Consider the following 144,179-nt stretch of genomic DNA (forward strand, 5'->3'; position numbering starts at 1 on the left):
CATAACTCTCAAATTTTCCTCCCCGTGCAACAGATCACAGAGAACAAAGCTGCCCCCCATGCAACCCACGACTGGTTGTTCCTCGATACCAAGACAGTTCTTAATTAACAGAACACCGCCCGCTGATGTCCCCACTGCATGACTAGCACGCACGTTATAACGCGACCTGAACTGCGCAACCAGAGCATCTGTCGCGCTGTCGCTCTCTATCTTTGTTTCTTGTACTGCAAGAATGTCAAGGTGTTTCTCATACAACAGACGCGTTAGCTGGCATTGTTTACGCCTAGCTGCTAGTTCGCGCACGTTTAACGTACCGCATTTTAAATTTAACGGAAGACAAGCCATGCTGAGAATCCTGAGCACGAACAAGATACAGGTGGCTTACCAGGCGTGCGCCTTACCCCATAAGAAGGGGCGATTCATCCGCGCGCCTTGCGCTGCGTACGGGAGACGCGGACGAAGACCGAGACTCAGGCACGTACTTCCCCTTGGTCCCGGTGGCCCTCGAGGCATTGAAAGCTGACCTCGGTGTAAGGTTGTGAAGGAGGTGGCAACACCGTCTTGGCACGCTTAGCGAGGCCGAAGGTGTCCTCTTGTGATGCCCTGTCATCCTGGACTGGCTCCGCTTCTGCGTTCATTGCAGACACCTGGTCGCTCATCGGCGGCGTTTCAGTCACGTTGGTCACAGCACCTTGCTCGTTCGGCGCCTCGCTCGATGTTTTCATGTTTCCGTCACAGACGTACGCTTCCTTGTTCACCAGACGCGCTGTTCTTACAACGTTTATCAGGGGCCGTCATTTCAGCTTCCTCGATGTCCATGATGGCCTCTTTATCGTCACAGTCCTCTGAGGCCACCCCTGTCACATCGGCGTACGTACGTGTGCAGTCCTCTCGGACATGACCAAAGGCGCGGCACTTAGTGCAGCGAGGCGTCTGGCAGTCGAGGCGGATATGACCGTGTCTGCGACACCGGAGACTAACAGGTGCCCTACCGGGCACAACCGCAAGGACCGAGCCCCTGTAGAACTTGAAAAGATGCGGTAGCTCCTCCGCCGTGACCTCCTCTTTAAGCACAATTCTAGCGACACGTGTTATCGACTCCGCTGATTCAAATCCTGGAACATTCCATTCCTCATCCCGAATTTCCATCACTTCTCCAAACTCGCTCAGAGCCTTCCGAAGGGTCTCACTGAGTGTGTGAAATGGCACCCAGTGAATCTTGGCCTCGATCTCTTTTTGAAGGGGTCAATAATGGCACAGTCGCCGCATTTCCCACTCAGGCCTGCGGCCGCATGTACAGCGTCCTTCGCCCCCCGGGTACGGAAACTCACGAGCCAGAGGTGGCTTATCTGGTAAGCACCAATGCCGCTGATATCCTTATGGACGCCGGCATCTTCTAATGGTTCACGAAAGTCCTCTATTTGATGCGAAGGCTTCGAGGTATCACCGTGCAAGAAAACACACAAACGCATACCATCGTGGTGGTGGTAGAGTTTTTTTTTATTAAAATAATAGTAGAAAGGAAGGAAGATTTTTCCTAGCCCCGGCATCTGCCATCGACACTGAAGCACCTGAGCTGGGGCAGCGGAAATAAAGGAGAGCAGGCAGAATGGAGAAATGAAATGAAAGGGGTGAGGGGAGAGGAAGAGAGGATAGGGGGAGAAGTAATACTATCGTCAGACGGCAGCGTCGGTAGCAGAAAGCGATAACCAGGAGGTGATCCAGAAACCGATTCATCCCGGCCAACAAAGGCCGTTGCGACACCTCGCTCGGAGCGAGCCATTTCTGCGTCCGTTTAGCTGGCCAGCCAGAAGCAGAGGCATGGTATGGCCGATAGCGAGAAACGGCTTTTCGAGGCGTTTATGTACTGTGTGCGGCCCCTCCCGGACGCCAAACTGCATTTCCCTCGCTCATGGCAACAGGCGCCGAGCGTGCAATTACGTGCCATGGGCTTTTCTGAGCCGTTCTGGCGATCGTAACGCACTGCGGCATGCATCGAAAAAGCAGCGGGAGCAAGCCTGTGCTGTTGACGCATGGACCGGCAGGGAATGCGCGTCTATATCGATGAGCGCTGATTGTACGTTTCTGCGCAGTGTTACGCGCACACTGGGCCTCCCAGCTATCTCGGCGCATTGCCGAGTTTAATCTGCACTGTACACGCCGCCGCAGACGTCACAATGACAGCCGGAAAGCCAACATGCTGTTTGTGTGGGGGTGGCCACTCAGCAACCTATTCTGAGTGTCCAGCACGGGCTGAAGAAGTTCAAGTGGTGGAGTTAATTGACAAGTGCAGGTGCACACGACGAGAGGCATTGCTGCTTTCAAGGATAAGGCATCTGGAGGAGGAGAGGGACTTTAATGAAACAGGAGAGGTCTGCCTGGTTATCGGCCTGGCATGCTACTCCAGAAAGGCATCTGGCTATTCCAGTATGGCAGCGCGGCATGCAACTGTTGTGGATTCCAGCTTGTCGCAAGCGATAGCTGCGGCGGTGGAGAAAGCAATGGCGAGTGCCAATAGATCGTACAGTGGCGAACCTATCTGCTTGCATTATGCAAGTCATGGCATCGCAGATGTCCAGTTTGGTGCAAGCATCTACAGCTCCTCTTTGTGGCACAATCTCCATCTTTGGAACGTTGCTCCGCCCCAAATCTCTGAGCCCGTGGCTACTCAGTCAAAGCCTTTGTCTATTCCTCCAACCGGATATACAAATCATATTGAACAGAAGAATCACCTGTAGTGTAAATAACCTCTGTAATCTGTAGAGAAAAAAACCTCATCTGCCTAGATTCAGGTCAGCCCGTGCACATTTTGTCCAAGGGCAGTCTCGCTCAGTGTTAGACCTCACATTTTCCTCCCCCGAAATTACTATTTCCTCTTGGACGCCAGTTGACTGTGCCTTTAACAGTGATCACCTTCCGATCACTTTCCAGGTTGCGTGCCAGTTGTCTACTCCAAACAGCCGCCAGCGCACCTTCATAAATTACGCAAGCTTTAAAAATATCCTCAATCCATATCTTCAAGAATTTGTCTAATTCAAATGGTGAAGACAATGCCATCCGCATTCGTTCAATTTTGGACGGAGCTCGAAAAAGATCTGAGCTTTTGGTCCAAGCAAATAAGGAAACATCGCCATGTTTTTGGTGGAGACCATGCCATCCGCATTCGTTCAATTTTGAACGGAGCTCGAAAAAGATCTGAGCTTTTGGTCCAAGCAAATAAGGAAACATCGCCATGTTTTTGGTGGAGACAATGCCATCCGCATTCGTTCAATTTTGCACGGAACTCGGAAAAGATCTGAGTTTTTGGTCCAAGCAAATAAGGAAACATCGCCATGTTTTTGGCGGAACGCTGAGTGCACTCGAGATTATAGGCGCCGAAAGGCTGCATAAAATAAACTCCTACACAATCATTGCCCCAAAAACTGGATTGCTTATAAGTTCATTGCGGTGACGTTTAAGCGCACCGTATCTCGTGCAAATGAGTTATACGATACTCAGCATTCCGAATTTCGAGATCTGGTAATAGGCGCCCTTTACTTAACTACGTAAAGTCCAGGAAACTCATTCCGATCGCCATGAATGCAGTCTCCCTAGTTCTGACTTCAGGGCTAGCTAAGTATTTAGAAGAGACAGACAGGGGCCTTGAGCATCGGTTTTCGGCTCTTCTTCCTTCTCCTCCGTCATATGTCAGCACACTGCGCCATTTTGAAGAGGTCACAATGACTGAGCTCTCGCAAACTGTGTCCCTCCTTCCACCAGCAGCCCCTGGCCCTGATGGTGTCACTTCTTCAGTGATTAAAACTTTGTTAGAGGAATCTCCCGACAAGTTACTGGCGCTTATAAATTACTCTCTTAAAGGGCCATGGATTCCAAATGAGTGGCGTCTAGCGAAGGTTATCCCTGTATTTAAAAAGCGAGGAGACGGTTACGTGTTAGACAATAGGCCGATTTCTCTAACTTCGAATCTTGTAAAGTTAATTGAAAGGGTGTTGCATGGCCGAATAATATTAATCATTTCAGAGAATGGATTGCTGAATCCTTGCCAAATAGGCTTCAGGCCAGGATTCTCTATATGGTACGTGTGCTCACAAACCTGGAGAGCCGCATACAATTAGCTCGTCGCCGAAAGCAATACGCTGCGCTTGTTATTCTTCATGTGTCGAAGGATTATGACAGCGTTCAGCATTGGATGCTCTTGCAAAGATAACAGGCTGTAGGACTTCCGAGCTACTTTGTGGCATGGGTTTCTGAATTTCTAACTGACAGAGAATTTTACTGCTTCAAGAACGGTGTTTCCTCTCGTAGATTTCGACAAGCGAGAGGGATGCCCCAGGGTGCGGTCCTATCCCCTGTTCTTTTTAACATTTTACTCAGCAGTATTCCCTGCAGTCATAAGGTGACAACCTATGTGTATGCAGATGACATCGCCTTCTTTGCTCCCGAGAATGACATATACTCTCTGTACCAGTCCCTACAGTGTTGCCTTAATGTCCTGGAATAATGGTTAGGCAACATTAATCTGTCCCTTAATGTAAATAAATGTGCTTTATTAGTATTCCCGCTCTCTAATCCAGTTAATATCTCTATTACTTATCGATAACTTGTAACTATCAAATACCTCGGAGTAATTTATGATCCTTCACTTTCCTGGCGGGCCCACAGAGAGCATATCAATGCGAAAGGAATCCGAGCGGTTGGCATGCTGCGTATAGACTGAGCAACATTCGTTCCGGCATGAGAAGCCACTCGCTTCTGATGATTTATAGAATGTATGTCCGTCCAGAATTCCAGAATAGTTCGTCCAGAATAGTTCGGCTATGTCTTGTTGTCTGGAGCGCCTGTGTATAAACTTCGCCCAAGTCTTCTCTTGGAGCGCGAGACGTTGCGTCTCTGTCTCGGCCTTCCAAAATTTGTGGCTACTTCCGGTTTGCACCTGGAGGCGCGGATTACATCACTGCCTTCAAGATTTCGGCTCTTAACAGTGTGTGCTTCGTCGCTTTATGCCTCAAATTTGATCTTTCTTTGTCAGCCGAAGACATTTTTCAACAAAAGCTGGTCTCTGTTCCACACCGCACAAATTTGTTTTGTGCAATCTCTACTTGACCCCTTAAATATCCACATTTCGGACATCCTTCCGGTGTGCGCCAATTCTGAATCTATTCAGATAGTCTTTGATGACGTCTTTCCAAACCATGCAAAATTAATGCCTTTCCAGTCGCTCAACCGCTCATTACAAGATTACTTGATGTGTCTTCCCTGTCATGACTTCATTGCGACAGACGTACGCCTCTCAGTGTGAAGAAAAGGCCGGTGTGGGTATTTTCTCTCTCGATTGGTCATTTTCACTCCGCCTACCCGACTTCACCCCTATTTATTTGGCCGAACTTCCAGCAGTAGTCCTGACTTTGCGCAAGTTTAACAAATCTTTGTCCTCTGTAATAATAATGACTGATTCATTATCCCAGTGTTCCTCTCTCACAGCATCTACGGAATCACAGGTGCTCCACTTCCTCAAATGCTTGGTTCCTCCCCACGTGCAGTGCATGAGTCATTACGGTTGGTTTGGGTGCCCGGGCACAAACGAATTCATTTCAGTGAGGTTGCTGATACCCTGGCGAAGGCATCTCTTCAGGGCCCCGTCATATCTCTCCTTCCGCCCTGCGCATATATTACAGCGGCCAGGATTCGCAGGAATCTGCTAATGAAAGAGTCTGCAGCATCAGTGTGCACTTACCTCCTCTCCCGAATTCCAGCAACTTCTCTACGCGTGGTGCAGTAAGGGACAGCGATCGCGCATGCTTGAGGTCTCTTTCACGCGTCTACGCTGTCGCGTGCCTCAGTTAAACTTCTCTCAACATAGCTCTGGTCTGGCGGTCTCCCCACTGTGGCCGCGCTACGCCGAACCGGAGACGATAGATCACTTCTTGTTGACATGCTGCCGCTTCCCCTCTTTATGGAGGTGCCTTCTAGAGCACCCGTTACGACAGCTAGGTCTAAGTCTATCTGCTGGAGTTGTTCTGCCTCTTGGTGCTTGGGGGCACCATTGGGGGCAGCAAGAGGAATGCACTCTCCGCCATTCAAACTTTCCTTTCGGACACGAAACTGCTCCCATCCTATAATTTTTCTGAATTTCATCTTCTGGCTACTCGTGTACAAAATTCATCTCAAAATTCTCCAAAGCTTCCTAAACACTGCACGGTTAGCCCCGTTCTGTTTTTCAGTCACCAATCTCACAATGTTTGATTGTTTTTAAATTTCAGCAACATATCTGCATTATTTTTAATTTTAGTATATTAAAGTTTTAATTTTACAGTTTTGAGCACCTGTCAATCGCCGCCTGTCTAGGCCAATTCCCAGCAGTGGGTATGCGCCATTATCCTCTTGCAGGCAACAGCAAAAACTTCGCGGCTTCGGCCGGCTCGCGGATTGCGCATAGCTGTTCAGCGGGGACCTCGCTTCGCAGCAGGGTCTCCCAGTCACCTCTACTCGTGATATTTTCCCTGACGCCCGGGGAGACACAAGCAAGACGTCACAAGGTCACCTGAACACGGCGCGAAAATTCATAACTCTCGTTGTATCTGTAGCCAAGCTGGCGTTCGGGCGCAGACATGACGTAGTGGATCGCAGCACCGAAATGCAAGTAAGTGAAGAGAATATGGATAACGAGGAAAGCTTGCACGCTCCGGAGGGAGATGAATGGAAGATGAAACTTAGACGCAAATACGTTTCTGAGCAAGAAGCCGAGACAAAAGAAAGTTAGCGAAGAGCGAGCAGCTGCACTGCTGGTTAAGAAAACACTAAGAGAAGCTCGCACCTCGGTCCAAAAGGCTCAACCTACACCGAAGGGATGGGCCAAAGTAGTAATCCGTCCTCAGGGCGGCATCGATAAAATCACTCAGGGATTTGGGCTCGCCGAGCTCAAAGATGTTATAGCAGCAGCCGCTGGTCTAACAGACGAAGAAATGGCGCGGGGACCAAATAACAGTCAATTCCAAGAATCATACCATTATGGTAACCACCGAAAGTGAACAGAGAGCGAGAAAATATCAGACCATAAAGATTCTCAAGTATACGGTAGGAGAGGCTAAGGCGCCATCGTACCTGGCCACTCCGGAGACCCTCAGCCGAGGCGTAATTCATGGCATCTCCATCGGCATAACGGATTCTGAAATGCTCAGAATACTAAATTGCTCGGGTAACCCGACTATTGCATCAGCCAGGAGGCTTGGAGAAGAATCTGGAACCATTCTTCTGAATTTTGTGGAGAAGATCGGGCCGTGGACTGTAAATTTCAAGTCAACTCCGCTGAAGTGCCGGCTCTTTAAGAAAAAATATCAAGTGTGCACTACCTGCGCACGTTTCGGGCATAGGGCGGATGTGTGCCCGAACCCGGACACACGCAAATGATTAATCCTCTGAGCGATCACAAATGCACTCCTAGGTGCACACTCTGCCTGGGACAACATCAACTGGGGGACAAGAATTGTCCAAAAATCTACAGGATTCCGTACCATGTGCGGCGCAAACAATGGGAGAAGCTACGAGATCAAAATAGCCTACCCAAAGCAGGACATATTTCCCTACGTAATAGGTTTGAAAGCCTGAGAGCAACAAGGGGAGGATCCCAATCACGCTCGAGACGCAGATCACAATCGGCCGCTAGAGGAAACACGGTCGTAAAGATTGCAGTTAGACTGGCGGCCCCATATTAAAAGCATTGTGATTAAAAGTGAGCGTGCCCTTGGCCGGTTGGTTAGGGTCAGCAACAAAAAATTTGGTATGCATCGTGACACTTTGCTCTTTCTTTATAAGGCCTATGTGCGGCCAATACTTGAATTCGGCTCGGTTCTCTTTCCTGGGTGCCCAAAGTACAAGCTTGAACCCCTGTTTGTTATGGAACGCCGCGCTCTGCGCCTTTGCTTAGGTCTGCCTAAATCAGTGGCGAATGCTGTGCTGTACATGGAGGCGCGGATACCTGATCTTAATTCGAGGTTTCAGCTTCTTACTGTGTGGACGTTTTTAAGGTCTTTGGAGCGTGTTCCTGGATTGGCTAACCCCATTTTCACAACGAACCCATATCTATTCTTTCGTACTTCTTGGCCTAGGTACAAGCTTCCTCAGGTTGTGTTCACTAATTCCCTCTGTCAAAAATTTCCGTATCAATAAATTCGGTAGTACCAGTTATCCCCTGCCGCGCTGACCCTGTGATCTCCTTTGATGACACCCTCACAGGGAATGCGAAAGGTCTGCCTCCCAGTGTATTAAAAGGGCTTATTGAGGAGTATCTGGACAATTTTTCTAATCGTATTGCCGTTTTTACAGACGCCTCCCAGCATAATGAAAAGGCAGCCCTTGGCATTTACCCAATGGCTCTTAATTGGAGCTATTTATTTCGGGCCCCTGACTATACCTCTATATATTTTTGTCGCCGAGTTTCTGGCTATTGAGGTGGCCTTAATCAGGATTTCCTGCAATATCTCTCAGGTTATTATACTTTCAGACAGCCTTTCCGTCTTGACAGCACTCGAAAAATCGAGGGATACCCCTACAAGCCGTTCCCTTCGATTTTTTCTTCCACCACATATTACAGAAGTTCGTTTTCACTGGGTCCCTGGGCACTGTGGCATTGTTTCTAATGAGAGGGCTGATTTTTTAGCTAATTCCGGCCTTGGGGGACCTATATTGTCCAACTCGTACCCAATACTATCTCCTTGACGGCAGCACGCTTCCAACGGTTCCAGCGCCTCCACTACTTGAGCCATGGGCCTCTCCTTGCTGTAGCGGATTTTCAACACCTGGCATTTCCTTGGAGTGTGCGGATGTGCAGTTCGAGGAAATGTGAGGTGTCCATGACCTTCTTGCGTTGCAGAATACCGCGACTAAATCTCTTCGAGGAAATGTGAGGTGTCCATGACCTTCTTGCGTTGCAGAATACCGCGACTAAATCTCTATGTCGATCAGGGTTATCGCAGACCAACCTTTGTGAGTCTTGTGGCGAAATAGAGTCAATAGATCACTTTTTCCTCTTTTACCGGCGGCTCGCTTCTCTCCGTAGAACATACTTGGAGATCCCCCTCGCTCGACTGGGGCTCCCTCTATCTATTCCGATATTACTCCTCTTTGGGGCAAGCGCCAATGAATATGCCTTGAAACCTGTGTGCGATTTTATTCACGGGTATATAAATGCATCAGGTCGATTCTTATGCTAAAATGTGAATTCTCGGCTTTTTCCTTTTTTCACAATTTTCTCCAAATTTGCGTCTTCTTCACAAAATTAACCAATTACTCCACTACTTACCCATGCGTGCGTTTCTATCAACAATGTACCCTGGCCAATCTCCCACCGTGGGTACGTGCCATTCATCCAGAGGCTATCATCATCATCATCATCGTCATCATCAAGATTGCTTTCCCGGGGAAGACTAATACAGGCTCCCAAGACAAGCCGAACCCAAGCCTAGCTGCACAAGACCCCTTCGAGGACGAACGTTGGGCAAGGCGCAGCGAGAAGAGACCCGGACGACCCCTGGGGACTGAAGGGCGCAGCACAGACAACCAAGCATGACGGTAAGCTCTCCCAGGTGGCAGGGCAAAGCCTATAGGAAAAACTAGATCAATTGACCAGGGAAAATCATATGCTAACGATGAAACTGGGAAAGATTGAAAAGTAAAATGCAGAGCTAAGGCTGGGGCTTAAGCACTTAGAAGAGCTAAATTTAAGGGGACCCCTCCCGTCGGCAAGTGAGGAAGAGGAGAGCAGAGAGCGAGGCCCTCCTAGTAAGAGGAGGGCTAAAATGATAGGCTCAGCAGACTTGGACAGGCTCGGGGCAGACATTAGGGCCCTGAAGGAATCGGTAGATAAGAATGGAGAAAGGTAAAAAACTTGCAAACCAAAATACTAAATATTGAGGGAAGCCTAGGCTGGCTCATGCGCACGCTTCACGAGGAGGGGGTCATTGGAGCAGCTAGGGGTACACACAATGGCGAGCAGAAATAAAAGCGGGAAAGCTGCCGGCTGCGTCGTCTGGCAATGGAACTGTCGAAGATACCCGGTCAAGAGTGGGGTCTTGCAACAAATCCTTACTTCACATGCAGCTCCCCCATTACTGATTGCCTCAAGGCTACAGATGCTTCCCGAGTTCCAAAGGGGCGAATGCCAGAGTTGCCACTCTGGTCGAGCATAATACTGCTGTCACGCAACATCATATGGACGGGGAGATAGAGGCAGTTCTAACTGAAATCCACTCCGGCAACCAGGAAAGGCAGAACCTTTTTGTACTTAACATCTATAGCTGTCGTAGGCAGAGGGAGGCATCCTCCACCCACTCTTCAAAAAGGCACTTAAAATTGCGGGAAATAGCAAGCTCCTCAAATGCGGGGATTTTAATGCAAAGCATCTGGAATGGGGCTATAACACTCACTGCACCAAAGGAAAGGCTCCTAGAGGCTATCCGAATCAATAGGATGTCTATCTTAACGGACCCGACAGATCCCACTAGATCTGGGAATAGCATCAATAATGACACGTCACCAGATCTTACTCTAGCACATAGATGTGGCAATGTGGAATGGAGGAACACTAGAGAGAACTTTGGGAGTGATCATTATGTGCTGGAGATCACCATTGTCTTCAACCGAAGGGCTCCCAAAATCAGCAGAAAAATCAGACTGGAATAAATTCCGAGAAATTAGACAATCCCTGGAAGTTAAAGCTTGGCCTACTCTCAAGGCATGGCAGAGGGCACTTAATAAAGACCTAAGGGAAGCGACAGATACTTTTCAAGACACCCTAGTGGTGCCCCGACTGGGCAGTCAACTAGCCAATCTCCTGAGGAAGAAAGCGGATCTGGAAAGGGAACTGAAAAGCCAACGATGGAATCGCAGTATTAGGAGAGAAATTGCGAGACACCAAAAGCATAGAAAAGCATGCCACTGATCTGTGCGAAAGGAACTGGATGGAGATGTGTGATGAACTTGGATCTAATATGAGCCTATCCAAAACCTGGGCCATTCTCAGGCATATGATTAATCCAACCAAATCCAAGAGGGAGACCAGGCTAAATCAAACCAAAATCAAGCATAACTTTAAAGGGAGTAATGAGGACCTGCTAGATAAAATTCGCAAAACCTATGTTTGTCAAGACCCAGGCTCTCCACTACAGGAATATGAATTAAGGCAGGGAAAGTAAAAGCATTGATTCTTCATTCGAGGTTGCAGAGGTGTGGGCAGCGTTACAGGACCTGAAAAAGAAATCGGCTCCAGGTCCTGACGGCGTCACCAACACCATTCTGAAGAACGTGGATGATAATTCTCTCTTTTATAACTGAGCTAATGAACAAGATTTGGGACAGGGAGGACTTACCGGAGGAATGGAAAGTCTCTAAATTAGTACTTATCCCTAAGCCAGGCAAGTCTTGATCTAGGCAACATGCGACCCATCTCTCTGGCGTCTTGCTCGGGCAAGCTCATAGAAAAGGTGTTGCAGACAAGAGTCCCGCCCTACATGGAGAGCGAGGGACTCTGGCCTGTTGAAATGGTAGGTTATATACCGCGTCTTAGCGCACAGGACATTATGTTAAGGCTTAAACATAATATACTTGATGATCCCGACGGAACTAAAGGGGGCAGGGCAATCTTGGCCTGGATCTTACAAGCCTTAGATAATGTGAAGCATAAAGCGGTCTTTGAAGGCCTCAGCGAGGCCGGTGTAGGCATCAAGTGCTTTAACTGTGCCAAAAGATTCTTAAGCAATCGAAAGACCACTATAATCTTTGTAGGGCTCTCCTCAAAGCAGATTGGGCTCGGCAATAAGGGGACCTTTCAAGGTCCAGTCCTCTCTCCAATGCTCAATTTTGCCATGGGAGGACTGTGCCACAGGCTAAACAAAATTGAGGGGCTACAGCACAGCATTTATGCCGATGATATAACCATTTGGACAGCAGCGGGGAACGAATGCTGACATCTCATACCGGCTGCAGGCAGCAGCAGAGGTAGCTGAAAACTATGCTCTGGAGAGAGGGCTTTCCTGCTCCCCTCAAAAACCTGAGATCTTCTCGCTTAATACCAAAGACCAGATGAACAAAGAGAGTCGCTTCCCTCACCTGTACGGCCCAGTAGAGGTTGTTGTTGGGGGTAGGTTAGTACCTAGGCTTGACACTATAAGAGTCCTAGGATACTTTCTCCAGACGAATGGACGTAGCACAACCACTATCAAGAAGCTTAGCTCCTATGTCGCTCAAGTCATAGGTGTCTTTAGGTGGATCTCCCTCAGAAACAAAGGCCTGCGAGAGCACTGTATCCTGAGATTAGTACAAGCATTCATAGTGAGTAGGTTTGCATACGCGACTTCATTTCTGAATCTTGTCATCAAGAGGAGAAAATAGACAAGTTAATACAAAATGCACACAAAAGAGCTCTCGGCATCCCACCGAACTCCTCAACGGAGAAACTGCTTAGTATGGGAGTCCACAACACCTGTGCGCAAGTCACCAGGGCTGTAAGAGAAGCGCGAATTTGGAGGCTTAGCGCCTCAATAGCAGGCAGGCAGATCCTCAATGACCTAGGGAAGAGCGAGACGAAACCCCCGTATACTGCAAAGCTAATCCCCTTAGACATATGGAAGCATCTCAAAATTGCCAGTATACCTAAGAACATGCACCCGGAACATGATAAAGAAAGGAGAAGACATAGAGCTCGAACAATAATGAACAATCTCACCCGGGACCTGCCGGGTAACATAGCCTTCTGCGACGCAGCCTGTGGGTCCGATGGCGCCTTCGTCACTGCCGTCGTTGATGGGAATGGGAAGAAAGTGACTGTAGCATCTATTAACACTAGGAATGCGTTAGTGGCAGAGGAGGCTGCTATTGCCCTAGCGTGCATCAGCACCAAAGCCAAGATCATCTTGTCTGACAGTAAGGCAGCTGTTCACAACTTTTGTAAGGGGGCGGTCTATAGTCAAGCCGCCAAATTACTAGGAAGATACCCATTTAAGCAGAGAGGTCCCCCTCATATGGGCATTCCGAGGAATGAGGCTGCTCACAGCTTTGCTCGAGAATTATACATCCGAGCTGCTCTGGAAGTGCTCCTGAGTGGGAATAAAGACCCTCTCATAACGTATAAAGGAATAACCGAAACACCTATACTGAATAAGACAACCTCACTTCCAGATAGGTCACTCACTCCAAAAGAATGCAGGGCCTGGAGGAGGCTTCAGGTCAACAGATTCTTTCTGTACTCTACACTACACGATGAAGACACAGGGGAGCCCGAGCACTGCAGTAGCTGCCACAGAATGACTTCACAAAATCACTTAATTTGGGAGTGTCAGGATTCTCCTGGGGCTAAATCACAAAGCATCCCAGACCTTGCCACCTGGGAAGAGCTGATCCGGAGCCACGACTCGGATCATCAAAGACTCCTCATCTGTCAGGCGGAGACAGCTTGCTACAAGACTTTCTCCACGGTCTCCGGTGCTGAGAGCCGGCCGGTAGGCACTCCCTCCTAATTGCTGCGCCCCGACAGCGAGGCGCCATGATGACGGGAATGAAGTTCATTCATTCACTCAAGCTCGCTGTTGTTCGCACCGCTTGGCCTGGGTGTGCTGGTTTCCATGAGCCCGCTGCGCGAGTGCCAACCTCATCTACTAAGAGGCACTGTTCACTCTGGCAGGTATGAAAGGCGCGCCATTGGCCACGCAATTTTCTTGCTCCTTTGTGCGTGCGTCGTTCGCCCTGAGCGGGGGACTGACCTCTGCTGAGGCTGAAATTGACGAAACCAGCCGTACGCTGAGTTTGTACGTCAGGAGTACAGCTTTCGCTCTAAAAAGTTCTGCCAGCCGTTACACGTATGATCAAGATATAACATTTAGAGTTTAGACTAGCGACTGAGCCCTAATTACGCACAGTTGTCTCAAAATATAGTTGTGGTCGGTGACCAGCGGTGGCCGTGTCGGCCGTTGTTTGCTTGCCCACGCATCAGCGGCCAACTATTGCCAGGCGTTTGCTAGTGTTCGTTTTTTGCTAACCACTAGCCAACACTGCAGCTGGCCAGCCGTTGCCAGAGTCTGGCTCGAGTTTAGTCGGCCGAGCAACACCTACCAACTCAAGACCGGCGACTTACCAACCACTGGCCATTGGTGAATTTCTCTTGGGTTATTGCATTATTCACATTACGAACCTCCTTATTTACATTATCCAGATGACTCATCATACACACCTTCACAGAAAGAATTGGTGGACAATGTCAAGGGTGGCTGGAAATTTGCAGTGCCCATGCTGTGGCTGTCTTTATATTCCAACGTACAAACCAAGTTTCCGTTTGCAAACCTTCTAACAATACGTTAAATCCTTGGTGCGACACCGTGATCATACCACTCATAACCAAGTCAAATTTATCACAAAACGAAGGCAAATTTACTATCGCTGTTACGACACGGTCTCAGTCATTTTTACACTCACGAAAACAACTTCTTAAACAATGCATGACATGATAGAAACAGAAAAATTACTTGCCCTGCATGCGCTTGTATCCCAGGGTCAACATCGGTACCGGATTTTATTCAGTGCACCTGCCATCCACAAAATGGGTTTAAAATATAGCTCAAGAATAACTTAGACTATGCCACTATTACTGCCACATGCAGACAGAAGGGAGCTGCGGAATAGGCAAGATATAAAAAAAAAGGCGTGTCGCAGCAACCACATCTGGCGAAGCGATTGCTGCAGTAGCATACCACCTCCTCCCCCAATACCGTTCCTTTCAACTAGAATGCAGATCGAAGAAGCTGATGCAATGGGCATTTGCTCATCATCATCATCATCAGCCTGACTACACCCACTGCAGGGTGAAGGCCTTTCCTATGAATCTCCAATTAACCCTGTCCTTTTCCACCTACGTCCACCCTATCCCCAAAAACTTCTTACTCAATTTTTCAAACACTTCATGCAAGGAGAGTTTGGAATATCTTAAAGCTTGTGCAATAGACTGGTTTACGACAGTCATTCATTGCGTAGTCGTGTTAATAGTGTTGCATCACGAGTATCATGGCAAACGCTTTTACACTTGACCAACAATAAGCGCAGTGGTTTCTGAAACATTTTATTTCTATAAGTAAAAAAATAACATGTTTGTCATGAATAAACTAGATGTGGTGAACATCACTTGTATTCAATAAAACACAGAAGTAACGCCATCCGCCTCATGTTTTCCCATTCTAGCTATAATCCAAAAATCCGATTGCAGAGAACTGCTTGCTAAAGCAAGCTGTAATTTATGCGATTGAGAGCTCTCTGCTAACTGAGCCATTTAAGTGCCTATCACTGAACTAGAACCATGACATTCTGCATGAGCCTTGACTACATAGCAAGGCTGCAATACAGAAAGCTGGCCTGAAATGTGAGCATACGACAGTGATTCATGTGGAAAGCCACAGAAAGGCAGCGTATCAACATCTAGAATGACAATTGACGTTCACGTTTACTTCGTGATGTATTAAAGATAAATGTTTTGTTCCAACAATGAAGCAAGGCAACAATACAGGCTGGCCTAAAACACTAAGTGCCTAGCAATTTATATGGAAAGCTGCAAAAGGGCAGCATACGTAAATATAACAATACATGGTATTTGCAAAATTAAGGCTTAAAGACTGATGCAATGGTATAGCACTATAAAAATGCAGCTACCCTGGTCTCAATCATATTGTCACTCAAGCTTGGAATTTTGAAGTCATTCTGCCAAGCTGTGCTGCACAATCAATCAGTGATACTTTCTGTATGCTGAAAGTTGCTCTCAGACATTAAGAAAGCCTGCAAACAACTTGCAAGTGCTTGCAGCATCCCACAGAAGGCTTGTTTGAACATTTCCTGACTTGAAAACATGCTTGACTGAAATTGATGCCACACTAGCCACCCAGTCCTCGACTTAAGGGAGCAGTTGTCATTGCAGGGCGCCAATTTTCTTCAGTAGCTGCACAATCTCGTCGGCGCAAACATCTGGATGTCGGATAAAGGGGTAGTGGGAGCCTTGCTTGAAGTTCACCACCTTCAGCCAGCTCCCAGCCGTGCCTGCAGACATAGCAAGGCAGAGGTTCAGCTCAACAGACCACACACTAAAATAACAGCTAACTTCTCCAAACTAACAGTGACATGAGAGTAGATTGGAATGCTGGGGCTATACATGGAGAAGTCTAACATGCAGAAATTAAATGCAGCCTCTTGACATGGATTTCTTTTTTGCTGTCACTTTATTAGACTGATGTCCTCGGTAGAAAACTCTTTACCAGAAATTTCACAAAAACGTAGTGCCATAGCATACCACTCTGAGATAACACAGTTGTGTCTGTTCACTACAAACTGCAAGTACCCAATTGACCCACTCTGCAGCCACAGAGAGGTATACTACAAAGCAGTCACCACGAGCACCACGACTATCATATGTACCAGATCCAGATGCCACATTCAGCCAAATCAGGCCTTGTCTATAAATAAAGGTGCACTAAAGAGCGTTCTGGGAAAATCTGTTTTTGCTTTCATTTTTTTTCTTAGGAGGAGGGGGGCGGGGGAAGGTCTGTGAATAAATAGCTTCAGTAGCAGACAACATAGCCACAAATTAAGCCCATGGAAACAAAAATACGCATGAACTATTTGCTTTCGCGAAACTCAATCTCATCATTCTGCAATGGCCAAAGAAAATAGTGTAAGCCGTGAAGACAGCCAAGTGAGTTTTACAGCTCTTTTTGGACACGACGTAATAGTTTGATTAAACAGCGGCTTATTTGTGGATCAGAGAGCATATCACAAAAATAAGCCCTAAGCAAGCAGGCTATGTTTTCTCCTATCTGCTACTGTTGCTGCTGCTGCAGGGGTGATGTACCCAACCGTCTATTCTGGCTGGACATAGTCTAACCAGCAAACTGCACATTTTAGAAGATCACACCGCATACTACTCCACCAATTGCAGTGGGGCAAGCCACCACGCAGCTGGCCGAAAGGTACTCTGCGCGTGCTTTTCACCATTGCAAGCAATATGGTTGACTCCTCCTACTATCCGCGGTGAGTTAAAAAAAAGAAAAGGTGGGAGCCAGGACATTTAATGAGACTTAATAGGAAAACTGGCCACATAGGATAATAATTCAAAGTTTCTTTCAATGCCCAGAGTGTATAATTTCCTCTTTAGTGACCTTTAAAGGACTATAGACACCAAACTTCTATTTCTGTTTTCTTTTGTCTTTGCGTGTTTTCATCTTTTATGTCACAAAGACCATTCGGCTGTTGAAACCAAAACAATGTGAGAAAATTAAAGTTCTATTACAAATGATTCAACTGGCACAGGCTAATTCCGCATCACGACTAATGTATTCACCTAGCTGGGCACGAAATTTAAAGAAAGTATCTTTGATTCTGATGCCTGATACCCTCAAAAATTGTACTTCTGATACCAATACAAGATACCAAACCAAAATTGGTTTATTTTGGTTTCGTTTATGAGGTTTAATGTCCCAAAGCAACTCAGGCTATGAGGACGGTGCAGTGGAGCACTCCAGAAATTTCAGCCGCCCGGAATTCTTTAATGTGCACTGACCTCGCACAGTATATGGGCCTCTAGCATTTTGCCCCCATCGGAATGCGACCGCCGCGGCTGGGATCGAACCCGCATACTTTGGGTCAGCAGCCGGGTACCATAACCAATGAGCCGGCGCAAACCAAAATTAATTACTGATCTTCGATACACCACCAAAACTGCCAATATCAATAAAGCTGACTTGCAAGGTTAAGAAGTTTCTCCACGTTTTCTGAAATTTTTAGTATTTGATATTGAGCACCGTAGTTAAAATGTTTTAACGCTTTCCTTAACGTGAAAAATTGCGGATTTTAAGCATTTTACAATAAAGAATTATTTCTTCAAGGAGTGCTACATGCACTACGCATCGTAATATATCAAACTGCAGCTTACTGATTATACATCAAACGAAAAAAAATGCCAGGGTTGTGTGTACAAAACATTTTGAAAATGTATTTGTTAAATATGCTGGTAACACAAAAAGAATACAAGTAAAACAAAAATAAGCCACTGCTCTAAGCCAGAAATAGATTTAAAAAAATTAATATATACCAAACATTACATATGTTCTTAGCTACCACTCTTGCGATTTTCAGCTGCATATGGTGCACTTTCCGCGACCTTTCAAGTTAGGCAGTACGACTGCTGTGCCACTAGAGAAAGCAGTCATATGAGGACATTAAGTAGAGGTAGATGTGGGACATGATGCACATTACACTTTTCTGAGTTCTCTTCTTTTTTTTACATAGCAGAGCTTGCAGCTTCTACTTTCCTTTTTTTTTTCTCGGTCGGGGGTGAATGGGTTCTATGGGTAAAAAGAGAGTGTGGCCATCATTGACATCATTACAATCAAAAATCTGTTGGTGCATTTGGTAAAATATCTTGGCAGTATATTGCAAAGACCCTAATGAACCAAATAAAACCATTCTCATCATTTACAAATCAAGCGCACTGCTTAAAATACGATGTGAACAGGAAAATGAAATGCGTGAGTACGCGCTGATGTCATGGGCCTCTGAGATGAGGTCTAGCAATCTGAACTGTATCCAACCATTCCTTGTGGTTGTCTAACTCACCACTACTGCTCAAAAAAAAAAAGGCTGGGGTTCTACCTGACTGAACCTAGTTTACAGGGCGGAAGCTCGAAGCGGAGGCAATGGCAGAGTCTGCTACCAGCTTATGAGCCTCTCATCCTTCTTCGGCTTCTTCTACAATCTCTATTCCTCACACTATTCTTCGCCCGTGCCCTGTCGACGTAGTTGATCATAAGAATAGTCAGATTTAATCAGCCGTCTACGATACACAGCCAAAGCACTGGTTCCAGCACGCGACTCCTCCATGGCTATCTGCAGACGTGAAGCAGCGCTTCACGCTTTTTATTATCTTATCAGATAAACGTAGAGTCATGTGGTTCAGTGGAACTGTGAGGTGACCATTGAATCACGTTGTTCAATGCAGTTGTGAAGGCAAGTGAACACCTCCCGCTACGAGCGCCGCAGCTGCGCCAAGGCGTGGCGAGTCACATGGTATGACGTCACAGCTACACCCCCCCTTCACCGTTTGAAAGTCATTCTTCGGAGTGACATGTCCTTAAGGTTTTGCATGGGAGGCTTAGAGCTTCCACTCTGAAAAAACAACATAAGAACCGACAAAAGTGCTCAGTGTAGCCTTTCACCTTTGAGGAGCGTGCGGCGAAATAAATGCCATGATTGGCGACCGGCGAACTACGTCCGGCCATTTTCATTTTTCACATTACCTCCTGGCATTACAAAATGTAAAAAAAAAACACAAAAAAGAAATGGTGTTATAGCAGAATAGATGGCGTGGTTGTCCAGGAGCACCTAAAGTCCCTTGATAATATAAAGTACCGACACTCTCCTCCACGCGGCGCTTTCCTCCTTGTTTCTCCTCGCGTGCCAGCTCCCAACGGTGCACATGGCATGCTTTTTCATCTAGGCACCCGTAGGCTATCCGCAGCATTGAATGCTGGTGCGTGTTTTGGGGTTGGCTGGGGGCCTCGCTGAGTTAACAAATCTTCATAGACAGTGGTAAACTCATTGGTAATGCTGAAAGTTACTTTGTGGGTAGTTTTGGTTTCTGTTTATGCCATCTGAATAGGACGTTCTTATGCAAAACAAATTTTTTTGTGGATCTGAAGCTTCATAAACTTTCTGTGCCACGAAATAAGATGTTGAAGTGCGTGTATCTAACTTAGTACTGCCGTTGGCAATAGCTATTTGTGTTAGGGTTTGCTCAGTCCGTGCGCGCATATAAAGAGCTTGTATTATGTTTGGCAGGCTTTATGACAAAATAGTCGAGTGCAGAGCAAGATCAAGTGTTCGGTTTCCTAATGTGAACGTGGCTCTAGTGAATTGCATCTGAACCATATGGCAGAGGGCCGTATGGGACAGTGCCAGCAGCACCGGCAACCACTCATCGACCGCAATAATTGGAGCTGGCATGGCAATTTTAATGCGAAATCGTTTTATGGGCCGTTGAGTGGAAAAACATGGGCAGTGCGTACGATGGCGTTGGTTGAGTGCGGTGGTACCATGGCGAGTTCGATGTGATGCATAGGAGAGAAGCATAAGAGTAGTACTGATTAACAGTCAATAGGTAATGAGTGAATGAGCAGTGACTGCTAATTAGTGGCTATTAATTTCATAGGTGTAACTGGTGAATAAAAACGGGCAGAACGCCAAAATTGCTAGTACTTGAGTTGGAGAAATCAAAGTTGCGGCTCTTAATTAGTGAAGAAAACAGCTAGAAATGCTCCGTAATAAAGGACCAAACAGTCATACTTAATTACTGACACCTAATTAGTGAAAGCTAACTAAAGATTACCAAAATGCTCCAATCGTAAACAAACGAACAGTACCTGAACTGGAGGAAGTAAAGGACTAAATAATAACACCTAATTTTTAACTCCTAATTAGTTAAAAGTAATTAGTGAACGAAACAGCTAGAAATACTCTGAATGTAATCAAACAAGTAGTGCCTGAACTGGAGGTGGTAAATGACTAAATAGTGATACCTAATTACCAACATCTAATTAGTGGGGAGTAATTAGTGAATAAAACAGCTAAAATGCCCTGAATATAGTCAAATGAACAGTACCTGAATTGGAGGTAGTAAAGCACTAAATAGTGCCACCTAATTACCGACCCCTAACTAGTGACAATATAGTGAATAAAATTACCAAAAATGCTCCAAATGTAGTCAAATGAACAGTACTTAAGCTTGACAAAATAAATGACCAAATAGTAGTACCTAATTAGTTACTGCTAAATAGTGAATAGTAAGTAGTGACTTAAATAGTCAAAGATATCTGAATGCAATCACATTATTAGTACTTGAACTGCAGGTAGTAAAGGACTAAATAGTGCCACCTATTTACCTACCCCTTATTAGTGAAAAGTAACTATGAATGAGCGGACATGAACTGCAGGCCACAGTGCACTGATGACTGAATTTTTGGAGTGGCCCGGCCCAAATTTGGTTGCGACCACTGAACTTGGTGTGGTCCATTATACCTCGATATCAATTTCGGTCCAATTTCGCCGAAGTCAATTTTCAGGTGACTGGTGCAAATTCTGAGGATAGCCTGGTCCAAATTTCGGTGCGACCTTCAAACTGGGCATGTTTTATTATACGTGCAATAAGGTAGTAATCACTCAGTGGCATCCACCCAAGCGCAGCCATACTGCTACAAAGGAAAGCTATGCAGCTTTCTCAGCTTTCCTATGGCTGCGCTTGGGTGCATGCCACTGAGTAATTACTCCCTTATTACAAATCTATTCCACCTTGGGGGATTCCCCTAAACATTTGACCGACACTGTTCCTACTTCGAGTTATTGATCAATTCGCTCTCGCCCTACCATAAGCTTGCCGTCCGTCCTGGTTAGCTCAATTAGTAGAGCGACTGCCCCGTTGAAGTGGTGGTCCAGGGTTCGAATCCCGGCTTAGGACGAATTTTTCTTTAACTGCTAAGTTTCTGAGAAAGCTGTTTAGCTTTCCTTTGTAGCCGTATGGCTGTGCTTGGGTGGATGCCACTGAGTAATTACTCCCTTATTACAAATCTACTCCACCGTGGGGGATTCCCCTAAACATTTGACCCTACTTCGAGTTATTGATCAATTCGCTCTCGTCCTACCATAAGCTTGCCGCCCCAGTTAGCTCAATTAGTAGAGCGACTGCTCCGGTGAAGTGGTGGTCCGGGGTTCGAATCCCGGCCCAAGACGAATTTTTCTTTAACTGCTAAGTTTCTGAAAGAGCTGTTTAGCTTTCCTTCCTAGCCGTAAGGCTGCGCTTGGGTGGATGCCCACTGTGTAATTACTCCCTTACTACAAATCTACTCCAACTTGGGGGATTCCCCTAAACATTTTATTATACGTGTGTATCAATTCTGGTGCAATTTGGCCAAGGTCAATTTTTGGGTGAACCATGCCAAATTTTGGGGGTGGCCCGAGCCACCAAAGTCCAAGTCACGGTCGGGTTATGACTGACCCAGGTTGTGTCTATCATGTATACGCAAAGTGTCATTACTATGCTTGGCTAAATTTTATAGTGTTCGTATGCAAATGCAGCTATGCAGCTGCTTTACAAGTAAGCAAGACAAGATTTTGCTCGGGGTAGCAGCTTCCGGATTAGTGCTTTCACACCATAAAAAGGGAAGAAATACTTTCACAACCTGAGTGGAAGGCTCCTGGCCACTGCATAGTAGTAGACATCAACTTCCGCGATCACTTAGCAATTCTGTCAACAGAGCCTCTAAGTCAGCCAAAAGCAAACTGCAATCACCACCCACTAATGCATGGCCGTGGCATTCCAAGCAAATACAATAGGAGAAGTGCAACGTGGAATAGCTAGCGCTGATCATCTCTTTACTTCATGTGAGGGATGCAGATATAAGAGAACAAGTTCGAATAACTCTTCTGTAAGGCACTGTTTGGGTCTCAGTAAAAAAAAAAAAAAGGTCTTCTAACATGTTCAGGAAAGGTGTGCTCAAGCTCATGTATTCAGATGCATGCTGTTCACAGTGCAAATCACAATCTACGGTGCTGCTATGCTGCTGGTTGTCAGAACGAAGTCCTTTCTGCGAGTGTTGTGAAGCCACTGCTTCATCCGCAAGCAATCGCACTTTCCTTGCACGATCATAAAAACGGCGAATCCATCCTCATGCCTCTTACTGCAGTTAAATGCACAGCAGCCCGGCATAAGGCACAGAAAACAATGCATGCTACGTCCGCTGCACCCAAGCAAGGCGAAGAATGGTGCAAGCCGAAAAAAAAATCACAAGCAAAAACACAAACAGCGAATGTATCCATGGGCAACGGCAGGGAGACCAATCGACGTGAAGCAAAACCCGGCGTGCAGCCAATGCCTGCCGCCCGGCAGTGCAGAAGTGAGCAGAAAGCGAGGAGGTCACGCGGCAGTGACGAAGTTCTAAAAGTGGTGATACTTTCAAATTATCAAGGAACTCCGGGAGCGCCGTCTTAAATTTTTGGCAGCAGGTTCAAAACGTTAGTTATGACCTACGGAGTGGTAAGGAAGAGTTCGGCCGCATGGATTTCTCCAAATTCTTTAAGCTCCACTGTTGGCGCAGCTATTTTTGCTAAAAGCCATGGTGATGTTGAAACGATCAGTTCCATAAGCAGCCTAGCAAAATTTCTTTTCAAAGCTAATGTTCTTCATGCGAACTGGTTTCTGAGCACTTGACAACATATCAATAAACTTGGAACTATTTCTGATGCTCTTCGTTACTGCAGTATTTACCGGTTGCCTTTGTATTTGCCTTGTGCTAAAAGGTGCCAGAGCTCCATGCACTTGCAAAAGCCGAAAAGTTATTTTCACAGTACGTTTAACAGATGTTTGAAGTTGAACATTTTGTAGCGAGAGCTACATTGGCTATGAACTCGCAGTTTTGCGGTGCTCTCAGTCCCACCGTGGTCACACTGTACCACGAGACGTACCACGTGACCAGCCAAGGCACCACCTCCGCAGCTGTTGTGGCCTAACCAAGGCTAACCAAGCTATGCCTTAGCTTTCGCTACGTACATCCTGGCATAGCCAAGCTGAGCCACTGCCAATTTTTTTTCTCCTGATGGGTTAGAAGGAAAACAACAGAGAATAAAATGACCAAAAGTTTGATTACGCAAAACATGCCTTGCACTTCTATGTTATTTACATGTTTTTTACTTAACGATAGTGACAGCATTTCCTCAAACTGCCGGTCCAAAAGAGCCCCACGATGCGGCTGCGCTTTAAGCAAATCAAATGAAGAAAGCGTCTCTACAGGAGCGCATGAGCACATTGCCATGCTTTTTATCAACGGATAAGACTGAAGCATATATCCATATCGACTCAAGGATCACCAAGGTGTAGTTAGAAACTCAAGTTCCACTAGCACTTCTTGAGAACTAATTGTAGTGTTGGTCCTGTAAGCAAAAGTAGTACGTCGACTCATGCATTTGACATAGCTGGCACTGATGACCCCGTGTGGAAGAATGCATTACCTTTTTCGTGCTGACAAAGTAAACAACAAATGTCCTGAAAACTGCTGAACATGAGGGTGAAAGTCTTCTATTTTTCCACAGCAACTTGAAATAAGAGTGAAGAAGTGTTATTTCTACCATAACGGTGAGCCTGCCTCCTCGTCCCTTCTGTCACAGAGTGTGCAGAAGCGCAACATATACGACGTCTATCAGGCAAACAACGTATGTAGGAAGAAAGATGACAGGCCGGGCCAATGGCATTGGCATCATCTCTTTCTAATTTTTCCCTTCATTCAGTGCACTACTCCCTGAGCAAGCACTGCTGATGCAAAGTCCGACTCACAGCAGCGTTAAAATCTGTGGCCCACTGCTTTTTCTGAGTATCGAGTATTTTGAAATACATGATACACTAAAAATGTATTTTAGATACCAATACTTTTCTTTTTGGCAAGCCATACCTAACACCAGTACACAAAATGTATTGAAAGATAGTATCAAAGATGCATGTATCTTCGATACCCATGCCTGATATACACCGATGTCTTGCACATCATTCCAAAGGAAAAAAGAATGCATTAATGCAGGGTATGTTAATACAGGAGAGCCCTGTACATCATGAAATCTGTACATAAACTGGGCAAAGGCCAACAAATTCTGAGCCAAATTGGTCCCTAAAAACAGGGCCAGGTAACCACTCTAACCCATTTAAAAAGCACGGGTCAAGCCAGTGCCTCCTGTATTCTTTCAGAGGCTAGTTGACAGACAGCAAAAAAAAAAAAAAGACAGGCACTCAAAAATTCTAACTTGTACATTCTGGGTAAAAATAAGCCTGAAAGATTTTTTTTTAATTTAGAGTTGCCTCTGTCTACTCCACAGGCAGTCACGTGCAAAGCTACTATTGTATATGCAGTGTAGTAAAAACAAATAACCAACTCATCAGCTTGCAGCGTTAACTTTCTATTGATCACACAGTGCCCCCTTAGACCGTACAAAATGTCAATGCATGATTAGTTGCAAGAATTGCCAGTAGCCTGAGTGGCACTATTTTGTGCTGCTATATGACAGATTGAACTACAGATGCACCACAGGTCAAGCCAGTGCCTCCTATATTTTTTCAGAGGCCGGCAAAATAAAAAAAACATACCAAGCACCACAGTAAGTCACAGTACAAGGCACCACCACAGTAAGCACCACTGAAACGGTTCTCCATCACTCATCTCCCAATTGCCCATATCATCTGCATGCGAAGCTGCATCTGTACCTGCGTGCAATGCAAGGCATTTTGGACACTGCCAATGCAACAAAGAGGCAGGAATTGGGCTAGGGATGTGCAAGGGATAGTGGCCGGACCTAAAATTTGTTCTCCCACTCACTGCTTACCATAAAGGCCAGAAAGTAATAAATGCACATATGTGCCTCATCTAAGAAAGTCTGCGTTGCAAGCACGCTGCACACTCCAAGAAATCAGTCCCAGCGATGCCGCTGCTTCACTGTGATCCAGTGTACAAAATAAGCGTACAGCACACCTTGTGACGCTTTCATTAGGATTGGAACAAGCGAATGCATCAGAAAATCATTATGTTCAGAGGTCCAACTCTGTGCTTCCTCAACAGTGGTTTCTAGGCGAACTACCGACATGCATCCTGCCTTTCGCTGATGCTGAACATGTAGTAGTTTGCCAGAAGAGGCCTCAAGAAATGCACAGCTAGCTATAACCTTCATCAGTTTTAGCCAGTGCATCTTGTCGTGATGTTTTTGCACTTCAGCAGTTTTGATACACAGATAGCTGAAACTACATGATACACCAATGCTATGAGTGGCTTCAGAAAGGTTGGATTCTCTTTCAGTGTTTCGTCAGCAAATTCCTTTTTCAGCAAAAAACGTAGGTTATAATGTTTGGATATGGTAGCAAGTTTGACATGGATGCTGCGAACGTCTCTTTAGAATAGGCTCTTGTTTATGCTCGCCGTGCTTCGCTCTCACATTACACACTGCACACCAAACACAAGCACCAAAAACAGTTTATCACATATGCACCAAACATATCCCTGGTGAAGTACTGCGAGTAAAGCAGGCACATGCAATAATTGACCCTGCTTACATGGCACCCCCGTGCAGCCAACAAGTGCGGGGGCGCGATGGCATTTTCTGGGTGAACTGCCAGGCACTGAGGGAATATACATAGTAGAAGGCACTGGTCAAGCAAGCAACGGGACATAATCCTAGCAGCTGACCTGGAGTCACAAGCTGGCTGTTCCGGTCATAGTGCCACACGTCCCCGGCAGATGCTCCCAGCACAGTACAGACGCCCATCAGTGCTTCGTAGGTGAGCAGCCTGTCGTTCTCGCTGATTGCCACCAGGGTGGGCAGGCGCCTGCGGGCCACCGCCTCTAGGAGCTTCTCACCTCCCTGCAGAGGTGGACAGGGAGAGAGAAAAAAGGGGACCACACCTCACTCGGCATACCGCAGTGCACCCTGCCCCTTCTGAGTGCAAATCACGAGGACACTGCAATGATAGTGCACAAAGGGGAAGCCAACACTAATGCCATGTCTACTTCACCTTCACCCCAATACATAAGTGACCATGCAGTAAGGGACACTGCGGCTGCCGGGCTTCACACAGGCTCAAATGGGCTGTATTTTAACGTGGGATTTCCAAAGCTTAACACAATAGGGCAATCCAGTAAGCATGTTCCAATTGTCCGGTAAAAAGTTTAATTTAATGCGTTTTATCTACTGCACACCATTCATCGCTGACTCCTACAGTCTGTTTCAACCAATAAATACTTTGGTATACATATCACTGCTAATCTCACCTGGGCCATTCATATTGCCACGAACTAGAAAACGACAAAGTGGGCAGCGGCGCGGCACGGAGCGCTCGCGCTAGGCCCACCGCCATTAAATCATTCCATCGCCATCTGTCATGTAGCCCAGCTTTCACCTCCTTGCCGTCACGTAACAATATTACTTGCATAATTAGCAATGCTAATAACATGTTGAAAGACATCCAAAATTCCAACTCTGACTTTCACCCATTAAGTTATCATAACCTACCATATTGCAACAGTACCAAGCAATCCAGTGGCACCATACCGCGGCCGATCTGTTTTAGATGGAACTTGCCATACCTTGCGCACTCGAGAGGCTAGGGGGGGATTCGTCTTCTTCCTCACTCAAGCTCCCTGCTGTCTTGCACTCCCAGCACGTCTGATTAAACCTGGTTTGAGTGCTTCGCCCGTTTGTCGGTGACATATTTGGTGGAGGTGCTGGGTGACGGTCCATGTACGCTGACCTCGAGGACACTCTAGCCCCCGTATTCTTAATTAAACCTGGTTTGAGTGCTTCGCCCATTTGTCGGCGACATATTTTGTGGAGGTGCTGGGTAACGGTCCATGTACGCTGACCTCGAGGACACTCTTGACGTCAGTTCTCAACGCGTGGCTACAACACTAGTCCACAAGGCAAGCCGCCGCCTGCGAGGCCTACAGCCAGAGTTCGGCCAACTCGCAAGACCAGCAAGGGCCATGACGTCCGCTACGGCTAGCCAGACAAGTCAGCATTCCGGGAATGCCCCGCCGTTCGTCCTTCACACGCCTCGGTCACCCCCATCATTCCACGGTGAGAGGTGTGAGGACGTCGAAGACTGGTTGGCCAGCTTTGACCGAGTGGCGGGTTTCAATGAGTGGGACGGCGAGCGCAAGCTGCGCAACGTGTACTTTGCGCTGCAGGACTCGGCCAAAACGTGGTTTGAGAACCACGAAGCTTCCTTTACCACCTGGGAGGCTTTTCTTCGAGAGCTGCTGGCGACATTTACCAGCAGTAAAAGAAAAGAGAAGGCTGAAATCGTCCCTGCGCTCAAGATCACAGCAGCCGAATGAGAGCGTCGCGATGTTCATAGAGGACATGACGCGACTGTTCAATCGGGCCGACCCTGCTATGCCCGAAGCCCAGAAGGTACGCCACTTAATGCATGGCGCAAAAGAGCAGCTATTTGCCGGACTGGTCCGTGACCCGCCACAAACAGTGTCCGACTTCCCCAAGGAGGCAATGGGTATCGAGCGCTCTCTGCAGGAACGGGGCGCCCAATACGGACGTCAGGCTACTGTAGCAGCCGCTTCCCAGTACACGCCTACGTCGCTGCCTGCCTAGGATCTTCTGGAACTTGTATGAAGCCTTGTGCGCGAGGAACTGGCGAAACGTCGCTTTGAAGCTCCACAGGTCAGCGTCGCTGCCGTAACGAACGTGGTCCGCGAAGAAATCCGACGAGTTGTGCAGCCACCCCCAGCTCCACACCCGGCGCCCTCCGTTACGACGTACAGCGAGGCGCTACGAAGTCCTGGGCCAGCGATGCGAGCCTTCTCCCCCGTCGCTCATGTGCCATACCTGCAGGAGCCAGTCGCAACTGTACCCTCCGTGCCACAGGAGTTCAGGCCACCCGTGAGCAAAGCGCACGTTTGGCGTACGCCAAACAATCGGCCACTCTGTTACCACTGCGGGGAGCCCGGCCACATCCTCCGCCACTGCCCCTACCGCAGAATGGGTTTAAGGGGCTTTTCACCTGACGCACCTCGACCACGCTACGGTGAAAGACCACGGGATATCGAACAGTACTTGGCTGATAACGTGCAATCTTCGACCCCGCAGCGACGCCAGTCCCGATCGCCATCCCCAAGGCGGCTCTCTTCATCCGGCTGCCCGTCATCCTCTGGCCATTTCAGAGGCAAGTCCCCACGTCGAGAAAACTGAAGACGGCGTCCTCCGGGGGTAGAGCTGCCGCTACAGTACCTAGTCAAGAGCCTCCACCCGACGATTCGCCGCGACGCTCCGACCGACGTGAACCCGAACCTCCCGTCTAATCGGAAACGCTGCCTCGAGAGCATTATCGAATCTTTCCGCGACTGTTTTGCCTCGACCTCCAAGGTTGGGCAGACTCCGCTCATAAAGCACCGCATTATAGTTGACCCAAACCAGCGACCGTTATGCCAGCCGCCTTATCGGATCTCTTCGAAGGAACGGGATGCCATTCACCGACAAGTTCAAGAAATGCTCCAAGACGACCTGATACAACCGTCGATGAGCCTGTGGGCATCGCTTGTTGTTCTAGTGATGAAGAAAGATGGAACCCTACAGTTCTGTGTTGATTACAGGCGTCTAAACAAAGTCACCAAAAAAGACGTTTATCCTCTGCCACACATTGATGACTCCCTGGACCGGTTACGCCAAGCCACGTACTTTTCGTCACTAGATTTACGCAGTGGCTATTGGGAAATCGAGGTGGACGAACGTGACTCGGAAAAGACCGCCTTTATTACACCGGATGGTCTGTACGAATTCCGTGTGCTTCCTTACGGCCTATGCTCGGCTCCTGCTACCTTTCAGCGGATGATGGACACCGTGCTTGCCGATCTAAAATGACAGTCCTGCCTAGTATACCTAGATGACGTAGTCATCTTCTCCGCCAAGTTCGAAGAGCACCTGAGCCGCCTGCGCGCTGTGTTCGCAGCAATTCGTTCGGCCGGTCTTTCCCTCAAGCCCGAAAAGTGTCACTTCGCTTTCCAGGAGTTGAAGTTTCTTGGCCAAATTGTGAGCGCTAAGGGAGTCAGCCCTGACCCCGATAAGACAGCCGCCGTCGCTGCTTTTCCCGTGCCAACCGATAAGCGCAGTGTGCGCCGCTTTCTGGGTCTCTGCACCTATTATCGGCGTTTTGTGCCGAACTTCTCCCAGATCGCTGAGCCCCTCACCCGCCTCACGAAAGATGCCGAACCGTTCCTCTGGGGCCAGGAGCAATAACAGGCCTTCGAAGACCTCCACACTCGTCTCCAGAGTACGCCCATCCTTTGCCACTTCCATGAGTCAGCCGACACTGAACTGCACACCGATGCCAGCAACATCGGCCTCGGTGCGGTCCTTGTGCAGTGGCAGGATGGTATAGAACGTGTCATCGCATACGCAAGCTGCACCTTGTCAAGCTCGGAGGCGAACTATTCCACTACTGAAAAAGAATGCCTGGCAATTCTGTGGGCAGTGACCAAATTTCACCCGTATTTATACGGCCGCCCTTTTGAGTCGTCAGTGATCACCATTCGCTTTGTTGGCTGGCAAACCTCAAATATCCCTCGGGACGGCTTGTACGCTGGAGCCTTCGCCTTAAGAGTTCGATGTCACCATCGTTTATAAGTCCGGTAGGAAGCACAGTGATGCCAACTGTTTGTCTCGTGCTCCTATCGAGGATAACCGAGCTGATCCCGATGACGATTCTATTTTTCTCGGCGCCATCTCCATGTCCATCCTCACTCAACACCAAAGGGACAACAGTGAACTACGGCCTCTCATTGAGTATCTTGAAGGAAGCGCTGCGTCACCCCCGCGAATCTTCTCACGTGGACTGTCATCATTCTGTTTGCGCGATGGCGTTCTGTACAAGAAAAACTACAACCCGACGGAAGCTGCCTACCTGCTCGTCGTACCTGCGGCCTTGCGCGACAAAGTCCTGCAGGCGTGCCATGATGACCCATATTCTGGTCACCTGGGTTTTTCCCGCACTTTGGCGCGGATACGCCAAAAGTACTACTTGCTCAGGGTTGCTGCATTTGTCCAGCGTTACGTCAGAACTTGCCGCGAGTGCCAACGTCGCAAGACGCCGACGAAGCCAGCCGGACTACTGCAGCCGATTGATCCGCCACAAGTCCCCTTCCACCAAGTCAGCATGGACTTACTCGGCCGGAGTCCTCGCTGGGTAACCGCTACATTGTGGTCGCCACCGACTACCTCAGCCGGTACTGTGAAACTGAAGCTCTCCCTCGTGGTACCGCTGACGAAATTGCGAACTTTTTCGTTCAAAATATTATGCTTCGTCACGGTGCACCCATCATCGTTGTAACTGACAGGGAAACAGCATTCACCTCGGCCCTTACGCAGGAAGTTATGCGCCTGAGCGGCACAAGTCACCGCAAAACAACAGCTTACCACCCTCAAACGAACGGACTCACCGAACGGCTCAACAAGACGATCGCCGACATGATTTCCATGTATGTTGACGCAGACCACCGCAACTGGGACGCCATACTCCCTTACGTCACATTTGCCTACAACACTGCTCTACAAGAAACGACACGATTCACTCCATTTCGTTTAGTGCATGGTCAAGAAGCCACAACCATGCTGGACGCCATGTTGCTTCCGACTAGTAGTACCTTATCTGTTATGGGTGCTGCCCAATTCGTTCGTCACGCTGAAGCCGCCCGCCAACTCGCCTGGCAGCGCATCCGACACCAGCATGCCCTCGACGCTCGTCGCTATAACCTCCGCCACCGAGCTGTTAGTTACCAGCCCGGCAAACAAGTCTGGGTTTGGAACCCTATCTGCATGTGTGGGCGCTCCGAAAAGCTTCTGCGCCGATATTTTGGCCCCTCCGAGGTACTCCGCCAAGTCAGTGAGGTGAACTATGAAGTTCTCCCCCAGGGAACAGTTCGCTCCTCGAGACAGCCGACCCCCGAAGTCATCCATGTCGCACGGATGAAGCCTTACCACGCCCGCTAGCGCTTCAGGCGTGTCTACACCAGCCGCCAGAACATTCACCGTCCCTTGCCATCCTGCTTCTCATTGTTGCGGCACCGAGTCGTTGCCCCTCAGAGAGGGCGAGTAATGCCACAGTACCAAGCAATCCAGTGGTGCCATACCGCGGCCGAACTGTTTTAGATGGAACTTGCCATGCCTTGCGCACTCGAGAGGCTAGGGGGGATTCGTCTTCTTCCTCGCTCGAGCTCCCTGCTGTCTTGCACTCCCAGCATGTCTGATTAAACCTGGTTTGAGTGCTTCGCCCGTTTGTCGGTGGCAATATCAATGAGAAAGCATTACTACTCCCATTACGAGAAAAGCCGGCGATGTGTGCGTGCATGTGTGTGCGTGCATGTGTATACTCGCAGATGGCACAGAAAATCTTAACAATGGCAAGAAAAATAGGGTGATGTACGTCATCAACCAACCATATGATGCATATAGCAGGCTGAGCACCGCCACTTCAGACAATCCAATACACGTCGCTTGTCTATACATACCCGCCACTGGCCGACCTCAACGTGGTGCCAGTTTTCCCAACATTCATACCAAAATTGAGATGCAGCCGTTTGTTGTACAGCATTCTGGGTGGTGCCATAAGATTTCTCATTACATATAGCTTACATTTCCTAGTCAAGATGGAGGCTAGCTTGCGAAAGGGATTCTAACCAACGACATACGCACCTTCAATTGTATGCTTTCACAGATATCAAAATTGATGCCACCTTTCGTCATACAGCGTTTAGTGTTCCGAGCAGTGTCATACGTGCATGTGTGTTTGTGTGTGTGGGCGTCATAAACAACCAAACGTCTACATCTTCCATCCATGACATGCAAACTCGATCAACCTCATCGCCATGCAGCGAGAAGATCGGAACATTTGCTGCCTGGTGCGCAACGAATAAGTGAACACATAAACTCGTAGAAAAGATATTTAATGCAGGTACAATCATTATGCATAAACAATGCACCCAGGGACAGTAATACTTTTGCATTCCTACATGTAAGCAGTCTTAAGTGTCTCTGCTGAAATTTTTTATTCTGTCCCAAACTGGAAGGTCGACTTCAACGAAATTTATCGTACCATTTGTAGTAGTATGTCAAGAGTGTCATAAAAACAAGAAACAACATTCATAACAGTTCATCAGGAGTCGCTCGCAAAAATCTTAATTTTTCAAACCGAAACTTGAACAAGGGTGGCTGGAAATGCTGGAAACATATAAACAGGCACTCTCGGAACCACTCGGGCACAGATGCGGCGTTTCGGCAACCTGCTGCTGCCCATGGCAACTCCAGTGAATTTGCATGTGTTACAAGTGTGTACTGTGTGTGACGCAAATGCCGATCACGTGAATTTACAGCACTGTGAACGAACACTAGCGAACAGAGGCCACTTTTTGTTTCATGAAGCTTCTTTCACCATTTGGTCATCAACGAAAGGTGGCGCTGCTAGAACGGCTTTGCGAAAAGTTTGTTTTTTGCCTGAATTACCACAGACAATGCGGATTTTCAATTCATTCTGACCAAACCAGGCAAACAACTTTCCAGTATGCCATGTGAAAGAAAACACATTGCCATATGCTACACAACAGTGGCTGTTTGCCATACTGTGGAAACGCATGCAGCATGCGTGTTCATTCCCTCGGAAGCTACACGTTCCAGCATTGTACTCGCAATTGAAATTTCGAAAAACCTTTCAGCAGACCAAATTCAGGACTGCAAATCTATGTCATATATCCAGTAAAATGTGTTACTGTGCAACACGAGTTGTCCAAATTTTCTGGTGCTATTTGTGAGTGGGCAGACGTAGGAGACTGTCGCCGTGGACGATGACGCTGAAACCATGGGAGAGCTTGCAGGCAAAGACATCATTGCTGATGTTGTGGATAACCAGGATACCACTGATGCAAACTGTGACGAGGACTTGAAAGAACCTGTGCCCACATGCTTCTACATACTTTGTGCACTTAGCATGGTTCGTCGCTATTGTGCACCAATAGAAGGCTGCGGTCTCAGCTGTTCGCAGTCCATCGAAAACATAAAAAAAGAGTTCTCTCCAAAAAAATGACGATTAAGAAACAAAAAATTCCCGACTATTTCACTCAGTAACCTGCACGCAGCAAGTGGCTATCATAGAAATACATTTTTTTCCATCTCAGTGTGTTTGTACGTTGTTAAATTGTCTGCTGCTTTTACACCGAACTCAAAGGTGTTTTTTTTCGCAACTTTGATATATGCAGTGTTCAGTTGTACTCCATATATTCATGTATATGCTTCCTGTTTGTAACCACTCTCCCCGAATGCAACAATGAAACTGGCAGCCTCCAAGTAAATAAATACTCATTCGCTACCATCCCTCTAGACAGTCCTTGTATAGGTTCTTGGGAGCCGCAAAACCACACCAAAATAAAGTTCAAGATGGATGTCACTGCTTCCCCAACAAACGCAATGCTGCTTTACCATGTAACGCAAATGCTGTCTGCCCTAACCAGGGAACTAAGAACCGCTGAACAAATTCTTCCACCGGACATGTGCGAATACTAGAGTCGACTCGCAATGATTCAAACTCAGATAATTCATGCTTTCGTTAATTGAAAATTTTGGTTGCCTGGCAATATTTTCAATGCACTTTAAAGCCGCTTAATTTGTACCGAAATTTCTCTTAAATTCAGTCAATTCAAATTTTCTGTCTAGCTCCTATGCTGCCGGTGCGTGAAAGAGCGGCAACCGACGTTGGATACGTCGGATTTCTGGCATCCCTTCAGCTGAAAATTCAGCCCCTCCAAACAGTTAACTCATACATAGTCCGAAAGAAAGGGGGTCATGTCGTTCGGAGACACATACACACACACACACACACACAAACACACACACACTCACTCAGTTACTCACTCACTCATTCATTCATTCATTTTCAGGCCATGCAGGAGTGTTTAAAAAGCATTCCTGTGGTAAAGACAACATGTATACACACGACAAAATGGATGTTCTCTCATCTAAAAACACATAGACACAAATAAAGGGAGACTAACATCAAATTCAAAGTTCTGAATAAAATTAACAAACGAATCAATGGATGTACACTCTGCAGCATTTTCTGGCAATTTGTTCAAATAGAAAATGGCAGCAGGCAACAGGGAGTACTTGTGGATATTTACACGGCTAACTGGTTGACGAACTATTTTACTGTGATTGGTTCTAGGTGAGTGTTTGAAAGGAGGGTGCAAGCACAGTGACTTCGAAATTTTAAAGTGCCTGTGATACAGGAGGTGCAAAAACTTTAATCTAGAGATGATTCTACGATGTGACATTGTTTGTATATTTGCTCGAATGATTAAATTGGTAGCACTAGTTTGTCTAGAGTAACCTGAGTAAACGAACCGTACTGCTAATTTCTGGATGTGCTCCAATTTGTTAATGTTTTTTGATAGGGGCTCCAGACCAGATCTGCATATTCCAAGGCGGGTCTAATAAGTGTTTTATAAGCAAAGAGTTTAATATGAGCATTTTCGTTTCCTGACCTTCGCGACCAGCCCACGACGATTTAGATTGCCAGCCGCGCATCAGCGAGCCAAGCCCAGCTGTAAACCACTCCAGACACTATTCCAAGCATCACTGGCCTTTCGTTTCTTTTTAGAAGATCTGTGCCTCACTGCTCTGGCACATACGTGCGTTCCCTTGATGGCTTGTATCCGCATGGTCCTATGCCTCGAAGATATGTGCTTATCATGAGGTGCTCATTGTGTGGTGAAGCATCCTTACATGAACTTACATGGTTCCTGACATGACTTGTGAAGAGGCTCTACCACTTCTGCGTCGCATCTGTGAAGGAGGCCGTGGAAGGCCTTACTGTTTTGGAGCAGTTATTCTTTCGTAATTGACAGTGGGCATGCGGTACACCATGTTAAAATTACAAAAAAATTGTCACTGCCGCGCAATTTCCTGTTAAAAGCAGACGACCATTGCCTATTTTTTATCTATTAAATTTCCTACAGTGCAAAACTGTTTCTGGAATTTTTTTTTTTTGCAGCCATTTGATGTTTGACATTCAGACATTTCAGGCCATTTTATAAGTCCTTAACTGAAAACCAGCGCATTATAACTAACTCTTTTTCAACCACAATTAAATAAACATATTATTGCCTTTCACCCATATTTCATGTCATGCTACAACATTTACTGTATTTGCATAGAGAAATAGATCCAAAATACTATTTGTATGCATAGAAAGCAATTCACATTTAGTTTTGGATCATATTAAGGAGAATTTCTCATAATTTAAACAAAAACCTCTGGTCTCTTGAAGTTCGAATTAATGAGAGGAACTTTCAGCTGAACTTGGATTTTAGCAGCATGCTGGTGCCAAGCAGTAAAGAAAAACTCAAACACTAGCAACAAATTTTAATAGCAAAAATTAGACAAGAAGAGACTACGAACAAAAAAAGTGAAAGAAAACTGCTAATTACTTGCAATGACGCCCAACTACGCTTTCTTTTTCTTGGCAATACATCCATTCAATCAATAAAAAGTTCAGCAATGCTTGGCTGGAATCATTGAAAGCTGAGATCCAAGACAAAACTCAAGCAAAGCATGCAAAACATTCTTGCTTCCTTGCATAATCAGGATGGCTCTTGGAGCCCTGTGGCAGGGCAAAAATGGCATGGACAATGAGCATACAACAGAGAACATGCCCAACCAAGCATCACAAAAACGCATATGTCACTGCACACACTGGCAATCTCCTGCTGCCAATAACACCAAAATGACTACAATCTCATCGTTCAGTTAATTTTTGTGCATAATTTTACAGCACTACTATTTTTCTGACCTTCCCAGTGAACAGACAACAACCTCCACGGGCACTAACCAAAAGATTTATCGGCCCCTGTTTTCTTTCTTTGGCAAGTGTCATCTATGCTCACAGTGTTGCTGGTAACCATCACTCCTGACTTCCAACTTTTGTAAGCCCAGTCTAGCAACACACAGTGCAAACCCAGTCAAGTGTAGAGGCTGCTAGAGCCAACATCAAACTCCATGACACCATCTTTGTCAATTTGACCACTCAGTACTTCCCCTGACATCACATTCAGATAGTAACAGCTGTGCCACAAGGCAAGGTGCCCAGGTGAAGGCATTTGCTAACTGGCACCTTCTCCACTTCCTCCAACTTCGCCTGGCCTCAACGGCCAATTGACGGCTGTAAACAGAGCAAGACCACTGACTGGCACACTGCTACACACACTACACCGATACTTATCTTTTACCACATTCTACCCTCAGCCTTGACTACAAGCCCACTTAACAGTGCACGGTAGACATAGCCATACAAAGGCCAGCAAAAATCATAACACAAGCCACTGCTGCGGAAGTTTATGCATCACATGAGGGGGCACGCGTGACAACCTCACGGAGCAAGTGCAAGTGTGAGGGGAAATCTTAAGTGGTACATGCCTGTGGACAAAGCCACCACTAGTTGGCACCACTATAGAGCTGGAAATGAACTTGCCCTCAGTTTCTGAAAAATATGCTCAGCCACCTGCATATATTCTGGCCATGCCAGATTCCAATGACCAATGCAGCAATGAACACAGCTGGGTTTAGTGTCAGCAGTTAGACAAGTGCATGCTGTATTGACAACAACAATGCTGCTGATTATGATGATGGCTGTGATGGTGTGATGATGATGATTTTGATGGAGATCTGTGCTGGGTGCCGATGCAGCAAAGAAGCATTTTGTCCCCCCACACACCATTGTAGGTACCCCCTCACCTTGTCAAATCCAGACATCTTGTAGGTGGTGAGTGAGAGGACAACATCCTGTGGCACAGGCCTCAAGGGCACCAGTCCCGAGTAGCAGCCCAAAAGCAGCAATGCCGACACCATAGGGCGCAGGAAGGGCCTGCGGTATGCCGCTAGTAACCATCCAGTCAGCCAGACATGTTTCAGGAAGCTGGAAACCAGAAGCCACACTCAATCTCAACGTGCTGTGATTTGTACGCAAACCCATTCACCCCTACGGACCAACACCATGCTTAGCTTACATCCACAGAGGGTGCTAGCAGACACCAGATATATTGTCTGCGCTGTAGTCTACTATTACGGTGCACGGATTGCCTAACATACGGATTGCTTATCATACCTTCTATCAACAGCTCTCTAGGCTGTCTACTGCAAACTACTGTATCTGTGAGCAAATGTAGCACCTGTAGGGGCATATCAGACTACACGAGAAGTTTGTGTAATCGGGAGAAACACCAAGCTGATTTGCTGTCTAGATGCCGTGAGAGGTAAGCCCGGCATCACAACACCTTGACGTTTTAAAGAGATAAGAGCTTCGAAATGACACTGCATACCTACATGTTCTTCTTAAGAGCACTGGTCGGCAGCTAACCAATGGCCACCTTCATGCCTGGTCTGTGAAATGAGAAAGTATTTATGTACAGAGAGCTTTGTCCACATCTGTTTCTATGGGGTGAACAAGTGCTAGTATAGCGTAGCTGCAGCATGGCCACCCTCCAGCAGCCACCCTAATTTTTCCCGCAGTCAGGACATTACCCAAGATGGCACATTCTCAAGAGGCTCTATCCCTTTGCCCACGTTCAACGCACAGCAGAGCATCTTTTCTGGCCACAGCGAAGGAGCGGACAGTATCAGTAATGCTGCAGGCCACACTGACGGCCCCATCATATGGTTGCTGCTGCAAAGCATTCTTTCTCTCTGCATCTGCACACTTGCCTTAAGGTACTTGAAAACAGACAAGCAAAAACATAGGCAGTTTTGTAGCCTACACATCTGGTGCCAAGAGGCAGACACACCACCTGCACAGTGCTGGCTAAGTGGTTTTTGAAAGCCCTGTCAAAATAAGGTTTTGAGTTCAACAACTACACTACTCAGGAAAAACTCCCCAGAAATAGCTGCCGTGCTGAAACAATTTGCCTGACAATGTTGTCCCTGTGCTTTCAGGTTCTAATGGATGACAGCTCCTTCAATATATTTGTGACCCAGTTGTACAGAGCACCAAAAAGAGATTTCGTGGACACGAAGATGGGTGGCCTCACCTCGGGGTGACATGAGAGTTTGGAGCCAAGAGGACGAGTGAGTTGATCGTTGGAGCAGTTTCTTCCTCCGTGAGCAGCCTCAGGCTGGGGTAGCAAGACGCACTGTGCGCGATTAGCGTGTCGATCCTGCAAAGAATGCCAGAAGAAAATAAAAGAATGAGGATCAACTGGGAAAAGCACAAAACTTAACAAGGAAGACGGTACACATGATACAACTAAATATTTGCGATGAAGGCATCTAAGGTATGTTATGGAAAATAGGCTTCAATGTTAACCCCCAGTGAAATGCAATGAGGATTCAATCCTGCCACCTTGGGATCATCAGCCAAATGCACCGGGTAGAAGAAATGTACATATATGCAGATGCAAAAAACAACATTATGCAAAAAAAGTACAAAAATGCAGCCCAGCTAAACAGAGACCTCATACCAATATTAAAAAGAAATGCAGCATGAGGCAAGAACCAGGTCCCATCTAAAACAGAGGCTTCACCATTGGTGAGAGCAATCAAGCAACGCTTTTCCCAGTGACTTGGCAGCCGGGGCAGCAAACGGGACAGCTGGAAGCTCATACGTCTGCATTCATTAACAGGTGCCTACACGGTTCATCGACAGGCTTCCGACGAAGCGTCGAGGGTGCAGCTGTACTGGCGACATCGCAGTCAACCATCCTGCATTGCTGTAACCACGTGACTGAGCATCACCATCGGTTTTGCTCAAAAGGACGAAGCCACCATTCTCGCGGTCACTTGGCAGCCGGGGCAGCGAACGGGACAGCTGGAAGCTCATACGTCTGCATTCATTCACAGGTGCCTACATGGTTCATTGACAGGCTTCCGACGAAGCGTCGAGGGTGCGGCTGTACTGGCGACATTGCGGTCAACCATCCTGCATTGCTGTAACCACGTGACTGAGTGTCCCCATCGGTTTTGCTCAAAAGGACGAAGCCACCATTCTCGCGGTCACTTGGCAGCCGGGGCAGCGAACGGGACAGCTGGAAGCTCATACGTCTGCATTCATTCACAGGTGCCTACATGGTTCATTGACAAGCTTCCGACGAAGCGTCGAGGGTGTGGCTGTACTGGCGACATTGCGGTCAACCATCCTGCATTGCTGTAACCACGTGACTGAGTGTCACCATCGGTTTTGCTCAAAAGGACGAAGCTACCATTCTCGCGGTCACTTGGCAGCCGGGGCAGCGAACGGGACAGCTGGAAGCTCATACGTCTGCATTCATTCACAGGTGCCTACATGGTTCATTGACAGGCTTCCGACGAAGCGTCGAGGTTGCGGCTGTACTGGCGACATTGCGGTCAACCATCCTGCATTGCCATAACCATGTGACTGAGTGTCACCATCGGTTTTGCTCAAAAGGACGAAGCCACCATTCTCGCGGTCACTTGGCAGCCGGGGCAGCGAACGGGACAGCTGGAAGCTCATACGTCTGCATTCATTCACAGGTGCCTACATGGTTCATTGACAGGCTTCCGACGAAGCGTCGAGGGTGCGGCTGTACTGGCGACATTGCGGTCAACCATCCTGCATTGCTGTAACCACGTGACTGAGTGTCCCCATCGGTTTTGCTCAAAAGGACGAAGCCACCATTCTCGCGGTCACTTGGCAGCCGGGGCAGCGAACGGGACAGCTGGAAGCTCATACGTCTGCATTCATTCACAGGTGCCTACATGGTTCATTGACAAGCTTCCAACGAAGCGTCGAGGGTGCGGCTGTACTGGCGACATTGCGGTCAACCATCCTGCATTGCTGTAACCACGTGACTGAGTGTCACCATCGGTTTTGCTCAAAAGGACGAAGCTACCATTCTCGCGGTCACTTGGCAGCCGGGGCAGCGATCGGGACAGCTGGAAGCTCATACGTCTGCATTCATTCACAGGTGCCTACATGGTTCATTGACAGGCTTCCAACGAAGCGTCGAGGGTGCGGCTGTACTGGCGACATTGCGGTCAACCATCCTGCATTGCTGTAACCACGTGACTGAGTGTCACCATCGGTTTTGCTCAAAAGGACGAAGCTACCATTCTCGCGGTCACTTGGCAGCCGGGGCAGCGAATGGGACAGCTGGAAGCTCATACGTCTGCATTCATTCACAGGTGCCTACATGGTTCATTGACAGGCTTCCGACGAAGCGTCGAGGGTGCGGCTGTACTGGCGACATTGCGGTCAACCATCCTGCATTGCTGTAACCACGTGACTGAGTGTCCCCATCGGTTTTGCTCAAAAGGACGAAGCCACCATTCTCGCGGTCACTTGGCAGCCGGGGCAGCGAACGGGACAGCTGGAAGCTCATACGTCTGCATTCATTCACAGGTGCCTACATGGTTCATTGACAAGCTTCCGACGAAGCGTCGAGGGTGTGGCTGTACTGGCGACATTGCGGTCAACCATCCTGCATTGCTGTAACCACGTGACTGAGTGTCACCATCGGTTTTGCTCAAAAGGACGAAGCTACCATTCTCGCGGTCACTTGGCAGCCGGGGCAGCGAACGGGACAGCTGGAAGCTCATACGTCTGCATTCATTCACAGGTGCCTACATGGTTCATTGACAGGCTTCCGACGAAGCGTCGAGGTTGCGGCTGTACTGGCGACATTGCGGTCAACCATCCTGCATTGCCATAACCATGTGACTGAGTGTCACCATCGGTTTTGCTCAAAAGGACGAAGCCACCATTCTCGCGGTCACTTGGCAGCCGGGGCAGCGAACGGGACAGCTGGAAGCTCATACGTCTGCATTCATTCACAGGTGCCTACATGGTTCATTGACAGGCTTCCGACGAAGCGTCGAGGGTGCGGCTGTACTGGCGACATTGCGGTCAACCATCCTGCATTGCTGTAACCACGTGACTGAGTGTCCCCATCGGTTTTGCTCAAAAGGACGAAGCCACCATTCTCGCGGTCACTTGGCAGCCGGGGCAGCGAACGGGACAGCTGGAAGCTCATACGTCTGCATTCATTCACAGGTGCCTACATGGTTCATTGACAAGCTTCCAACGAAGCGTCGAGGGTGCGGCTGTACTGGCGACATTGCGGTCAACCATCCTGCATTGCTGTAACCACGTGACTGAGTGTCACCATCGGTTTTGCTCAAAAGGACGAAGCTACCATTCTCGCGGTCACTTGGCAGCCGGGGCAGCGAACGGGACAGCTGGAAGCTCATACGTCTGCATTCATTCACAGGTGCCTACATGGTTCATTGACAGGCTTCCGACGAAGCGTCGAGGGTGCGGCTGTACTGGCGACATTGCGGTCAACCATCCTGCATTGCTGTAACCACGTGACTGAGTGTCACCATCGGTTTTGCTCAAAAGGACGAAGCTACCATTCTCGCGGTCACTTGGCAGCCGGGGCAGCGAATGGGACAGCTGGAAGCTCATACGTCTGCATTCATTCACAGGTGCCTACATGGTTCATTGACAGGCTTCCGACGAAGCGTCGAGGGTGCGGCTGTACTGGCGACATTGCGGTCAACCATCCTGCATTGCTGTAACCACGTGACTGAGTGTCACCATCGGTTTTGCTCAAAAGGACGAAGCCACCATTCTCGCGGTCACTTGGCAGCCGGGGCAGCGAACGGGACAGCTGGAAGCTCATACGTCTGCATTCATTCACAGGTGCCTACATGGTTCATTGACAAGCTTCCGACGAAGCGTCGAGGGTGCGGCTGTACTGGCGACATTGCGGTCAACCATCCTGCATTGCCGTAACCACGTGACTGAGTGTCACCATCGGTTTTGCTCAAAAGGACGAAGCTACCATTCTCGCGGTCACTTGGCAGCCGGGGCAGCGAACGGGACAGCTGGAAGCTCATACGTCTGCATTCATTCACAGGTGCCTACATGGTTCATTGACAGGCTTCCGACGAAGCGTCGAGGGTGCGGCTGTACTGGCGACATTGCGGTCAACCATCCTGCATTGCTGTAACCACGTGACTGAGTGTCACCATCGGTTTTGCTCAAAAGGACGAAGCCACCATTCTCGCGGTCACTTGGCAGCCGGGGCAGCGAACGGGACAGCTGGAAGCTCATACGTCTGCATTCATTCACAGGTGCCTACATGGTTCATTGACAGGCTTCCGACGAAGCGTCGAGGTTGCGGCTGTACTGGCGACATTGCGGTCAACCATCCTGCATTGCTGTAACCACGTGACTGAGTGTCACCATCGGTTTTGCTCAAAAGGACGAAGCTACCATTCTCGCGGTCACTTGGCAGCCGGGGCAGCGAATGGGACAGCTGGAAGCTCATACATCTGCATTCATTCACAGGTGCCTACATGGTTCATTGACAAGCTTCCGACGAAGCGTCGACGGTGCGGCTGTACTGGCGACATTGCGGTCAACCATCCTGCATTGCTGTAACCACGTGACTGAGTGTCACCATCGGTTTTGCTCAAAAGGACGAAGCTACCATTCTTGCGGTCACTTGGCAGCCGGGGCAGCGAACGGGACAGCTGGAAGCTCATACGTCTGCATTCATTCACAGGTGCCTACATGGTTCATTGACAAGCTTCCGACGAAGCGTCGAGGGTGCGGCTGTACTGGCGACATTGCGGTCAACCATCCTGCATTGCTGTAACCACGTGACTGAGTGTCACCATCGGTTTTGCTCAAAAGGACGAAGCCACCATTCTCGCGGTCACTTGGCAGCCGGGGCAGCGAACGGGACAGCTGGAAGCTCATACGTCTGCATTCATTCACAGGTGCCTACATGGTTCATTGACAAGCTTCCGACGAAGCGTCGAGGGTGCGGCTGTACTGGCGACATTGCGGTCAACCATCCTGCATTGCTGTAACCACGTGACTGAGTGTCACCATCGGTTTTGCTCAAAAGGACGAAGCTACCATTCTCGCGGTCACTTGGCAGCCGGGGCAGCGAACGGGACAGCTGGAAGCTCATACATCTGCATTCATTCACAGGTGCCTACATGGTTCATTGACAAGCTTCCAACGAAGCGTCGAGGGTGCGGCTGTACTGGCGACATTGCGGTCAACCATCCTGCATTGCTGTAACCACGTGACTGAGTGTCACCATCGGTTTTGCCCAAAAGGACGAAGCCACCATTCTCGCGGTCACTTGGCAGCCGGGGCAGCGAACGGGACAGCTGGAAGCTCATACGTCTGCATTCATTCACAGGTGCCTACATGGTTCATTGACAGGCTTCCGACGAAGCGTCGAGGGTGCGGCTGTACTGGCGACATTGCGGTCAACCATCCTGCATTGCTGTAACCACGTGACTGAGTGTCACCATCGGTTTTGCTCAATAGGACGAAGCCACCATTCTCGCGGTCACTTGGCAGCCGGGGCAGCGAACGGGACAGCTGGAAGCTCATACGTCTGCATTCATTCACAGGTGCCAACATGGTTCATTGACAAGCTTCCGACGAAGCGTCGAGGGTGCGGCTGTACTGGCGACATTGCGGTCAACCATCCTGCATTGCTGTAACCACGTGACTGAGTGTCACCATCGGTTTTTCTCAAAAGGACGAGGCCACCATTCTCGCGGTCACTTGGCAGCCGGGGCAGCGAACGGGACAGCTGGAAGCTCATACGTCTGCATTCATTCACAGGTGCCTACATGGTTCATTGACAGGCTTCCGACGAAGCGTCGAGGGTGCGGCTGTACTGGCGACATTGCGGTCAACCATCCTGCATTGCTGTAACCATGTGACTGAGTGTCACCATCGGTTTTGCTCAAAAGGACGAAGCCACCATTCTCGCGGTCACTTGGCAGCCGGGGCAGCGAACGGGACAGCTGGAAGCTCATACGTCTGCATTCATTCACAGGTGCCTACATGGTTCATTGACAGGCTTCCGACGAAGCGTCGAGGGTGCGGCTGTACTGGCGACATTGCGGTCAACCATCCTGCTTTGCTGTAACCACGTGACTGAGTGTAACCATCGGTTTTGCTCAAAAGGACGAAGCCACCATTCTCGTGGTCACTTGGCAGCCGGGGCAGCGAACGGGACAGCTGGAAGCTCATACGTCTGCATTCATTCACAGGTGCCTACATGGTTCATTGACAGGCTTCCGACGAAGCGTCGAGGGTGCGGCTGTACTGGCGACATTGCGGTCAACCATCCTGCATTGCTGTAACCACGTGACTGAGTGTCACCATCGGTTTTGCTCAAAAGGACGAAGCCACCATTCTCGCGGTCACTTGGCAGCCGGGGCAGCGAACGGGACAGCTGGAAGCTCATACGTCTGCATTCATTCACAGGTGCCTACATGGTTCATTGACAGGCTTCCGACGAAGCGTCGAGGGTGCGGCTGTACTGGCGACATTGCGGTCAACCATTCTGCTTTGCTGTAACCACGTGACTGAGTGTCACCATCGGTTTTGCTCAAAAGGACGAAGCCACCATTCTCGCGGTCACTTGGCAGCCGGGGCAGCGAACGGGACAGCTGGAAGCTCATACGTCTGCATTCATTCACAGGTGCCTACATGGTTCATTGACAGGCTTCCGACGAAGCGTCGAGGGTGCGGCTGTACTGGCGACATTGCGGTCAACCATCCTGCATTGCTGTAACCACGTGACTGAGTGTCACCATCTGTTTTGCTCAAAAGGACGAAGCCACCATTCTCGCGGTCACTTGGCAGCCGGGGCAGCGAACGGGACAGCTGGAAGCTCATACGTCTGCATTCATTCACAGGTGCCTACATGGTTCATTGACAGGCTTCCGACGAAGCGTCGAGGGTGCGGCTGTACTGGCGACATTGCGGTCAACCATCCTGCTTTGCTGTAACCACGTGACTGAGTGTCACCATCGGTTTTGCTCAAAAGGACGAAGCCACCATTCTCGCGGTCACTTGGCAGCCGGGGCAGCGAATGGGACAGCTGGAAGCTCATACGTCTGCATTCATTCACAGGTGCCTACATGGTTCATTGACAGGCTTCCGACGAAGCGTCGAGGGTGCGGCTGTACTGGCGACATTGCGGTCAACCATCCTGCATTGCTGTAACCACGTGACTGAGTGTCACCATCGGTTTTGCTCAAAAGGACGAAGCCACCATTCTCGCGGTCACTTGGCAGCCGGGGCAGCGAACGGGACAGCTGGAAGCTCATACGTCTGCATTCATTCACAGGTTCGAATATTTTAGCAGTTTGTTTATTTTTTTGTTCCTACTGCCCCTGCTGCCACTTGTCGCTTGAAGTTTTGCGTGAAGTTTTGAAGTTTTGTGTGAGCCTGCGGTAAAACCTTTTGCTATGGGAGGACCGGATGTTGCTGACCTGAAGCGCGAATTTCGCAAAGAAATTCGGGAGTTGAAAAACTCATTGGAATTTGTTAGCAAACAATATGAAGACCTCAAGGATGAATGCACCGAGGTTAAGAAGGAAAATGCTGTGCTAAAGGCAAACCAGGAAAAGCTGACCCAGGAACTTGAAAGAACAAAGAAATCGGTGCATGAAAATTCCCAAAAGATCGTGGCTCAGGAGCAGTATTCCTGGATTAAGAACATTGAACTGAAAGAAATTCCACATGCAAAGGAAGAAAACCTTTCCAGTATTCTAGATAAGGTTGGCAACGTGATTGGAGAGCCGATTAGCGATGAGGATATCGACATATGCCACCGTGTTCCAACACGCAATGCTTCAGCCAAGCCGAACATTGTGGTGGTGTTCAACAGTCAAACAAAGCGTGATGCAGTACTCGAAAAAGCACGCAAAAAACGTTTCACGGCGGATAAGCTAAGATTTAAAGATGAAGACCCAGTGTACGTGAATGAACACCTGTGCCCACAACTAAAGAAATTGCTCAGAATGACGATCAAAAGGAAAGACTAAAGGCACTGGCAGTTCACATGGGTGCGTGGTGGGAAGGTGTTCGCACGGCAAACAGAAACGTCTAACGTAGTGCATATCACTTGTGATGCAGATCTAGAAAAGATAGTCTAGTTGATATTTTAGCAGAAACTTGAATTTTCTCTTTTCCGTTGCAATGATTGCACCGAATGCTCTTGAGCAACCAAAAAATGACTATCTTTCCTTTCTGCACTTCAATGCACAGTCCCTCCGGAACAGATACGACAAATTGACGGCATCCCTTCTTGAATTCCGTTTTCCATTTCATGTTATTATGGTAACTGAAACTTGGTACACATCTGCTGATGTATTTTCCTTAGCTGGTTACCAAACGTTTTTCTTAAATAGATCTTGTAGCCGTGGCGGTGGTGTGATGCAGCTTATATCACAACGCTTTTCATGCAGCACTGTGGAAGATTTTTCCCTAATCACAACAGATTATGAAGTTTTGACTGTTCAGAGCCAGAAATCCATGTTTGTTGTTCTTTACCGTCCGCCTGATGGTGAAATCAATGCGCTTTTGGGATTTTTAGGCAAACTGCTAAATTTCGCTTGCACTAATAAGTTGTGTGTCTCTCTAGGGGGTGACTTTAACCTATTGCACCATACATCCATTGGTCGTCAATTAGAACTACTTCTTGATTCATTTGGGTACAAAAATGTCATAACAGAACTAACACGAATAACTTCTATGACGGAAAGTTTGCTTGACCTTTTCATAACAAACAGTACGGATGACTGTGTGCAATCGGGTGCTATTGAGGCACATATCAGCGATCACTTACCAATTTATATGTTTAGCAAGCACACTGAATAATTGAAAACATCGAATCACTGTGAGTCATACGTTGCACAAGAAATAAACCTTAAAACGCTAAATGCTTTTCGATCTCGAATTCAAAACGAAGACTGGAGCCGAATTTTTGAGAATAGCGATCCTGATAGCACTTAAAACATGTTCATGGCAATGCTGATAGATATATACAAGGACTGTTTTAAGTTGAAAAAGGTTACGAAAAATCGTAAGTTACGTAAGCCATGACTCACAAATGAGTGCCTGGGAATGATCGAGAAGAAAAATTTTTTGTTTTCAGAATTTTTGCGAACGAGAAATTCAGCAGATTTCTCTACCTTCAAAAAATACCGGAACTTTATAACAAAATTTTTACGTAATGTTAAAAACAATTATTTTGAGAATATATTGTGTGCAAACAAATCTCACAGCGATGTATTATGGCGTAAACTTAACCAACTTCTTAACCGTGGTATTCACCAAATGGAAGAGTTAGAAATAATAGTAAATAGCAAACGAGTTAAAGGCAAGGAGTTGGCAGACATATTCAATGACTACTTTGTACATCTAGCCAAGAGCGTTTGTTCTAATCCTTCAACACAACATTTGGGTGATCCGAGTGTGAATAGCGCTGTTTTTCTCCCAGCAACTCCAGAAGAGGTTCATTCGGTTTTCATGTCGCTTAGGAATAGCAAGGCACGTGATATAGACGACCTCCAGATTAGGCCGATAAAATTTGTTCTAGATCTCTTGGTCCCAGCACTTACGCATATAATTAATGTTTTGCTCTCTACAGTAACCTTTCCCGAAACTATGCAGCGAGCCAAAGTAACAGTTCTTTTTAAATCGGGGAATAACAATGAGCTCTCGAACTATCGCCCCCTCTTGGTTCTGCCTATCATATCAAAAGGACTATAAAAAATTATTTGCAAACGTGTCACTGCGTTCTGCGAAAAATATTCCATTATATCACCACAGCCGTTCGGATTACGTAAAGGAATGTCAACTGAGTTGGCTCTGCTCACTCAAAAAGAATTAATATTGAATGGTTTCGAGGAGAAGAAATTAACCCTAGGCTTATTTGTAGACTTTTCAAAAGCTTTCGATAGTATTGACCACTCCATATTGTTCACTAAATTGCAGCGCTATGGATTTTGCGGCGTTCCTCTGACACTTTTAAAATCATACTTACAGCATCGGAAACAGAGCGTTGCCATTGGTGAAGACCTTTCATCTCTGCAAGGCTTAACAGCGGGGGTGCCGCAAGGTAGTATTTTAGGGCCGGTTTTGTTTAACTTATATGTAAACGATATAATTAACATCAGTGACAGCGCACATTTCATAGTTTACACAGATGACACAAGTATATTTCTACAGTCAGATAATGTCGTGCAACTTGGGCATTTAGCCAATAATGTGCTCGCTTTGTTGTCCGAGTGGAGTGCGACTAACTCGCTATAAATTACCGCATCAAAAACAAAGGCCGTTTTATTTGCACCATCACAAAAGCCTGTAAACTTTGACATTAACTTATACCTTGGAAATGATAGGCTAGACCTTGTCAAAGAGATAAAAACCTTGGGAGTAATCTTTCATGACCACTTGACCTGGGATGCTCATGTAGACCGGATAAGTACGAGCCTAGACTTCGCTACACTATTCCTCCAAGGATTAAGGTTTTATTGTATAACACCCTATTCTTTCCTCATCTAAATTATTGCAGCCTTGTATGGGGCACAACCTCCCAAAAGAACTTTCACAAACTATTTCTTATGCAAAAAAAGAGCTATCCGTCACATCACAAACGTTTCGTAGACGCCCACACAAGCGAATTATTTCCGCTTCTTGATATTCTTCCTGTCAAGCATATATACGAATTCAACCTTTTGCTAAAATACAAACACAGCTTGAAAAATTTTCTCAACTACTTTCTCACACTGTGCGATCTGACAAAAACATCGCAACTTTCCTACGACATCAGACACAGAAAGAGTTGGACACTGCCATTTTCTAGAACAAACCAAGGGTGCAAGAGAATAGCAAATCGTCTTCCAAAACTGTTAAATAATTTAAAGGATGTAAATCTAGATATAAAGAATATCTCGTCAAGAAAATACTGGAAAAAAGATCTCATTTCTAGAACAGATCCTGCAACTTAGCCTAGCAAAATGTAATTAACTTCCTGTCCTCAATGACAATTTGTTGCGATTGTATCGATAATTTCTGTGTCCTTCGTCTAGTGGTGGTTTTATTTGGTTTCCCTTACAGTAATTTCATTGTACCAAGTCTTATGTAATTTAGTTTTTTTTTTTTTTTCTGCTGTGAGGTTACAGCAAAATAAACAAGATGCATTTTTTATTAAGTGTATTATGATAACATGACATGCCAAGTGCTTGAGTAGCATTGTAGTGTGTAAAATATGCACCAATGTATGTCCAATAGTGTTATTTGTTGTCTTATTGCTTGTAATATGTGAGCTTGATTGTGTCCAATGAGAATGTCTACAACATATGTATAAGTGACCTCTGCTTTTAATCCAGACACCTATAATTGTTTAATGAGAAGCTGTATGTTAGTGCCCTTCAACCTGTCAAATTTAAGGGCAGCAACCTTTGTCAAGCTGCTGATCAGCAGCTTTTTGTTGCTTGCCCTCACATTTTTGTACTCGTGTAAAAAATGTGAAATAGATTGAATTGAATTGAATTGAATTGGCACGACTCGTCCAACTGATGATACTAAAACCACAAAATATTTTCTGTCAACTCTGACCTATTTCAGCTCACCTATTGGCAATGACAAGGGTCCACAAACATATGTTCTTCTTATCGCAAGTTCGTCTTAACCTAAGTGCACCAAAACAAAGATATGTGAGCATGCACACATGGTGTTCAAATATATATTACACGAATAAAGTATATAAAATGGCCTTGCATTAAAAGAACAGCTGCAGTCTTTTTTTCACAGTATCTTTTCCCACTCTCTCCCATAGTGAGTAGCTGTGCATCTCTCTATCTCGCTCCTTCTGCAACATAGCTATCACCAACTCTGCGAGCAGGGGTGCGCCGCACCTTTCTGTTCTCTGCGTCAATTGAAAATCGAGCCCCTAAGTTGCATCTGAGCTGATGCTTGGATGTTCTCAGTCTTTCGATAAAAAGACATGCTGCGACAGCCCAGCATGCTCGACACACACAGCTGTCACAGATGGCTGTCACAGATTTTTTGTATCCCACTGTATGATGGCCTGTCAATTTTTTACATAAATAGATTCTTTTTGCCTCCACCAGAGAGAGAGAAAGATAAGTGTAATGAAAAGAAGGGCAAAGAGGTCGGCCAGAAAGATGGATATCTACTCTGCACTGGGGAAGGGGGAGGTTTAAGTGCCAGTGCTGCACATAAACCCTGTGAGTGCTGTTGTGTGGTGTCGCCAGGGTTTGTGACCACTGCGATAATTTGTTTCTAACTGAAAGACAGCTTTAAGCAGGCATTTTTTTACACTTAACTCCATGCAAAACCAACCAAATGGCCATGCATTGTTCGTGCTACCCAAGAATTCTACATCCAGACTATGATATGACAAAGCCAAATTTGCAGCATCAAATTCTCTGAAATCACTAATTTTGTCACGAAAGGTTTCTAATCTCTAGCACAGTGAGCTCATGTGCTCTGAAACTGGTAGACAGTTACCCAATGATAAGGGATTTAATGAGATCTCACAAACAAATGCCACAACTGACCAACTAAGAACCATGGCTGTCATTTAGTGTATCATAAGTGCAATACCTGGTGCATGCAAACATGTAGAGGGCATCAAACAATGGGTGGAGTCACCGAAAAGTGTCCTAGTATGTGACACAGAGCAACAAAAAATGCTACGCTTGAAAACATTCCAGAGAACAACTGAAAAAGCAGTAAACACAGAATAGAAAGAGCTAGACTAAAAATGACGTGCTTGTCACTGCTGGAACTGTATGTCACAGTAAGAAAAACTTGTCGCAATTTAACAGCAACCACAATACTTCTTGCTTCCCTTCTTCCTACCAAATATAAGATCAACACATCACCAGACTCTGTTTGGTTGCTACATTGACATGGGCGCATGCACCCACATGCGTGAGTGAGGTGTGTTTCAAGTCAATGCAAAGGATCATGGGAAAGTCGTCTGCTACGACTACTTCCGGTTCGAACTTTCTACTCCTGTTGCTTGGTTCATGGCAGTCGCTATGGTAATATTGCTTGTTATATTAATTTACTTGTACTGCAACATCGTTGATTGTACTACATCATCACAAGACCAACGCGGCATCGACTCAGCTTTGCTTCACAGCATGTTCTCGTACAAAATGCAACCAAAATAATGAAAATGGTGTGAGGCTTTCTATGCATATACAGTGCAATACGTTGAGACAGGCTGCATGCACAGTGACGTGTGTTGGTTATTTGCTAACCCACTGGCAGCCTTTCCACGCTGTGAGAGAAATGCACCCATCGTCTACTAAACTGTGCACGTTTAGCACTTCGTAGTTCGGCGAAAAAAGCAGTTCAAACGCATGTGACACAGACTACAGCGCACAAGCAATAGAGCCAGCATACGCCACCTTATTAACCACAACAGAACACTTACCTTTCGGGATTGTCAATTTCTGCACCCAGGACACATGCACATGCAGCACGTGCTGATATGACTACGATGCTGTGCGATGACCGTTGCCGCAGCATAAAAAAATGAGTGAATAAATTATGCACACACGCACTGCAACTGCAATGCAACCGGCAGAATGTAGGAGAAAATTGGAACCAGAAGACGCTGGCAGACGATTTTCCCATGATTCTTTGCATTCATCTCTTAAAAGCACCTCACACTGGCAGACGATTTTCCCATGATTCTTTGCATTCACCTCTTAAAAGCACCTCACCGAATGGCTACATGGAAACAGACTCCTTCACAAAGAGCGCTTCTCTGAAAAAGGGAAAAACGCAAAGGACAGCAGGCCAGAGCAAGATAGTGGCCAATTTTTCATTGCAGTTCTGAGCCACATGAGGTAAACACTTCTAGAAGTGCGCGAATATTCAAAATTCTGAATATGAATTGAATATTTTTGTTATTTGGTTCATATTGGATTTGGGAAATGGATATTCAAGAATTGCTGAACATGACAAAACCATAATATATGGGTGAATTATCCGAAGATCTGGTTTAAAGAGTCAGAAAAATAGTACAAAGACATTCCCTAGCTTTGCTTTAGTCATCGTTGTTTATCACATGGACCGAGCCCATTCAGATGCCCCTAAGGCTTGATCCTCGTGCAATATGGTTGTCCATCCACATTAAAAAATCGCAACGCATAAGCGCACAGTTTCTTGTTTTATCCTTCCATAATATGTTGCATGCTTAATGCCCACACTTGTGGGACTGGTCCTGTTGCCTTCAAAACTCCTGTTGCCCTGCAGAGCTCTGCAATCTCATTTTAGAGAACTATTATATGCGGGAAAGCAAAAGTCGAATTTCACATGCAGCTCCCAATGGGTGGCCGAGTCAGGTACCCCAGCAGGGCAAGTGATCATGTAACAATCCCACCTCTTGCGTACGTGGCGCATTGCGGCCCGTGCACCTCTCACGTGCATGCAAAGAAAGGTGCGACGACAAAAAGGAGGGCCCCTGTTGTCAAGCCAAAACATAGCAAGGGCGAGTAGCTTCAGTTTGTGAACTCTACCGGCAGCTTGAGGTGACGGGGGCTACTGGCTGCGCATTCGACAGCCATCGGAACTCAGCTGCACACTGCTTTTGGATGCTGACCCGCATGTTGCCGGTCATTTCCTTTATTTTTTTCAGAGGCAGTCTTGCCCTTCCAGCTCCAATGTGCGTTCCCATTACTTACATCACGCTACTCTTCCAGCCTGCTGAAACTGCACGCTCATTGGAGGTGTTTGCTATCTGTGCAATGAAGCCTCCTCGCAAGGGTTCACATTTTGACATTTTCATAATTTTGGCAATTGAATTTTTTTTTTTTTTTTTTGCTGGCAGACATCAGGGAGGAAGGGCGGGGGGGGGGGGGGGGTTCTAACTTGACCTTTGAATAATTCGGGCCGTTCTAGAAGTTGACGTTTCTCTACCCACCATGTTATTCTTAGCAGCCAGCCATCTGTCAATAATGTATTTCGTTTTGTCACTCATACTGCACAAACACATTACAAGTTGCGTATTACTGTTATGCTCCGTAATCAAGCAGTACACATCTCTGTGGACGTCATGTATTTTTTTTTTATGGTCCTCAGTCGTTTTATTATTTTGGCTGCAAAGACCATGCAATATTTTGAAAAGAAAGAAAATTACATTTGTCTATCTTTTCCAGAATGATTTTTTTTCTCTTAGTCTACAGATGTTCGTTATTCACTTCAATATTCAAAGGCATTTTTTCTTCATATTTGTATTTTATTAATATAAGACAATTTCAATATTCTCACCACAACCGCCTCGATCATGCGCGCGCCGCGGGGCTCGCTCCGGTTGTCCCATTCAGCGCGCACCCCATTGGAGAGGTGTAATCGGAGAAGTTCCCTCGCGCGCCATGGAGCGGCGCTGTCCTCCCACTCCTGCCGTCGGCGTGGCGGCATGGCACATGCTTGGATAAGCGCATACATCGGAGGGTGCACATGTGCAATCTGCCATCAGCTTCGCTCTAAAATGTGTTGACAGCCAGAGGAAACCGCAAGGAAGTCAAGGTACGTCTCTGTATATCCTCAAATCAGGTTTACACAGTGCACGTTGTTTTTTTGTAGCATAATACGATCAAGACGCAGCTAAGGCTGCGTTGATGCATGACTTGATGTGCCGCATTGCACATGTATTGAAATATCTATTCTGGCGAGTGAGCTGCCGCTGTGCCTAAACGCTGCCCCTACAAGCTCGTCTTCCTTTCTTTTTATCTCTTTTTCCTTGAAAAAAAGCATTACTTTCAACGTGGCCCCTGACTGTATTCTGGGTTTATTTTTTGAGGTACATTTTCTCTAGCCTCGTGCTGGACAAATAAAATTATATACTAGGGGCCCTTCCACGCATGGCTTTTATTTTTTTACATTGTGTAGCTTCAAGCGAACTTGAGTGGTGTTGGGAGTAGGCTTTCCAGCCCTCAAGTGCTGCTGCTGAAGGGGCAATGCTGCTATCACCCATGTGTTATGTATTATCGCGTTGTTCGAGTCACTTCGATTCAGACAAAACTTTATTTTGATAATCAGGGACTCTGACCTCACGGATAATTTCCTGTATTTTCAGGAACATGCCACATTGCTGCGTGCCGTGCAGCAAATCCAGCACAAAAAAAAGCTTGGCTTAAGCTTCCATGAATTCCCAGCTAATGAAACTCTCCGGCACGCATGGCTGAAAGCTATATCAAGGAAAGATTTTACTCCAAATGATAAGTCCGCAAGCAGTGTTGTCTGCTCTTTGCACTTCTTGAGCAATGACTACCGTTCTGAATCCGCAAAGATCCGGCGTCTGAAGCGGACTGCTGTACCCAGTATTTTTCCTGGATACCCGAGCTATATGCAGCAGCAGATAGCAAAAAACGGCAAAAGTTGGAGCGGGAGCAACCACCATGCGCAGTTCCTAAAACAAATGATGCTTTCAGTCCAATGAACTGCATTAGTGAGGAAAATTGGAAAACAACCGAGGGCCATGAAGAAAGCAGCCATCTGCTCTTACCTGCTGTAAGCAGGCAAACACTGAATTGTGTTCTTCATGTTAATCGTCAAGACTTTGAAAATCATCGCCCAGCTACTTCAATACTTGAATGTGCTACTCAAACAAGTGATGATATTGTCCCCCATAAACATTCAGATGTAAGAGAAATAAAGCGGTTGAGGGTGCAGCTTTTCAGGAAAAATAAAGCATTTCAAAAACTTCGCAAAGAAAATGAAAGGTTGAAGAAAAAAACTCAAGAAGAACAAAGGCTATGCAGTGAGTGCCCAAGACTGAATGATTCGGGACGATCAATATCACCAGTGATACGACTTATTAACCACCAAACTAGAGGGGGTTTGGTGTTCCCAAAGGCCGAGTTTGCGGCTGTTCTTGTGAAAGTAAAGAAAAACATCGACATCGTAGTGCCACATATTGGCAGAAACGATGTGTGCAAGATCACAGCAATGATTCTGCCGCATCTGGAGAGCTGCCCTATTTTTATATGCGACGCAAGAGAAAGCCATGCCTCGATCACATCCTCGATAGTGGCAAAGAAATTCATAAAGCCCCTCCTATCAAACATTGCTACTGTTGTTACGGACAGAGTGGCTTATCGCAAAAGATTACTCACCAAGCCGCTCAGTCGAAAGGTTTTGCGCGTTTAAACAGCATGAGCGCGCGCGAGCTGACTTTTTATTCTAAATAAATTCCTGCATACACTGACTTTGTGATGCTGGTAATTTTTACCACGAATACAGCCATGATATTCAGGTATACAGATTAATCAGAGCCACTGGACGTTCCTCTCCACGGCCGTCGACTCAGGTGAGCAGATTCTCTCGTACAGCAGGAACCGTGACGAGCTTGCCTAATGAGCATAAAATTGACAGCTCAGCGTGCAACATCGCCTGCCCATTTTCACCATAGTACAATTGCCATTTTCCTGCTAGGCCGTTTTTTGACCGTACACGCGTTGTGACCGAGCTAATACGTCATGTACAATCGTTCATGAATTTACAGGAAAAAAATTTATTCCTGCGTTGCCTCGTCAGTCGTGGCACTTCTTTTATAAAGAAGTAATGCCTTTCCATGCTTTCATTGGCCTGTTGTGCCCAAACCCGCACATTTGATTGTTTTCCGGGGAGCACTTGTTTCGCATGGCATCATGACTGCCCGCTTCGGGCAACATGCGGCCGTTGCGTCTGGAGCTTAGTAAAAAAAAATACCTAGCCGCAGGAGGCGTTGGTGTTCTTGTGTAAATTTTCTTCATCGTGGTTTTCCACCACTCTACATCACGCCTTACATCCAAGGCGCCACAAATCGCCTCGTGCGAAGCCATAGCAAGGGAGCCGAGGGGTTGGGCACGCGCGCCGCGGTGCAGCGAAAGGAGCGGCCACGCCCCTCTCCGCAATTATGCCCTCTCCGTCCGAATGGAACGGCCGGAGCAACCCCGCCGCGCGCGCCGATCCAGGTGGCCGTGTTCTCACACTCCTAGTAAAACCACAATTACGAGAAAGAAAAAAAAAAATTAGACAAATTTGCAGGCGTTTCCTATCACTGAAAGACAAAAATGAAAGAGCATAGTGTACCACATAACAAGGCGCACCTGCGGACGCCAAGCTGCTTGAAAAAGTCCCTGAGCAGAGCGGTCCTCTCTTCGACTGTGTGCCAGTAGAACTTGTTCTGTAGACTGAAGGCCATGTCTGCGAGAGGGGATGTGACCACATTTAAAGCCATGTATTCAGCACAGTCATTAAACACATGACAAAGCAGACAGCTTGCCATCAAGTAATAGTTCTGGAGCCACCCAGATGACAGTACAGCAAACAAAGCCAGCACAGCACCTATACTATGTATGTCTGCTATCCAATCGTTTGCACTAATTTAGTACTGTCAGTACAGACACCGATTTTGATTGTAAAATCAAGACAAGCATTAAATCCACACAGGAGACTCTACCAAGTAAAAAAAAAAGCTAATAAAATCGAAAGCTGGGTCAGTTGGGTAGTGCTGTCTTTTCGTTCTGTTTTTGTCCTCATCTTCATTGCACTCTTTGAAGAAATACGTGACGTGGCTCTCATCTCTCAACGCCTTCGTCGGTACCTCACAGGCAGAACCATTCTCCGCCCCAGGCCACTCAGACTCTTGGCCCCATGGGCGTACTCTTCACTGACATATATTTATTTATTTATTTACAGATACCTTACAGGCCTCCGGAGAGGCATTGTGTAAGGGGGGTCAAATACAGAATTTTGTGCAAAATAGGTTAGAAATAAAAAAAACATAGTAAACTACAGCAAAACACAAAAAACAGGTGAGTTCAGATAAGATATTGCAATTCACAAAAACTGATAAAAGTAAAAAAACAACTGCGTCATGTAACAAAAATAGGGGAAATGCACAAAAAGTTATACAAAAGCAAAAGAAATTATATCAGGTATACATGAGGAAAGTTGCACTTCAACAGAGCCAAAGAGGCAATAGTCTCAAGCAGCTGAAAACGAAGTTATATGAATCTTGAGTATATAAATGACGTGCTAAGTGTTATCAATGAAGTGCTTAAGTAGATGTTTGCGAAAGGTGTCATGATTACCCTGCAGGGCGATGCAGTCCGGAAGGTCGTTCCAGAGACAGATGGCACGCGGGAGTGATGAGAAGTTAAAAGCATGTGTGTTGCCATAAATGCGGGCATAGGTGTAGTTATTATGTTATCTATGTGATAAGTAGGAGGGACGTTGTAGATGTGCTGGCGGTGAAACAGTGGCATGGATGTATTTGTGAAAGATAGATAAAAGGGCAATGTCGCGACGAATTTGCAACGGATGGAGCGAAATTTCGATCTTTAGTTGGGATACGCTGGACTGATAGCTGTAATTTTGCGAAATGAAATGACAAGCCTTATTCTGGACAGCTTCCAAGTTCTCTATTAAATATTTCTGATGAGGTGACCAGATGGGTGAAGCGTACTCTAGCTGCGGTCTGACAAAAGTAATGTAGGCTTGTTTACGCACGTGAGGGGTAGTGCATTTCAGGTTACGGCGAAGGAAACCTAGCGACCGGGAAGCATTAGCGAAAATGGTGGTTATGTGTTCAGCCCAAGAAAGGTTTGGAGAAAGATGGATGCCTAGATACTTATACTGCGTAATCCGAGCCAATGTATCGTTATTAATGTGGTAGAGAAAATCCGAATAGACTGATTTTCAGCTAAAAGAAATTATCTTACACTTAGAAATGTTTAAAGTCATTAGCCACATTTTACACCAGTCGTTAATGCAATCGAGGTCACTTTGAACTGCAAGGTGGTCATTAATACTTTTTATTGGTCGATAAATAATTCAGCCATCAGCAAATATGCGGATCCAAGATGGGATGTTTACTGACAGGTCATTAAGGTAAATTAAGAAGAGCAATGGACCGAGGACGCTTCCTTGCGGCACGCCCGATGTAACGTCGGAGAGAGGAGAGGAATAATTATTAACAACGGTGAACTGCTGGCAATTAGAAAGAAAATTACGGACCCATGACAGAGTTAAACAATCTAATTTGAGCGCAGAAAGTTTAGATATTAATCGGCAATGTGCTACCCGATCAAATGCTTTGGCAAAGTCCAAAAAGATGCAATCAGTCTGTAAGTTACTGTTCATGTCGAAGTGTAGGTCGGTTGTAAACTTAAATAACTGCGCCTCACAGGAAAAGCCTTTTCTGAAACCATGCTGCTTACTGAAAAAAAAAAATGGTTAGATTCCAGGTGATCGTAGATATGTGATGCGAAAATGTGTTCAAGCATCTTGCAACAGATGCAGGTAAGTGAGATGGGGCAGTAGTTTTTGTGCGAGTGTTTGTTGCCACTTTTAAAAACCGGTACAACCTTTCCTATTTTCCAATCAGTGGGGAGCTCACCTGTAGATATTGACTGCTTAAAGATATGAAGTAAGATGATGCTAGAGAAAAAATGGTATTTTTTAGTATTTTTTAATTAATTTCATCAACACCAGAGGAAGAGGATACTTTAAAGGTTATTTATCAGGCGTACTATGCCATCGAGTGTAATGTCAACTGGTGCCATGTAGAGGCAACCAAAATCTGGTACATACGGGATGTTAGAATTGTCTTCTTCGGAGAAAACAGATGTGAAAAACGAGTTAAATGCTTTAGGGCAGTCAGCCATCTCCACTTTGACCCTATCCTCTACCACATGCACCAAGAATTTCAAATGGCCAGAAGATAGGCCCGCCTTCGACATCTTCGCAAGCAGTGTGGACAGGACACCACAGCTATCTACGAGGATACTGCCTCATATGCCCGCCAACAAACATGCCTGCTCAGCTCAAATGCCTGCACAGCAGAAGATCGCACCAACACTACATAACTGGCCACTTCCTTCTGGACACCACACTCCCCAATGCCACTTAAGTGATCATTATTGCCCTCACCATTAAATTGAATGATGCCCATTCCCAGAGCTCACATATCTTCACCAACTCACAGGCTGCCTGCTGAGCTTACAAAAGCGGTCGTGTCCCATGGCAAGCTCTCCGTGTCCTGGGACATACTCTCGAACAAGATCATGTCATTACCTAGGTCCTCAGCCACGAGCGCCTGGCTGGAAACATCAGGGCTGGATACCCAGCCAGCAATTATACTCACCAAGCGGGGCCTACTCACCCTCAGATCTACCCTCAGCTCTAACCCCTATTCACCCACTATGCCACATGCCTAGAAACCTTGCACCTCAACAGGCACCTATACCCCCACCTTATAAACACCTTACCCCAGAAGACTCATAACTCTTCCGGCGAGTTCAGATCCTCTCATACCCTAATCTCCACCATCTCCACCCAACATTATACATAGAAACATGTCCTTGGTGTGGCGACATTCTTACTTTCACCCTTACCACATGGGAATGTCCAAACAAGCCCAACCACCTTAAGTCGCCTGATGTGGCCTTTGAGCAGTGAGAGGTGAAGCTGGCCAGCGTCTCCCTGGAAGACCAGGAGGCGCTGCTCACCATCACTGAGAAGACGGCACAAGCCACTGGTGCTCTGAACCGAGGGCCCTACCCGTAACAGTAACAGCCACCACTTTTGCATGTGAATGTTTATTCATCATCATTAAAAAAGTAAAAACAAAACCTTCCCCTACATTTCCCTATGTTCCCGCCTTCATCAGCCATTTTGTCATTTTTGATAGCCACATAGTAGCATGGCTAGGTCATCTGCTGCACTAATAGTGGTTTAAATATGGAAGTTACCTGTTGATACAAACAAATGACAGATGATTTAGCTTGGTTAGGCCAAATGTGAATTTGGTGCACTAGCACTTTGGTTTTCACTTCAGTTTCTGTTCAAAGCTCGGTTTTCAAAGCCAGGCTTCAGACAACAATTAGCAAAATTGATCATCTCCATCAAGCACCAAGTGTATTTGGTAGACTGCTCTTTGAAAACATAGCCCAAAGTTATGACTATATATAGTATGCACAAATTGGCCGTTTGTTGCCTCCACTCAACTGAAATTCCTACTCTTGTGCTGTAGTACTTCTCCACAGTAATGCAGCAAGTCTGCACCAATGCTGTCCACTTTGCAATCCCTGGCAAGGCAGTATTTTGAGTAAAAGTATTGGGCGATGGCGCCGCTTACTGGTGTGGGATCACGCAGTCAACAACCAAGTGGCATCACCTTCGTGTATACAGCAAGCCTGAACCAAAAATGACGTTTTTTCTTACCCACTTTTTCTCCTCCAGCCAATACGTGCATGCTCAAAGTGGCATGCCACCAAGAAATCTACACAAAAAAAATAAAAGTTCACCAGGGTAGTTCGGTGCCAGCACGTCCACCCCACGGCTCAGCAGTCGAGGAATCAGGTTTTCGGTGAAGTCGCGGTAGCTCCCCGGTGCACCATGCAGCAACACCGCTAGGGGACGGTCCGTCTGTATTGTAAATGCTGACGTGGTGCACGGTGCAGCTACTCTGGCATCTTTATATCCCCTAGATCTGACGCACACACAATGACACAATCTGTAGCAGTTGAGCGCCACTGCTGCAACAGGGATATTTCCACAAAATGCCTCGGATAACAGTTCACCTCACGCAGCTTCAAAACACAACTTTTGCAAAAGGCTCACTATTTCATGGCTGAGGCCGCACTGTCCAAACGCACACCACGATAACTTGGCTGCAAAGCTTTCTGCTTTAAAGTATGCACTGAAAGCTCCCTACTTTGACTAAGCTCCCTTTGACTAACATTAGTCAGCGATTAAAATAATGCCAACGTGCACAATAGCTGAAGGCAACTTAAGCCTTGATGTTGATCATTGTATGTAGTAAGTCAGAGTATTTTTGTATATTGTCTAACTGAATAAATAAATGAAAAAATAACTTTTAGCTATTGTGTTTCCGGTGAAATTCCAGTGCAAATTGTAGAGTGCCCCAAAAAATGTTTAATGCATCAGTTTTCGTTTTGATGTGTCCCGAAACTAAACGCGCACCGTAGATTGCGCCTCACAGCTAAACCGGTGAATTGTTCGAGCTCAAATTTTGCACAGAAATGGCATTTGATAGGCAGAATTGTTTTCTACCGCATTTCCTTGGTGCACTTGCCTAAATCAACAAGGAAAAGTCAGATATTCGCATAGTCTGCGGCGACAACGAAACAGGCCGCTCTCTCAGCGATTCCACTGGTGCCGCCATCTCGTTGGTCAAACGTGGAGATTAGGCAAAGGTCTTTTGGAGGAGGTTTGAAGACTCTGCAGCAACTGCTTTATCAGTGATCACATTAGTTTGGCAAAAACTATACTAAGTTTGAAGGCTTTCGTGGCACAGTGTTTTCAAACCTCCCGCAAGACACTCCCTCTCCTTTGTTGAGTCTTTACAGCACAGAAACGAGATGGTGCCACCAGTGCTGCTGAGAAAGCAGCCTTTTTTGTTTCGTCGTCGCCGGAGACGATGCGAATATATCCGACTTCTTCTTATTGATTCAGGCAAGTACCCCAAATAAATATAGTATAATTAGCAATTCTACTGACCAAATGCCATTTCTGTGTGAAATTTGAGCGCAAATGATTCACCGGTTTAGCTGTAGGGAGCATTCTGCGGCGCGTGTTTAATTGCGGAACACGCTGTAGATAAGTTTTTTTTTGCATTGTAAAAAAGCGCGTGAAATTTGAAAAAATTCCACATTACCATCCGCTCAGTCACCACAGTAGCAGCGCCCTCAAACGCAGGACTAGTGAATGTAGCCCCAATCGATGGTGCCACGTACTTGATGGGGTGAAATCAATGAAGCGGGCTCTGGCAGCAAAACTGAAAGTAACACCTGCCACCTGGCTGCATTCAGTGCAAAAAATAGCGGGCACTCTGGCTCCTGACAGCAATACGCAGGCCGAGAATTCCCACTGACCTCTGCCGCCAGAACGTGCTTAAGCTTCCCCCATGGAATGCGCTTCCTTGTCGTTCACTAATGTGGCCAGCGAGTAGCACAAGCATCCCTAGATTGCTTCTCTTGTCAGCTTGCCATCGAACCCCTAAATCGTTTCAATGCCTAGAGCCATATGCCACCAGGCCGCTCACTTTGCAGCATTCCTAGCCACTAGTCTGGCATTTCACCTGCCAGGGAGGAGAAAAATCACCAATTTCAAAAGCAAAGCAATATATGCGCACCCGAAGGCAAGGATGCCACTGGCGACGGACACGAAACGCCGTCCACGGACTAGGAACGCATCTTAGTGTTTCGGTCTGCGTATTTAGCTACCAAGGACCAGTGCGCCCGCTGTTTCCCTCATCGAACGCGGCCAGGTCAAAGCTGTTACTTCCAATTTTGCCACCAGAGCCCACTTCATTTTTTTGCAAGGTGGCAGGAATAGGCTGAAATTGGAGAAAATAGAAGAGAAGTTAAGGCAGGAGGAATTAATGGTATATGGGTCAGTGGAGACACATCATAGGGACATGGAACAACCACCCTGTAATCCTGGCTACTCACTGAAAGACTGCAATAGAACAGAGGGCAGCAGAAAGAGGGTTGGAATTGGGGCATTCATTCATAAAAGTATGGGTTGGCAAAGGGTCAGACAGGAATGCAAGGTGCATTTATGGCTAAAAGGAAAAGTGGCAGGCGAGCAAACACTCCTTGGCTTTGTATACCTGCGGACAGGAGCTAATGCCAAAGAGGAAAACAGAAAAAGAATGTATCGCAAGTGACATTTAATGACCTAGAAGGAGAAGCTGAGAAAATTACACTGGGGACATGAATGCACATACTGAAGGTATGGATGAGTACACAGATTCGACAGGTAACATGCTGCTAGATATGTGTGAAAGGCATATGACTTAGCTGTACCTATGTAACAGTAGTGAGAAGTGTGAATTGGGGGGCTCATAACATGGGAAGAAGGAAGTCTGCACTTGAAGATAGATTATGCACTTATGTCACACAGGATGTATAATAGGCTAGGGGAAATTAACATAGATGAACATGGCACCAGAAGTCTAGGTAGTGATCATGAACATATCAAGCCGAGTTTCCGAAGAGAAACCAATGTAGGAACAAGGCAAGATGAACAATCAGATGGGACTTCTACTCACAAAAGCAATTGGAAATAGCAACAAAACAAATTGAGGAAGTAATGGTTTGGTTTATGGAGGTTTAACATCCCAAGCCGACTCAGGCTAAAAAGGACGCCGTAATGAAGGGCTCCGGAAATTTCTAGCAGTTGCGGTTCTTTAAGATGCACTGACTGGCACAGTACACAGGCGTCAAGAATTTCGCCTCTATCAAAATTCGACCACCGCGGCCCGGATCGAACCCGCGTCTTTCAGATCACTTGCCGAGTGCCATAACCATTGAGCCACCACGGCAGCTGAAGAAGTAACCTCTGAGGATACTTAAACAGAACGAACTTACACTAATTTAACTAGATTATTTGAGCTAGAGGTTGCTAAGGTGTGAGTAAAGCCAAAAGGGAAAAGAAGACGCAAACCCAAGAGTTGGTGGGATGAGGAGATAAAGAAGGCAATGGAGTGACATCAGGGAGCCTCCAGGAAACACACATATTTCAAGCAAAGGGGGGAACCAAAAGCTGAAGTAGACAGAAAATGGGATATCTCATATACTGTAGACACGAAGCATCCTATTTGATCAATAAAAAAATTGGAAGAAAGGGGTCCCAATGGTTGCCAAAAGTAAATTAAAAGGATAGAAAAGCAGCTAAGAAATTTTGGAAACATCTGAACTCTATAAGTATGTAATACGACTAGTCTAGTGAAGAGATTCATGCAACACGTATTTGAAAAGTAAGGGCCATTTGCTTACACTTAAATACTGGCGGTTCAGAAGAAAGTTGTATGCATGCGATGCCACCTACTGATACTTTCCAAAGCCACATAAAATATTGTTTTCATTCAGTAGTCGTCCTCTTGGTGAATGAAGAAAGTAATGTCCGTAAAAATGGTTTCTTCCACCATTTGCGAAGTACATGCTGTGACTGCATTTTTTTGTGCGCAAAAGGATCATCAGCTGCCCAAATTCGTCAAGAAGTGTGCCCAGAATATTGTTACAGGTGGTGAGATGTGGATATCCTGCACCAACACAGAAACAATTCATTAATTACTGCAATGGCATCATTCAACTTCACCAAAACTGAAAAAATTCAAGCAATCTCCGTACTAGAGTTGGAAAATTATGGCTACCATTTTTTTGGATGAAAAGGGTGTTCTTTTGGTTGATTGAATGAAACATGGAAAAACATTAGAACTGATGTGTAGTGTGAAACGCTCACCAAACAAACATGTGACGAAAAACTAGCAGCAGTTTAACTATGTTACACCAAACAGTCGAGCGCTAGCTGTTCTTGCTAGTCTATCACATGAATATTGTTAAACAACGTGCTTTGAATTCCGTTTAAATGCCAAGGCCTTTCAAAGGTCAAACCAACGGAATGACTAAAGTCAAATTAGGCTGGACATGGTTTGGTCCAAATATAAGGTAAAATTTTGGGGGTGGGAGTGCAAAAATTTGGAGATCACCATTGTGATGGAGTAGCGGGTGCGTTTATTACGCGAATGCATCACTTGTGCGAGATTTTCGATTATACAACGGTCGCACGGTCCCGTGAAAGTCGCATAATCAAGGCTCTACTGTACCATCTCATACCAGTAACATCAGTGGTTTACAGGGTGATGATGCAGATTATAAAGGACAATCGGTTTTCATTGACGCAGTGTATAGAGATTGCTGAAAAAGAACACAGGCCCCTATGGCTAGCATTCCTTGGTATCAAGGTAGCCTATGACAGCATTATTCAAGGAGGTTTGTGAGACATACTGGGCACATTGGACGTGAAAGATGGAGTAACTAATCTTTTAAAAGAGATGTTAAAAATAACAATGTTTTTTATAAAATTGGGAAAAAATGTATCAGAGCCTAGAAAGATATGCGGAGGCTTAGGCAAGGGTGTCCTTTGCTATATCTTTCTAGTTCTTGTTGTACGTGAAAAAATTAGAGACCAAACTATAGAGCAGTGCACTTGGCTTCAACCTTTCTTTCTTCGAGCAAGGAGAATGGATTGGACATACGGTACCAATGGCTGACAGCAAGAAAGATCTGCAGACATTGATGGGCATCTGTGGTACAGGGTGAAATAGATTAGTCTGAAATTCAGTAGCGAAAAATAGGCAATCGTGATGTTTAATGATAATGATGGCGGCGAGCATAGGATACATGAGGTCACGATTGGCATAGTGGGATAAATTATGGTGCTCAGTATCTCATAGAAAAATACTGTCACGACCCAAGGAGAGCCGTGCAGGTAGGCGTAGGGGAGAACCCAAGAACGAGGTCGGTCCTGTTTAATCCCAGAGCCAGGTCTAGCCTGAGTGCACTTCTCGAGTTAACCGCCGCTTCGTTGTCGTTTCAACTAAGCGCAGAGGCCGCGCGGTGCTAGGCACGTAGCATTATTCCCCCCCCCCCCCCCTTCCCCCGCGAAAGAGCATCGGCTCGATGCGAAATGAGTGCAAGTCAAAAAAAGGGCCGCAAGTTGGGCTTCTACCACACGAGGCGGATTTAGGGTTGCTCGACGGCGGAACTTACCTCTGATCCGTCAAGGCAACGGTCAACTAAATGGTTGATGGCTGAGCAGCACCACCTCCCAGGCCTCGGTGAACTATACAATTCGTGCTAGTTGGGAGGCAGGGAAAGTCATGTCCGCACTTGCGGAAAGGGGTCAAGGGCGTGCAACACAGAATGTGAACGCAACGCTCGGTCACGCAAAGAGTACGGTTTTAAGCGCACCACATGCATGATTTCAGATCGCTGACGCCTAGGGCCAACAGTGACAGTTTCATCAGGAACTACTTCGTAGTTGATGCTGTTGAGGCGACGCAGGAGTTTGTACGGTCCAAAATGTATACCTATGAAGAAGCTTTTCGCACCAGCCCTTGCGGAGCACGGGAGTCCACACCCACACCTCGTAGCCCGGTTCATTGTGCACGTGCCTGTGCCAAAGGTTACAGTCTCGGGCATCAACGGATTGCTGGTTCTTGATGTGCAAGCGGGCCAGCTGACGGGCTTGCTCTGCTTGCTCTACGACGTGGCCTGAGTCAGGTGCAACCGCTTCATTCCCGCTTGGGAACATCGCGTCCAACACCATGTGGTCTTCCCTGCTATAGACGAGAAGGAGCGGGTTAAACAGTGCGGTTTCTTGTGTCTCGCTGTTGTACGCGAAGGTGTGATACGGAAAGATCTCGTCCCACGTTTTATACTCAACGTCGACATACATCGAGATCATATACGCCAATGTTTTGTTGAGCCGTACCATTAGCCCATTTGTTAGTAGATGATACGCTGTGGTTTTTCGATGGTCTGTATGGCTAAGAGTTAAGATGTCCCGTAGGAGCCGAGCTTTAAACGCCTTGCCTCGGTCAGTAATGATGGTCGACGGGGCGCCATATCTAAGTACAATGTGGTTCATAAAGAAGTGAGTAACTTCGTCGGCAGTACCTCGCGCAAGGGCCTTCATTTCAGCGTAGCGGGTCAAGTAGTCTGCAGCGACCACGATCCACTAGTGGCCGGTCAACAACAGAGAAAATAGCCCCAGAAGATCCATGTCGACTTTGTCGAATGGCATTTGAGGTGGCTCGATGCACTGCAGCATGCCGGGAGGCTTGAGTGCGGTTTTTTTTTTCGCCACTGGCATTGCCGGCACACCCTGACATAATGCTTGACGCTTGAAGGCGCGGCCAGTAATAGCCCTGCCGGGCTCGGGATAGGGTGCGAGTGAAACCAAGGTGGCCGGAAGTCGGTTCGTCATGGCAGTCCAGGAGGACTTCGTCCCGAAGATCGGACGGTATGACGAGCAGGTAAAGAAACCTGGGTGCAACGTCAAACACGACATCACCTATGTAGAGCGTAAAGAAAACGTCATTTACAGCATTCCGCTCAGCTGTCAACGAACCTATATAGGGCAAACGGGTAGACGGCAGAACAAGAGGCTCAGAGAGCACGAAAGATTATGCGAACAAGTTGCAAAATCTGGGAATCTGGCACCACATTGCGCACACTGCAAATGCACCCCGATGCTAAAAAACACCAAGGTAATAGGTCGGGCCAGAAACAGGTGGGGACTCGAAATTATCGAAGCTTTCACTATGCATGTTGCTCCAGATAAGCATTGCATCAGCTCCCCTTCAGTGATGTTAGGGAGAACTGAATTAAACTACCTCAAGAATAGTAATCTTCAGCTGTTGTAAAGGCACATGTTGATCGTTTTTATTTTTTATATATATTTATTTTTTCCCTTCATATTGCTCTTGTCAGCGCCGTGCGCTCTTCCCTCTTCTGTGTATGATTTGACGTTAATATGTGTATATAGACATGTTTTTTCAGAGAATAAACAGTTGTTAGAAAGCGCTTTGTCCTGTGTGTTCGTCCCTTTCCATATTTTGATAGCACTCACCAATACCTTCAAGCAGGTAAGTTTCCGGACTGGAAGTAGAGTTCTTCTTATAAAGCACCCCACTCCGGAGGTAGAACGATGATAGCCCACGAGCCAGGTACCGTGGTATATCGGGGTGCCTACCTTCGAGATGGTCGATGAGCAGCCGCAGCTCAGCATCGGCACGCTGTCTGGAAATGAGGTTGGACGTGCTGACTGCTTCAAGGAAGTTGTCGGCGTCGGTGGTGACTTGTGGAGGAGGTTCGAAGGGAGCGCGTGACAGGCTATCAGCGTCCGTGTGTTTCTGGCCGGACTTACAGCCAACAGCGAAATCGAATTCCTGCAGGCGTAATGCTACTCGTGCTAGGCGGCCGCAAGGGTTTTTTAAATTTTTCAGCCAGCACAAGTGATGGTCGGTGACGACACAAAATGGTCGGCCATACAGGCATGTGCGGAGCTTAGCGGCGGCACAGACTACAGCCAAATAATCTTTTTCAGTAGCCGAGCAGTTAGATTCAGCACGCGAAATTGCGCTGCTGGCTTAGGCAATTACTTTGTCGACACCATATTGCCGCTGAACTAGAACGGCGCCAAGCCCGACGTTGCTTGCATCCGCGCGTACCTCCATGTCGGCATTGGCAGGGGCGATTGGAGCCAGCGTCTAACTCATTGAAAGCCGTCTGCTGTTCGCTGCCCCAAGAAAATGATACATCATCCCAGGTTAGGAGGGTCAAAGGGCTGGCAAGCTGGACGAAGTTTTTCACGAAGCGACGATAGTGGAAGCAGAGGCCCAGGAACCGTCAGACTGCTTTCTTAGTGTAGCGTAGAGAGCTGGGCTAGTTGGTTCTGGGTATGATTATGAGACATCATTCCAGCGTACAGAAACACACAGACCGGCGTTCGTGGTGTCTACTCTCTTTGTCCGTGTGTTTCTCTACACTGGAATGATGTCTTATAATTAGGCTGCTTTCTTGTCGGCGGGGACCAGGAAGTCAGCAACGGCAGCAAGTTTCTCAGGGTCAGCGCGGATTCCGTCAGCACTCACGACGTGCCTGAGAAACTTCAATTCTATGAAACCAAAGTGGCACTTCTGTGGTTTGAGGGAAATGTTGGCGGACCGAACAGCTTAGAGGGCAGTTCGGAGGCGGTGCAGATGTTCCGTGAACGTTGTGGAAAAGATAATTATGTCGTGAAGTCTTACAGGGACTCCGGAACAGGGGAGGGAGGGGGGGGGGGGGGGGGGGCAAGGGCGGCGCTTGCCCCCCTAACATTTTTCCAGAGGGGGCAGCGCCCCCCTCCCCAAGTCTCTAACTTCTTGCACTCAGATCAGATTCCTGAAAAACGCTTCAACTTTCATCATCATCATCAGCCTGACTACACCCACTGCAGGGCAAAGGCCTCTCCCATGTATCTCCATTAACCCTGTCCTTTGCCAGCTGCGCCCACCCTATGCCTGCAAACTTCCTAATCTCATCCGCCCACCTAACCTTCTGCCGTCCCCTGCTACGCTTGCGTTTTCTTGGAATCTACTCTGTTACCCTTAAGTAGAAATATAGAAATAGCCCTTCACTAGGGCGTCCCTTATAGACTGAGTCTCTTTGGGACGTTAAATTCTCATAAAAAAAAAATTCAGAGTCATCTAACACTGGTATGTTCGCAAATTCTTCGTTTGAGAGCACTACTGTTGTGGTGTGAGAGTGCTTCGTCACGTGACATCTTTCACATTTTGCGCACTTGATTTTTAGCACAGAAAAACTTATCTACAGCAAACATCAAAATGAAAACTTACAATTTAGATGTTTTTTGGGACCTCCACAATTTGGTATTGGAGTTTTCGTTGGAAACGCAATAGCTAAACAGTTAATTTTTTCAATTTATTTAATTATTCAATTGAACAAAACACGCAGTGCTGGAAATTACTGCATACAATGGTTAACAACATGGTTGAAGTTGCCTCCACTATTATGTCTCAGTGTATTCTTAATCCTTGGCTAACGTTAGCTGGGGCACCTGGTAGCTGGAGGTCAAATGAAACAATACACGTGTGCCAACATTTTGGAGCATACGAAAGATATCCCAGGAAGCTAGAAATACTTGGAGCTCTCACTATGGCGTGCTTTGGAGCCCACATGTTTTAGCTCTTCTATATGATACTACACCATGCTCTTAAAGAAAGACGCAGGAACAGAGCAGTTATAAGTGGATCACTTCAAGCTAGCATCTTCGATCGAGCCATCAGTAGCTTTAGAAGACAGTAAAATATCGCTTTTATATGATGTCATAAGGCCCTAGCTAACTGTCATTTGTTTTGCTGGATCTTAGGAAGTCAATAGAATATACTCCACCTCAACACTAATGTGCAGCAGTATGGAGGATAGAGGTCTTTTGAATCAATCAGGAGAGCACACAGAAGAGATACTGCACGCATTCAAAGCGCACCTCAACATAAGTGCCCTCATCCGTCATCCTGGAACAGATGAAATTCATGTCCACTTCAATGCCATCGACAGGAGCATTGCGGTACTCGCGCCTCGTCTTTCGCCACTCACGGTAGAGGGCGCCACAGGTGGATACCCGCAGCTGGTGCTCTACCAAATCTGCTGGCTGAGCGGCCTGGGCAGCATCCAGCACATACGTGGAGGCATGAAGGGCCTGGCATCGACCATGCAAGCAGCATGCCTCGATCAGCAACTTCCCTGCAAATTACAGAGAACTTCTATGGCACGCTGCTCTTGTCAATCTGTACAAGTATGGACAAACTAAGAACTCTGTGTTTTAAGTTTTCAGTGTTTCACATAAACTGAAAAATCTCTGCGAACAAAATTCCATCTCGAACTGCACGGCTACAGAGGTCGTTAAAATCTTTGAGCCACATATATGCCCCAGTACTACCTACCAAGTTTGTCATGGTCATTTGGAATTAACTCAAAACAAATGGTCCAACCTGCAGTGGAACTTTTACAGGCCTTACTTATCCACTGTTGCTCCTAATATGTCAAAGAGTAAATCTTCCAAGGAGACCCTGAACGCTACGTCTAGAGCACCACGTTTACGCACTCACCAAGCATGGTATACACACATTATACTATCAGCATCAAGTGAAACGTGAACAGGAAAACTGTAATGCAAACACAAGAGCATAAAAATATTAGCTGCTGGAAAAAGAGTTCAGGTGGGCGCCATAAACAATTCCATGTAGTGGTCTACATACCATTAAGGTGAAAATCAATGGGCTAGTATTCAATCTTCCCTCAACTAAAATCTTGTTCTGCTGCTCCTGGTTCGACTGTCCTGTTCGAGTTTCATTTGATGCTAACAGTACATATGTAGCTCTCATTTCTTTACAGCAGCAGGATTCCCCATCGACCCTCAGCAGTCAGAAAGTATGTGTGCTGTGATGACAGCACACTCATGCTGTCAGTTGGCAGTAAAGATGGCACAAAATCTACTGAAAGGGGGTTTAATAGCTCAAGCACCACCAGAACCAGGAAGGCAGAACCAGGCGCAGAACGAGGCCTTCTAGGCGTCCGCGGTTATTCTAGAGCCCGGCAGCAGCACGCGCTCAGCGATAGCACTGCCGCTACCTCGTTGTCACATCTTCGTCTTTACACTACATGGTTTTGGAAGAACACAGCTCAGGGAATGATAACCTCACACAGCACTCAAACAAGCCAAAACTTGTTAGAATGTTCGGCTTCCTAATGCTTTCATAAAAACTATGCACATCTGTCAGCAGCAGGAACCTATACAGACTGTTTCAATTAGCCCATGGTCCTCCACACTGTCACTGTGACTACGTTCCACAGCTGCTTTTTCACCTTGGCGGTTTCCAATCAAGATTGCCTGCACTCAAAAGGAATACGCAAGGTCTACAATAACTAAAGCATGAGCAAAACAACCCATTTGGTACAAGTGGACAACTTAGGGTACTGAAGAGAGGCACCATGTCCAAGGACACTTGGTTGTGGGCAAGGCCTTGCCTTTGAAGGCACAAAATAAGAAAAGCAGGATGACTAAGAAAAACTCACTTAGGTTCAACCTGGCTGAACCTAGTAGACAAGCGAAAGCAAAGACGGTGGTATTTATAGCGAAGAATGGTGTAACGTCATTGCTACACCATTACATGATGTCACATCAGGCAATGCAAATCTCGGCACTAAAGGTCAAGGTCAAAGGCCAAGTTACCACTGGTCATCAGTCACGTGGTTGCTGGTCATTAGCTACGACCATACCATACAGGGATATCATGACTATGCGCAAAAAGACACATAGCCATATATTGTTAGTCTTGGGGGTGTGTGCTTGCTTTGACCTCAGTCTAGTTTCAATGTCAAATTCGAAAAGCCAGGCGAAACTTTGAGTTGTACCTCGAGTAGTAGAGCTCTTGCTCTAAAAAGTTTGTAGAAAAAGATTTACAAACAGCTCAAGTTGATTGACAATTATGAGATGCATGCACACAGAGAAACTGCGCAAAACTGAAGTGAAGTGGCAATGAAAATACGCAGGTGGGTGCATACCACTAGCTTCCTTGCAGAAAAAGTTATAAAAAAAAATGAGAGTCCCTGTTTTTAGCATAAAAAATTGTCCACAAGTGCGGAAGCAAAGAAAATTAAAAAATTAGTCCCTGTATTTAGCATAAAAAATTGTCCACAAGTGCGGAAGCAAAGAAAATTAAAAAATGAGTGCGAAAGATGTCTACAACTAAAGTAACAAAAAGAAAATAGCATATACAGCTTTAAAAAGCTACGTGCATAAGAAGTCTAGTCACCAGTCACCATGTACCAGCAGTGCCATCTCTTTTCGCACTTACATTAACAAGGAGCATCGATGTCTGCTCAGTTAAAACAATTGGCCCAAACCAGCATTATTTACCATAACATCCAAATCACACCTGACTCAGAGTCTTGACACGTGCACTTTTTCCACTGTTTCGCCTCCATATAAACGCGGTGGCTGCGTTTTTATGGAGGCGAAATGCTAAGGCGCCCGTGTGCTGTGCGATGTCAGTGCACGTTAAGGATCCTCAGGTGGTCGAAATTATTCTGGAGTCCCCCATTACGGCTCCTCTTTCTTCCTTCCTTCTTTCACTCCCTCCTTTATCCCTTCCCTTATGGCGCGGTTCAGGTGTCCAATAATATACGAGGCAGATACTGCACCATTTCCTTTCCACAAAAACCAATTATTATTATTATTTATTATTATTATTATTATTATTATTATTATTATTATTATTATTATTATTATTATTATTATTATTATTATTATTATATTTCAGAATCCAATCGTTTTCACGCATCTCACATGAGCCAATCAAAGCACTGCAACTGTACCTTAATTAACATTTACAACTCAAGAATAAGCCATGTACCGTCTTTGCCAAATATAACCGAGCAGTCGCGACGTCACCAGGAGCAGGCTCTCAACCAAGTGGCGGCGCTGCGGTGCTTGGTGCTGGCCACTGCTCCCCGGCTGTGAGTGTAAACTGGGTGACGTGAGACCACACTCTCGCCCTCCTTCCTTTGGTTGATAAGAGGTAAGCAGGTAGTACGTGCAGCAAGCAATTTCGCACCTTTGGACAGCTGTCATACTGAGCGAGGGTGTAGGCTCATGTCAGCCAGTTTACACTAGTATCCGGGGAGCAGCGCCCAGTACCAAAGATAGCGGCGCCGTCGCTCGTCTACAAGCCCGCTCGGGCCACTGGCGTGGCTGCTTGGTTACTTTTGGCAAAGACTGTACATAACAGCATTTAGAGGGTAAAGTGTGTCAGATTCACAAAAGATGCTAATGTATAAAAGAAACTATGCAGTACAAATTAAGGCAGTAAATGTTTTTTATTTATTTACCCTAAAGGCCCTGAACTGAGCCTTTAGGGTAAATGTTTAGGAAGGAATGTTTCAAAAAAAGCAGCACCCAGTAACAAATGATAGAAAAGGTAGAGCAGGCAAAGTTGAGTTAACACTAGGCATGAGAGAAGAACCAATAACTGTGCAAACACACTGGCACACAAAACAAGCTCAGGCATTGTTCCGCACAGCAAAAGGAATAACAGAACACAAGCAAAGCAAAAAGTTACTGGCAAAAAGTTAACACACATAGGAATCAAGCACTATATGATGCATTTTCTGTGTTCAAAAATGTTTGTAAAGCTGTTTGAAGAAACGATGATTTCACATGATTGACAATGCTGTATCCCAATGCATTCCACTCATATTGCCAACAGAAACGGAGACTTCTGATATTTTACAAACTTTCACAAACTTACACAATTTTTGATGCTAATCAGTAAAAAAAACAGTTTAGCTTCTTCCACACCATGCACACTGAGCACGGTCACCGGTACCAGTGGCCAAAAGATATTGCGTGCTATCTTAATGCTATGAACAAACTTTTCTACTTGTTACGCTATCAGTTATATAGTCCAAGAAGCTCATTTTCAGTTTAAAGGTAATTTGAAATTCTCTAAGAAGTGGTGCAGTTTGGTGTGGCACTGGAAACAGTGGTGCGCTACTTTTGTTACTGAGCTTGAAAAACTCCCCAATATCCAGATAGTCTTGCAAACCACCTCATTTTTGTTCTTTTTTTTGGCTATCGCGATAACTTTTTTAAATGCTAGTTGTAGCAGTGAGCTTCAGGATGATGTCAGATAGTCTGGTTTTAGTTTTGACAATGAATAGCTCAAGAAAGCAGCCCCAAACATCAACTGGTGTCCACACAAAAGCATTGTTTTCTGCCTGCTATGACTATAGGTTTTTGGTGCTACCAAGGTATAATACGGATGTTTGCAGTAGTATGGCCGCTATATGCCCTGTGTCTACATTATGTGACCAAGATTTGGTACTGCCAGCTCTACAGATATAGCCCCGTTCTGACCGAAAAAAGAGCCTGCCCCCACATGATGCTGTGCAGTGAAGCCAATAGATCCCATGTGGTGAAGCCAAGAGGTGATGACGTGTAATGATGTTATCTCAATGGCTGCAATAAAATTTCAGAGCACACAAATAAGCATCTCTGGATGCTCATACTGAGCAAACAACCTCGAAATAAATCCAATGACCCATAATAAACGCTGCAAGTGAAGAGGCGCGTCATTTGATGCATTGCTCCTTTCAGAGAATGTTGCCGAAATCCTATAACTATACTGAAGTATAATTCCAGCTCGTTTTCAGGTCTTTTTCTTCCCAGGCTAATGCTCATAAGGCATTTTACTGCTCTTCTGTGCTTGTTGGATGTTTGTAGGTGTCTCAACATTAAGGAGCTGTTCAGCATGCTTGCACATGTGCCTTGGTTACTGAAGATTTTCCTTTACAGCTGAAAAGTTATCAGGGTGCAAATTTACTTTTATGCATAACATTTAGTCACTTTACTTTGAAACATTTCTGTGCACAAGACACATATAAGCACCTATTTTCTCTTTCATAACACTCACACTTCTTTCAAGTTTTACTGTCACCTTGACTAGACTTTTCAATTTTATAATTTTTCTTGTTGATTACAAATCTGCATTTACTCTTTCAATGTCTATCGTTGAGAAGAACATTGATATTAGTAGATATTTGTACTTTCAAGCATTTTCCAATCAAATTGATATTAACATCCATTACAACTTCTTTTGTATATTAATAAATTAATCGGTTCTGACAGAACTTATTCCAAAATTATTTGCAGAAAAAATATACTTTGTAACACCTCCAAAAAATAGCTATTTTCTATGAGGCAACAAACATTTTTTTGTACTGCGAGGTATTTTTCAGTCCATAGCAATGATACTTTCAGGATGTTTATGCAATAAAGCAAACAACATTTCATATATTTCAGAATTTCTGGAACATTTTTTCTTTTCACATTATGAGCCTAATGTCGTAAATATTTATCATAATTTTGCTAAAGCTTGTACTAGACAAATAAAATTTCATATTACTGCCCTATATTTTTATTTAAAATGCATACTATCAAATAGTACATATATGTAGGTTCATTTTGATGATTTTCTTGGTGGGAACAGCCGAAAACAAACCAAAATGCAGACACAGAAAGGAACACACAGAACGTAGACGAGGCTGACTGTCAACTAAAATTTTTATTGGAAAATCCGCGCTTTTTGTTTCCTTGTCAAAAAGATCTTGCTTTTATCTCCCGTGGGGTTCGTTCAAGAAGGAAATTTCTTTTCTTGATAGAGAGATGGATGGTGTGCTGACGCACCGCTCTCCTGTTTCCCGTATCGCCAATGCCTCAAGGATCTCACGTGTCAATTTGTCTGCATACCTTTTCATGACTTGAACTTCATGCAACTTGGGCTCACACTTGCGCACTTGTTTGCCTTTTTTGTTTTCTTTACAATCTCTGCAATGCAGGGCTAGATTGCTGCTTGGGGCACCTGATAGCGATGATGCATGTTCTCTTATCCTATCATTAAGGCACCTTCCCGTCTGTCCTATATATTGTTTTCCACAGGCCAGAGGGATATTATAAACCACACCTTTAACACACTCGCTGAATCTTGTTCGGTGTGCGATCTGGCATTGCTGCTTCTTTTGCCTGTTGACTCGAGCACACATGCTCATTGCCTTGTTCGGTGCAGAGCAAACAACCCGGACCCCGTGCCTCTTGCCAATCTTCATGAGGTTGTGGGTCAATCCATGAACATACGGAACCACAGCTAATTTCTCCCTTTCAATGCCTTCTTCATGTCCACCTTTCCTTTCTTGCACTCCTTTCACTTTCCGCAGCAAGCTTTCAGCTACGCTGCTAAGCATCAGAACGGGATAGTCCGCATGATGTGCTGCATCCTAATGTAACTAACAATCTTTGAGTCAAAAATAATAGAAAGAACTTACAAAAATGCCCATTTTTCTAACAGTATGTAAAGATTTAACATGAGCAGGGAACACAAGTCTTGGCTCTTCCACCCCCAAATAAGCACTTCAGACCATAAGATTTTTTGGGTCATACGATCTCACCAATAATCGTTGAATGATTGCAACACCTTACCCTGTCACAAACTTGGTCGTACTTTCTTTTCTCTTTTTCCTTTCAAAAGATGTGCTGGAGTTTATTCCTAGTTGATTTGCGTCTTCCCACTTCTTCAACCCGGCGCATGCTTACTGATTCCTGCTCCATTTAAATTTGCAACATGTCTGATGCACACGTTTCCTAGGCATCAGTGTTGTGTTGGCTTTGATGGCACATAGCTAGGCAACTAAGGCCATCATGTGCCAAACTATAGGCATGAGAAACGTTTTCCACAGAATTTTACAGAAATGTGAAAAATCACAGGTGGTGTAAGGGGCCTAAAACATTAGTACTGTCTAGTGATGACAAAGGAAATAAAATTTTAGAAACTACTACTAATAAAAGCTTTAATGAGGCTCGGGTAACCGTAGCAGCCATCCTTTTCTGGGCAAGGATCTTGAGGCTCCCAACCAAAGAAAGACCTCAGCCTTCTTCTCAGGAATGAGAGAGTAGCTGAGGTGTATCAAAAATCCGGCGAAGCAGTAGGTCAAAATATAGTTTCTTGAGAAAACCTGCTTCTCTTAAAAAGGTAAAAATACAAGACATGCCAACAATTGCATTATCACCTAAGAGCAGTGTTCGGTGAAAAGGGATGCATTCACAATAAAAGCTATACCTCTCTAAAAAAGTTAAAACACAAGATATGTCAACAATTGTATCTTCAACCAAGAGCAACATTGGGTGTAAAGAAATGGTTTCACTATAAAAGTGGGTCAAATACTTGTTCCTTAGTTTTTCAACTTTCACACATGAGAATAAGATGTGATTTACTGTAAGTTCATCTCCAAATTTTTCACAAACAGGTTTCACTAGTTTTGTCAGTAGGAAGCTGTGTGTAAGATGTGTGTGCCGAATATAGAAATGGCATAAAATTACTGCTATAAAATGTTCCTGTTGCATGCAGGTCTTCCATTTCCCCAGGACAGGCTTTACAAGAAGCAGTTAGTTGCTTATTTCGTTACCCCAAGTTGCCTGCCATTTAGCCTTCATATTACTGTGTATTAATTTTATGCAGTCATAAGGGGCATTCTGGCTTTCTTGACCTCAAGGCTGCAAGCTTGTTCAGCAAATAAGTCGACTCTTTCATTCCCATCTATTTCAACATGGCTTAGCACCCAGCAGAATTTTAATCATATGTCCCTGTGTTACGACCTTTTCTATATTATGCATAATGTTTCCAACTAAGGGACCGACTGCACTTCTGAAATGGAATGCCGTGAGCAGATCACGGCATTTTGGAATGCTGATTTCAATACTGTTACTTATTAATCTGCCTACAGATACCCACACTGTAACATTAGGCAGCAAAAATGGATGCACAGTTTGGCAGCCTATTTCTTGCCATTTTACTTGTACTACTGCACTTCTGACATAATCTGCTGTTTTTGAGCTGTCAGTGTATAGTTCTGTGCAAACGACATATTTTTCTTGTAGTGCCCGGTATTCCTGTAATAAGTGTTCATGTGGTGTGTTTTTTCCAAGGATGTGTTAATCTGACGTCACATGCAATGGGAAGGCTGTTCTATGGAGGCAGCAGGTTGTACCTTAAGGCGACATCAGGAAGGATGTCCAGCATTTCCAAGTTTTGGCAGCTACCCTCGAAGAGGAGAAGTAGAGGTCTGAATGACTGGGGTTTGTTGCTGAACAGTGTTCTGAAGGTGCACATTATAGCTATCGAATAACAGAGGTGCTTCGGCAGAGAGCAGATTTTCAGGAAATATGTTTGGTTTATGGGGGTTTAACGTCCCAAAGTGACTCGGGCTATGAGGGTCACCATAGTGAAGGGCTCTGGAAATTTCGAGCACCTGGGGTTCTTTAACGTGCACTGACAACGGACAGTACACGGGCCTCTAAAATTTCAGGAAACATGTGCATGTTAGCATAGTTCTTCTATCAGTAAGGGGCAGTTCATTGGTTTCGATGCCGAGACTATTTAGGGGGACGTTCTGTATACGCCTGTTGAGAGGCGCAGTCCTAGGTTTTGTACAGGATCCAATCGCTTAAGGTAGGATGGTCTCACTGACCTGTAGACTACACATCCATAATCTAAAGTAGAGCATACTACAGAGCAGTAAATTTGTGCTGCCTCAAACGATTGTCCCCACCTGAAAAGGGAACGGGCGATACTTAAAAAAATGGCAAGAGACAATTCGATGCACCGAGAAGCCACCGCTAAGGTGCAACGACGTTGTCACCCTCATCACAGGCCTTCTAAAAGTGTCGTGAGCATTGGAAAAGATCGTCCAAGAATTTCCCCAGCTTCTCCTCCTCCTCCGCATACTACTTTATGGAACGGGAGCCATATAACTGGCGAGGCAGGGACGGTTGTCACGGATGGGCCTTGGCCATTCCAGCCTGAGCTACAGACACCCGCAGTGAGCAAGCACATATTGCGTACCGAGAGTCCTGAGCCTATTGCTAATCAAGCACAAGGCCCAACTCCTGTCCAAGACTAGGACCGGCAAGTGACTTGGCCATTGCTCCCGAAGCACTCCACACCCTCAGTGATAGAACAGTCACCACGCTCCTCCCAGTGAGTTAAGCCTACTGATGGTCGGGTAGTAGGTCAGGAACCGGCCCAAGTCGCAGACGAGCAAGTGATTGTAATCCTGAAGCCAATCGTGAATGCCATGTGTGTGCTGCTTTCCAGCCTGCACATGCCAGCTGCACAGAATGCACTGCAGATGCTGGATTTGTTGAATCCAGTGCTTGTAGCTGTCCAATAGCTGGCACAACGCATCCTCCAGCTTCAGAGTTCCAAGAAGAAGTAGGGATATGTAACGTTGTCATCAATATTTTCAGCCGCAACGGCAAGCAGCCTTTCCGCACACTAGAACGTCTGCGCTGCCTGTCTGCCTCGTGTCAGTGATAGAGGACTGTAGATCTGTTCTATGCAGGTCGCAGTGTTCGGCAGCCCTCAAGGTGTGCAGGCTACTGCTGGGGCGGCCTGTGACTTTCAGTGCGCTTGTCATTGTCGTGCTAGATACAGACCACATTGCTCTACTTCTTATTCTTTTACGCCCCCCTCTTTCCTCTCCCCCTGTGCAGGGTAGCCAACCGGAACAATCTTCTGGTTAACCTCCCTGCCTTTCCTCTACCACTTTTCTCTCCTTCTCTCTTTGAGTATGTTCAGGGACCATGAGGCCCTCTTCTTAAGAGTGTTTATGTGAGACAGAAATGAGCGTTTTTTTTGTCAACTGTAATGCCTAGGAATTTGTGCTTTTTTACAGGCATCTCGGTTTCTTTAAGATGCAAGGTGAAGTTGGCTAGAGATCTCATTACAACAAGAACAGAACAGCCACCAGCCACTGTTTTCTGTGTGGAAAACGGGAATCCATTCCCATATGCCCATGTTTCTAGTTATTGTCACCTGTATTTGTCTCTCGCATGTTGCTACGTTTCAGGATGTGCAGGCTGTTTGAAGACCGTCAACGTTGATTTAATGCATAATGGACTTTGGGATTATTTTGGCTACGGAATTAATTTTCATAAATAGTGTTGTACTTAAAACACACCCCTGAGGTACCCCATTCTCCTGAACGAAGTTTCTCGAGAGGGTTCAGCTTAGGCGTACATAAAATGAACGATTGGATAGGAAGTCATTCAGGTAATTCAACATCCTGCCACGGATGCCAAGTTCTGCTAGGTCGCGAAGAATCTTAAACCTCCAGGTTGTGTTGTACAACTTCTCCAGATCAAAAAACACAGCAGGGCAGTGCTGTTTGTGCATAAAAGCTTCTCAGATTGTATTTTCGAGGTGAACTAGATGGCCAGTTGTTCAGCACGCCTTTTTAAAGCCACATTGATGGATGTCAAGACATTCACGGGATTCAAGGACAAAAGTTAACCTTATATTCAGGACACTTTCAAAAGACTTGGCGATAGGGATTGCAAGGGTTACTGGCCTATAGCTTCTAGGGGAGGTTAATGACTTTCCAGGTTTCAAGAATGGTACTACAGTTGACACAGCAAGGAACGTACAGAAGGCAGTGTTGGAACACTTTAATCAATATCGTCAACTCTTCGATGAACTTAAACTGTTCCTTCTTTAGTCAGGGTTCAAATCTGCAAGGGACAGAAAATACAGAGAAGCATTCCTAATCCATAAATTTAAAACCTTACAACCAGCAGGGATCAACATATCCAAAGTAAACTTAGAATCTCTCAGGTGCATTCCGGCACTGGCATAATTCTTGAAAATAAGGTCTTGCGCATGGCCAGAGCATTTCCCAGTACTTCATAACGCCACTTTATCGTTTCTTTCACCCTATCGCTCTGCCCCAACCAGTCCTTTCCCCCTAAACCACATATTCCTTTTGTTTTTGTTCTCTCTCTGTTTGCTAAATTTATGCTTACCTTATGCCCTGCACCTCTTGCTGTCATTTCTCAGGAACCCTTGGCTTCTGCATTCCTTTCCCTCCCTTCATTTCAAGCTTTCCCTGAACTCACCCCCCCCCCCCCCCCCCCCCATTTGCTTTTGTCTTCAATTTCTTTTTTTTTTTTCACCCCCAGGTATTTCATTCAGCCATGCTGCATTATTCCCTTATCTGAGTTTTTCAGGTCAAAGCAGCCACCTGTCGAAGCTGGACACACAGCCTTCCAAGCCCAAGTTCGCTACCTCTCGATGCTCCACAACCCCGGATTCCTTTGAGCTGAGCTGGTATTTTTTTTTAATGCAAAAGCATTTCTTGTCTCATGAGTGGCATGTACAGGACCTGTCAGCGGAGAGTGTCATCAGTGTGTGTGTCGGCACGAAAATCATCATTCGAAAAAAGAAATTTGTCGGCACTGCGGTTCGAACCCTGGCTTTCTGTGTGCCAGGCAGGCACGCAACACATGCGCCATAAAGAGTTGTTAGTTCAAGCATGTTAGAGGAGCACGAAGTGAACATGTTGTGTGTACGATGGTAAAGTGTATTGGGGATGTGTATAAATGTTAGAGGTAGAACATCCGCCTCGCGTGCAAGAGGACCGGGGTTCAAATCCTGGTGCCGCGCAATTCTCCACCGGGTTGAAAAAAAAAAAAAAAATCCGCGTGTCGATGGAATTGCATAACCAGGCCTGGAGTGCGGCCTTATCTCGGTGACCAGAACCGACAACGCACTCTCTCACCAGAGCAGGATTTGGCCACCCTGGTGTAGTACTTGGCCACAACCTTCTATGATCAAACCAATTAACCCTCGGCCCTCAGTCCCCAGCGGCTGCAGAACAACTGACCACGGCGGCGGTCAGACCTGTGACGCAGCGGAGGGTGCTAAGAATCTCTGGCTCCGGACAGGCCGCCATTGGAATCTGAACCTGGCAACGTTTAACGCTAGAACTTTAGCTAGTGAGGCTAGCCTAGCAGTGCTGTTCGAGGAACTAGCGGGAATTAAATGGGATGTGATAGGGCTTAGCGAAGTTAGGAGGACAGGTGAGGCGTATACAGTACTAAAGGACGGACACATACTGTGCTATCGCGGGTTAGAGGGTAGACGAGAACTAGGTGTGGGTTTCCTCATTAATAAGGATATAGCTGGCAACGTAGAGGAGCTCTACAGTATTAACGAGAGGGTAGCAGCTATAGTAATTAGGCTGAATAGGAGGTACAAGCTGAAAGTGGTGCAGGCCTACGCACCCACATCCAGCCATGATGACCAGACCGTTGAAAGCTTCTATGAGGACGTAGAATCAGCAATGAATAGAGTAAAATCGCAGTACACTGTACTGATGGGCGACTTCAATGCGAAGGTGGGCAAGAAGCAGGCTGACGACCACGCGGTAGGTGACTATGGGATAGGCTCTAGAAATAGCAGGGGAGAGTTATTAGTCGAATTTGCGGATAGAAATAATTTACGGATCATGAATACCTTCTTCCGCAAACGAGAAAACAGGAAGTGGACCTGGAAGAGCCCCAATGGTGAGATTAAAAATGAAATAGACTTCATACTGTGCGCTAAACCTGGCATCATTCAGGATGTGGCCGTCCTCGGAAGGGTGCGTTGCAGCGACCATAGAATGGTAAGGTCTAGAATTAGTCTAGACTTGAAGAGGGAACGGAAGAAGCTAGCGAAGAAGAAGACCATTAACGAGTTAGCCGTAAGAGGGAAAGCACAGGAGTTTAGGATAGCGCTGCAAAACAGATACTCGGCTTTAACTGAGGAAGATGATCTTGATGTTCATTCAATGCACGATAACCTGACATCAATAATTACGGAGTGCGCAGTAGAAGTAGGCGGTAGGACAGTTCGAAAAGATACCGGGAAGCTATCTCAGGTGACGAAAGATCTGATTAAGAAGCGCCAAAACATGAAGGCATCTAACACTACCGATAGAATAGAACTAACGGAGCTATCAAAGTTAATAAATAAGCGCAAGGTAGCCGACATAAGGAAGTTTAATATGGAGAGAATCGAGCATGCTCTAAAGAACGGAGGTAGCCTAAAAACAGTGAAGAGGAAACTAGGCATAGGCAAAAACCAGATGTATGCATTAAGAGACAAGCAGGGCAATGTCATTAGCAATATGGATAAGATAGTTAACATAGCCGAAGAGTTCTACACAGACCTGTACAGTAGCCAATGTAATCAGAACGCTAATGAGAAAGACAGCAGTGCACAGCAATGCGTCATCCCGCCAGTAACGAAAGATGAAGTAAAGAAAGCCTTAGAAGCAATGAAAAGGGGAAAAGCAGCTGGGGAGGATCAGGTAACAGCAGATCTGTTGAAGGATGGAGGGGACATCGTGCTAGAAAAACTAGCCACCCTGTATACGCAATGCCTTATGACCTCGACTGTACCAGAAGCTTGGAAGAATGCAAACATTATCTTAATTCATAAGAAGGGAGACGCCAAGGACTTGAAAAATTACAGGCCGATCAGCTTACTATCCGTTGCCTACAAGGTATTTACCAAGGTAATCGCTAATAGAGTCAGGGCAACGTTAGACTTTAATCAACCAAATGATCAGGCAGGCTTTCGTAAAGGATATTCTACAATAGATCATATTCACACCATCAATCAGGTGATAGAGAAATGCGCAGAATATAACCAACCTCTATATATAGCTTTCATTGATTACGAGAAAGCATTCGACTCAGTGGAAACCTCAGCAGTCATACAGGCATTGCGTAATCAGGGGGTAGAAGAGCCTTATGTCAAAATACTGGAAGATATATATAGCAACTGCACAGCTACTATAGTCCTCCATAAAGTCAGCAATAAAATTCCAATAAGGAAGGGCGTCAGGCAAGGAGACACGATCTCGCCAATGCTGTTCACCGCATGTTTGCAGGAGCTATTTCGAGGCCTGAATTGGGAACAGTTGGGAATAAGAATAAATGGAGAATATCTAAATAATCTGAGATTTGCTGATGACATTGCCTTGCTGAGTCACTCAGGAGGTGAACTGCAAATCATGATCAACGAGTTAGACAGGCAGAGCAGATCGATGGGTCTAAAAATTAACATGCAGAAAACCAAGGTAATGTTCAACAGCCTAGCAAGGGAACAACAGTTCACAATTGGCAGCGAGAGCCTAGAAATTGTGCCGGAATACGTCTACTTAGGGCAGGTAGTGACAGCTGATCCGGATCATGAGAGGGAGATAACTAGAAGGATAAGAATGGGGTGGAGCGCATATGGCAAATTCTCGCAGATCATGAGTGGCAGTTTACCAATTTCCCTAAAGAGGAAAGTGTACAACAGCATAATCTTACCGGTGCTCACCTACGGGGCAGAAACGTGGAGGCTAACGAAAAGAGTTCAGCTTAAGTTAAGGACAACGCAGCGAGCCATGGAAAGAAAAATGATAGGTGTAACGTTAAGAGATCGGAAGCGGGCAGAGTGGGTGAGGGAACAAACACGGGTTAATGACATCCTAGTCGAAATCAAGAGAATGAAATGGGCTTGGGCAGGGCATGTAATGCGAAGGCAAGATAACCGCTGGTCTTTAAGGGTAACGGAGTGGGTTCCAAGAGAAAGTAAGCGTAGCAGGGGGCGGCAGAAGGTTAGATGGGCGGATGAGATTGAGAAGTTTGCAGGCAAAGGGTGGATGCAGCTGGCAAAGGATAGGGTTAATTGGAGAGACATGGGAGAGGCCTTTGCCCTGCAGTGGGTGTAGTAGGGTTGAGGATGATGATGATGATGATAAATGTTAGACAACGATGACATGCAAAAAAAAGTTGCTGACATCATCCAGGTCACATGATAAGTGTCACGTCACAATGATGAGTTGCAAAAGAAAAGTTGCTTTTTCCAATGCAGCACACTGCAGTGCTCTACCATTTTTTCTTTTACAGTCATGCAGGTCAACCGGTTCAACCTGTTTAACAGCCATCATGCTCGAACAACGTTCACCCTACCCATCCTAACACCCTTCTCACTTCAAGCCCCTTCCCCATTACTGGGCCTTCCTGCTCAGAGTGAAGACCCTACTTAAAACCCGCCAATGTTGAAAACTTTGCCCAGAAAAAGACAAGTCCTCTCGTCAAAACGTTGGCAAGCACCATGAGGCTTTCCCCTCCCTTGTTCACTTTGTGATTGCATGTTGCGACCATATGGCTACATTCGAAACCTAGCTTGAGCAACCTGCATAGTCTCTTCTCCTCTGTCACAGGGCATCACACGATAAGCATGCTCATAATGAATGCATCCGAAAGTCAGACAAGAACTGCTGGCATTATTTTCAGGCCAGACTCCCTGTGAAATCAGCCTTCTTTATATAAACCCGAATTCAAAAAATTTATAGTATGAAGTGTTTCTCACATGTATCTCAAAGCACGTAACCCACTCGATAGGTAGTGAGGAAAACTAAAGTTTGGCACATTAAAAGCAGTGTGACTATGATGACGAAAAGAAAAGAGAACACAAGTGCCATGAATTAATGCTGTTAGTCAATGCCCGTGTTGTCTTCTTTCCGCCCCTGGGTTCTTAATATGCCTTAGAAGGGGCACCACTGTGGCAGCAGGTAGAAACATTCCAAGTCACACCTCTGGTCACAAATCAGTCACAAAAGTAGAAACCTAAGCTGTGTCCTAAATGTTCAGGAAAGCTTGCATAGGCTAAATTGTCTAAGAGGTGGAGCTCTGATCTTTGCATAAATTTTCGGAGAAATCTAAAAGGTGCGTGCGCTTAGTATATATAGTTGACAACTAACCCACTTGTTTCAGAACTCTGCAGGTTTCTTAATTTTGTAAAATGTGCATTATGGTTTCATTTTATTCCTTCGGAAAACCCTACCGCCCACAACGCCAGAAGAAGTGTTTGTTTTACCCGCCAAACGATCGAGCGCTGACGCTGAGCAGACGCCACGATCAAAGCGCAACTGGCGCAACAGCGCAGCTACCGTTCGGGAAAGTCGTCTCCTCGCACGGGACAAGGCCACGCACAGGGACATACCCTTTGATGCGTGCGTCCGTGCCGGCCGCGAAAACAAGGTAAACGAAACTCGCAATTCAGTTTGTAAAGGCGACCCTTACCAAGCTGGTGGGGACGCCGGACGGCCAGAAGACGAAGCATACTCGCCGTCCGTAGTTGTGGGCGCGGCTCAAACTGTGACTGACTTAACAACGTTGCTCTTACAAAAGTATGCCGTGTTTTTACGCTCAAGAGCGCTATAGCTACAGCGACAAGCACGAGCACAGATGAGACGGGGCTACCGCTGGGAGGTGCGAGCCAGTGAGCCACAAACACTATGGTGTAAGCACTGGAGCGCCGGTAGCAAGGCGGATTTAAAGTGGTGGCGAAGGCTGGGCCGAAAAGTGGTTTAGCGCGACTGCAGCACAACCAGAGGATGGGGGCAAAACACTCATGTAAAGAAATGATAAAGCTACAAAATTGGAATGTAATCTGCGAATAGAAAAAAAAATATATTAGCACCTTGTTTTATGAAAGAGGTAAGTCATTTTATTAAAAACTGGCAAATTTTGTATTTTTGCAACACTCTTGACCTGCCCCCTATTCATGAGTGTGCGGTGCATTACAGCGCGTCTTTGCAGGCCTTGTTTCGATACCCGGCTAACCCGGCCACAGTGGCGATTTCTTATCGCCAGCTGTCTGCGATGGCGCGCCTGGTAAAGCGTATAAATTTAGCTCGCCGGTCTCAAAATGCTCCTTTTGCGAAGTTTTCGTCGTCCTTGCACGTCGCTTCTTTGTCACCGTTCGGTAAGATTTGCACCCCGCTGCACCGCTGCGGCAGTTTTCTCGATTTTGTCGTTTCCTTCGGCGTGCGGCCAGTGCGAAGTCTTTTTCCGTCTTTGCACGCTTCGCGCTCTTCTTTTGAAGCGCTTAGCGCTTCATTTCAAGATGAGCTTACGGCATGTGAAGAAACGATGCTCCGTGGTACACCAAGGCGGTACACTGCGACAGCGTGGATAGTACCATTGGTGACACGCTACACCGATTCCCGCTGGACTTTCACAGGTGTGTCGTCTGCTCTAGGTATGCGCGATAGCTTCGATATGGTTTCGCCGGGCTGTTCGCTTGTGTTTCATAGCTGTAACCCGTTCGTGCGTACTTGGCTTCATGTCTTTTTCAATGTATGGTATTTGCTCCTACGTTGAGCACGTTTGAGGGTGCTAAAGCTGGCTTTAACATTGCCTTGCAGATGTAAACGCACCTGCTATATTCTTTCAGCTGAAGAAATTAAATGTGAAGAATAATCCCAGTGTGCTCTATGGTCTGTGTTGATGCGCCTACTTATGTCATGTTATGTTTGCTTCAATTGAAGCTGTCGTAGCATTGTTTTCTATACTTTTCAATTTCCTAACTGACAACGTTCGTGGCACTTCAGGGCTTTTTCCTATCTGCACTGTGACTATTGAGATGATTAGCCAAATTAAACAATACTGCTTGTGCTGCCTGTGACATGTATTTTTTTTTGTGTGTGCCAAGGGTGTGCTTTGTGACTGTATTTGTTTGGTTGCTGCAATAAACAATGAATATGAAACTATGAAAACCATACTTGCCGTACACTCTATTGCGAACTGTGCACTTGAGCCAGTGCTTTGTGCATCATACCTTGCATCATATCATGTTGTACTCAAAAGTACCAGCACCAGTATTTGCACTACGAATCATGCATGCTTCGCCAGCAGTGTCTGGAAGTGTTGCTGCCTTTCTATGCTGCCCCTCCTTTACCAGTCACTTTTATTGCGTTCCCAATTGCACATTAACAAGGCCATAACTAGCAGGAACTCGAGCACATTTGACTGGCAAAGGTTGGGGCGCGCTGAAAGGCAGCAACCTTCGAGAGGTACGGGCTCGAAAACGCGGATTCTACAGAAAGACCGCTTTATAATTCGCGCCAAAAGCATACGTACGCGTGACGTCATTCTACGTCACGTTTGCGTAGTTTGCCCCCCAAAATCCAGGGGGCGCTGGAGTGCCCACGAGCCGCCATTTTTTGAACCAATGGGCGTCTATGGAGCCTTCGCTACCAGTGTACATCTACCTTGCCGGTAGCGCCGGAGAGGCAACACCGCTGACGATGCGACGGCGCTGCTGTCGGTAGAGATAGAAGTAATGCCTCCTGAACATGGATACGGTAGGTCCGTTCGATTCGCCTGCACTCCTGCACCAGTTCTGTAATGTTCCGCAGCGGTGCCGCGAGCGTGCAGCGCCAGTTCCAGCAGTTCAAGTGCTGCTTACTTCCAAAACGAATGGTCGAGTGCTAGCCTTGGCGTCGCCACCAAATTGCAGCCAGTAGCGTGGCGCCCAAATCAACGGCCGCCAACATCCCGAACCGCGTGAAGAATTTTCAAACAGCACATCGCAGCGAAGTGTTGCCATGATTCAGTTTCAATGCAACCTTGCGGCAGCTAAGCGAAACGCACGAGTGTTCTTTTACTGTACACGACTGAGGTGCACGCGCGCCGACTTGCATGCTAAGCGGTTGTTGCAACAACGTGCATCATGCGCTGCATGCACGTGTTTACTTTTTAGTTAACATAACCGGCTTTATAAGTAGAAAGGATCGATAGACGCCGGTTACGGGTCCGTCGTGAGCACGATGGTCGAGAGATGCAAGGTGCCGGCGAGGGCCGCCGTCCCCACCTCCGTCGTCGCCTTGTCGGGTGGCCACTCACGTTCCATGAGAGTCGGCGGGCCCGTGTGAGGCACTGTTGTCATCGACGAGTGGAATAATTTGAGTATGTCCGCCGTTCATCGCAAAGCGCAAGCCATCGTCGCGAAAGCCGTCGTCTGCTTCCATGGCGGCTACAGCTGCACCATTTCGACACCGACCATTGAGGAGGTGCACAGTTTTCCTGCACTTTCCTGAACTAGACGTGCACAACGTCTGCACTTTTTTTGAAACGAATGGCGTCGTGCAGACAGCGCCATCTTGCATCGCTGAAACGAATGGCGAAGTGCAGCACCGCGAGAACCAGTTCACGAAGTGCAGGCGAATCGAACGGACCTAGTGTTCTAGGAGGTGTAGTGGCAAAAGCGGCGCTCTCCCCGTGAGGCTTTAGAAGCGGTTGCCGCGTTGTGGCGCTGGCGTAGACTCCTGGAGCAGAAGCGAGCGCGTTGCCGCTGCGCGCGGTGCGTGGCTAAGGGGGGCCGATCGGAGAGGCGCGCTGTTTGTTGTGGCATTATCGCGTAAGTATCCCCTTTTTTTATGCATCACCGCTTGGCTGCTGATGTAAGGCACAAAAGAAATGACTGAGGCTTCTAGAAGGAAATCAGGGAGTTGAAAGCGCGCTTAATTTCGGGAAAAAAGGCCAACTGCTTACCTCTGTTCTTCCAAGGTTTCATTTTTCTTATTTTCAGGAAGGTCAGGCTGAATGTGTTCCCGACGAAATGGGATAGTAATTGCTATCGGTCCGGAGATGACCTCGACGGTTTCACTTCACGGCACTCGTTATGATAAGAACACATCGCAATATTAATTTGTTGATATTCTTCCTTTATTTGTTTCTTTGCAATATAAATTCACAGGTGTACTGAGCCTGGTTTTTTACAGTGGCGGAACAAGAACAATTCATAGCCAGATATAAAATAGTTTTCCATAATGCGATACAGCGCGAATAAAGACGGGGACGAAGCGAGACAAGACACCACAGCGCTGTGGTGTCTTGTCTCGCTTCGTCCCCGTCTTTATTCGCGCTGTATCGCATTATGGAAAATTACCAACTAGCCCGATCTGCCACTCTTGCATATAATATAGTTGCATGACATCACAGCACTGAACAAGTTGATTGCAGCTAGTTGAGAAAGACGAAAATGAATTTAGTGAAAATGTACAACTAAGACGCTTCTCGATCAGACACGACGATTTTGCAAATCTATGCAGTTGCTGCTTTCTGTGCATCAGAACTGCACTCCAAACGCAAAGGAATGCCTGCATATATTCAGACGTGAAAGCAATGTGCTCACTACAAAACTTGAACAAGCACGAGAAAATAAATCATGGAAACAGAATACCTTTCCGCAATAAAAGATTACAAAGACATGTATATTTACAGCAACACTAAAATAATCGAATCTTAAATACAATAAAAATGCACGCATGAGAAATCGTATTACAAAATCACGAACAGATGTATTATATTGTAACGTGCTTCCACAGAACCTCGACGGAAGAAGCAGAAGATGAAGGACTGACCCGCGGAGAGAGAGGAAGAAAAAGAGAGAGCTGAAGGACGCTGCTAGGCTTCCTGCTTCCATCCTGCTTCGACCGGTCCCCTCTTTGAATAAACCCCCGTGCGTGCAAAGCACGTAACAGGTTGGTGAGAGGTGCCGGGTATCGACCACGGAGCATTCCATCTACCGAAGGAGCCGTAGACTCGCAGGCTTCCCACCACTGCCATCGGACATGCCTGGAGACGACAATGCTGAGCAACCCGGGCTATCCACAGCGAACAACTGGCCACATTATCGAGAGCCCCGCACATTTTTTGGAAAACCTGAAGAGGACGTTGACGAGTGGCTGAAACACTACGAGCGGGTGAGCAAATACAATCGATGGAACGCTGCTACTAAACTGGCTAACGTTGTGTTTTTCCTTGCCGCCACTGCCCTTGACTGGTTCGACAATCATGAGGATACACTGAGTTCATGGGCTACCTTTACGACCGAGATAAAGAAAAATTTTGGGGATGAATCGGCAAAGAAGAAGCGTGCGGAACAGACATTGCTTCACCGCGCGCAAGTACCCGGAGAAACTTGCACGGCATACATCGAAGCCATCTTAAAGTTATGCAAGCTAGTTAACTCCAGAATGCTTGAAGAAGACAAAGTCGGCCACCTTCTAAAAGGAATTGCGGAAGATGTTTACAATTTCCTGATTAGCAAAGAGAGCCTGAGCACCACCGCTGACGTTATAGAACATTGCAGAACATTTGAAGCTCTTAAGCTGCGTCGAATCACCCCTAAATTCGAAAGATTGGCCAATGTCACCTCTATAGCCAGTGTTGAAGCCAGTCCTCCAAATTCTATGGCTGATATGATTCGAGAGATTGTGCGCGAGGAATTGTCCAGATCCCGGGATACCTTCTGCCACACACAATATCTGCGGCACAGTTCTGCACCGGAGGAAGATGTTGCCGCCCTGTCGACTCCGTGGGCTCCACCCAACGGCACTTTGGCCATGGACGATCGGAACATTGCCCAACGTTATCGCCACCAGCCGACAGAAAGGAGGCCCACCTACCCAGAAGACGTGGTTCGTCAGCAGCGAGATCCTGGCTTCAGCCAACGTCGCGACTTTGTTCGCCAGGACTCTTATGGCGGTCGCTGGCGCTCTCAACCTTTGTGCTACCGGTGTGGCATTGCAGGGCATATCGCTAGATATTGCCGCCGTCGTTTCCCAACTTCTCAAGACTGCCAACCCCCGGCGAATACTTACGGGCAACTGCACACCGCGCAGCAGAGACCCCCAACGTCCGCTTGGGACCCGTACCGTCCGAGCAATTTGCGGAGTTCATCACCCGCATCTGACCGCAGTGTGACGCCGCCACCTCAGCGCCAACGGCGGTCACCTTCTCCTCGACGTCGTGCATCCCCTCCGCCTCCGGGAAACTAGGAGGCGCGGCCGATGGAGGTGAGGCCGCCGGCGAGTCGATGACGTCCAATCTACCTCTGCCCGTGTTTATGTTGAAGAACAAACTGGAAGTGTTTATTGATGGTGTGAAAACAATGGCTCTTGTGGACACTGGTGCTACCGTATCCGTTATGAGTTTGAGGTTTAAGAATCGTTTAGGTAGGAAAGTGATGTTTAGTGGTGACCGTGCAGCGTTATTCCGTGGTGTCGGTGGTGAACCTTTGGTTCCACTTGGTGTGTGTGCTTCGGATGTTGTTATTGGTGGTCTAACGTTTAGAACAGAATTCGCAGTGCTACCACGGTCAACGCATGATGTGATTCTTGGGATTGATTTTCTGCAAGAGTGTGGTGCAACTTTAGACTGTCGTACGGGAGAAGTTGCTTTGAATTCTTCGTTACTTTCAGCTCTTGTGGATAACTCGACACCGGATTTTGGAGCATTTGCGGTGGAAGAAGATACTATTGTACCAGCTTTCTCTGCAGCATTCGTGCGGGTTTCCTCTATTCACAATCAGTGCGAATCTTTTGAAGCTGTGGTAGAGCCTACGACACTCGCCTGCTCTAAGAAGAGTATCGTCGTGCCTCGTTGCGTCGTTCCCGTGGTGAGAGGCCGTACCGAGCTGTGGACAGTGAACCACTCTGAAGAGCCAGCTGTGTTGCCCCGGGGCCTCAAACTCGCCCGTTTCGAGGAAGGTGTGTCAGATTTCGTCGCGGCGTTAACCAACTCTGTCAGTGAGCAGCACGTGAAAAGAGATATGGAGACCCAAGTTAAGGCTATGATTAATCAGGCTCTTTCCCCAACCGAGCGTCGCACTCTAGTGGAACTCCTTCTGAAACACGTGTTCGTGTTCGACTTTGCCAAAGACGATTCAACACCACCGCCTACCAGTCGTATTCATCACACGATCAACACCGGCTCCGCACCTCCTATACGCCAGAAGCCCTATCGAGTCTCAGCCACTGAACGTAAGTTAATAGATGACCAAGTTCAAGAGATGCTAAAGCGAGGCATAATTCGAGAATCCTCCAGTCCTTGGGCGGCTCCAGTTATCCTTGTTAAGAAAAAAGATGGCACATGGAGGTTCTGTGTTGACTACCGTCGCTTAAATACGGCCACGAAGAAGGACGTCTACCCGCTTCCACGTATAGATGACGCAATTGATTGTCTGCACTCCGCTTCATACTTTTCTTCTATTGATTTGAGATCCGGCTACTGGCAAATCCCCGTGCACGCTGCAGATAGGGAAAAAACGGCATTCATTACACCAGACGGACTTTACGAGTTCAACGTTATGCCTTTCGGATTATGTAATGCACCTGCAACATTCGAGCGGTTCATGGATACAATCCTGCGTGGCCTCAAGTGGCAAATTTGTTTATGTTATCTGGACGACGTTGTAATTTTTGGCAAAACGTTTAGTGAGCACAACCGCCGTCTGGATATTGTGCTTGATTGCATGGAACGAGCTGGCCTTATCCTCAATTCCAAGAAATGTCATTTTGGGAACCGTGAAACAATTGTTCTTGGTCATTTAGTTGATAAAGAAGGTGTTCGACCAGATCCAAAGAAAATTGAAGCTGTCAAAAGTTTTACGGTGCCTCAATCAGTGAAAGAGCTGCAGAGTTTTTTAGGGCTCTGCTCGTACTTTCGACGCTTTATAGCTAGGTTTGCGGACATCGCTTACCCACTCACGTGTTTGCTGCATAAAGATGCACCGTTCAATTGGACCAGCGAATGTGACGCAGCTTTCCGGCATCTGAAATTTCTTTTGACCTCGGGCCCCATCCTACGCCACTTCTGCCCATCTGCACCAATTGAAGTGCACACTGATGCATCGGTATCGGCGCTGTACTTATACAACGCCATGGTCACGATCAGCACGTGGTAGCATATGCCAGCCGTTCGTTGAGTAAGAGCGAAAGAAATTACACGGTTACTGAGCAAGAATGTCTCGCCGTTGTTTTCGCTGTACAGCGCTTCCGCTCCTATCTGTACGGGAATGCTTTCACCGTCGTGACCGACCACCACTCGCTTTGCTGGTTAGTGAGTCTTCGTGACCCCTGTGGCCGGCTTGCTCGATGGGCTTTGCGCCTACAAGAATTTAATTTCACTGTTGTGCATAAAAGCGGCCGTAAACACTCAGATGCCGATTGTCTTTCCCGTTTGCCGCTTCTAACGACTGAGGACGACGCAGACAACTTTGATGAATACTTGTCGTCACTTTCACAAGCCTTCCCCGATCTTCAAGTTTTTCGAACTGAGCAACGCAAGGACCAAACATTAACCTCTTTGTTTGATGCCGCTCAAGATTCTGTAAAGAATACTTTTTGCATTCGCGACGGTTTGCTTTATAAGAAGAATTTCGCTTCTGGAGGAGCACGCATGCTTCTTGTCGTACCCGAAAGCCTACGCATCACAGTTCTTGAAATGATGCACGACGACGCCACGTCTGGGCACTTGGGAGTGACACGCACACTCCACCGCACACAACAACGATTTTACTGGCCTAACATGCGTTCAACCATCCAGCACTATGTAGCCAGCTGTGTGCAATGCCAGCGCTTTAAGCTGCCGACTTCAAGTCCACCGGGCAAATTGCGGCCAATCACACCTCCAACAGCCCCGTTTGAGCAAGTTGGCATTGACCTCCTTGGACCTTTCCCACGATCCTCTAAAGGAAATCGATGGATTCTTGTGTGCGTAGACCACTTAACCCGTTATTGTGAGACAGCCGCGATACCAGTTGCTACTGCGTCTGAAGTATCTAACTTCTTACTTCGATTCGTCATTCTTCGGCACGGCCCTCCTGCAGTTCTCATTAGCGACCGTGGACGTCAATTTACAGCGGACGTTGTTGAAGAACTTCTCCAACTCGGCAGCTGCAGTTTTCGCCACTCCACGCCATATCATCCCCAAACGAACGGTGTGGTAGAACGCACTAATCGTACGCTCACCACCATGCTTGCCATGTACGTCGCTGCAGATCATGAGGACTGGGATGGCGTACTCCCGTTCATCACTCATGCGTACAACACCGCGCAACATGAGACAACTGGCTACAGCCCCTTTTACCTGCTCTATGCTCGCTCGCCTCGCTGCGGCCTTGACACCATGCTACCATTTTTCATCCACGATGAACCTTCTCTTGCGACCACACTCTGCAGAGCTGAAGAAGCTCGCCAGCTTGCCCGCGTTCGAATTTTATCTTCGCAAGAGCGTTCCAAGAACCGCTACGACGTCCAACACCAAGAAGTTTTTTATGTTCCTGGTGACATTGTGTGGTTGTGGACCCCTCTACGCAAGCGTGGTCTGTGTCAGAAACTGCTATCCCACTACACTGGACCATTTGTTGTGTTGGAGTGCATAAGTGACGTTAATTACGTTATAGCACGACTAACTGCTAGTGGTCGACGGTCACGCCAATCTCAGGTGGTGCATGTAGCCCGCCTCAAGCGATTCCATCCCAGACGGTCTGTTTAACTCGCCCGACGGGCATCGTCTGCGAGGAGGGAAATGTAACGTGCTTCCACAGAACCTCGACGGAAGAAGCAGAAGATGAAGGACTGACCCGCGGAGAGAGAGGAAGAAAAAGAGAGAGCTGAAGGACGCTGCTAGGCTTCCTGCTTCCATCCTGCTTCGACCGGTCCCCTCTTTGAATAAACCCCCGTGCGTGCAAAGCACGTAACAATATGTACAGTCCTATACATGTTAACTCACCAGAACAGGATTTGGCCACCCTGGTGTAGTACTTGGCCACAACCTTCTATGATCAAACCAATTAACCCTCGGCCCTCAGTCCCCAGCGGCTGCAGAGCAACTGACCACGGCGGCGGTCAGACCTGTGACGCAGCGGAGGGTGCTAAGAATCTCTGGCTCCGGACAGGCCGCCATTGGAATCTGAACCTGGCAACGTTTAACGCTAGAACATTAGCTAGTGAGGCTAGCCTAGCAGTGCTGTTCGAGGAACTAGCGGGAATTAAATGGGATGTCATAGGGCTTAGCGAAGTTAGGAGGACAGGTGAGGCGTATACAGTACTAAAGGACGGACACATACTGTGCTATCGCGGGTTAGAGGATAGACGAGAACTAGGTGTGGGTTTCCTCATTAATAAGGATATAGCTGGCAACGTAGAGGAGTTCTACAGTATTAACGAGAGGGTAGCAGCTATAGTAATTAGGCTGAATAGGAGGTACAAGCTGAAAGTGGTGCAGGCCTACGCACCCACATCCAGCCATGATGACCAGGCCGTTGAAAGCTTCTATGAGGACGTAGAATCAGCAATGAATAAAGTAAAATCGCAGTACACTGTACTGATGGGTGACTTCAATGCGAAGGTGGGCAAGAAGCAGGCTGACGACCACGCGGTAGGTGACTATGGGATAGGCTCTAGAAATAGCAGGGGAGAGCTATTAGTCGAATTCGCGGATAGAAATAATTTACGGATCATGAATACCTTCTTCCGCAAACGAGAAAACAGGAAGTGGACCTGGAAGAGCCCCAATGGTGAGATTAAAAATGAAATCGACTTCATACTATGCACTAAACCTGGCATCATTAAGGATGTGGCCGTCCTCGGAAGGGTGCGTTGCAGCGACCATAGAATGGTAAGGTCTAGAATTAGCTTAGACTTGAAGAGGGAACGGAAGAAGCTAGCGAAGAAGAAGACCATTAACGAGTTAGCCGTAAGAGGGAAAGCACAGGAGTTTAGGATAGCGCTGCAAAACAGATACTCGGCTTTAACTGAGGAAGATGATCTTGATGTTCATTCAATGCACGATAACCTGACATCAATAATTACGGAGTGCGCAGTAGAAGTAGGCGGTAGGACAGTTCGAAAAGATACCGGGAAGCTATCTCAGGTGACGAAAGATCTGATTAAGAAGCGCCAAAACATGAAGGCATCTAACACTACCGATAGAATAGAACTAACGGAGCTATCAAAGTTAATAAATAAGCGCAAGGTAGCCGACATAAGGAAGTTTAATATGGAGAGAATCGAGCATGCTATAAAGAACGGAGGTAGCCTAAAAACAGTGAAGAGGAAACTAGGCATAGGTAAAAACCAGATGTATGCATTAAGAGACAAGCAGGGCAATGTCATTAGCAATATGGATAAGATAGTTAACGTAGCCGAAGAGTTCTACACAGACCTGTACAGTAGCCAATGTAATCAGAGCGCTAATAAGAAAGACAGCAGTGCACAGCAATACGTCATCCCGCCAGTTACGAAAGATGAAGTAAAGAAAGCCTTAGAAGCAATGAAAAGGGGAAAAGCAGCTGGGGAGGATCAGGTAACAGCAGATCTGTTGAAGGATGGAGGGGACATCGTGCTAGAGAAACTAGCCACCCTGTATACGCAATGCCTTATGACCTCGACTGTACCAGAAGCTTGGAAGAATGCAAACATTATCTTAATTCATAAGAAGGGAGACGCCAAGGACTTGAAAAATTACAGGCCGATCAGCTTACTATCCGTTGCCTACAAAGTATTTACTAAGGTGATCGCTAATAGAGTCAGGGCAACGTTAGACTTTAATCAACCAAATGATCAGGCAGGCTTTCGTAAAGGATATTCTACAATAGATCATATTCACACTATCAATCAGGTGATAGAGAAATGCGCAGAATATAACCAACCTCTATATATAGCTTTCATTGATTACGAGAAAGCATTCGACTCAGTGGAAACCTCAGCAGTCATACAGGCATTGCGTAATCAGGGGGTAGAAGAGCCTTATGTCAAAATACTGGAAGATATATATAGCAACTGCACAGCTACTATAGTCCTCCATAAAGTCAGCAATAAAATTCCAATAAGGAAGGGCGTCAGGCAAGGAGACACGATCTCGCCAATGCTGTTCACCGCATGTTTGCAGGAGGTATTTCGAGGCCTGAATTGGGAAGAGTTGGGAATAAGAATAAATGGAGAATACCTAAATAATCTGAGATTTGCTGATGACATTGCCTTGCTGAGTCACTCAGGAGGTGAACTGCAAATCATGATCAACGAGTTAGACAGGCAGAGCAGATCGATGGGTCTAAAAATTAACATGCAGAAAACCAAGGTAATGTTCAACAGCCTAGCAAGGGAACAACAGTTCACAATTGGCAGCGAGGGCCTAGAAATGGTGCCGGAATACGTCTACTTAGGGCAGGTAGTGACAGCTGATCCGGATCATGAGAGGGAGATAACTAGAAGGATAAGAATGGGTTGGAGCGCATATGGCAAATTCTCGCAGATCATGAGTGGCAGTTTACCAATTTCCCTCAAGAGGAAAGTGTACAACAGCATAATCTTACCGGTACTCACCTACGGGGCAGAAACGTGGAGGCTAACGAAAAGAGTTCAGCTTAAGTTAAGGACAACGCAGCGAGCCATGGAAAGAAAAATGATAGGTGTAACGTTAAGAGATCGGAAGCGGGCAGAGTGGGTGAGGGAACAAACACGGGTTAATGACATCCTAGTCGAAATCAAGAGAAAGAAATGGGCTTGGGCAGGGCATGTAATGCGAAGGCAAGATAACCGCTGGTCTTTAAGGGTAACGGAGTGGGTTCCAAGAGAAAGTAAGCGTAGCAGGGGGCGGCAGAAGGTTAGATGGGCGGATGAGATTAAGAAGTTTGCAGGCAAAGGGTGGATGCAGCTGGCAAAGGATAGGGTTAATTGGAGAGACATGGGAGAGGCCTTTGCCCTGCAGTGGGTGTAGTAGGGCTGATGATGATGATGATGATGATGATACATGTTAAATAGTTACATACTGTGACAACCTAGAAGTAAGCACACTTTGAAAATAATGACATTCATATAAAAAATATATACGAAACGAAATAAAAATGTCGTGGAAAGTGCGACTTACGTGGTGCGACTAAGTTTAAGATATTTCGCGGCTTCGCGCTTCTGAAAAACTGAAAGAAAGAATTCGGCAACATAAAAACGACGTCCGCAACTTCGCAAGAGAGCGCAGTCCTGTGTACGCGGACATTCCGAAGACTCGAACCACAGAATCAACTTTGACGAAACCTCGTACGTGCGTGCCATCTTCTGAACCAAAAAAAAATTCTCAAAAACAGCTATTCCCAGAATCCTGGCACATTCCTGGGACATCAAGCGCACAAAAGGAAACCTGGCCGCAGTATATGCGCAGGGAGCTTAATTCGCTCTGCAGCTCAAAGGAGACAAGTCGCCATTGACAGCCATTGCCCGCGTCAATCCGACAACGTACCATTGTTCTACACACAGTAATGTGAATCGCAGCCATAACCCCCACCCTGCCCGCTTCTTTCGCATCACCGCTTTTCTTTTTTCGGCCTCCTGCTGCTCCCATCCATGCATACTTAAAGACGCTAACTACAGCCCCCATTCACCCCTGAAGAAGGAGCCCAGCTGGCTCCGCAACGTTGGGTTTTAAAAATTAGTTTTTGGTTGAAAATGTGCCTGAGTTTATTACAAAGCACTAGCGTGGCCGAATAACGAATAAGGAGAAGCCCACTATTCCAGAGAACACGCGATGCAAAACACGCCTTGTTCCAGCGATGAGAAGAAAGCACGGGAGAGACACAACACGGACACACTGACGAGTGCTGGCTTTCAATTGAGCATTTATTTCCAAGTAGCGAAGCAGGAGGAACGGGGAAGGCTAGAAAAAAAATATTGTACAAACAAGACGAACTTACCACAATTTGAAAGCGGATAAAAAATTCGAGGAGCACTGAAGTACGGGATATCTCCCTGCTGCATTCCTTCCTCTTCACGCCTCATTCTCTTGTTCATTTTCCACTTCTCGGTTCATTCTTTTTCCTCTTCTTCACACCCTTTCTGTCTTGTTATACCGCCACTTTCTCGCTGTTCCTATGTGATTTCGCAACCCCTCCCCCGCTTCATTCCACCCATCTTCTTCCCCTTCGCCCCTCTGCTACCCCTCACTTTTGTTTGTCAACTTTTGCATTCGTTGGCCGCCGAGCTTACTATGCACTGCACTTCCTTTGTCCCATACGCTTTTTCACTCTCTGTGCCTTTGGGCAGCAATGTTTCCTCAGGGTGTCTCGTTGAGCGTGCGTGTTCGCAGGTGGCTTTTAATTGAGCAGGGCCACATGTCTGAGGGGCGCTCTCCGAGTTTTCTTGTCTTTTTGCACATTTTTGCGTCCCCCAAGGAATATTCTTATCTGCTGTTCTTACCCCAACTACTCCAAGCAGCCGAAATCGCCACTTTTTTCCAACGGCAACGCTCAAACCTGCTCAATACAGCGACGCGGCGAAACAGACGGCTCGCTTTTCTCCTCCAGTATTCGACGGCAGCGCCCCGAGCGGCCGACCGCTTTTTTTTGCTTCAGCTCCTTCCGCCGAAACCATAGAGCTACTACTACGGACACTAGAGCGAAAGCGGCGGCAGCACTCCCATGCATTTTTTTTTCCTCCATGCTCCCATGTAACCCCTCTCCACTTTTTTTATAACCGTGGATATGGTGGCTAGATTGGAAAGGTGTGAAAACCGGCAGGGAAACATGGCCCCACAGCGCGCCGATGCCGTGTGGCGGCGCTGACGGCAGAGGCGCGGTTAGGCGCGCAGCCAAAATGAGCGCATCGCCTAGGCTAAATTTGACCACTGAAGCGAAAATAAGCCCGTTTTGCTTATCGCGCGTTTTCTGCTAGTGTCAAAGAATGAATATTTATCATAAAATAGTGTTTCATAAACTCGCATCATTATTCCCTTGAAATATGCTGCTTCACAAGCCGAGTTTGCATTGCATAGCTGAACTGATGCGCGTTTTGTGCATGCACATTTCGAGACGCTGCCCAAGATGTGAGGGACGCTGTTAATGCCGCAGCGGAAGGTTGTGGAATAATTTAAACGACCTGGGTTTCAACGTGCACTGACTCTCTGCGTTGCGCCGCCACCGAAACGCAGCCACTACACGTACGTACGGCGAGAAGAGCAGGTTGTAATGCGTGCCGTAGGACCTCAAAACTGCAGTCGCATGGCTGAAGGCGAAAATTAAAACTCGTTTTTAGGGAAAGGAAATATCGCAGTATCTGTCTCACATATATCGGTGGACACCTGAACCGCGCCGTAAAGGAAGGAATTATGAAGGAGGGACTAAGAGAAGAAAGAGTGGCCGTAGTGGAGGGCCCCGGAATAATTTCGACCACCTGGGTATCTTTAACGTGCACTGACATCGCGCAGCACATGGGCGCCTTAGCGTTTCGCCTCCATCGAAACGCGGCCGCCGCGGTCGGGTTCGAACCCGCGGGTACTCCGGATCAGTAGCCAAGCGCCATAACCATTAGTAGCCACCGTGACGGGTAGAATGAAGGCGCCCCAAAGCACAAACCAGGCGCCCCAACGCACAAATCGGTTTTTGTTGCCGCTTGCGAACCTGTAGCATGTATGCCATATCTTGACGCTCATGTAAGCAATGAAGCAGCACATCTGGCCATGAAATCGTTTATTTACAAGTGAAGGAAAAAAATTTTCAGAATTTTATCTACAACACACAAAGCTTCAGTGGTTTCTGTTTCTTATCACCATCCTCCTGATTTATACCCTTAAGGGAAAAAAAATCCTTGTGAGGCAATAAAAACGTGCAACTGATGCTGTCAGCGCAACAGAATGCTAAAAACGACTAATTTTTGGCACGTATCACTAATTGACTGCAGAATACCTCTTCCGCAGCTTCGACATGCAAGCGCGTTCGGCTGAACGCATGTGCAAGTTCGTTTTCAAGGATGGTGACAAGACTGTAAAATGATACTGACGGCCTTGACACTTGGGATCGCTCGAGACCACTTGGAAAACATTCCCTGGCAGACAGGGGCACGGAACAGAAAGTTTTTTTTTGTTTTTCTGTATCCCGTGTCACACCCAGGCGCAAAGCACCAACGCTCCGTCTTCTTTTTTGTTGTTGAAGGCATCTCGCCCTCAGATGAGAAAACGCTGCAACAGACACTCCAATACAGGTGACGAAACGAATTGAACTAACTGCTACGGGGTGCGCAAGGCCGACGCGGCTGAGTTTACCGCGCCGCTACTAGCAGCGCCACATTCCTCCTGGCGGCATCGGTGCGCAGAGGGGTCACGCTCGGCCGACAGAAAGCGCCGCGCTCTTCACACTTTTCCAATCTAGCCACCTTACCGTGGACGACAGCCATCTTGTTACTCCTCTCATGGTCCCCTGCATGGTCCAGGCGACCTAGACCAGGTTTAACGGCAGTTTGCAGCGTACTAATCTGGCAACCTCACAACTTCCCCCTGTATGGCCGCACGCTTCGTAGTGCGCGTCAAAAAGTTGTACGAGGAATGGTGCTGCGGCTTGCTTACGTACTGTGTTGAATTCCTTTCTAGTTCATGCGCAAAATGTTCGCGATGGTGCGCGCACGAAGATACTTCCAGGTGGTGGCGAATCTTGTGCCGCTCATTACGTATGATTTGTGTTTGTGTGAGCCGAGATCAACGAGGATGGTTGGCGAGGTTCAGCAAGGTTTGTTTTGATGTACGGGGTATTATAAAACATGCATGCCCCATGCCTTTTGGCGTAACCTGGAGTCTCTTTAGTAAAGTGTGCACCATCGCCACCTCCTGTCTTCTCCGGCGGTCAGATCTCGTTGGTGTTCCATACAGGAGACGAGGCAGAAGGGAGACGACACTCGCGCGGAGTGCAGCGCATGCCTTCTGTACCGCTGCCTGTTAAGATGCGAATTCTGTTTGAATACAACGGAAGATCTGTAACAGACTCCGTTCCGAAAGGTTTCATCTGCTTGCAACGAAGCACCAAAGCGTCAAGTGGGATAAGTCGCACTCGGAGAGCACTAACAGAGTATTGTGCAAGGTGATGATAGTAAAGAGAAACGTTGGAATGCGGTTTGCTTGCGTACAGCTTTGGAAATATTAAAAATTCAGGCCATATTCTGTAAAACAAAAAATTGACAATCAGTGTATCTGCACAATTACAAGCATGTGAGATTATTAAGCAACCTGCCACTGCAAAGTTACAGCTGGTTTCATCGTTGACAGTCATTTAACTTCAGCAGTTATGTTTGTGAATGCCTGCTTTTTATTTCTGCCATAAATTCACTGATGTTACTGTTGTACACACTAGACAAAAGTATCATAGCTTGTAAATAATGTCTCAATCATACACAATATAGCATTCAATACTTTGCACATCTTTTCACACACTAAAAGAATGCACATGAAAAAAAAATAGAAACAGTACCAAGACCTCTGCTCTCATTTGTTGAACACCTAATAGGGCAGCCTTGATGCAGTACTGAGGGAAAATTGGAAAAAAAAACACATGTTCAACATAGTATCAATACAGTGATTTTGCATTAACAATGTTCGAATAAATGTTCGATGTCACTCTTCATCATACTTGTTATCTATAGCAGGACTGTGCATTTGGTGCAGATCCCTTCAGAAATAGCATCCCTCATAGCCTGTGCCACTCTGGGATGTTAAACCCCACAAAACCAAAAAAATAGAACCTTCATAAATGCGCATGAGCATCTGTGTAAAAGCTGAAATGTGCAACTGCTTTGCATTTAGATTTCTTTAACGTGAATAAATGTTTGAGTACCTGCTGAGCACTTCAGTGATCTTAGCTTCAGAAACATTTTCTGCACTGAACATTGCACTGGTGAAGAGTTGTTGCATTACACATATAAGGTGTGTTTTAAGGAACTTCAACAAAAGGATTCTTATTTCTTCTACTACAATCAACAGACATATTTACCTTGCGTGTCATGCATCATTGCCATTTATCTGACATAAGGCGCGACAAGAGATCTTTGCAAGGTAATGGAACGCAGTCCTGAATTTTACACTGCGATACTACTCTATATACATGTACATTGGCCAGGTTCATTCCTACAATGCACTGGTGAAGCTACCCCACTACTGTCGCTGTATCAACAGTTGTTGAACGCCAACTTGTGATAATGTAAAATCAGGAGTATTTAAGAGAATATGCAATGCGGCTAGTTGGAACAGCTGGTACTCTGTATTTTGTAATAAATTTTCGGCGTGTGTAAGACCCCCAGGTATCAAAATTATTGAAGAATCCTCTTCTGCAGCGCGCTGCATAACCCAAGTGCGACTTTGGCTTGTAAAAATTTATTATTATTAGATTATTCGTGTTTCCTTCATTCCTTGCTTTGCACTAAATAGTTGTCAAGTTGCGGTGCAGACAAAGGGAGATAATCGAGGGGCTCATTATGACATATACACTGACAGTTCATTAACTTTGGATTCCTTCATGTATATGTCGCTAAGTTGATTAGTGCAATTGGAAATGGTTGTTATTGATGCTGAAACAAGATTTGCTTTGTAAGCAGTGCTCTAACATATGCCCCTCTTGCCTTCTCTGTTATCCTTCTAGCCTCCTCTCTTAGTCTGAGTGTCACATATTTCTTCAAAACGAACTTGATCACTCCAATTACATGTGCTGGGCTCTGTTTGTAATGTTCTACTTCATTCAAGCCCTGCTCATGTCGTTGGCAGAACTGCTGGAAGGACTGTGGCCAAGCGGTCAACGTTTTTGTGCCCTTGCTCATCACTGCAGCGGAAAATCTTTTTAAAAAAACGCGACAGTGCCGTTATGAATTTTTCAGAGAAGAACAGTACTCACACATAAAGCACGATGGCGGCATTCTGCGGAAACTCTGTGCACGAGCGAGACAAAGCGGTAGATCGCGAGGCGCGGAGCCACAGCGCGCTGCGTGCTTACGGCATCTACTGAGCAACTGACAGGCGAGCGTGTATAAGCGGACGGTTCTGTTCTCTTTATTATCTTATTTGTTATCTGTGTTCTTATGCTTTTGATCGAAGGCGGACTTACTCGCCCTGCCGACTTCTATGGTAGTTTCGGGTGTCGCTCTGAACGCTGCCGACGGGTCCAGATTCTTGTGTGCGATCGATCGACCGCCGTGCGCGCAAGAGATACGATCGGCCAACGTGCGCACGGGAAACGACTTGCGTGTGCAGCGCTTTCCTGGCACAGAATCAGACATCCAAAACCAACACCAGCAGTGAAAGCAACGTTCGTGCGAAAGACTGCGAACCGAGCGGCGGGAGTGAATGAGTCCAAAGTGCGAAGAGTGGCTAGAACGCACGGTCGAAAAAGAGGGAGACCGCTCTCAGTGGATTATGCAAGGGAGTGCCTTGAGCAGACACATGGGGTGGAGAGGTGTGTAATGCAGCGCGTATTGGGCGTATGAAACTGCCGTATCTTAATTCTGTCCTGCAGTCTACGCCGGAAGTAGTAATAAACTAGCATACGTAGGTAACCTACAGCTGCCACAGCAGACGAAACGAAAACGAAACTTTCCCAAGTTTTCTTGTACACGTTTGCATATTTCAAATTTTGAAACAACAAAAAGAGTTTGGTGTAATGCTCAAACATCTTCTTGGATGTTTAAAGTTTTAGAAGTTTATATTTAATGTAGCTATATTGATAATATTCGCTTAATTTTCAGTAGCGCAAACAACTAATAAGTACAGGCAACTATGGGAGTAGCAAGATGGCGCTGCTCGAGTGTATGACAACCTCCTCTCCGCGCTTTACCCCCCGGCCGAAACCCGCTTCGCTCTTGCCACTACAACCTTCTAGAACACTGTAACATGGAGGAAGGAAAACATGGAGTTTTCCTTCCTCCGTGCTCCTGAAGAACATGCCTGAAGCGTCAGCTCGATTTCAATGGAAGCCGAGATCGCCACGACAGTGCGCAGACTGGCCGCGAGGCGGCGCTAAAAGATGACCCTCAATTTCGGTTTCAATGGCTGAGAGACTCTGATGCGTGGCTCCCGATCATGCTGTTTTATTCTTTTTCGGGCTTAGAGCCAAAACATTTAGTTTGTTTACGACAAGAACATGTTTCTGGATGTCTCAGAGAGCAGCTAAAGCTTAAAAAGTCTAAGCTGACTTCCTGAAAGAGGATCATCAGTTTCGATTTCGAAATCTAAACGCGCGCTGTGCACCCCCTTTTATCATGCCGTTAGGACCTTTTGTCTCCTGCATAACCAGTAACTTTTGGACGGTTTGCAACAAAAGGAACATGTTAGAAAAATCCATATTGCAACAAGTGCTTGAAGTGGCTAGAAATGCCGTAAAATAAGTATTTACACTGCATGATGCATGGTTGTATATTGTACTGCTGCCAATGGCAAAAAATCAATAACTACTTCAGACAAACAAAAAGGGAAAATAATCCATGAGATAGAATAAGGACAGGAGGAAGTCCGGAATTACCTGAGCTCTAAACTGTTGCCAGGTGACCCGCGGCAAAGGAGAACTGCATATGGCGCTCAATGGATGGAAGCCGAAGACGTCGCGGTAACTTGCCTGGAGAGTCGCTGGCCAACAGGGGGCACATCTCTCATATCTAATGTTCTTACAACTTTGCGAAGCGCGCGTCTGTTGCAATATTGCTGCGAAGCATTGCGAGAGATGTTTCGATCGGGTGAAGCAGATCTTGGAGGGCACAGCCTGCGCTGTTTCTGGTCATTTTTCCGACGAGCTTTCGCCGAACGGTACCTCCTTGAATAACGTACGTTGAGAAATTTCAAATAAACCCATATGCCCCTCTTGTCTATTATTTCCGCAAGAAACACAGCTCACTAGGTTCCTGCGTGATGCACACGCGCACAGTGACTTTGGGAGTAACGCAGCCGGCCTGACTGACCGGATTTCTCCAAATCACAAGCACGCGTGCGTTGATGAAATGACAACTGGAACAAGGGGAGTATCAGACATGGCGAGCGACTTGTGAATATTTAAAAAAAAAACTGCGCTTGAAGGCACAGATACGTGCGCACTTATAAGGAAAAATGGCATGCGTCAGTGCGATGAAGGCGGCGGAAATCGTTTCTTACTGCAGTTTCAATTTTCGGGAAAGAGGTTTCTTGTTGCACATCTTTGCAACTGCGTTTTTGTCTGTTATGTGAAGTGCATGGGTTTTTAGCAATGGTTTGATGAACTTCTTGCATATAATATGCAGTAGTGCTTCCCTGTGGCCACTTTCCTTGTTCTCACAGGTCAGGACAGGCAAACCCGTGATTTTATTCATACTATAGAACAAGCATGTGTCCAGTGGCCTTTTAAGATGCATTCGGTCTTTGAGCATGATATCGACGAACTTCTTGAGGCCCTGTAACACTCTTAGGAGCGCTGACGTCGGGGAAAAGAGTCCACCCCTGTCTTGGGGGGCAGTCAAACGGTCTACAGCAGCATTTCCTTTGGGTTTTTGCACCAAAACCACACAGCTGTCACATTCGACCTGCTCGGATACCACACGAGATATGTAGCCCCCAATAATAGCTGCCATTTCCGGAGTCGGCAGGAACGGCTCCGACGACATACACATGTCTTGGAGTGCGTTTGTAGCCAGTTCTATAGTTTCGTTTCAGCAGCAGTGGCAGCCCCAGCTTCAGTTAAATTGTCAATGGCACGGGATGAGACAAAGGAAGTGGAGCTTCTGACGTTGCTGTTCTCTGAGGCTGCAACAATGCCTCTACGCAGCATTTTCTCCAACCCGCTCAAAACACTTCTCACATCTAGCATGTCATTACATCCTGCTGAACGCCGCAGAGAGCCAAAGAGAGACTTAATGGTTTCACTTGCAAATTTGCGCGTCAAGACGAACTTGAAGTTGCACTCATTTAGCAAGAATCGGATGCAGTGCACATTTGACAGTGTCGTGAACATGAAGGAGTGGTAGGTCTTTTTAGTTTAAAAAGTTCTCTTGGGTGCTCGCATTTTTCAGGCCCTCCATGTACTCAACGAATTCGTGCTCCAGCCAGTGCAGCCTTCGATCATCAATGTCCGAAAATTTTTTTGTATCCGGGTAGTTCTGATGAATGTGCTGGCCACGGTTACTGACGTGCATGGTTACAAACCACTTGTTCATCTTGCACATGAACTCGACTGTCGGGCCTACGTTTAAGAACTTAGCATCGCATGTGTGCCCAGCCTGTTCTTTCATAAAGCTCAAGGCAGCGGTCACAGTAGGTGAAAAGAGCTCAATCGCTGGTTTTACTGCCATTTTCTCTATGGTGGATGGGTAGACGTGTTTTCTAGTGAGAAATCGCACTGGCTTCACGGTGGACCCCTTTTGCATGTTGTACAATACTCTGACATAGAGTGAAGAGATTTCTTTCTTTGCTCCCATTTCCTTCGACAGGAACTGCGAACGTACGTTTTTGATTATGTGACTTTGGTCGAAAGCCAACATGAGGTGCCTAGACGGGTCAGCAGGACGTGGCACTCGTATTTGTGGCTGCCCTTGTGTTAGGAACTCCATTGCAGTCATGTTGACCTTGTGGTTGTCTGTGACGAGTCTGACAGTTTTATATCCAATTTCTTCCGTCTTCTTTAGCATATGCCTGATAGCTTCTGCCAGCAGTTCGCCTGTGCATCCCTTGGTAAAGAAATACCCCACTGGAATTTTGAACCTGGCGTGCAGCCCCCCGGGTTCGAACCCGACCGCGGCGGCTGTGTTTTTATGGAGGAAAAACGCTAAGGCGCCCGTGTGCTGTGCGATGTCAGTGCACGTTAAAGATCCCCAGGTGGTCGAAATTATTCCGTAGCCCTCCACTACGGCACCTCTCTCTTCCTTTCTTCTTTCACTCCCTCCTTTACCCTTCCCTTACGGCGCGGTTCAGGTGTCCAACGATATATGAGACAGATACTGCGCCATTTCCTTTCCCCCCAAAACCAATTATTATTATGCAGCCCGCAGAGCACGAAACACAACAAAGAATTGGCGAGTTTACCCCCTTCCTGCACTGGCAGGAGATGGTCAAGATCTGGGCTGATATCAATGTCTCCCAGAAAAGCGTCCCTCTGCCTGTGATATTCCAGCTTCTGTTTGATGTGCATCTCGTCTATGACTAGGCTACACACCCTTGATTGTGAGGTTACTAAGCAATCTAGCTCAGTGCTCAACCTTCTCTTGACCAGGCTACTGAACCCAACTTCTCCTGAGCAGGTACCCATGCGTGTGGTTAAGTGTGGTTCTACTAGGCAGGACAAGGAGTTGTTCTGCTCAGAGATGCATAGCACCTGGGATAAATGTTGCGCAGATTGATGCAGTGTCGGACGGTGGTCTCACTCCACAATGTTTTTTTTTTTTGCCGTATAGTTAACAACCTCATCTAGTAATAGTCTGGCTTTCTTGTCGTGTTCGGAGTCTGCCACAATCCGAAAGTACGTTTTTACGTGGCATTTTTCCTTGAGGCGTTCCAGTTCTTTTTGTACGCATAAACAGTGCATTTGAGCCTTTCATTTCGTGACTTCCAAGCACGTTCGTTATCACGCCACTTTTTTCGGTCAAGGAAAGCCCCTGTTGATTTTTGTTTGTCTGTTTGGGTGCCGGACGAGAGTAAGACGGACGCGTTCTGACGGCGGGAACAGGACTTACTGTGCAAGCTGCATCACTTGATTCGCTAGCCGCCAGGTAAAGCTCTACGCCCTCTACGGCGGTCACGCCCGATGGTCCAGGTTCAGGACTATGGACGGTGCCCACAGGCGAGTCTCCGCGTTTTCGCGTTTTTATACTGCTGTCGTCGCGAGATTTCGCTGGTGCCGGCCTTAGGTACGACGGGTACTGATTGAAGATACTTGGCACGACACCCTTTTTCAACATCGTCAACTTGGTGCCTTCCCGAAAGTCACTTGGCTGGAAATGCAAGCTACAAACTACAGAATAATTTGATGTTGTGTTTGGCTGCCAGTTTTTCCTTCTATTTACCTTGAGCCATCTTTCCCGGAGTTCAAAGTCGGCAGGAATTTCATGGAACGAAACGCCGGGCTTCTTGTTTCGCTGTCTGGACGTGTAAAACGGAACGCAACAGCAACGCATTTTCGCTCACTACTCGCTCCAGCAACTGCAGTCATCAACGCGTCACTTGTCAAACGATAACACTAATACACCACACAAATAATATAAGAGACAGCGCACCAGAAGGCATACTTTTTGCTGCAACGGCCGTCACAAGAAAATTCTGTGCTGCCTTCATCATCGGGCCGCGTTTCAGGAAAGCGGGGGAACAGGGGTCGCACTGCATCCTGTAGAGTGATTTGGAAGCGTGCACGCGCACGTGCGCACACGGCGCTCGTTTTGCCCGAGCTTGGGGCGGCTCAACCAAACTCAATTAACCCAGCGTACGGCGGTCAAGAGCGACAGAATGTCCTGCGGATGGCGGTGCGGCCGCCGCCGACCACGATGACGCAAAACTTAGGGGCTGAGGAACACAGAGCACATGCTCTAAAAAAGTTCCTAATCAAAGGCCCGAGAACATATGCATAACGCGACCAGCTCGTATACACCTGCCAAGCCGCCCGGCTCGCACACACCTGCCAAGCCGCTCAGCTGTGCTCGCCCGCGCTCGCCGCTATTAACTTTGTGAACTCCCGTTGCGCATATGGCTCTCACAGCTATATTGACAAAACTCAAAGGTGCATTTCAAGCTGTCTTTTCTTTCTTAATTGTTGGGCACTGCGGCCTAAGCAAAATCTAGTTTGCTAGGTTTAGGAAGTAGGCTATAATACTTGTCTCGCGCGGCATCACACGTAGAGGCCAAGTATTGCCATGATCAATGTCAACGAGCCATCAAAATTGGTGCGAGAATATTGACCAAGGTATGCAGGGATGTATACAATTTCGGCGGCCAGTCGCATCAGGAAGGACAATGTTGAACAACATATGCCAGGATATACACTGATATGCCAGGATGCATTTCTTACAAGCGATTGTTACTGGTGGGACAATATTGTCCAACGCATTCCAAGATGTGTGCTACACTGGCTATCCGTCGCAGTCGGTGGGGCAATATTTGGCAGCCAATCCCAGTTTCTGTACATTGTTGGGAAGTCATCCCCACTTCAAGGGCAATATTGACCAACCTATACCAAGATATGCCTGATGTTCAGTGGCCATAAAAGTTGGCATGACAATATTGACAACGAATGCCTGATGTATGCCACTCTGGCTAGCCATCGTAACTGCCCGGGCAATATTCGCCATAGAATGTCAAGTTGTACGCGATGTTGGCGGGCCATTACTTCTAGCTGGCCATCGTAGGTCGTTGTTCACCAGGGTATGCCATTATTGGGGGAAAAGAGTCTAGCCGGGCCATTAATGGGCGTGTTCTGAAATCGAATCGCCATTATTGGTCACGCATTGGCAAGACCGTGCCACCGTAGCAGAAAAATCTGCTCTCTCATTGCCTTTTATTCCCACATGACTCGGGACCCAGAAGTTTTATATTTTGTCCTTGAGCTGTGGCAGTTACTATGTTGTGTATTATGTACCCAAGCAGAGGGGTGCTTGCATTTTTAGAATGGAGAGCTGTAAGTACACTTAAGAAGTCTGAATAAATATTAGCTTAGTATTTTTTCTATGGCCACACATACTGCGTAGCACTCCGCGGTGAAGATGGAGGAACACTGTGATAGTCATACTATTTCCTCCGAATTCCCTCGCACCACTGCGCTTCCTACGTAACTATCTGTTTTTGATCCATCAGTATAAAATTCTTTAAAACTACTGTATTTTTCTTCAAGGGAAGGGAATTCTTGTAATATATGTTGCTCTGGAGTTTGTTTTTCACAGAAATGAGCAAGAGTGAGGTCACAGATTGCAGGAAAATTGTACTATGGAAGCAGTGGACCTTGTCTAGCTTCGAGCAATGCCAGGTAATGTATCCAGTACGCCGAGGTTTTGGCACCTCTTCAAAACGCAGAAGTGGCCTTATAGCTAAGGGTTTGTTGTTAAATAGTGTTCTAGATGGGCACTTTGTGAAGATTTGGTGACAGATATGTTTAGGTAGTGAACGGATTTTTTTAATGTACGAGCATGTGAGCATGGTTCTTCTGTCTGTAAGTGATGGTTCGTTGGTTTCCACATAAAGACTGTTTATGGGTGGCGTCCTGTATGCACCGGTGGAAAGACGTAAACCTAAATTATGTAATGAATCCAGCCGTTTAAGGTACGATTGCCTCGCTGATCCATAAACTATGCATCCATAATCTAATGTAGAGCGTACTACAGAGCGATGAATCTGTAAAAGACAAGTCCTATCGGAACCCCAGTGCTTTCGTGAGAGTACTTTTAGTATATTCAGAGATTTAGAAGCTTTATTTTTGAGGGTGTTTATGTGTGATAGGAATGTGAGCTTTCTGTCAAAAGTTATTCCTAGAAATTTGTGCTCTTCTTGAACTGGTAGTGAGACTTCATTTAAATACAGGGAGGGATCAGTGTGCAGCCCTCTTCTAAGCGAGAACAGAACAGCTACTGACTTTTGCGTAGGAAACTTGAAACCATTTTTATCTGCCCATGTTGTCAGTTTATTTACTGTCAGTTGTATTTGCCTCTCACATTATGTAACGCTAGAGGATATGCAAGCATTCTGGAGGTCGTTGACATAGACTCAATACATGATACACTTTGTAATTAATTTTGCTAGCGAATTCATTTTCACTATAAAAAGCATGGTGTTTAAAATGTACCCCTGAGGCAGGCCGTTCTCTTGAAGGAAGCTCTTAGAAGAGGTGGCACCCAGGCTCACTTGAAATGAACGGTTAATTGGCCAAAAGTCACTCAAGTATTTCAGCATTCTGCCGCGGATGCCGAGGTCTCCATGGTCCCGCAGTATGCCAAACCTCCATGTGGTGTCATAGGCTTTCTCTAAATCGAAAAAGACCGCAAGGCAGGGTTGCTTGTGTATAAATGCTTCTCAGACTGTGTTTTCTAGGCGGACTAGATGGTCGGTTGTAGAGCACGCCTTTTTAAACCCACACTGATGGATCTCGCGAGCTGCTACTCCAGGTTGCACAATGATGCCTATGCCTCCCGAGAGTCTTCTCGCCCCCTCTCGGTCACGGCGGAAGACAGTATACTTCTTTAGCACCTTTGTGTGCTGAGGACCTAGATTGGTTTCCTGCACACATAAATCAATAGGGGAAATTGTGTTTAAAATGTCTTTTATGTCGTTATAGTTGTTTACGAGACCTCTGCAGTTGCAGTGTATTATGAAAGCCATCTTAATGTTGTGCGCATGTGTGCAGATAAAATTAGATTAACTTTGATTTGGCCCCTTGACTAGGAGCCTCACATTTTTTTATCGATCCAAGGATCTCCGCCGTCCGTCCGACGTGGATGGCACGGGGCTGCCCTGGGTCGTGCCCATCGCCTCAGCAAAGGCGCTGGACGACCGTGCAGGACGCGCGCTGACTTTTGAGTTATACCTCGACCTGTGGGAAGAGGTCTTGAGGCCCGCTGACCCGGGGGTCTGTGCAGCCTGCTTTGAGGTTGGCGGAGTAGTATTAGCTACCCCACCAGGGGGCGCGGATGGCCCTGCCATAATCTCACTGCGGGCGGCCTGTATAGGTGCCGAAGCCTGGTGTGATGCGCCGCGCCCACGCACCACATCGGCGAAGTTTGTTTTTGCAGTGAAGGAGAATCTGTTTGTTTTTGCGTATTGCCTTCTTGCTTCATTGAAAGAAATGTTTTCAGTGGTTTTCAGAGTAGTTATTTCTTTTTCTTTCTTCCAGGACGGACGAGCCCTGAAGTATGCAGCATGGTCTCCTTCACAATTTGTGCACCGCGGGGCGGCAACACACTTATCTGACTGGTGGTCCTTCGAGGAGCATTTCGCGCAAGTTTTGCGGCCGCGACAACTCTGTGCGCCGTAGCCAAATCTCTGGCAATTGAAACATTTTATTTATTTATTGATACTGCAATCCCGGAGTTGGGATTTTAGCAGGGTGGGGATACAAACTAAGCAGTTTAACAAAACAGGCTAAAGTAAACAAAGACAACAATGCAAGTTGAAGCTCTTCTGCACCATTGGGAATACAACAAATAAAGATATACAACAGAACATTGAAATAGCCAATGCAATAAAAACTAGGTGATATGTAGCGAGAACATTGTCAGCGACGGCTGCAGCACTTCATTGTTAGTCAGGTTATTCCAAACAGAAATAGTTCGTGGAAGGAATGAGTATTTAAAGCAGTTATTGCGAACGCGAAAAGGAGTTAAAGTTAGCTGGTGTCGTTGTCGCGTCGCATATTCGGACTAAAAAACAAACAAATCGGTAAGCTCCGTTCTGCAGTGTCTTTTGGTTAATTTATACATACATTTAAGTCGTGCGCAACGATTTCGCTCAGTTATTGTCGGAAGGCCAGCTTGGATTAAAAGATGTGTTACTGATGTACGTCGGTAATTATTATATATGTAGCGTGCCGCCCTCTTTTGAACCTTCTCTATTTTATTCATATTAGTTTGGGTGAATGGGTCCCAAATGATAGCAGCATAATCTAAGGTAGGCAGAACCATACATTTGTAAGCAAGTAGGCGAACAGACGGGGTAGACAACCGCATTCCCGTCTCAAGAAAAACAATTTACGAAAAGCGTTACATGTTATGAAGTCAATATGTTTATTCCAGCTAAGAGTGTTAGTGACCCAGAGCCCTAGATATTTATATTCTGTTTTTTTCTGTCAGTGTCATGCTGTTAATACAATAATCGAAAGGTAAGAATTTTTTTTTTTGTTTCTGATTCTCATTAGTACAGTTTTTTCAAAGTTAATGAACATTTCCCATATGCTTCACACCATGCGAAAACTGCTTGCAACGCCCTATTAAGTAATATTTGATCGGAGACATTTCTTACTTCTGTATAAATAACACAATCATCAGCGTAAAGTCTGATTTTCACAGGAATGTTAGCGACAGTATCATTAATATATATATTAAAAACAACAGACGCCCAAAAACAGAGCCCTGAGGGACGCCAGAGTGAACTGTAAGCCTGTCAGAAGAATGATCCTTAAAAACAACGAATTGTTCTCTGTTTTAAAGGTAGGCTGAAATCTATTTTACTAATTGTTTGTTATGAAGTACTGTGTCCAATTTATAAATTAACTTTTCGTGAGTAATCTTATGAAAGGATTTCGAGAAGTCCATAAATACGGTATCAATCTGCTTTCCATTGTTAATTGACGAGGCAGAATCATGTATAGTTTCGGCTAGATGTGTACAAGTTGAGTAACCCCTTCTGAATCCATGCTGATAGTAAAAAAATGTTAGCTTCGAGAAAGTTTGATATGTGATTGTGAATTATGTGTTCAAGTAGTTTACAAGCAGTCGATGTGAGTGAAATAAGGCAGTAGTTCTTGATCAATCGCTTGTCTCCACTTTTATAAACCGGTTTCACTAGCAGTTCCCCAGTTTCTCGGAATTTGACCTTCATTTAAAGACCTTGTAAATAAAACCAACAAATATTTAGATGTCCATTCTGCATATCTTTCCAAAATGGCATTAGGTGTTTTGTCTGGTCCAGGTGATTTCTATATATCAAGGTTAAGTCCCATGTTTAAAATGTCATGCTCACTAATTACAAAGTCATCCAGAGGCGGCAGTGAAGCTTCAAATTTTGGAAAGATATTATTGTCATCAGTAAGTACGGACTTAAAATGTTCATTGAATACATTAGATACTGTTTGTGCATCATGTGCACTGACCAGAACACCTTTGATTTCAAACTCAATATTGATCCTTGGATTGGGATTGGATTGGATTGGATTGGGTATATATGGCCTTACATTTATTTTCAGGTATGCGAATTCAATGCTTTCAGGTAGTGTGTTGGAGTTGAAAGTGATGACCAGGTGTTCCGTATCTATTTCCTTGTTATCCTTCCGGATCTTTATCCGCTGAACGTTTATGACATCTTGGCCGGCAAGCCCTCCAAGCATTTCTCTTTCAGGGAGGTGAACAAAATCAATTTCTGATATGACGCCTCGGACTGTGTTCAAAGATCGGTGCGACGTGATGGAGACAGGAATCTCCCCCATCGATACAATGTTTGCAAGTTTCGAGTGCTGGACGGTGTCGCGTAGTTCGAACAGTAAGTCACCACCAGCCATTTTTGATACCTTGTACCCAAGGGCCAAGGTATCTGTCAGGCACTTTGCTACCAGGAACGGGGAAATCAGTCTTGGTTGTTTTTCTTCAGCTTTGTTATGAATAACATGAAATTTTGGGAATGACACTTTTCTAGTTTGAAAAAAATCTTCATCGTTCCGCTCTCTTTTTAGAGAGCGATAAGATTTGGAATGGAGGGGAGCCATAAAAAAATTTAGTCGTTCAGTCATGGTGCCAGCTACCCACCACGGAGCCCAACAAGGGGATGGGACATGAACTTGCAAGCTAGTCCTGCCCACGCCAGCTGTACACCTCAACTATAACCAAATATCACGAAACCCAGCTGTTGTATATGTGGTTTCGGTTCCGGTTTTTGGATCACCTGCCGCCAGAGGCACGAGTGTCGCTATGTGTATATATATGACTGTATGTGGCAATAAAGAGGGATGGTTTTGGTTGCTAGCAGTTCGTGTACTTGGGCGGCACCCGCCGCTACAAGATTGGCGACGAGGATGGGATCATTTCGGGGGGCGTGACTTTCGCCGCTTGCTTTCCGGTGCTATGAGCATTTTTGGACTCGCGCCGCCGCCCCCGTTCCTGCCTGTGCCTGGTCGACCTGCTGTCGCGTGGCCGCAATGGTTCCGCATCTTCGAGAACTACCTGCTTGCTTCGGAGGCCTCTGACTGCACGCCGGATCGTCGCAAAGCACTACTTCTTCACAGCCTCGGCGTAGAAGGTCAGCGCATATTTTACACATTACCACTTCCATCGTTGGACAACGTCAAGCTCGGTGAGCAAACTGCTACTGAGAAAACGTCAGAAGATAGCAAGGGCACAGGCGACACAAGGCCTGAAGTATCGTCGTACGATATCGCAGTCGCCGCTCTGCACGCTCATTTTTCGGCAACAAGCAATGTTGTTGCCGAACGGCATCGTTTCAGTAGGCGAGTTCAGCAAGCTGGTGAATCAGTGAATGAGTACATCACTGCATTGCGGGAGCTTTCTGCTACATGCTCTTTTCCTGTCAAAGAAGATTCGCTGCGTGACCAGTTCGTTGCTGGTATTTCGTCTCGGAGCTTGAGCGAGCGTCTTCTGCTTGAAGGATCGTCTCTCTCGTTCGCTAGAGCAGTACTACTGGCAAGGCAGTTTGAGCAGGCGTACAATGATCTGCAAGAATTTCCTTCTGTAGTTGTTGGACGCATAAATACTCGTGGAAATACGCCTACGCGTACACCAGAATCCGACGAGAGCTCGAAGCGGTCGCACAACCGCCAGTCTCATTGTTACCGCTGCGGTTCATCCCAGCACAATGCAGCATCAGTTCGCTGTCCAGCCAAAAGCAAGCGTTGTCACCATTGCGGTGTCATGGGTCACTTCCGCTCTGTTTGCCAGAAACGAGGCTCCGCTCCGGTGCGTGAGGTATACAGCCAAGACTCTCCTAGCGAGGAAGTTTTGAGCATTCTGGCTGTAACGACGGCCGCTCGCTCCGCTGTTCACGTAGCAGTTTCGATTGACCGTGCGGACATAACTTTCCTTGTAGATTCTGGGTCGTCAGTTTCCATTGTTGCACACGATCTTTTTAAGCAATATTTTGAAGGCCAAGTACTTTTGGCCCCGACTGTTCGGTTACTGGACTATTCAAAACAGCCAATTCCGGTTCGTGGCTGTTTCTTCGCTGACGTTACGTACAAAGCTAGCACAACAAGCCTTTTTTTCTACGTCGTAGAACAAGGCACCTCACTCTTGGGTATCGATGCCATCAAGGCCCTCGGTCTACAGATTGATGGGTCATCTCTCCAATGCTTGAAACAACGCTAACTTCTAATTCTCGAAGGGAACAGCGCCCTGACCCGACGAAAGCCGTGCAGGATATTAACCTCCCAAAGGAATTAGTTGGCGAGTTCGGATCTCTTTTCGATCCAGGCCTTGGCCTCGCGAAAGGTTTTGTGCATCACGTCAAAACGCGATCCACGGTGCAGCCAGTGCAATCCAAACTTCGGCGCCTTCCGCTCTCGCTACGACCATTCGTCTCGGAAGAGCTCCATCGGTTGGAAAATCTGGACGTGATAAAGAGGGTGGAGGCATCTGAATGGGTGTCACCCATTGTGGTCGTTAAGAAGAAAGAGGGAGGTATTCGCCTCTGTGTAGACCTTCGACAAGCAAACAAGCTGTCGTAATAGACAGTTTTCCCCTTCCTCATACAGAAGAGCTATTGCATAGTTTAGTGGGGGCTAAAAATTTTTCTAAGCTAGACCTCGCATCAGCTTACCACCAGGTCATGCTTCACCCTGCGAGTCGCGATTTGACCGCATTTATATCTCACGAAGACCTCTTTCGTTTTAAACGAGTGTGCTTCGGACTGGCTTCCGCCCCTTCTGCATTTCAGAGTATGATGTCCAAAGTCCTGCAAGGATGTAAGGGCGTGCTCTTCTATATAGATGACATTATAGACTTCGGGCGGGGCCGGCAGGAGCACATAGATAACCTTGCAGCAGTACTTCAACGCATTAAAGAGGCAGGACTCAAACTGAACAGCAAATGTATCTTCGATACGCAGGAACTTTCATTTTTGGGTCACAGGATCACAGCAAGTGGTATTGTTCCGCTGGAGGAAAAGGTTGCTTCCATCAAGGATACACCGGCACCCACCAATACAGCCAGCCTTCGATCGTTCCTGGGACTGGTCGAATACTACTCTAGGTTCGTTCCCAACTTTGCCGATATGGTTGAACCGATGCGCGTTCTGCTTCGAAAGGGGCAACCATTTGTTTGGTCTGGCGAGGTAGACTCCAGTTTTCGAAAGATCAAAGAGGCACTTGCGTCCAACGTAGTCCTGCGGATGTTCGATGCATCTCTTCCAGTTGTTGTTTCCACTGACGCTTCAGACTGTGGGCTTGGAGCGGTTCTCCAACAGGTGGAGGGAGAGAAACTACACACTGTCGCCTTTGCTTCTCGAGCGCTTTCATCTGCAGAGAGGAGATATTCAGTAGGAGAACGCGAAGCGCTTGCGTGTGTTTGGGCGTGCGAGAAGCGGCATGTGTACTTGTGGGGACGCCATTTCACGTTGCTTACTGACCATCAAGCCTTGTTCGCATTGCTGTCTACTCAAGGGCCAGGAAGGCGTCCTTTGCGGATAGCACGGTGGGCGGAGCGCCTACTGCAGTACAACTATACAGTAAAGTACCGGAAGGGTTCGCAAAATCGAGTAACAGATGCGCTCTCTCGCCTCCCTGCGTCACCTCCTCATGAAGAAGAGACTTTACCAGATCAAACTGTATCAGTTGCCCTTATATCTTCTTGCATTACCAGGGAAGAGTTTGAACAGGCCCAGTCGGAAGACAGCACACTGCAACGAACCAAGGCCTACATTGAATCGTCCTGGCCTGCGCAAAAATCTCTGCCGGGTGAGCTTCAACCTTTCCTCAGACTTCGCCTGCCGCCAGTGGTTTCTCAGAAGCATCGGGACCTCAGCGTAGGGTACAGCCATCAAGGAATAGACGACCTCCAGACCGCTATGGACCCTAAGTACAGAAAGACACGTTTTGCAGTGAACATGAACCTGTCACAATCTGCTCGAGTGTTGAGTTTGCTGACGTTGTGAAATATGGACATAAATGGAGTTGTATCTTGTTTTCCTCTTTTTGTTTTATATTTTTGTATTAAGTGCATAAGACAAGCACATTATTGTTACTGTAAATATGATTCTGTAAAAGAGCACTAACGTACTACCACTGCTAAATCACTAACCCATATAGCTGTCTTTTTTTATAAGGAAGGGAATATGTTGTATATGTGGTTTCGGTTCCGGTTTGGGGATCACCTGCCGCCAAAGGCACCAGTGTCGCTATGTATATATATATATATATATATATATATATATATATATATATATATATATATATATATATATATATATATATGACTGTATGTGGCAATAAAGAGGGATGGTTTTGGTTGCTAGCAGTTCGTGTACTTGGGCGGCACCCGCCGCTACAACACCAGCGTATTTCGCCACACAAGGTTAACCGTAGCCGTCCATGGAGAAAAATAAACGGGAAACGAGGAGGAGACAGAACAGTAGTAATAAAGAAGATAGGAAAGTAAAAGATGGAGAGAACAGGGAAAGGTGGTGGTAGTGGTTTTATTAAATATAATAGCAAAAAGGAAGGAAAAGATTTTTGCTAGCCCCGGAAAGGCGACTGCCGATTTTCCTCGCTCGGGTCAGGCCGGAGGTGCCGTCTACCGGAGGCTGGAGCCAAAGTGGTGTGTTGCCTCCGCCGAGGGGCCTTAAGGGACCAAACGCTCGGCATCGGCTCAACCACCAGGATCCCCTTTTCCCCGGACATGGCGATGCCGCGCGCGGCTAAGCGCGGGTGCTCGGGTCCGTAGTGATGCACTGTTCACCATCATCCCCCTGCGGGGATGTCGCCTGCAAACTGCAGACGCCCCCCTGCGGGAACCCTCCCACATCTCTCTAAGCATCCTAAGCGGGGAACAAAGAGCCCTTCCGTACACTAGTTCTGAGCGAGTAAAGCCTGTCGCTTCGTGCAAAGCTGTTCTCAGGGCGAACAGCGTTGCCAGCAGGCATCTTTCCCCGTCGTCTTCGTGCTCATAGCAGGAAGCACGTAGCGCTCTTTTGAACACTGAGTGGCACTTCTCGACGCTGTTCGATTGAGGGTGGTAAACAGAACTATGGATCAACTTCATCCCACACCTTTGTAAGAACGGGGTCGAGAGTGCGCTCGTGAAAACTGTCCCCTGATCAGCTTGAATTGCTGCAGGGAAGCCAATTCGGGCGAAAACTGACAGGAGACAGTCAACTATCCCTGACGAACTTAGCTCCTTTAGAGGCACCGCTCCCGGAAACTTGGTAGCAGGACATATCATAGTGAGTATTACGTTTAGCCTGACCAGACGTCGAAAGGGTTCCAAAATAAGTGGCACCAGCTTCAGCGGGGCCTTCCATCTTTCTCGTGGCTTCCCTGTGGGATGACATGCGTCGCGTGACTCCACATAGGCTTCAGCATCTAGGAAGCAGCCAGGCCAATAATATTCCCCAAGCAGCCTTTCCTTCGTTTTGTTGGCGCCTAATTGTGCCCTGACCAATTACTTCCGTGACAAAGGCCAAAAAGGTCAGAGCTGCACTTTGCAGGCACGACCAGCGCCTGGTCTACCGTCTTTCCCTTTTCATCCCTGTAATGGCGATACAGCAATCCGCCTTTGTGGTGCAATGTCACGTTACGCCTAGCGATAGCCTCCTTGGCTGTAAAGTGTAACTTTGGCAAGCTAGGGTCTCTTGTTCCTTTATTAAGGTTGCGCTAGCTTCGGTAACAGGTTCCTGGTGCTCCTCGTGTGCTCGAGTTGCATCTGCTTTGCTTGGTTCCGGAATCTCGGGAATTCCCTCCCTCTCGCCAATTGCTTCTGACTCGTGAGTGTATCTAAGCCTGGGAGCAAGCTTGCGTGATTTGGACCTGGTCAACGCTTTTACTGTTCCCTCAGCCAGCTTCTGACCTCGCTCGCACAGCAACTGATTTGACCTATTGGAGAGTAGATACGGGTACTGTAAAGAAACAGCCGATGAGACGGCGGCTTCTGTCACTAGCTCTCCGAACGGGCCAGAAATCACCACCCTTGTCATAGGTAGGCACAAACCCTGATCTTCCAGCACTTGTATTATCCATGCCACTTCTCCTGTATAGAATAGAATAGATTTTCTTTATTCAGACAACAACGTCTCGGGTGCAGGGGCAAAAGGCAAATAATCTGCCTGAAGGGACCCAAGCAACCGTCGCACAGCTCAGAATAGGCAGCAAAAGAAACAAGAACTTCATACACTTACTACATAGAGAACGCACTTTTAAACAAAGTAAACAATGGCAGGAAGTTGCATACATTTGCAACGGCAAAATTATGCACTGAATTAGTTACAAGGTAGGAATAAAGTCAGAAATGCAAGAAAATTTACAAAGTCAACGAAACATCAGAAACAATGAATATTTCTATCAACAGCCCTTTAATCGCTAGAACAAGAAAGCAGGTAATATGTAGCATTCTTTAAGATTTCTCGGATCCATACTTCTGAATAATTTTCATGGCCTGTGTATGGTTATTAAGAATACTGGGAATTAAATACGAAAGCATCTGGGTACCATAGTTCGTTCGGACAAGTGCATGGCCGCACCCTTCAAGCATTGTTTAAGGTTGACCTTCAAACTGAATGCGAATTCTGCATAGCTCTCGCTACCTTTCTTGCTGGCGCCTCTGAACCGCTGTCGGAATTCTTCCGCCGGAAGTCGGTACTTTCTTTGCGGACTGGCTTTCACTTTCTCGTAGTCATCGGCGTCTTTCGCATTAAGCCTCGCGACTATAGTGGCCGCCTCACCGGGCGACACCACTGGTAGCTTTTGTGACCATGTCTCCTTAGCGTAACCCCGTTTCTCACACGTCCTCTTGAAATTCATGAGATAATGACCAAGATCCTCGCCAATCTCATACGGCTGCATCAGTCTGTTCATTTGAGACGATTCGGCCTGACTCGCTCTCTCTGGAGTCGTGCCTCTTGAGCTCTCATATTCCAGTTTCTCTTGGTCATGCGCGAGCTGCAACCTTCCGAGCTCCCGCTCCTCTTGGATCTGCCACTAGCCGTTGTTCATCTGTTCTTTTTCTCACTCATTTTCCTTTTTCTTTCGCTCATCTTCCTCGTTCTTTCGCTCCGCTATTATGAGTTTCCACGCATCGCTAACTGTTCCTTCCTCGGAGGTTGCCAAGAGCACTGTGCAAATGTCCGACTTTTTCATCTTAACCCCTACCTCTACACCCAACTCTTCGCACAATGAAAGCAAATCTGTCCTAAGCGACTCCATTAGATCCATGTTTGCTGAGCCTTGAGCTTTGATTGAGGTGCCGTTGATTACCGAGTGATTATTCAAGCCTGATAGGTGCGTAAGCGGCGAAATGCTGCCAGGATGAATAGCAAGCACGAGGTCGAGAACGCTAGAAGAATGATTATTCTGCCTTGTCGGGTTGGTGACCAGCCGAAAGACCAAACGTGAGGTACGTATTCAGAAAATTGCTCCCGATAGTATGCTTGTTTAATGTTCTTGCAAGGCCATTCCACGATATGAGAGGGAAATTAAAGTCGCCAAATATAAGCAAAGATGTGCGCGGATATGAGGCGGTAATGGACTGGAGCGCATCGTGAAAGTGCATGACAAACGAGACATCAGCATCAGGAAGCTTGTAGCAGCAGCAGTCTGGTCGCATATCGCGTCACCAACAAAATTACAAAGCCGCCTGCCAGAGCTTTGAACGTGAACGAACAAACTACAAAGATGCGCGGCAGCACTGGCCGAGGATCCTGAAGAACGGCAGGACTAGTTTGAGGGTGTCGCCGCACTCAACCAGTTGGGGTGACAAGACTAAAGTGAGCCAAGTTTTCTTCCCCCTGGAAGGCACAGCCAGAATTTGGTTCGAAAACCATGAAACTTCTCTGGCGACTTAGGAATCATTTAACGAGAATTCCTCAAGGCATCCAGAAGCATCGCCAGGAAAGAAAGAGGGCAGATGCTTCTACAGTCACGCATCCAGCACCCGAATGAGACAGTGACCGCATACGTACAACGCATGAAGCGCCTTTTGGACGTGCCGGTCCTGCCATGACGGAAGAGAAGAAAGTGTAGCTTTTGATGCGTGGTGCTAAAGGGGCACTTTTCGGTGTTCTGACGCGTAATCTACCGAAGGCCATCGCTCAATTCTTCAGTGAAGCGGCCACCATTGACAAAACCTTGGAAGCACGCTCCCGCAATTTCCCTCGACAGCTCCAGATGACCTCAGCGACCCTCTCGGATGGCACAACATTCGGCGGCAAGCTAAGGGATTTCATCCACGAAATTGTACGGGAAGAGCTGCGTCGCCTGTTGCCATCTTCCAACCAGCCTCATGTAGCTATCCCTTGGGGAAATCGCCCGCGAAGAAGTGCAGCATGCGCTTGCCTCCCCTTCAAACCCAACCGCGCCGACTGCGCTTTTATGGAGGAAAAACGCCAAGGCGCCCGTGCGCTGTGCGATGTCAGTGCACGTTAAAGATCCCCAGGTGGTTGAAATTATTCCGGAGCCCTCCACTACGGCAGCTCTTTCTTCCTTTCTTCTTTCACTCCCTCCTTTATCCCTTCCCTTACGGCGCGGTTCAGGTGTCCAACGATATATGAGACAGATACTGCGCCATTTCCTTCCCCAAAAACCAATTATTATTATTATTATTATTATTATTATTATTATTATTATTATTATTATTATTATTATTATTATTATTGCCTCCCCGCCATCGACGCTTCCAGCCACGGTGTAAGAATAACATACTGAGGTGTTGACACTCTTCCCCCCACCGCGCGCGAGAGCGCCGCCCGCCCGCGGCCACTAGGGTGCCTGGATGCGCGCCCTCGCCCCAGCGGGGGCGAGGGCGCGCATCCAGGCACCCTAGCGGCCACAATATGTTCGGGGGGAGGGAGAAGGGTCGCCATGAAAACCGGTCGCTAACTTAGAGGGCGCTGCGAAAGGCGGGCCCACGCTGGGCGGCTGGGTCCGGCGTGGCGCGGCACTGCGCACGTGTTTTTGGCACATTTCGGAGTGTGCGGCTGCGCTGGTGTGCTGTTTTTAACAATTTCTTTTATTTTGCACCAAGACCTTGTGTTTGGTTATCGTCGGCAGAGTAGCCCACAGCAGGTGAGTGCTGCGCGATGGGAAGACAGTGCTTCGTGCCGAACTGCAATTCGGGCTACCGGACTAGTGCGGAGCGAGTGCCATAATTCAAAGCTCCGTCCGACAATGTTCGTTTGGAGAATTGGCGCTGTGTGATTCCTAGGGCAGACCGGACGTTCATGCCCACTGACCATGTCTGCGCCAAGCATTTTGCAGAGGACGCGATATCCCAGGCATATATATTATGCGGAGCTCGATGGAAGAGTGCTACTTGACGCGGAAAAGAGGCCCGTGCTTTACAGAGATGCAGTTCCTACATTATTTCCGAACTGGCCCAAGTATCTCACGCGGCCAGAGAGACATAGAAAGCCACCCCGGAAGAGGAAACCTCCTGCATAAGCATCCAAGCGACGCCGGCCGAAAGTCGACGACAACGGTGCGATGCAGCCTCTCCAAGCTTCCATGTCTTCCAAGGCGCCGGAACCGCTCAACTGGATCCATCCATCCATGGATGGATGGATGGACGGATGGACGGACGGATAAGGCTGAACCCTTTAAATCGGGCGGTGGTTTAAGCCACCTAGCCATGACTTGTGAAATTTTACTCTTGTCTTGATTTTAACCACCAATCAGATAACCTTCGCTTGGTTACTTCTACCCGCTTAAAATGTACTTTCCCTGACATCGGGGCCATCAATCGGCTTGCAGCCGAACTGCAAGGCGCGCTCCGCCGAGGCCGAACATAATCGGGACGCTCCAGCGGGCGCAGTGTCAACACCTCAGTATTCTTGCACCGTGCCTCGAGCATAAGCTGCGGCCTCAACCTACGCCGCTGCAGTACTCTGTCCTCCGCTCTAACGACACACCCTAAGCCCACATCTTCGACGTGAACCAGCAGTTGCCAAACAGCGCACCCCGCCCCATCCACTCAGCCGACTAACTACGCTCAAACCCCAGGAAATGCGACGCCTGAAGGACTTCTGACAGCTGCACGCTGTGCTTCCATTGCGGTGAGGCCGGCCACATTCTTCGCCGGTGCCCGTACCGACGTACCGTCGTCGTGGTTTTGTCATTGACGCACACCGGCCTCGCTTCGGCCAACGCCCGCAAGAAGACGAGTACTTGCGTCGCGAAGAGCATGTGCCTAACCACTGTCAGCCTCGCGCTTCGCGTCGCCACGCAGCCGCTACAAAGCGGCTCTTTGCGGAAGGTCTCCCAACCGAAGAAGAGAAATCAACTTTTGGGGTAAGGTTGACCAGTGAAACGACGATGGTCCTCCACTGACCACGTATGAAGATACCGCGCCCGAAACGCAGACTCCGCACATGCAACCACCAGCTCGACCACGGCACGATCCGACTTCGGAATGACGCCGCGACAAACAAAAGTCCCGACGACACGCCCTACCCACGATTCACATTCCCGAAGGAGCCGTGAACCGACACCGAGGACGACGTGCATGCAACGCAAGAGCCACGACATCTGCCTTAGAAGTGGCTGTAGATGGCCGCAAAGTTAGCGCTCTAGTCGACACAGAAGCAGCGATTAATCGGTGATGAACGGAACACTCGCCGCCCAGCTGACGATGGTCACGACCCCACAAATTCGCACCGCAGGTGCACAGCGCCAGATGCCTTTAAAGGACATACGTACCTATCCTGCAACCTTCGCTGTGCTACAGCAGTGTTTTCGCGAAGTGATCTTGGGTATGGATTTCCTTAATGAGCATCAGGCGATCATCGACCTGCACAAGCTGATCACGCTTTCGACGTACGATGTCATTCCTTATCAGAACTCTGGAACATTACGTTGAACGGAGTGTCCTGCAGGAACAAATGCGCGTCCCACCCTCCCTGCTCAAGCGTCATCGGCACTGTAGCCTCCATGGAAGCCGATAACATTGAAGCCATCATCGCATATTTCGGCAATGAGGTGAAGTACTGCTGACGAAGTTCAGCGAAAAATGCCGGCACTTTAACAAAGGAACGATGGTTTTTTTTTTCTTCGACGCAATATCCGACGTACGAGACGCCTTCGCCCTCTCCGACCAATCCGCACAAGATTCCGCTAACCAAGAGAGCGCGCCCACTTTCGACATCAACTCAGCTCTGCTCCGGGACAAACAGGATCAAATACGCAGCCTTCTACAAAGCTACAGCGAGTGGTTCTTGTCGTCATCAAAACTCCGATAAACACCGATTGCCATGCATCGCATTATAACCGGCGACTCCCCCCCCCCCCAGCCCCTCCGCCAAAGCCGTGTGTCACTGTGATAAATAAAAGCCATCCGGGACCAAGTGGAAGAGATGTTTCGCGATGATGTCATCCAGCTGTAGAAGAGCACCTGGCCGGCACCGTTTGATTTGGTGCGAAAGAAGGACGCCACTCTTTGATTCTGCGCCGATTACCGCCGCTTGAACAAGAGGGACGTCTACCCCCTCCCCCGTGTCGACGACAAACTCGATCGGCTCGGCTACGCCAAGTATTTCTCTTCGATGGACCTCAAGAGCAGCTGCTCGCATATAGAAGCCGACGAAAGAGACCGAAAGAATACCCCATTAATCACACCGAATGGCCTCTTCGAGTTCAAGGTGAAGTCATTTGCCCTCTGTTGCGCACCAGCGACGTTTCAGCGAGTAATTGATACGGTACTGGCAGGTCTGAAATGGCAAATTTGTCTAGTGTACTTAGATGACAACGTTGGCTTCGCGTCGAGCTTTGAATACCACCTAAAAAGCTTCGAACAGTGCTGGAGGTAATCAAGTCGTCCGGGCTAACCTTGAGAACAAGCAGTGCCTCTTCACCGGTAAAGAGCTGCTGTTTCTAGGCCACATCGTAACCAAGGATGGGGTATGCCCGTGCCCACAGAGAACAGCCGCTATCGCACAGCTTCCACCACCGATCGACAAGAAAGCTGTGCGTAGATTCTTCGGTCTGTGCCCGTATTACCGACGGTTTGTCAAGACCTTTTCACACATCGCCGAGCCTATGACCCACCTGATAAAAGCAGACGTGTCAATTAAATGGTAAGCGCCGCAAGCGGAAGCCTTCAAGTAACGTCAGCGTCGTTTACAATCCACTCCGGTCCTCGGGCACTTTGATGAAAACACCGACTGAAATTCATACCGATTCAAGCCGTGTAGGCCTAGGCGCCATTCTCGTTCAGAAAAGCGACGGACGGGAGAAAGTTAATATCGCATATGCGAGCTGTTTTGTCACCGAGGCTAACTATTCGACGACTGAGAAGCTTTTTTTTTTGAAGCGATGTTTATTGCCTCAGGGCATAAAAACTATGAAGTGAGAGATGAGTAAGATGCTTAAATAAATGAAAAAAGTTGAGCTTATCTGATGAAATCAAGAAGTGAACAATTAAATGGACCCTGTGTCCATGCAATATATGAATCCGGATTGTCCGGTGAGAGTCCCACTGACGCCAGGTGCCGAATTCTCGTCGGCTTCAGCGCCGGGCAGTCCCACAGCAGGTGGTGGATATCCGCCTCATAATCTCTGTTCTTGCAGACTGGAAACCCAAGGCGGGGATATAAATCTTTGAAATGCGGCCACTTGCGTGTCACAGCTGGAGTTAGGGCAACCACGACCCGTATCCTCAGAAGCGCAACCTCCTCTACACGGGTAAGACCACGGGAGTGCTTCCCCATTGTCTGCGCTATGTCGAAATTCCGCCCCTACCTGTATGGACGGCCATTAAAGGTAGTCAGCGATCAACGTACCCCCTGTGTTGGCTTGCCAATTTTAAAGACAACTCCGGCCGCTTCACTCGATTGGTGGAGCCTGCACCTCCAGGAGTTCGACATATCACCTTCATCTACAAATCTGCACGCGAGCACGATGATGCGGACTGCATATCTCGCGGGCCCCTGCCGAAAAGCTGCGGGAAGAGGACAATCCCTAGGGGCAAAACGAGCTCGGCGTGACATCGGCCTTATATAGGCAAGCCGATCGACCAGAACTTGATAATAACGCGGGCAAAAAGATTATTGTTTTGATACTCCTATATTAAACCATTAAAAGCACTTAATGTATTTCCGACAGCCATTAATAAAACCAAAGTGCATTCAGTGTTTAGGTGCCGTAGCCCGGCGGTGCATGTAGGCTCCGCGCCGGCCATCTTCATATGCCAAGCTTTTTGAGGGACGGCAGGCTTTGCGTCAGGGCTGAATGCTGGCCCGACCTTTGATGAAAGCCTTGAGCCAAGCAGACTGCCATGTGCTCATGGCCCGATCGATTAGTTGCTGAGCTTGTTTTGCCGACCAGGAGCCACTGAACAGCTAATGGTCGGCAGTCGGCCTGCGCCGCTCGAGATGAAGACACCTTTCTGGAACCGATAAGCACCAGCGATTCGAGCAACACCAACGCTCGGACCCCCGACCTACAGCTTCTCATCTAGTATATGGAAGGTAAGCTCTCTTCACACCCAGCAACGTTCAAGCGGTTTATCCTCGGCGAAATATGACATTCTTGTGAAGAACTTCGTCCTGAACCAGACCGCGTACCTCATCGCCGTTCCGAACCGCTTACAAGAAGAAATTATTCAGGCTTTCGCACGACGAACCAACAGCGGGACACCTCGGATTTGCCCGCACCCTTCGTCGCATTCAATTAAGATAAATACTAATCGCTCCGATTACCCACCGACGTCGCACAGTATGTCAAAACATGCAGGGAGTGTAAAGATGCTGCCGATCAGGCCAGCTGGACTTTTGAAGCCATACGCCCATACAACCACGGAGCAAGCCTCTTCAACAGATTGGAGTGAATCTCCTCGGCCCCTTCCCAACGTCAACATCGGGCTACAAGTGGATCATCGTAGCGGCCGACTACTTGACCCGCTACGCCGAAGCAACCCAGCAAGCAACATACTTCCCTATGTGCGCCCAAAAAAGGATGGAATGCCCCAGTCCAAGTAGAACATTCATCAAACGTTCTGGACCGTAGATGCAGGACATAGAAACACAAGGAAAAAGGCAGTGCTCCCACTAAAGGTCAGAAGTGTTAAGCAACAAAAACGAATCATACCGTTTTGGTCCCAGAAAAGTAACTGGTTATAAAGTTTTGGGACCAATGATTTTCAACAAGAAATAAAAATCGACAGCTCCTCTCTTTTCTCTCTCCCTCGCGCCACAAGGTGCGAGGAAAGAAGGTTTTGCTCTTGCACTCGTCATTTTGAGAGATCAAACAACAGTTTCGTTGGAACAGCCGATGGAAGCGGTTAACCCCGCATCTTTCTCGGCGCATGCGTTTCTTGCACGTGGGCCGTCGGCTCCCTGCTGCAGGCAGACGACGGCGGTCAACAGCGTGTCCGTCTTCTAGCGTTTCCCCTCCTGGCACCCAGCTTTTACATAGCGCGGCGGTTCCTGCAGGCATCTCTGACCATCGGCAGTCCTCGCTGCGCCGCTGTCTAGCAGAGGTGCAGTAATGGCCCCCCGTCGCTCGCCCGGTTTCCTCGCTGGGCGGAAGCCATCTTGCGCACCCTTATTCGCGCAGCCCCTATTCGTTCGTGCACAAGCCCCAGCACGCGACAGCTCTTGCTTTCATCACTGGGCTGTCGTGGACTTTGTAGCTACGGCTTCATGGCAGGTTTCCCGCACACCTCGGCTTGCCCACGCCATTACATTTTGGTGTGATGCAGCGGCGGCATATCGCAAGTCCTTTGCGCAGCTTCACGGCCCTACTGATGCCGCTGTTCGAGGCGGCGTTCGTGGTGACGGAGTTCGTGGCAGTGTGCGACTCCTAGCATGCACCATGCATTCCTCGCCGCCTCCGACGACTGCAGCGTGTTGTTGCAGACAGCGTGACCGTCCACTGATGTCATAAGCAGGAGGGACCTAGAGGGACCCACCACCTGCTTGCTGCGAGTGCGCATCTATATACCTGCTTCGCCATCGCCCAGCCATCCTGTCGCTATGGTGTCGCAATGGTATAGTTTGTGTTCTGTTCGTGTCGCTAGTGACTCCCCGCCCACCGGATAACTTGTGCCTTGGTCTGGCCTACCACGCTGGACTGTGCCGCACGCGCGGTCTGCTGCACCATATGGATGCGGTGCGCCGCGGCTCCTACCTCAAGACGCCCTCCCCCCCCCCCCCCCCCCTCCCGTCTGGCTCCACACTTAGTCACAAAAAAATAAAACTAACAGGATTGTTACGACGGTGTAAGGCGTATGCTTGAGCGTTCGCTGTGCTGTGACTGTGAGAAGGCGTAGGTCAGAGGGATGCGTGGAATTCATGGTTTCAGCTATTGCTGCAATTTATTTCATCCCTAGGTTTCCGTTGCCAACGTCGTCAAGGTAGGTAGGTTTAGGCGCATTTTTTTTATTTTCGCCTAGTAGAACTAAACATTTTATTTTTTTGTTTGATAACATGTGGCTGAAGCTTGCTCTGAGGCTCATTCAAGTGTCTAAGCGAGATGGGGGTTTCACTTGCAGAAAACCCATGCCCTGAAACCACGTATTTACCCGCCGCGGTGGCTCAGCGGTTAATGCGCTCGGCTACTGGTCCGGAGTACCCGGGCTCAAACCCGACCACAGCGGCCTCGTTTCGATGGAGGCGAAACGTAAAAGACGCCCGTGTGCTGTGCGATGTCAGTGCACGTTCGGGTTCGGGTGTCCACCGAGATATGTGAGACAATTACTGCGCCATTTCCTTTCCTCAGCGTTTCCTGGAGCGTTTTGACTATGGTGCATGGGATAAATAGAACGTTAAATGCAAGGTATCGCGGTCGCTCAGGCCGGGCATATGTATTATGTGTGACATATGGTGTCTTCAGATGATGTTAGCACGAGATGTAGACAGGCGGACAGGCTATATACTAAAGGCCCCGCCTTCTAAAAAACGGGTACGCGAGTCATGGTCTCACCCGACAAGTGACAATCCAGTCTTCTAAAAACACCGGTTTCTTCCGGATACACAAAAACACTTTCCAAGGACAGAACATTGGTCGACAACATTAAATTTTCAATGTAAACATATTTTACACCCCTTGTATCTAAGAAACAATGCACCATACAAAACATTCTCAAAACAAGGTAGCAGTTTAAAATTTAAAGAAGGAACATGAACTCTTCATGCATCTGTCACACAAACAGGAGTAAAACAGGAAAACACAAACAGGAGAGTAAAAAAATTGGAGGACGCTTAAGCTTCGCCTTTAGGGTGGAACGCGACAGCGTTTTGCAGCACTGCCAGGGACTCCATGAAATGCCATCGCCCGATTGGCGCGACGCCTTGCCCGTCAGACAAATCGCTCTGCTACGTACGGTGAAACGGACGCCCTGAGCGGCAAACCACGTAGAAGCGCTGCCAGGCGCCTTGCCGAAACGCGCGGGACTCAAGTTTCAGTCGTAGTTCGTCGGCACATCGTTCTCGACAAAGCCGATGCCACGAACGCCAGCATAGCTTCCGCGCCGAACGAACGGGCAGCAAGCCGCAAGCTTCGTAGTGAACGCGCTTTGGATGTGCGCTGCGTTGTTCGCTGCTCACCGCGTGATTCCAGCGTGCACGCACGCACGGCCCCACTGCGCCCGAACGAGACGAGCGGGAGGCGCTGCTGTTGCGCGCTATCTGTTGGGGCAGTGGCGTACATTGCGAGGAGGAGGGGTGAGGAGGGATTTTTCGCTCACGGCCAACGCCGGCGACATCGGCTTTTCTGCGACACGGGGCCTTTAACGTTAAAAAGCAGTTGTATTGGCGAATGGCAACACTGGGAATTGAGGGCCGATTTTAGGGGGCGCCAAAATCGAGGGGGATTTATGGGTGGGCGAGGGGCTAAAGTCTAGGGGGGGGGGGGGGGGCTGTGCCCTCCAGCCCCCCACCGTCGACACCTATGTTCCCTGCCCACGCCCGTCTCTTCCTCTTCATTTCGACTAGGATGTCATTAACATGCTTTTGTTCCCTCATTCATTCTGCCTGCTTCCAGTCTCTTAACGTTAAGCCTATCATTTTTCTTTCAATAGCTCGCTGCGTTGTCCTTAACTTGATCTGAACCCTTTTCATTAGCATCTACGTTTCTGCCCTGTAGGTAAGATAGAGCTCTTATATACTTTTCTCCTGAAAGATATTGGTAAACTGCCATTCATGATCTGAGAGAACTTGCCGTATGTGCTCCACACCATTCTTATCCTTCTAGTCATTTCTCTCTCATGATCCGGATCAGTGGTCACTACCTGCCCTAAGTAGACATATTCATTTGCCACATCAAGCACCTCACTACGAATTGTGAACTGCTGTTCCCTTACTAGACTATTGAACATTACTTTGCTTTTCTGCATGTTAAATTTTAGACCCACCGTTTTTCTCTGCCTGTCTAAATCATTGACCATGCTCTGCAATTGATATCGTGAGTGACTCAGCAAGGCAATGTCATCAGCGAATCGCAGAATATTTAGGTATTCTCCATTGACTCTTATTCCCAACTGTTCCCAATTAAGGCCTCGCAATACCCCCTGTGTACAGGCGGTGAATAGCATTGGCGAGATCGTATCTCCTTGCCTGACGCCCTTCCTTACTGGAAGTTTATTGCTGACTTTATGGAGGACTATGGCAGCTGTGCAGTTGCTATAGATATCTTCGAGTATTTTCACACCCTGATTCCGCAATGCCTGCATGACAGCTGTGGTTTCCAGCGAGTCAAATGCTTTCTCGTAATCAATGAAGGCTATATATAGGGGTTGGTTGTGTTCTGCGCATTTCTCTATGACCTGATTGATAGTAGTGTGAATATGATATATTGTTGAATATTCTTTACGAAAGCCAGCCTGATCGTTTGGTTGACTAAAGTCTAAGGTTGCCCTGACTTTATTAGAGATTACCTTAATAAATACCTTGTAGGCAACGGCCAGTAGGCTGATCAGCCTGTAATTAAGTCCTTGGTGTCATTCTTATGAATTAAGACTATGTTTGCGTTCTTCCAAGCTTCTGGTACGGTCCAGGTCATAAGGCAATGCGTATACAAGGTGAATAATTTTTGTAGCACAATCTCCCCTCCGTCCTTCAAAAGATCTGCTGTTACCTGATGCACACCAGCTGCATTTCCCCTTTGCGTTGCTCTTAAGGCTTTCTTTACTTCTTTCGTTGCTGACAGGATGCCGCATTGTTGTTCGCTGTTGTCTCTCTCGTTAACGTTCTGATTAAACTTGCTAGTGTATTTATTTGTGTAGACACTTCGGCTGCATTAGCTATCTTATCTTAGTTTGGCAGTGGCGGTGGCGAGCGACGGATACGCGCTTACACGGCTTGCACGCCTCTGTACATTTTCCAGGTTGGTGCATTCTTTCCTGTTAATTTAGCCACCGTGGGCCTATTCTAACGCCACTGCTGCTGCCAAAACGTGTTGTAACGCGGTTGTTTCATGTGACTGTTCTTGATGGGGGACACGGACGAAGTCTGCATTGCTTGCAGAAAAAAAAGTGATGCTCCTGATGACCTCATAATATGCAAAGAATGTCAGTACCCTTATCATGTACAAGGCTGTTCCGGTATTCCTGAGTCGGGTAAAGCGTTGAGTGCTCGTTCTCGTAGAGCATTCTTCTGCCCAACATGTAAAACGGGAGCTGCTCGTGGCGGAAAAATGCTCCCCACTGTCGACGCTCCTCCTTTCGACATGGCCGCTGCTTTTCTTCAGCTCAACCAAAAGCTGGATAGTCTATTGCCATTGAAGGATAGGGTAGATAACATTGAACAATCCGTCCAGACAATGTCCGACCATTTTGATGAGATCATGAAGCGTCTTGATAACCAAGAAAAAGAAATCGCGCACCTAAGGAAAAGAATGGCACAGGTTGAAAATACGCGATGTGAAGAACAACTTTGTCAGCTTAATACCGACTTGGATGAGCTGGAATTCCGAAGCCGGGAAAAGAATATAGAAATTCATGGCATTTCTAAAACCGAGCATGAGGACCTCCTAGCCAAAGTGAACGAAGTGGCTCAAGAAATTAATATTGCAGAACTTAGAGTGATATTGAGGCATGTCACCGGCTTCCTGCAAAAATGGATAAGATACCAGCCATTATTGTGCGGTTTCAACGACAAGCCTAAAGAGACCAATGGCTTCAAAAAAGAAAATGTCTGGTGGAGAAAGGCAAAAACATTTACTTGTGTGAAAACCTGACTCGAAGAACGAAATGGCTGCTTCTGCAAACGAAAGATTGGGCTAAGAAAAACAATTTCCGGTTTGTTTGGTGCTCAAACGGGAAGGTGCTTGTTCGCCAAAGGAAAGGTGATTCTGTACACATCATTCGAGATGAGAGTGACCTTGTTGATTCTGTGCCGTGAATAGGTACCATTTGTGAATGTTGCATGCAGTGACATTGTAGCATGATGGCACCGGACGCGTACCCTCTCCCGTGCGAAATCAGTAGCAGCGTTTCTTTGGACTTGAAAAGCCCGTCAATACTTAAATGTTTTCATCTGAACGCTCGGTCAGTCAGGAACAAGCGAGATGACTTCTGTATTTTATTAAGTAGCTTTGGCTTCCCTTTCGATGTTATTATGATCTGGAGACCTGGCTGACCGACAGCAATACCTTTAAATTGCCTTCATTTACAACATTTTCTTTAAATCGAAAAACTTCTCGTGGAGGTGATGTATGCATACTTGTTAATGCCCACTTTCAGTGTGAAATTTTAAACTATTTGTGTTTCCTGTTCGATGACGTTGAAATCTTTTCAGTTAAATCAGGAAACATTGTAATGTCTGTGGTGTACAGGCCACCGTCTGGTGATATGGGTATGTTTCTTGAAATAATGGAATCTTATTTAGGCTTTGTAATTGGGAATAAATATGATGTAATCATTGGAGGCGATTTTAACATAGATATATCATGTTCAACGAGCAGCAGTGTGGAGTTTGATGTCTTACTTAGATATTATAGCTTTACAAATATGATAAACAAAGCAACCCGTATAACTCCCAATTCCCAAACATGCATAGATCTATTCTTAACAAATATTGATTCTCCACTTACTCACTCAGGAGTTACATGCTGTGACATAAGTGATCATATGGGCATATATTTGATTTGCCAGAAGGAGGTTCCGAAGCGTGACCCTCGTGAGAAAGGAGCTTTAGATAGATTTCGAGCGCGTATTCTAGGCGTGGACTGGTCCGTTATATACAAAGAGGCTAGTGCGGAGAGCGCTTATGACTTATTTCTAGGCAACATTATTCATGCTTACAACATATACTTTGTTTCAAAATTAAAGAGGCGACCAAAAGCAATAAGAAAGCCATGAATATCACGCGAACTGTATACGCGTATTAAAGAAAAGCACAAACTATATCAGCTATTTATTCACACCAAAGATCTCCTTATTCTTGACCGCTTCAAGAAGTATAGAAATAAATTAAACTCTGACATACGAGTGGCAAAATTGAAGTATTACGAGAACTACTTCGCAGATACAGCTAAACGCTCTGATAAACTCTGGCGTAAAATCCGCTCACTTGACTCTGACGTTTCACAGGCTGGTAATCCCGATAAAATTACTAACAACGGCATAGAATACACAGGTAACCGTCTTGCAGAAGAGTTTAATAAGCATTTTACTCCTCCGTTGAACCCCTCTGCTGATATATCTCACATATCCATTGACAGGCGCCCACCTTCTTTGTTCCTTGAACCTGTCTCTACCAGAGAAATTTTGTCAACTTTTAGTGACCTAAAGAACAGTACCTCGTGTGATGCGGATAATATCCAGATTCGTCCAGTTAAATATGTCATCGACATCATCGCTGCGCCATTGGAGTACATATACAACCTATGCATAGAAACTTCCACCTTCCCTGCAAGAATGCAGATTGCTATAGTAGCAGTCATATACAAAAAAGGAAACAAAAACAGCTTTGGAAACTATCGACCAATTAGTGTTTTGCCCGTCTTCTCTAAAGCGTTCGAGAAACTGATTCTTAAACGAGTTGAAAGCTTTTTAAATAAACACGCCATAATTACCGACTGCCAGTATGGCTTCAGAAAAAAACGGTCAACCGAACTTGCTCTTTTGCACCAGAAGGAATATATATTGAGGAATTTTGAAAATAGGAACTAGGTCTTGGGAATTTTCTTAGATTACAGCAAAGCATTTGACTGCATAAACCATAGCATCTTGTTGAAAAAACTTGAATGTTATGGAATTAGAGGTCAGCGTTACTCTTATACCCCTGTCACACGGGCATTTCGAGGGCCCTCGAACCGATAGTCTATCGACTCAAAGGCGATCGAGCGCTGCCACAGGGGCAGTTTCAATGGCGATCGAGTCAATAGCCTATCGAGTCAACGGAGTACCGCAGAACTCCATCGAGATTTCGAGGGCCTTCGTATAGTGCCTAGAATATACATGCTAGTGTGCCGAGGGTGCGCGCTCGCGTGGTCGCTGTGGTAATGCCTTCCTGCAGCCACCGCGTGGTGGCGCTGCCAGTCGCTAAGGTGCCACCACGCCGCGTTTGCTGCCGAGACAGCGTAGGTGCGGCAAGTCTGGCGTTGGTGCGCTGCGCTTTTCACTACGAAAGCCTGTCTCTGAACGCTTTGAGAGCACTTTTGGCATAAAAACACTAATGGCTGCAGATAATCTTACCGGCCTGGCATTACCAGGAGAAAGTCCTGGACTGAAACAGCGCTCGCCGAAGCGTTTGACACGTACCACCAGGTCCAGTTTGCTAAATTTTTATTCGTTTATTCTTTGCTGTGAGCCGCGGAAGGACTTAAGCAGAAGTCATATTGACTGCCTAATGTTCAGCGAGGTACCCAACTTGAAATAAGCAACGAAAGGTGTTGCTTTGGCCGCATTACGTTGTTGTGATTGAACGATCGAGTATGGTCCGGACTCATTATTGCTACATGGAAACTTCCGATCAATATTTTATACGACTAGGGGCCATACAATAATCATGTTTATTTATACAAGAAGGAAATACAGCCTGGATAAATGTATACAGAAGGAGGTCCCGTAGTCAGCGACAGTACTGGGACCTCCTATATTGTTTATCAAAATGCTAAAATAAATGCACACATAGTAGTAGTAATAAGAATCTGATGAAACAATCTTTCCGTTACATATTTCCGCGGCGACACACATATTATATACAGGGGTGAGTAGGCATATAGAACAACCAAGTAGAATAATTAAAATAGAAGTTATACAGTGTTTATAGTTATACAGTTATTCAGTACTACTTATAAATTACAATATTACTAAAAAAGCGAAAAACTGAACAGCAAATTGGCGATAGGAAAAATAGTGCACATATTAAAAGCATGTGGTGTACATCTGATTTAACACCTTATAATTCTAAAATGTGGTATCTTGTCTAACACCTATTGTGAACTATTAACTCTTTTAGTTAATAATAATAATTGTTTTTTGGGGGAAAGGAAATGGCGCAATATCTGTCTCATATATTCGTTGGACACCTGAACCGCGCCATAAGGGAAGGGATAAAGGAGGGAGTGAAAGATAAAAGGAAGAAGAGGTGCCGTAGTGGAGGGCTCCGGAATAATTTCGACCTCCTGGGGATCTTTAACGTGCACTGACATCGCACAGCACACGAGCGCCTTAGCGTTTTTCCTCCATAAAAACGCAGCCGCCGCGGTCGGGTTCGAACCCGAGAACTCCGGATCAGTAGTCGAGCGCTCTAACCACTGAGCCACCGCGGTGGGGCTTTTAGTTCATTTTTTAATTTACATACAGGTTTAGTGCTTTTTTAATTCCACTGGTAGGTATTCCATAAGGAGAATGATGAAAAATAAACTTTTTGCTTCCCATAATTGGTGCGTACATGAGGCAGAATTAGGTTCCTGTTAATCGCAAAGCTCGTGGTGCTGGTGTTGGTGAGCTCTGGCCTTGGGATGGATTGAAATGAAATATGTTCATTAATTACTTTGTATATGAAGATACCAAGGTTAAGTTGGACAGGTTGAGGTACGGAGAGAATTCGCAGTGAATTGAGTAAAGATTGAGCATTAAAATCGAAGGGGCTGTGTGTTAGTATTCGGAGTGCTTGATTTTGAACTACTTGTAACGATGTCAAATGAGTATTGTAGGTGTCACCCCAGCATGTTATACAATAAGAGAGATGGGAATGTATGAATGAGTTATACAAGGTTAAAAGTACAGACTGATTAAAGTAAGGGCAAGTTCTGATGAGAATTCTTAAGCCATATGCTATCTTCCATTTAATGCCAGAAATATGGCAATGAAATTTTAAATGGCGATCTAATTCTTCTGCTAAAAACAATGATGATTCGCTGACTGGAATGACGTGCGGGCCTAGGCAAATGGGGGAACACAAGTAGTTGCGATCCACGCATCGCGATCGCGGGCGAAGGATATCGTATACACCTTGATGCGGAGTGAGCGCTCGGCTAGCTCTGTCCAGGTGGAAAGACCGAGTCGTGGCCCCCATTAATTCTCAATGGCGAGCAGAACATCAAACCCGGAATGGCGTCGCATATAGGTAAAAGAAAAGCAGGGCACTCTCGCTCTTTCCCACCACGGGGTCCGTCTTCAAAAATCGCATGCGACGATCAACACAAGCAGTTGGAATAGGTCTCACTACTGATGTGTTTTATTTGCAAATCACAGCTTGCTTCATACAACTTATGCAGATGTGTATGAGCTTGAGCTTCCCTTTGTAATGGAACAAAAGAAAATGGTAATTGTACCATTGATTCTTACTTACAAATCTGGAATACAGTAAAACAGATAAAAAACAGCTTGTTGTAAGCACGCGCTTGCTTTGTTCTTTTCCGAGAAAATACACTGTAGCGACCACAAGGCTGCGTTCTGGCATCAAGCTTCCAAATGTTACCATTCTTTCTATATACAATGCGGCAAAGTTTTTTTTTTCGCTCCACAACGTGCGTAGGCTACAGAGCCAGCAGGTGCTTCAGATATTTTGGTCCAGGTTGCAGGAATACAAATTGAGTCCAACGGATGCTGATCTTCAATAGCAATACAACCCATCTGCTGCTGCGGGCATCACTGGGCTGCTCTGTTGCTGCCGGCCCGTCGGAAACATCGTCGAGCGTGCTTTGCGGTCCTCCACCGGCACTGCGCATTTGCCGTTTAGTGACAGGTTGGTCACACAGGTTCCTCACTTTTCTTTTCGATGTCTTCTTAGGCAGAAGGTATTTCGGATAGCTGTCGAATACTGCTGGCATGACATCGGGCGTGAGACGTACTCTATCTGGCGAGCTCGTTTACGACACCGTTCACCGTCTCTAGATGTAGCAGTCTCCAAAATGTTTCTCGCAGAAAACACACGCTGGAGTCAAGTTGCGGTCCTGTCTTTTGATCAGCCGCTCCCACTCCGCAAGCCGTGTTGGGTCCGAGGACACACAGAACATGGAAGCCTTGCTCGGATTCGACCGGTAGCCACTCCGACGGAGCGGCACGAAACATGTTTTTTCCCGGCCTTGATGCTTCGATTTTACCATCATTAGTCGCTGTGGTTTTCCCTCACATGGAACAGCACGGACAAAACAACAGAAAAAAGCGCAGATGCGACCAAGATGTTATAATCCACACCGCGCATGACCAACGCAACTGCAGCGACTGTGGCATGTCCGGTAGCGACGGCACCTTTACGACAAGCAGTGCCCCTCGCGGCCAAAGTTGGCAGGCATCGCGCGCGCTGCCACCCTCTCCCATTGGGAGAGCGCTCCGCTCGACACACTAGTAGGATATTCTAGGCACCAACGCTAGGCGCTGCCCAAGGTTGCTAGCGTTGCTCCGAGCGGCGCCAAGCGCACTTTCGTACACGACACATTCACGATGCAAAAACATGAACAAACATTATTCGCATAAAATTTATAGTAAGCAGCCTGTAAAATTATTTTAAAATTATATTAGATTGGTTTTAAGTGCATTAAGCGCCTTCATTTTGCGTTGCTGTCTTTGCGTTGCTTGCGTACTTAACGTTGACAACATGGCGGCACCCTGCCCCGCCCGCTTCACAGCGATAACAGCTTCGTCGCTAATCCCTCAACGCAATATCGTGTTCTATGCTGTTATATTCGCGTTCGATTTGCCCATTATTACTCTCGCATAAAGTTTCAAGAGAAAAATAGCTCTTGTTTTTCAGATATCATGGCGATTTCCCCGGTCTTAAGCCTGACGAAGCAGCGCTCCGACGCAGTTGGACTGGCGTGGTTTTGGCTCGTCTTGTATTAGTGTGGCTACAGCAGTGTATGCATATGTACGTCGCGTACGTGCAATTAAAAGGATTTTTAACGACTTTCGCGTATGCCTGTATTTCAGCATTTAGTATACATTTATCAAATATTTTTGTTATTTTTGCAAAATCTAAAGTAGCGATTGTGGCGCCACACATCTGTGGCGTAAGACACGAGAACCATTTCAATGGCCATTGAGATTTGCCGTGTAGCAGCGGCGAGTTCGGTGGCGATTGAGAATCACGAAGACCCTCGACTCGAGGGTGATTGAAACTGGCCGTGTGACAGGGGTATTACTTAAATCTTACTTGTCCAATAGAAAACAGTATGTCCAAATAAAAGAATACAAGTCAACTCTTCGAACCGTCAGCTGCGGAGTGCCCCAAGGAAGTATTCTTGGACCATTGCTTTTCAAAAACCTGTATATTAACGACATCATTAGTGTGGATGACAACGCTCGCTTTATAATTTATGCTGATGACACCAGTTTATTTTTATCCGATGGTTCTGGTAGTAAGTTACTTGAAAATGCAAACATACTCCTGGAAAAAAATAAAGACATGGTCCGATAACAATCTTCTTTCAGTTAATGCAACAAAATCTAAGGCAATACTTTTTCATCCAAAAAAGAAAAAGTGCAGCGAATTCGGTGAACTACGTTACAACCGAGACCAGATTGAGTTAGTAAAGTCATTTAAATCGCTTGGCGTAATATTCACTGAAGATATGCTATGGGACGATCACATAAATCATATAGCAATAAAGACATCTCGAGCCATAGGATTTATGACGCGTTTTAAATGTAGTCTCCCACAGAAGCTAAAACTTCTATTGTATCGTGCATTATTTCGCTCACATCTAAACTACTGTTCATTAGTATGGGGTACTGCTACACGAAAGAGTCTGAAAAAACTTGCTGTTCTTGAAAACAGGGCCCTCAGAATTGTTCATAACCTGCCACATAGATGCTCAACTAAAAACTTATTTTCCAGGCACAAGATTATTAATGTTTTCAACTTGTATGCTTATAAACTATTGCGCACCTATAAAATAGAACAAAGAAGATGCATAACAAATATATCTGACTTAGCCCCGATTCAGTTATTTCAGTGCGCATGCCCACGCCGTCGCAAACCAAACTGTGTAGTACCTGTAGTGAGAACAAACTATGGACGCCAAATGCTAACATTTCAACTTCCCTCACTTCTTAATAGATTAATCGCTGCAAATATTGATATAGAAAACATTAGCAGCTTTGACCTCCTCGATTACTTTATTTTTGAAGCCACATTTTCCTAGTATTCATACTTTGAACATTGCTCTTCTTACAAGCTTTATAACAGCCCTCTTTGTTTCTTTTTGTTGCTTTTATTGTTATTGCTTTAACCCTTATTGATTTTCTACACACATTGGTGATTGTGTATTTTTTTGTATGTGAAGTGCCGTCGCATCGGTGATTGTGTGAAGTGCCGTCGCATGCCACTTCCCACTTGCTGTACGGGGGTGGGGACCTTGTCAAGCGTTAACCGCTTTTATCCCCATCCCCTCCAACACTGCATGGTCATGGAAATAAACTATTATTATTAATTTTATTATTATTATTATTATTATTATTATTATTATTATTATTATTGTTATTATTATTGTTGTTATTATTATTATTATTATTATTATTATTATTATTATTATTATTATTATTATTATTATTATTATTATTATTATTATTATTATTATTATTATTATTATTATTATTATTATTATTATTATTATTATTATTATTATCCATATTGCTAATGACATTGCCCTCCTTGTCCCTTAACGCATACATCTGGTTTTTACCTATGCCTAGTTTCCTCTTCGCCGGTATTGGGCTACCTGCGTTCTTTAGAGCATGCTCATTTCTTTCCATATTGAACTTCATTATGCCGGCTACCTTGCGCTTTTTTCGCTAACTTCAATAGCTGTGCTAGTTATATTTTGTCTCTAGGGATAGATGCCCTCATGCTTGTGGCATTTCTTAATCAGATCTTTCGTCTCGTCAGAAAGCTTCCCGGTATCCTGCCGAACTTCTACGGCGGGCTCCATAATGATAGATGTGAGATTATCATTCATTGTATCAGCATCGTGTTCCTTAGTTAAGGCCGAATATCTGTCCTGCAGCGAAATGCTGAATTCCTGTATTTTCCCTTTTACCGCCGCCGGATCCCCAGGATTCTGGACCATGCGCCTCGAAAAACCGGTCGCGCCATCTCGCGACAGCCGGCGGCGCGGCGGCGCGTAACTCAATGGCGACGAAAAATAAAAATTGATATTTCGTCGCGCATAACAGTTAGAAATTAGCTCTCTCGCCTAGATGTTAAGTGCATCTTAAAGTTTCATTTAGTCGAGTTTCATCAATGTAGCTTACATATTGCGTTTGCCATGAGCAATGATCTATGACAGCATGGAGCCTATGGCGAGGTCCTGAAAAATACCCCACTTGACTTTAATTTATCGCTCACTACAGCCCTATTTTAAAATATATCGACAAGCTCTAGCAGGTTCACGTAGGGTAATGTCCTACCTTTAAGGAAGTATAAGGTATTTTACATTTCAATGGCGTAAAAGTCTTCCTGCGCTATTTCACTATTGATCATGCATCATCAGCTTTTTCATGAAACGTGTGGCGCCCTCTCTCGGTGCGTTGGAAAGGCACACGTCCCTGCTCGCGGCCGGGCTCGAGTAGCGGAGGCGGCTCGATTCCGGCCGTGCCCTGCTACAGTGTCCCTGCTTTGGTAGGTTGCTTTGGGAGGTTGAGCCTGCCGTACGAATGCGCAGTTTTATCAAAAGTGCCCCCATCGGAGGGAGGCTATGGCCATGGGCTGCTACATAAAATGCTACAAGAAAGCGTGTGCCTTCTATGAGGTATATAGAGGAAATTATAAGAAGACTTTTGCTTGACAGGTACATTTTTCATTAAGCGCGTACAGTGACCACACCGGCATAGGTGATAGTGGAATTGCGTACGCAATAACAGTGCAAAGCAATGAAGCTTCTAGGTATTTTCGTTCAAGCAGTGAAATTTGTAATTCCCGGACGCTCATACTTAGAGCTCACTCACCGGTACTTGTATATGGTTCTTGCACTGTGCATTCAAAATTGTAAAATCGTGTCTTAATGTCTACATTTCAACACTCATGTTATTAGCCTCAATAGCAGAAAGCTCTTCCAATCTTTTGTCGATGTGGTGCAAGTGCAGCAAGGATGCGTTGAAGTGAATGTTGCATGTGTTGCACATAAGAGACGGCAAACCTGATGCTGCGTTTTATGCCAGTAGGTTATTTGTCCAATGTAACAATTAGTAGTGTGGTAGTTCACATTTTTGTCTAGGTTGGTAAAGTGCTTCTCACGATTCGATCGTTCGCCGTCGAGAAGGGGTTTACCATTGCTGTAATCGATGCTAGTTTCGGCAATTCTGTC

General features: G+C 46.7%; 2 protein-coding genes across 3 annotated transcripts; one reads left to right on the plus strand and one right to left on the minus strand.

The window, feature by feature from the left end:
- Window positions 1-15,083: 15,083 nt before the first annotated feature.
- LOC144127936 (uncharacterized) lies at window positions 15,084-86,616 on the minus strand. 2 transcript variants are annotated; one of them, XM_077660949.1, is made up of 8 exons: window positions 86,354-86,616; window positions 70,328-70,584; window positions 60,772-60,892; window positions 56,569-56,665; window positions 38,673-38,798; window positions 37,384-37,513; window positions 26,289-26,463; window positions 15,084-16,065 (listed from the first exon to the last, which is right to left on the minus strand). In XM_077660949.1, the coding sequence occupies exons 1-8, from the start codon at window positions 86,391-86,393 to the stop codon at window positions 15,938-15,940; spliced, it is 1,074 nt and encodes a 357-aa protein (XP_077517075.1). In that variant the 5' UTR covers window positions 86,394-86,616; the 3' UTR covers window positions 15,084-15,937. The 2 variants fall into 2 exon arrangements, with proteins under 2 accessions (XP_077517075.1, XP_077517074.1); XM_077660948.1 differs by having other exon boundaries at window positions 37,384-37,564; window positions 86,354-86,614.
- Window positions 86,617-116,400: 29,784 nt separating this feature from the next.
- On the plus strand, window positions 116,401-118,016 carry LOC144129488 (uncharacterized). The gene is made up of 2 exons (XM_077663655.1): window positions 116,401-117,024; window positions 117,819-118,016. Exons 1-2 carry the CDS (start codon window positions 116,401-116,403, stop codon window positions 118,014-118,016), a joined length of 822 nt encoding a protein of 273 aa, XP_077519781.1.
- Window positions 118,017-144,179: the final 26,163 nt, after the last annotated feature.

Source organism: Amblyomma americanum, chromosome 4 (genome assembly GCF_052857255.1).
Source record: "Amblyomma americanum isolate KBUSLIRL-KWMA chromosome 4, ASM5285725v1, whole genome shotgun sequence".
Lineage (NCBI taxonomy): Eukaryota > Metazoa > Arthropoda > Arachnida > Ixodida > Ixodidae > Amblyomma > Amblyomma americanum.

Bases quoted from the DNA above. Each gene is read 5' to 3' on its own strand.
- LOC144127936 (XM_077660948.1), bottom strand. From the start codon at position 86,393: ATGCTTCGTCTTCTGGCCGTCCGGCGTCCCCACCAGCTTG. The intron at 70,585-86,353 runs GTAAGGGTCGCC...TGTAATTTGCAG, and splicing joins CCGGCGTCCCCACCAGCTTG to GGAAGTTGCTGATCGAGGCA. The intron at 16,066-26,288 runs GTCAGCTGCTAG...CTATGTCTGCAG, and splicing joins CAGCCAGCTTGTGACTCCAG to GCACGGCTGGGAGCTGGCTG.
- LOC144129488 (XM_077663655.1), top strand. From the start codon at position 116,401: ATGAGCATTTTTGGACTCGCGCCGCCGCCCCCGTTCCTGCCTGTGCCT. The intron at 117,025-117,818 runs GTAGTTGTTGGA...TCCACGGTGCAG, and splicing joins ATCTGCAAGAATTTCCTTCT to CCAGTGCAATCCAAACTTCG.